The 144,179-nt window shown below is 37.2% G+C and overlaps 10 protein-coding genes and 2 pseudogenes across 13 annotated transcripts in view; 8 read left to right on the top strand and 4 right to left on the bottom strand.

Moving 5' to 3' along the window:
• LOC109096427 overlaps positions 1–1,360 on the top strand; it is a 6,810-nt gene extending 5,450 nt beyond the window's left edge. For all 3 annotated transcript variants that reach the window (XM_019110049.2, XM_042716624.1, XM_019110055.2), the window contains exons 4-5: positions 1–188; positions 1,222–1,360. The exon at positions 1–188 is cut by the window's left edge and continues 260 nt beyond it. In XM_019110049.2, the coding sequence (XP_018965594.2) occupies positions 1–188; positions 1,222–1,268 (235 nt within the window). In that variant the 3' untranslated portion in view covers positions 1,269–1,360. The remainder of the gene's footprint in view (positions 189–1,221) is intronic.
• On the top strand, positions 1,279–3,862 carry LOC109091383. The gene is made up of 2 exons (XM_019105144.2): positions 1,279–3,278; positions 3,371–3,862. Exons 1-2 carry the CDS (start codon positions 1,415–1,417, stop codon positions 3,667–3,669), a joined length of 2,163 nt encoding a protein of 720 aa, XP_018960689.2. The 5' UTR covers positions 1,279–1,414; the 3' UTR covers positions 3,670–3,862.
• Positions 3,863–4,436: 574 nt separating this feature from the next.
• timm10 (translocase of inner mitochondrial membrane 10 homolog (yeast)) lies at positions 4,437–6,393 on the top strand. Its single transcript, XM_019110033.2, has 2 exons — positions 4,437–4,671; positions 5,766–6,393. Exons 1-2 carry the CDS (start codon positions 4,601–4,603, stop codon positions 5,959–5,961), a joined length of 267 nt encoding a protein of 88 aa, XP_018965578.1. The 5' UTR covers positions 4,437–4,600; the 3' UTR covers positions 5,962–6,393.
• A 1,259-nt stretch (positions 6,394–7,652) lies between these two features.
• LOC109096393 (protein unc-93 homolog B1-like) lies at positions 7,653–18,523 on the top strand. Of its 2 annotated transcripts, none has more exons than XM_042716621.1 (13): positions 7,653–7,754; positions 8,395–8,565; positions 9,141–9,282; positions 9,695–9,848; positions 10,129–10,290; positions 11,538–11,667; positions 11,898–11,991; positions 13,862–13,986; positions 14,969–15,151; positions 15,345–15,618; positions 15,709–15,827; positions 17,085–17,207; positions 17,491–18,523. In XM_042716621.1, exons 2-13 carry the CDS (start codon positions 8,440–8,442, stop codon positions 17,752–17,754), a joined length of 1,896 nt encoding a protein of 631 aa, XP_042572555.1. In that variant the 5' UTR covers positions 7,653–7,754; positions 8,395–8,439; the 3' UTR covers positions 17,755–18,523. The 2 variants fall into 2 exon arrangements, with proteins under 2 accessions (XP_042572555.1, XP_042572553.1); XM_042716619.1 differs by lacking the exon at positions 7,653–7,754 and adding an exon at positions 7,776–8,074.
• A 673-nt stretch (positions 18,524–19,196) lies between these two features.
• LOC109096382 (beta-crystallin A1-like) lies at positions 19,197–25,124 on the bottom strand. Its single transcript, XM_042716623.1, has 6 exons — positions 24,960–25,124; positions 24,009–24,085; positions 22,603–22,721; positions 22,095–22,236; positions 21,401–21,543; positions 19,197–19,853 (listed from the first exon to the last, which is right to left on the bottom strand). The coding sequence occupies exons 2-6, from the start codon at positions 24,075–24,077 to the stop codon at positions 19,706–19,708; spliced, it is 621 nt and encodes a 206-aa protein (XP_042572557.1). The 5' UTR covers positions 24,078–24,085; positions 24,960–25,124; the 3' UTR covers positions 19,197–19,705.
• A 1,928-nt stretch (positions 25,125–27,052) lies between these two features.
• LOC109096365 (beta-crystallin B1-like) lies at positions 27,053–31,080 on the top strand. The gene is made up of 6 exons (XM_042716622.1): positions 27,053–27,157; positions 28,006–28,109; positions 28,352–28,470; positions 28,561–28,693; positions 29,129–29,271; positions 30,412–31,080. The coding sequence occupies exons 2-6, from the start codon at positions 28,011–28,013 to the stop codon at positions 30,581–30,583; spliced, it is 666 nt and encodes a 221-aa protein (XP_042572556.1). The 5' UTR covers positions 27,053–27,157; positions 28,006–28,010; the 3' UTR covers positions 30,584–31,080.
• Positions 31,081–45,140: 14,060 nt separating this feature from the next.
• On the top strand, positions 45,141–47,562 carry LOC122135867 (annotated as a pseudogene).
• A 20,434-nt stretch (positions 47,563–67,996) lies between these two features.
• On the top strand, positions 67,997–83,941 carry LOC122135866 (palmitoyltransferase ZDHHC5-A-like). Its single transcript, XM_042716618.1, has 11 exons — positions 67,997–69,095; positions 71,150–71,271; positions 72,220–72,383; positions 72,719–72,891; positions 73,041–73,143; positions 73,509–73,600; positions 73,687–73,813; positions 76,122–76,233; positions 77,538–77,650; positions 79,133–80,064; positions 83,655–83,941. Exons 1-11 carry the CDS (start codon positions 68,938–68,940, stop codon positions 83,869–83,871), a joined length of 2,313 nt encoding a protein of 770 aa, XP_042572552.1. The 5' UTR covers positions 67,997–68,937; the 3' UTR covers positions 83,872–83,941.
• Positions 83,942–86,854: 2,913 nt separating this feature from the next.
• LOC122135865 (thioredoxin-related transmembrane protein 2-B-like) lies at positions 86,855–90,856 on the bottom strand. Its single transcript, XM_042716617.1, has 8 exons — positions 90,528–90,856; positions 89,608–89,668; positions 89,125–89,238; positions 88,751–88,827; positions 88,238–88,344; positions 87,626–87,691; positions 87,415–87,544; positions 86,855–87,271 (listed from the first exon to the last, which is right to left on the bottom strand). Exons 1-8 carry the CDS (start codon positions 90,714–90,716, stop codon positions 87,089–87,091), a joined length of 927 nt encoding a protein of 308 aa, XP_042572551.1. The 5' UTR covers positions 90,717–90,856; the 3' UTR covers positions 86,855–87,088.
• Positions 90,857–91,184: 328 nt separating this feature from the next.
• Positions 91,185–94,386, top strand: LOC109050521 (mediator of RNA polymerase II transcription subunit 19-B-like). Its single transcript, XM_019068109.2, has 6 exons — positions 91,185–91,501; positions 92,445–92,567; positions 92,767–92,900; positions 93,114–93,210; positions 93,296–93,390; positions 94,030–94,386. The coding sequence occupies exons 1-6, from the start codon at positions 91,297–91,299 to the stop codon at positions 94,093–94,095; spliced, it is 720 nt and encodes a 239-aa protein (XP_018923654.2). The 5' UTR covers positions 91,185–91,296; the 3' UTR covers positions 94,096–94,386.
• LOC109052026 (large neutral amino acids transporter small subunit 3-like) lies at positions 94,372–110,456 on the bottom strand. The gene is made up of 15 exons (XM_042716616.1): positions 110,232–110,456; positions 102,885–103,042; positions 102,601–102,787; positions 102,344–102,399; positions 102,053–102,129; positions 99,127–99,219; positions 98,868–99,001; positions 98,581–98,732; positions 98,356–98,502; positions 98,057–98,092; positions 97,061–97,193; positions 96,840–96,969; positions 96,341–96,414; positions 95,853–95,976; positions 94,372–95,719 (listed from the first exon to the last, which is right to left on the bottom strand). The coding sequence occupies exons 2-15, from the start codon at positions 103,036–103,038 to the stop codon at positions 95,528–95,530; spliced, it is 1,689 nt and encodes a 562-aa protein (XP_042572550.1). The 5' UTR covers positions 103,039–103,042; positions 110,232–110,456; the 3' UTR covers positions 94,372–95,527.
• A 5,267-nt stretch (positions 110,457–115,723) lies between these two features.
• LOC109089000 lies at positions 115,724–143,433 on the bottom strand (annotated as a pseudogene).
• Between the last annotated feature and the right edge of the window lie 746 nt (positions 143,434–144,179).

Genomic DNA, 144,179 nt, shown 5'->3' with positions numbered 1-144,179 from the left:
AATAGACAGAAGTCTGGATGAGCAAGAGCAGCTTGGTCCTCTTCAGGATCCAAAAGGTCAGCAGAGGGCTGCTGCGGCCTCTGCTCAAGGTGCTTGTGTTTATATGCAAAGCTGTGAGCCAGAGATGAGGGGATCTGATGTTAGCAAGACAGCAGCACCAGTTGGGTCACCAGGACAAAGAGATGAAGGTAAAGCATCATCTTGAAATGGCTTAGGTTTGTGGTACTTTAGACCATGCATGTGTACATTCATTATGTTGTGGTGCTCCCAGCTTTCTTTCTCATGTTTTGAGTATAGCACTTACATTCATCAAACATCCAACATTCTCAGCTCAGTACTCTTCACATGCTTACTTAACCCAAACAGCATGTGATATGCTTGCCTTAGTCTTTGGGTCAATGAAAAATAAGAGTGTCCATGATAAAGAAAATAAATAAAAAAAATATAATCAGGCTTAAAACACAAGTGCCAAGATCTTAGAAATGTACTCTGATTTCATGTTGGTTTTCTATAGTTTCCAAAAAATAATAATAATAATTTTATTTAATGAAATGTCATGTCGTGGTGCAACCATCAAATATTAACACTTAATACTTTAAAAGGTAAAAAAAAAAATGTCATCATGGTTTATAATTCGTATTTATGATATTCTCCATGATATTATTTCCTGTTTTATGATTTTTTTTATGATTATTTTAATTGATTTGCATGTTTGAGTTGATTTTGTTGACAATGTGTTTTTCAAATATTACTACACAGTAAAGCAATTTTATTCAAATATTTTTTCTAAAACACAACATTATATCAGGACAGTGTATCACCTTGTCATTTTTGTCTCGAAAATATATTTTAAGTTATTTGAAATATGATACATTATATATATATATATTAATGTTTGTTGAAAAGAAGTCGAAAATATATTGCTCCAAAATAAAGTTATTTGAAATATGATAACATTATATATGTTTCATATACTTATATATATATATATATAGGATATATCACTATATATTATGATATACTAATTCTGCTGCTTATATGTGTGAGACTTTTTTCGGCTACTTATATATATATAAATATATATAATATATATATCGCCTGGATATATATATATATATTCTGATATATAATATATATATATATATGTATATGTATATGTTTATATGTGTCATTGAGCACTTTATTCCAAACTGACCTTACTCTTGTTTTTTATATCTATAGACCACTCAGGCTTTGTCAAAATCAGTCAAGATCCAATACATTCGTGACTCAGTCACCTGGACCGGACCACTTGAACAAAGAGAAGAATCTGGCAGCTGGGGCAAGAAACTCCACCCCCTCACTGGTAGAAGACTTGTTTTTAACCCCAAAAGCCACAGGTGTCCCAGCTAACCCTTCTCCAGCCGCAGGTGAAATGTCAAGCCTTGGTATGATCAGCATACTGGACGACAGGCCAGAATTCAAACTACTACGATGCCTTTCCCCCCTTGAATCAGATAAGGGAGACAGTGATGTTCCTACACAAGAAATATCACACAGACAGGACCTAGAAATGCAAAACCTTCCCTTGTGGCTTTCTGAGTCACCACTGAAATTGGACTTCCCTCTAAGCTCGATGATTGATTCCTCCTACCCACATCCACAGCCTGACCTCATCGCCTGCCAAAATCGATCATGCCCTGACCTTGCAGAAATGCAAGAATTGAAGTCTTCCTTTTTACAAGATGATTTAATGAGTGGGAGTAGTTCAAACACCATTCGGCGTGATGTGAAAGATGCTAGTGAGCACCCAAACCAGAGAAAGACGAGAAGGCGGAGGCTTGCAACTCAAAAGTCAGAAGTGAATGGGGATACAAAGTTTGAAAACCTAGAAAATCAGGATCAGGTTCAACCGAGGATATCAAAGTGTGATGATCCCCACTGTGAAGATGTTAAGACATCAACTTCTAACGCACGTAGAGTCAGTACCCGCATTACCAATGCGAACAGAAAAGCAGCCGCAGGTGTGAAGAGAAAAAAAGACATTTCTTCACCTATCAGTAAGAAAAGGCCTCTGTTGAACACTGACAGTGAACAACCAAAATACACTGGTATTGTAAAACGTGGTCGTGGTAGACCCCCTAGGTCTAAAAACGCCGCTGTAGCTCACTTGCGCAACAGTGCAGAGAAATTGCCCGCTTCAGCACAAGATGATTGTGAAGTGGAAAAAACTAAGAAAGACGGTGAGATGGAGCAGGGTAATAAGCAACAACCAAATACACAGCAGGAGAAAGACTCAACAGAAATGGAAGAAGCAGATGCTAACAGCAATTTTGCACAGACAACGCTGAATTCTCACTTTAAATATGCTAATCAGGCAAAAGGAACAAATATCATTGACCAAATTTTCCATCAGCCTCTTCCAAGTGTTGAAAGCCTCGCTTGTAGTTCTCTGAATACTGATCAGCCGCTAACATCAAGCCTGCGAGACACGTCTTTTAGCCTTCAAAAAATCCAAGGAGGGAAAAGTGAAGACGAGAGTAGTAAATTAATGATGAATAGCAGTGAAGTGCTCAATAAGGGCATCTGTGGTAAGAAAAAAGCAGAGACGTCTCTGCTGATAAACAAGAATAAAGACAGGGAGGTATCTGACAAGCAAGTAGGGTCACCGTTGTCATGTGGAGACATGCTAGATTACGTGAATTGTTCGGAGAACTCAAGTAGACAAGCCAGTGTGTTACAGAATAGTGATTCCCAAAACGAGATGGGAAGAGACATTCCAGACCAAATGACTGAGATTTCTGTGCCGTTAACAACTGAGGAGGACATAATGAAGGAAATTATGATCCCAGCTGTTGATATTGATATAGCTGATCATGCCAGATCGCCCACAGAGAAAGATTGTGATGTTTCTACCAATGAACTGACAGTGATGGAGAGAATAGAAGTGAATTTCAGTATGAATCCTGATAGTACACCAGCAGAACATCTCCGAGATGAACAGAACCTGGAAGATACGGCTTCTAATGAGTGTTCATTTGAGGCGACATCACACATGGACAAAGACGTTCAGGAAGCACATGAAGAAACTATGGAGGGAGAAGAAACTGAAGTTCTGGGGGCAAATGAGCTTCTGGAGGCTTCTTCAGATGATAGGTGTTGGGATGATGATGAAGTTAATGAGGAGGGGGACCAGTGCAGTGCTGGGAAGATTGATGAACAGACCCTACTGGAGGAAGATGAACTGAGTAAAGGACACATTGCAGGTGCTGGGATTGCAGATGATGCATCAAACAGAGGTAAAATGGCAAAACTTCGAATTCTAACTCAACATTTTTGTATACTCTGTTATGAATTATCCATATTCCTGATTTCTGTTTTGTCCTTATAGCTCTGACACTGAGAGAAACAGAAGAAATAATAAGCAGAGATGCTCCTTCTGTCCAGTCAAACTATCAAAGCCCCAGAGTGTGCAGTGAGAATATCTCAGCGCTGACGTCCAGTTCAGAATCCTCAGATGAAGAAGATATTGAAGTAGATGTTGTGGATGAGTCTGTAGATGATCCGTTAGGGCTTTTGGCGGCTAGACAGTTTGTCACGCTTGCTATTGAGTGTCTAATGGAGCAAGAGGATGAGCTGGATGTCACTGAAGAAGAGGAGGTAGATGTCACTGGAGGAGAGACGGAATGAATATTTATGTTCATGTTGAGAATACGTGTTTAGCATTTTGAAATCAATAGCAGATGTTTGAACCAAGTTCTTAACCCAATGTTTAATATTTCAAATGGTGAGAAGAATTCTCTCTCTCTTTTTTTTTTTTTGTCAATTTGACATTACTTATGTGAATTAGCCTATAAATTCATTGTTTATTTTGGATTGTCTCATGCATGTAAAAAGTTACATATTAAAATTATGTAAATTAAAATCAATTTATATAAGTTCACATTACATTTTTGTATGTGTGCTTTATTTAAAATATATCAGGATACCTGTTTGGTGTAATTATTTTAATCTGACTTTGTGTGTATCTTTATTATTAAACACAAAAATATAGCATAAAATGGCTTTCCCAATGTGAAAATATTAAATTCCCTCGAAATTTTAAAGAAATTGGTATTATTCTATTAGCATAGCTATAAAAGTTCCTATCAGTTAGAAATGTTGAGAACGTGGTTTCTATGAAATTTGAAAAAAAAAAATTTTTTTTTTAAATAAATAAAAAAAAAAACATAAAAAAAAAAAAAAAAAATCCAGTACCTGGAAGTCATAGGAATTTGTAAAAAGATGCGAGAATCATGATATTAGCGAGAAAAAACAATAGTTAAATTAAGAAAAAAATAATAATAAAGGGATATTGTCATTACACACAATACTTTAATCAAATCATAACCTCGTTTAGAAATGAAGACGCATCAAAGCAAACAGCAGCGGTTTTGAATAGAAAACTTTATTGTCAGCGGAAGTATCAATTTGCTGGATGCATAGGATCCACGTGGGTACGTCCTCCGGTCAAGTGCGCTCACTGAAGGTTAAGCAAACTGTCAGAGCTCTTTGTTGAAGGGGACTCACGCGTTGTCCGGTGGGTTTTTAGCGAGGGTACACCGAAAGGTCATTTGCAGAGATGGACCCCATGAAAGCGCAGCAGCTCGCCGCGGAGCTGGAGGTTGAAATGATGGCTGACATGTATAACCGGTATGAAGCCTACGGTGCTCTTTGTAAATGTGTAACAGCATGTTTCTGTCAGATTAACGTACTTACATCCTCGTCATCTGACATACGAGATCTATGGACGTGTGTAGTGGGTTTATAGTATATCGTAGATGCAGCGTAGTACTACAATCAGTGGCTATGCGTCTTACATTACTATTTTGCACTTCAAGCTGTTTCTGGCCTCCGTCAAAGCAAATAGATCAATATTTGGAGTAACGTTATAACGTTAAAAATCACTCAAACTGTTAGCCTGCGCTCACAGGCGTCTTAGGTTTGCATAGTGACTGTTTCTGCAATTAGCAGAAGCGCTTATAGCAGGTGACTTTATAAAAAAAAAATGTGTTAAATGGAAATTACTGTGTGCAGCTGTGAGTTTCCATACACTGCATTCATTCCTAGCCTGCTGCATTATTTATTTTGATAATGATTAATCTGTCGATTATTTCTCAGTTAATCAGATGAAAAACCCAATTTTATTTTGTGTATATATCACTTGGCTATTAAAACACATTGCAAATTAACATTTCAAGTTAAAATCACTCAGTTAAAAATAATGCAAAAAGAAAAACAAAAGCACAGGCTAAATGTTAAGAGGCTGAATCTGAACAGTAATTATATCTATGCCCCATTACAATATTCCCATTTATTAAAAATACAATTACTTGTGCTACATGTAGCAATTTATGTATACACTTAACATATCAAAATATATATTTTATTCAGAATTACTGCAGGCATATAGCAGCTCAAATTATATCCATTTCAGTTGGGTTTTAAATGCATTATTCATTACTGTAAAATGGCAAGACTGGCTGTTTTCTGGATGTTTCTGCAAATGCGATTAATCGATCAAATTTGTTTTCCTTTTTTTTTCTCAGCAATTTTTTTTTTTTTAGTAGTTGATTTAATTGTTGCAGACCTAGGATGTAGTCTTTACAAATAAATGGCATGAAACAATAAAGATTATAGTACTTGAATCATTCATGAAGATGAACATTTCTGTGTTTCAGTTAGATTATACATTACATAACCACCTGTGTATGATCTCATTTGTCCTGTGCCTCTTCCTCATGCAGAATGACCAATGCATGTCACAGGAAATGTGTTCCACCTCATTACAAGGAGGCAGAACTTTCAAAGGGGGAAGCTGTGTGTCTGGACCGCTGTGTCGCCAAATACTTGGACTTGCATGAGAGACTTGGTCGGAAACTCACTGAGCTCTCTGTTCAGGATGAGGAGGTGATGAGGAAGGCCGCTGCAGGCACTGGATAGACCTCCTGCAGACTCTAAGGCTGGGCCTGAAGGCCTGTGGATGGGGTTTATGGGAGGGATGGGCACTGTGGACATCTAAAGGGGAAATCGGGCAGCATGGCTACGGATATAAATAGTATAACATGAATATGAACAATATTGTGACAAATATTGATACATTATTAGACATGCCGCTAAAAGATCAACCCTTTTGAAAGGAGGTGGGTTATATTTTGCCCTACGAGTCTTTGATAGTTTGTTGGCATGAAGATTATTAACATCACAGCAATAAAGCGTTTGTCTGGGAAGGGAGATTTGTGAAGCATTGTGAAATCATGTCCTTGTGAACTTGTTTGAGACTTTTTTTATGTTGTCACTGATCACTGTAATTTCTGACAGTCATTTTACAAAGTGTACCTTTATTGCGCAATAGAATTAAAATGTTTACCATTCTGTTTCTCTTCTGACTCTTTCTTTAAAATGAGCAAAAATTAGCATGTGCTATTAAATACAGTTTTGTTATTTAATAAAATTGTGTTGGGATGGTTACCTGACAGTTGAGAATATATATTTTAATACATAAAGATTATTATGTCTAAACAGAAAAATTTATCTTTTTAAGCAACCACGAGACAATTTTAATGTGCTGACAGCATGTTAACAGCAACCAATGGACAGTCAGTATGCTAAAAAAAAAAAATATTTTCAGGGAGAAGAGTCACTAAATTTATCTTTTTAAGGAACCACTTATGTAACAAATTGTGTTTTCAATGAGACGTTTCCTGTTCGGTTTTGGTCACCATAGATCACCATAAACTGACATTTGTATGGAAAACAGCTGCTGGAAGATTCTTCATGGAAACAACAGCAAACAGTTTTGGAACAACATGAGGATAACAAAATGTACATTTTGGAGGTAAACCATTAATAATGGTAACTTTTCTATTTCCAAAGGCACCTTTATGTCAAGTTTTTTCATTTTGCAACTTTTCAAACACCACTAAAAACTTTCTCCCTAAAAAACCAACCAAAAAAAAAAGTATATATAAAAATTAATTTCCAAACAAATCAAAAAATAAAAAAAAACAAAACAACTACTGTCTAAATAACACAAGACAACCAAAGATGCCTAGTATTACACACACATCACGTGAATTAAGTTAGCTGCTATTTGCAATTGTTTAATTTAATAATAATAAATAATTTAGTAATTGAATAATTGTTCATTTATGATACATTTTGTTAGTAGCTTGTACTTGCAATTGTTGATTAGGTAGTAAGAAAAAATTCTAGAGAAATGGAAAAGGTACTAGTAATTTTCCAGGACATTATCCGTTGTAACCCTGTAACCCTGTAACCCGAAAACACCAAATACAATGTGTCATTAAACACGCAAGTAAAAAAAAAAAAAAAATAGTCGACTGTGTGTAGCATACTAAGTAACTACTAATACACTGCTTAAAAATATAATTGTTCAGAATGTGTAGTTTTACTAGTTTACTAGCTAACAAAAAAAAAAATCTTAAATTGTAATCTTCAAAAATGTGTATGATTTAAAAAAATTCAATATATTTAATACAAGTTATTTACATTTTAATAATATTTTATTTTACGAACAAATCTAAATGCATATATATATATATTCAATGCTGAGATTCAATGCAGTGACAATTTTGCTTCATGATTACGTAATGACGTCAGCACGCAATGAGGTCACAACGTCATTTAGCAACTTTTAGCAACTTCCCATGAAAATTAGTTGGCAACACTGCCATTGAGACTGCAATGAATCAAGACGGTGCCTAGTAACTCCGGTGTGTTGACAGCAATGTTGTTTTTCTTTCAAAAACATTGCGCAGGAGAAGGCAGACTGTCTTGAGTCGTGTGTGAATAGTCCAGATTTAGAGGCTCTATCCCTTTAAGAAAATGGGGAACTAGGGCAGCTGGATACATCTCAACTAGGGAGAAAACTTTCATTTCCTTCTCTGTTTTCTTAATAAATCCTACAGGCAACTTTTTATGAGGCGAAAATATCATAAGATGCTCCACATAAGTTCCTTAAACGTTAGGTTTTAATCTTTTAAACGAGTTTGCAGCCTTTGTCACTATAACGACGTTCATCGTTTCCACTTCGGTGAGTTATATTTGCTCTTAGTTAATGCTTCATGTTTACTTCGCCCTGCGTGGTCATCAAGCTTCATTACATGTACAACATTACCTATAAATGCGTTAAAAAGCCGCTGTGCTATCGTGTCGGTGTCGTTTTGTACACCTGTATTAGACCTTCCGCCCACAAACAAACCTTGTTTGGAACAAGTTTATGTAATATTTAATTCAACATTACAGGCTCACAATAGCCACAGTTTTCTATTTTTCTCCCTCTTCTTTGCTGTCACTCAAATTGTTTATTTTGTTTTGTTTTATGTTTGAAATCGTCGTTTTTACCTTTGGCAGTGATCTACCTGCATTACTGCGGTGAGAGACTAGCGCGGCCGGCAGATGGCAGCAGTGATCACCGAGGATAACGTGTACTGCGAGGCGGAGGCGGAGCTGGACGGAGCGCCCCCTGCTGATGGACAGGATCAAGTGCAGCTGCCCGCTCCCGAGGGAAACATACAGGGACAGGTAGCATCAGTAGTCTTAAAGCGTGTAGGCTAGGATTTTAAATTTTTTTATGTAAACTAGGATAAATCAGAAGTATTTCTTATACTTCAGCTGTATTGACGACAAAACGGCTTGAAACGTTTTCCAAACTGGAAAAAAAAATATTAAAAAACAGAAATAATTAACCACTGTTAATTTTGTGATTCCAAACCTTAGTTCTTAAATAAAAACTGTTGTTTAGGGGACATTAAATATTATATCATTTTTTCAAAATGTGATGTAATTTAGCATGTTTTACATTTTTTAATCAAATAAGTTAATAATATAAAAAAATAAATTATTTTAATTTTACGTTTTCTTGCAGCCTTCTTATGTTTTTTTCTTTAAATACTCAGAATTTATATTTGTGAATTTAATATACTGATCTCAAGTCTTTTTTAATATTTATTACATGTGTTTTTTTTTTATTACTATACTGTTCAAAAAGTCTTTTCATGTTCTCCAAGGCTGCATTTATTTGAAAAATACATTAAAACCGGTAAAATTTCAGATTTTTAATGTGGTCTCAGACTTTTGGACCTTTCTTCCGCTGACAGGTGGAGGAGTTTCTCGGCCCACATCCTGACTACGATGAGGAGGAGGAGGAGCGCAAGTACTACAGACGAAAGAGGCTGGGTGTAGTGAGGAACGTGGTGGGGGCCAGTTGCGGAGGAATGATCATCTACAGCGTTTACTTGGGTCAGCCATTGTGCATCACACACCACAGGCACAAAACATGAATCAGTCCAGTGATGACCTCATACTCCTCAAAGTCTGCACACTGCTTTATAAAAAGATCTTACTCTAAATACGACACTGAGTAGGACTCTACTTATGTCACACTGTTGTATCAGTGTGATTTCATTATGCAAATGAATATGACATGCTTTGTGGATGGCATACTTCACTGACTCTTCACTCTTCTGGCCATTCTTAGCAAGTTCATTGCCATGCACACACACACACACACACACACAAAGATGTCTCATTTGGACTGAGACTGTGAAATCGAGGAACAGCTGACAAATCTGGGATATCTTGTCACAAGCCAAAAACAAAAGAAGGTTTTTAGAGAGTTGTGCATGTTTCATCATGAGCTGTTTCTTTGTAGGTCTGTTACAGATGCAGTTAATTCTGCACTACGATGAGACGTATAGAGAGGTCAAGTATGGCACTTTAGGGCTGGAGGATATTGACAACAAAATGCTGATGGGCATCAACGTTACACCTATTGTCGGCCTGCTCTACACGCCGGTGCTCATTAGGTTAAGTTTTTGTCTTTCCTTGCATTTCTCTTTTGTTTTGTAATGCTCATGCAACCTATGTTTCTCCGTTTTGCTCATTTAGTTTGGTTCTTTGGATGTTTGTCACCCGCCGTCACAGTTATTAGCAGCGCTTCTACTGTTCATCTACTGTCCACTTAATGCTTGAGCAGTTTTGGCACAAAAGGTCTTCTCACAACCGTGGTGTAAGCTTAAAATGACTGGTGATAATTACAGTCCAGTAATCCCACACCCTTAATTGTGTTTCTCAATGTTTTCTCAGATTTCTGGGCACTAAGTGGATGATGTTCCTGGCATCAGGCATCTATGCTCTGTTTGTATCAACCAATTACTGGGAGCGATATTACACTCTTGTACCGTCAGCTGTGGCCATTGGCGTTGTCATTGTTCCTCTTTGGGCGTCACTGGGAAACTACATCACCAGGTGAGGGTGTTCAGAAGCTGAAGGTGCACGGATCAGGGACGTACAATATTGTTCAAAAGTCTGAGGAATGCATGCTTGTATTGAGCAAGTATGCTTTAAATTGATCAAAAGCAGCAGTAAAGACATTTATAATGTTATAAAGGATTTATATTTTAAATAAATACTATTAAAGAATCCTGAAAAAAATTGTCATTGTTAATAATAAGTAATGTTTCACCAAATCAGCATATTAGAATGATTTCTGAAGGATCATGTGACACTGAAGACTGGAGTAATGATGCTGAAAATTCAGTTTTACATCACAGGAAATAAACAGTGATTTTAAATAGTAATAATATTTCACAGTTTTGGTGTTTTTAAGAAGAGGGTTCTTTCAGGAACATTTAAATACACGTACAGAATTTTTGAGCGATGGCGTATGTGTCAGTCATTTTAAGCATATTGCTATTTATAGGAAGTTTACAGTATTTTATTCTACTTCTCAGTTTTTCACAAAGTTATTCAGCATAATATAGCAAAATAAAAGCAAAACTGAAGATGCAGCTGTGATGCACAACTTATCAGTACTATATTGATTATAGGCCGATTTCTGAATATATATTTTGCAGTTACTGGCCATAACATGAAAACGATCCTTTTGCTGTGTAATATTTTCAAAACAAAAAACTGACCTTCTAACACTAGCATTTGCTATTGTTTTTCTATTCTGTCTACTTGTTTTCTTTTTATTTATTATTATTAAAAAAGGCCCACTTACACTAGCATTTTTTATTCTTTTTCTATTCTGTCTACTTGTTTTTTTTTTTCTTCTTATTATTATTTAAAAAGCCCTTGCTAGGGGTGTTGGACTAACCTGGACTTGTCACAGTATTTACATATTATTTCCCGTTTGTTGGTTTAATTGCTTCTAATGTCCTCATTTGTAAGTAGCTTTGGATAAAAGCTTCTGCTAAGTGACTAAATGTAAAATGATCCCAGTTCTGTGGGAGAAACTATAGCTAAGCCTAAATGTAGGATGATTTCCAATATTACAACATCGACTCGACAAATCAGCACTGTGAGTCGGTAGACGGGGAAACCTGCTTGGTCAGTATTTTTCAGATTATGCATTTAGCAACTCTCAGTTATACAGCCTCACATCGTCTTCGCTAACTACTCAGTTATTGAGTCTTTCAGGATTGAAAAATACAATAACAGTTAACTAACTCCCCACCCACTCCCTCCTCTTTGTTTTGTGTGGTTATCAGAATGGCCCAGCAGTATTATGAGTATGTGAACTATAAGGACGAACATGTCCAGGAGCAGAAGAAGCCCCCCAAAGGAGCCTTCCATTCTTACATCATCATTTTCCAGTCCGTCTTCTACATCGTTTTCCATGTGAGTTAAGATGATCAGTTTCAGGCACTCAACACTAAAATGTATGAAATGCTGTAAGTTGCAGTAATTCAGTAATAGTTGACCTTTAATTAGTTGTGTTTTCCCCTGAAGTGTTTATATGTATTCACAGCTACGTGTGTGTATGTGTCAGATGCCGGCTGCATATGTGGGTTTGTGCATTAATATGCAGCTATTTATAGCGTTCACTCTGTCTCTGTTCTCTCCTGCAGCTGAGTTTCGTGTTTGCCGAGTTCCCCATGGTGCTGTTTCTCAATCACTATCTGAATGATTACAAACACACTCTCTACAAAGTCACACAGTGTGGTAAAATCCTCTCGCTTGATCTTGTACTCTTTTGAGCTTTACACACTTGGTGTCATTCACAGATCATACAGCTGCTTAGTATGATATTTCATTAGTTCTCGTATCGTTTTGTGAAGTTTTCAGATGCTTGATGCTTAATGTAGAACTAAGAATAGTCAAAAAAGACTTGAGTATGAAGTACTTAAGATTTTCAAAATTGAAGTGCTTGCTTGCTGTGCTCACTGGAGAGACTTTCAAAAAGGTATTCACTTTTTGCGGGTTATAACACCTATAAAAATAAAAATCACCACATTAAACATATACATAAATATACATATAAGGGAGCAACAGCATATAAAACAAAACTGACACTGGGCTGCATTTATTTGATCAAAATACAGTAAAACAGTACGTTTTTCTGTTTTAATATATTTTAAAATGTAGTTTATTCCTGTGACGGCAAAGCCGAATTTTCAGCTGTAATTACTCCAGTCTTCAGTGTCACATGACCCTTCAGAAATCATTATAACATGCTGATTTGATGCTGCTTACTATTTTTATGTAAACCATTTTTTTCCAGGATTGTTTAAAAGAACTGCATTTATTTGAATTAGTTAATTCATTTAATGCATCCTTGCTGAATAAATGTAAAAATTTCTTTGAAAAAATTTACTGACCTCAAACTTTTGTATGTTTGGCATTTGAAAACCTTTTTCTATTTTTTTGTTTCTTTTCTTTTTGGTTTTATAAAATAATATATGTACGGTTCATAACTAAGAGAAACATATTTGTTACCCTGGACAACAAAACCAGTCATAATGGTAAATTTTTTTTAAATTGAGATTTATACATAATAATTTATAATAAATAAGCTTTCCATTGATGTATGATTTGTTTGGATAGGACAATATTTGGCCGAGATGCAACAATATGAAAATCTGGAATCTGTGGGTGCAAGAAAAGTGCCTCTAAAGTCCTTAGCAATGCATATTACTAATCAAAAATTAAGTTTTGATATATTTACGGTAGGAAATTTACAAAATATCTTCATGCAACAGGATCTTAATATCCTAATGATTTTTGACATAAAATAAAAATGTATAATTTTGACCCACACAATGAATCGTTGGCCATTGCAGCAACTTAAGACTGGTTTTGTGCTCCAGGGTCACATTTGTGGTTGTCAAATGTCAGTGAATCATGTTCATAAGTAATGCAGTAACTTATAGCAAAATTAAGTAAAATTAGTTCATTCTCTAGAATGATATATTTCTAGATGCTACTTGTTTTATTTATTTTATTCTTTCTAATTCATTTAAATGAATATATTATGTATATGTTGTATGGCCTTAGTAGTGTCCAAATACTTAATTGAGTGAAATTACTTCTACTACATTTACTTAATTACACCGAAAAGAAATTTACCCTTAATCAACTCCATTTAACACTAAAGAAAATAGTTAAAAAATAGGATCAAAATCATCTTGAAGGCATGGTAGTTTCATGTGTTAATATTTACAGTTAAGAAAAAATCAGTTATTTGGCAATTAGAAACTTCACACTTCTGACTTCCTGCAAACCAGGGCGTCAGCACATCTGCTCTTCAGCGCTCTGCTGTGTCTGGCTCTTCCTAGCTCTCAGCAGAGATGACGATAAGAGGATTTTTTTTTTTTTAAACCAGTATTTAAAATCGCAAAACAGCCAAATTACCAGCAGCACTGCTTAACATAGAAAGTCTCCCACTTGCCATATTGTGTTGTAAAAAACACTGCAAGTCTTAAGTCTTTAAAAAATGTATGCATCCAGACGTAAAATGTAATATAAAACTGTCTTGCAGTCTTGTACAATGCATTATTTTCTCTTGTCTCACCTTATCTTCTCTCTTTCTCAGGAGCCTCCGGGAAAGGGGTGATAGAGAATTTAAATAAGACAGTTTTGCTCAGCTTGCCTCGCTCTCTGCTGCTTATCGAGGTGGAGAGTGTGCTCATGGGGGCAGCCTTCCTCGCCATGCTTATCGTAAGACTGTCATCATCATCATCATCACTGACGTCTCTATCCTCCACATCATCTTAAATAAAAAAATAGGATTATATCAATCTGTAGTCAACAGCAATTTGACCTTGATAGTCCTTTCACATAGATATTTCATACTGAACCAAAGTAGGATTGTTATTTTGTTTTTAGTAAATCAAGTGATAATTTAAAAAGGAACATTTTTACCCAGAAATGAAAATCGTTTATATAGCCTCATGCTATTCTGAATCATTAGACTTTCTCTTAGCACTTTTTTAATGTGTCATTGTTATACAATATACAAACAGTAAATTATGCATAATTAATTACAGACAATTAGTATAGTAAGTAGATGTTGTTAATTGATATTACACAGTACAGTGTCTCTTTCTTTTTGAAAATTAATTTCCATAGAAGTGAATGAATTAATGACTATCAAGCTTCAAAATGACAAGAAGTACCATAAAATTATCATAAAGAGGTCCATACAATGCATCTTCCATATATTTATGGGATAAACATATCGAAATTTGATCATCGTTCAACTGAATCACAGTTTGATGTCCGTTTTTTTTTTTAGTTTTCAAGTTGGCATTAACTTGGTATTATATGTACAATAACGTTTTAATATAAAAATCTAACATAAACCAAAAACAGAAAATTTGGTTCGGTGTTCAATAATTGCTGACTATTGAAATATTTAATAATCCCCATACTTCATAAAAAGACAATTGTGTTTTAAATTAATAATGTTGTACGTCATTAAAAAAAATTGATCTTGCGCTCTGGTTTGATACCAGCAACATAGCCTGTATTTTGGACTGTTTCTCACACAACGTTATGATGTTTTATCATGTAGTGCATGAGTGGTATGAACTGCTCGTAATTCATCAAACTTCACCTTTCATGTTGCACTTTAAACAAGAATTTCCATTTTGGAGTGAACTACCCTTTTTAACAGTGTGCTGCCTATGTTCCCTAACAGTTCCTGGTGTTGTGTGGAGCTGCATATCGGCCCACGGAGGAGATTGACCTCCGCAGCATCGGCTGGGGGAACATCTTCCAGCTGCCCTTCAAGCACTTACGAGACTACCGTCTCCGTCTGCTCTGTCCGTTCTTCATCTACTCTGGCTTTGAAGTGCTCTTTGCCGTCCAGGGAATCATACTGGTGAAAAAAAACACTTGAGTATTTTTTAGCTTAATAAGACAAGTTTTTGGTTGCTGTATTACAATATTAAACACCTACGAAGACACTGCAAGTAAACCAATTTGCCTGCTATTTAGGTTAATTAAGCTATTAAAGGAACTGCATGCAATCACTCATTACCTAAACAGATTTTCTCTGTTTTTATGTCTCTCAGTCATATGGAGTGTGTGCAGTAGGGATGGAGAAGCTGTGGTTGCTAGTTATGGTGTATGGTTTGTCATCCTCCATCTGTTCGGGCCTGGCCCTGATGCTGCTGCGCTTGCCCAGGCAGATTATTCTTCTGGTGGGCGCCTTCATGCACTTTGTGCTAATTATAGCCCTTATGTGCTGGTCGCCCCAACCACGAGAGCCTAGCTATCTTCCGTATCTGTTGGTGCTCATTGCCCTCTGGGGTCTGGGCACTGCGCTCAACAAGACTGGACTGAGCAGTGAGTACAAGTGCCATTTCCACGTTAAGCTTACACCCATTTCAAGATTGCACTAACATCAATGATATGACATAATGTTGTTGTGTGTAGCTCTGCTGGGGATGCTGTATGAAGACAAGGAGCGACTAGACTTTGTTTATACCATCTACCACTGGTGGCAGGCCATTGCAATCTTCATCGTCTATCTTTGGTCTGCATTGCCTATGCGGGTAAAGCCATTATTTTTTGTAGGTTTTGGCTGCATACTTTGCATTTACTGTAACAGGACACCAAGCAAAACATAATTTGCTTTATAAGTTACAAAATGTTCAGGTATGTCAATTATGGACCAATTATGATCAAATTAAAGTGCATAAATCCATCATAAAAAGTACTCCACATGGATAATAATAAATGCTTTCTGAAGTGAATCAATGCATTTGTGAAAAAAATAATATCCATATTTCATGAGAGAGTGGCGGCATTCCAGCTGATGATGTAGGCGTAGTGTAAGCTCCATTATAAAGCTTGGAAGAGCCAGGACATTTTTTAAAATATAAAAAGTAGGAAAAAGTCATAAACACTTAGGATGGCTTGAGAATGAATAAATCACGTTTTTTGGGTGAACTATCCCTTTAAATCTCAGAAACCATAAGCATTTATTCGTAATAACAAATTTCAATGTATTTTTTAGAGTCCTATTATAAATTGATCATATAGTCAAAACTGTGTTTTGAATATGAACCTTTAATTAGACATTCTCACACGAGAATGATTAAGTAAATACAGTAATGTAAGGGTCCTCAGTTAATTTCAGATAACGAGCGATTTTGAAGCTATTTAGGGTATCTTTTTGAATGATTTATTCCTGTTTAAAGCTTTAGTTATTTTAGCAGGAACCCACATGATCAGGGAATTTTGCAAGAGGATGAATGATTTCCCCCTGCAGATTTCACTTCGGGTTCAGTTGGTCATGCAAATTTGCGACATTAGCCAACAGACAGTTGTTTGGTTCAAAACTGACCTCTATGTGAGTTGTGTTTTTTATATATCACTACACTATAACTGACAATTGACAATGGACTATTTCTGTCCACAAAATTTCGCTAATGTGACCGCACTTTAACTTGTTAAAAAAAACTGATGAATATGGGTTTTTAGTTTGTGAATTGGACATCACATTGTTATAGAGTACAGAAAATGCTTCTAATCAGGCACATTAAACTGTTGTCAGATGTTTTTTGTCACGCTTTGGTGATAGTCTGAAGGAGTGGCCACATTAGCAGTATTTCAGCAAACTTTTGATGTATGAAGCACAGTTCACACAGAACTTACTTCAAACCAAGCAGCTTTCATGTGCGTGACTAACATGAACATTGCGAATTCTGCACTGGGAGCTTTTTCACACTCGCTCGAAACTCCCTGTTGAAGTGACTGGATTAATCTATGTTTAACATTGTTGAACATTGTCTCTGGTCTCTTTTTAAGCCAAGCTTGGACTCCTATTGTTGGCTCTCATAGTGGCGTGTTTCTGCTACGTGCAGATGGAGCGACGCCTGGCAAAGAAAATTCCATTCAGGTTGCCGCGGATACCCCGTCCACGACACAAGGTAAGCTATTAATGTGTCACTGCAGTGAGTCCCTGGAGGCTTTAAAGTGATTTTATAAAAGAAAACAGCCTCTCCAGTGCCTTCTGTTAGCTTAGAAGTAGAATTATATTCATTTATTCACTAAAAATAAAAAAATTAAGTTTCCAGGTTCAAAACAACTTTATTGTCATAATCTGTCGATTACCACAGACAGTAAAATTTTGACTCATCCTCAATTTGGATTATTGAACTTCCATATCACTCTCATTACTAATGTCTTACATTACTGTCCTGTTCCTCAAAGGTCAAAGGTTACCGATACCTTGAGGAAGAAAATTCTGATGAATCCGACACAGACTTGAGTGATGCTGAAGCTGATGCTGATGCTGATGAGAAAGATGAGGATGAGAGAAGGTTGGTTGAGGAGGACAGAAATACAGACGATGATTCCCAGGGTTCACCAGGACCGGAGAGGAGCGGGGTTAGGGACCGCAGGAAGAAACACGATGACAAAGCCAACGAACAGGCAGCAGAGAGGGAGGACTATGTCCAACATACGATGGACTAGAAAAGGAGAGGTGAAAAGGTACGATTGGGGATTGGAAAGAGACGAGGAAGTTGTAAAATACTGAATAGCCAGATTTCAAGAGAAGTGATGGTATGTGCAACGTTTACTCACTTTTATATTAAATAATGCTTTTTTTCTTTGGAAAGAAAAAGTGTAGGACACCGATGGAAAAAATGAAGGTCACAAAAAAGTTCACAGTTAAAAAAATAATAATAATAAATAATAAAAAAAAATTGTAGGTGAACCACACATTTCATTGAAATGGGAAGTGAAAAGAGGACTGCAGATTCCTTGTAAGGTTAGGTGGTTTGTTGCCATAGAAATGGATATACTCCATTTCGAACTTGGTCAAGGTGATGTACTGGAGTTGTGTATTTCATTTGAATTATTTTCTGTGCACTGTAATTCTTTATCCAATTCATATGTTTTCCTCATAGTAACTGAAGAACCAAAGTTCTCTCCATTAAAAAAAAAAAAAGTGTTACATTTCATTTTTTTTTTTTATAAAGCCCGTTTTAAATTTGTAACAAACAGAAAATAGAGGAGAAATATGACTTAAAATTGTGCCTTGCTTATTTTTGAATGTTTTAAACCAATGTATGATGTGCTTTAATATGAACACCATAATACTGCAAGATTTGGTTTTTTTTTATTTTATTCAGAGTTTGCAGTGTTTCTTTTTCATCTGCATTTGATAAGGTATTTTATGCAGTTATATTCTTCTGAGGGGCTGTTCACACCGAATAAATTTTTGGTATTTTGCCATTATTTTTTCCATTATTTTTTATTTAAACATGCGCTAGATCGACTTTAGTGCATGACACAGCATTCTAAAAATGCAGTACTCAACGCATTTTTGCATTTGAAAATGTGAGAGAGGGCAGTGGAATGGAAATATTTAACTTGAGATGTGTTTTATTTTAGTTTTTTAAGTTTATCACGGTTCAGGTGAATTTTCTCGCAGGTGAAATCAAGTTATTTCAATAGGAATCCATGCGATTGGACATTTCTTGCGAGGGTGAAAGATTTCCCTAAGCAGATTTTGAAACTGGTTTAAGTTGGTCACACTGACAAACAAAAAGTTGCTTGATGCTGTTGGGCAAGATGCTGCAAAAGATGCAAGACTCGAGTGCAATACCAACAGCCGAAAAATGAAGCACATCATGTTTACATAAACAGTGGGATGTAATAATGCATTCTCTGTGAACTGCCCTATTTGACCTCGGATTTAAGACAAAAATAAATAATTGAGCATGCATTGACGCTACAGTATGATTTGTTTTGAATGGTGGTCAATCAGGAAAGGTAGAGGGGGGGGTAAAAATAATATATTTTCCCAGCATTATGACCTTATTGTATATTGGTGCCTTACTGCTGTCATAAAACATTTACTAGGTATATTACAATCTTTTTGCGAACAGGCAAAAAGACAAAGATGCTAGTTTGAGGTGAGTATGTTTTTATTAGTCAACCGTTGTCCTCCTCTCCTCCGAATGGTCTAACACACACTCCCATCTGTCCCCATATGGCACTCAAACGTCATAGAGACGTGACATGGTTGCATATACAGATACACATCTTGCCTTGATTGACACTTTTTACTCTCCAGTGTCTCCCACTGTGCTTCTGTTGTACAGAATATAAGTTTCATAAGAATATTGTTTTATATGCTTCTACTTTATCTTGGATCAAATGTGGGGATGAATGTGAGCAGATGATTTGTTGAATGGGCATTGATGTGTATCTGTGTATGCTTGGATATTTTTTTTTTTTTTTTTTTTTTTTTGGTGTAGCACTAGAGCAGCGCAAGTGGAAACTACGTGCAGTCAGTGAAGGTCTTACAATTTGCCACCCGGCACCTCATAAAGTGACTGCTGCTAGAATGACTGGTGTGACTCCTCTGCTTCCAAACTCTGCACGTTTTCTGTTTCCTTCCCTGCGCCCTCAGGCATTACTGCTGGATTCTGCGGATGGACTGGATCTGAGGGGTCTGGCAGTGGGAGCCCCAGTCCCTCCAGTGCTGGTAGTCTCCGCTGTGCCTGTCACACACCATAACATATTGCTGTCCTCGATAGCCAGGGTACTCATAACACACAAAGCTGCAGGGAAACAGAAAATGACAGGAAATGAGGAGGAGACAAAGCGACTGAATACAATATGACAAGCTGTGTGGAAGGGAACGGGAAACATTTTTTAATAGAAAGTGAGAATCTTGAATTAACAAATTTGGCTGGATTCTAATGTACATTAAAAATGTAGGTAACACCTTAGTTTAGGGACCAATTCTCACTGTTAACTAGTTGCTTATTAGCATGCCTACTGACTGTTTATAAGTACTTATAAAGCACATGTTCTGCATGACCATATTCTACAACCCTTAAAGGGTTAGTTCACCCAAAAATGAAATTTAGCCCATAAATTACTTGTCCTCAAGTCATCCTAGGAGTATATAACTTTCTTCCTTCAGATGAATCCAGTCAGAGTTATATTAAACATTGTCTTTGATCATTCAAGCTGTTTAATGGCACTCAGTGGGTGTTGCATGCATCAGTCCAAAAAAGTTAAATAAAAATTGCCCATCCATTAAAATAAAAGTGTCTCACACAGCTCTGGAGGGTGAACAAAGGCCTCCTGTAGAGAATCGATGCGTTTTTGTAAGAAAAATATCCATATTCAAAACGTAATAATCACTTTAATGTAGCTTGTACTCACTGTTGTAGACGAAAGCTGTTCAGGGTGGATGACGTATGAGGTCAGCTTTGCGCACATTGATTCATTACAGGAGGCCTTTGTTCACCCCCCGGAACTGTATGAGACACTTTTTTTATGGATGGGCACTTTTTATTTCACTTGTTTTGGACTGATGCATGCAACACCCGCTGAGTGCAATTAAACAGCTTGAAATATCAAAGACAATTTTTAATATAACTCTGACTGGATTCGTCTGAAAGAAGAAAGTCATAAACACCTAGGATGACTTGAGTCTGAGTAATTTATGGGCTAATTTTCATTTTCTGGGTGAACCAACCCTTTAATCCTTCTCAATACCTAAACTTCACAACTACCTTAATAACTATTAATAAGAAGCAAATTAGGAGTTTATTGAGGGGAAAGTCTTAGTTAATAGTGTGAATTGGCCTTTAAAATGTGAGAATGGAATATTAAAATAATCATAAGAGTTTTGCTTGCCAATGCCCCATTGTACTATGGGATGTTTTTCTCCTGTTTTATCAGCTAACACATGAAAACTGCAAGTCTTCCTTCCATATGGTATGGTAAATAATCACGGTGTTAAATTTTTGCGATCACATGCATAAACATAAAGTTGATATAACATCATTACATAACAGATGTGGCAGTCACAGGTACAGTATTGATGTTATGTGAGTGTGTCTGATGCACCAAGTGAGGAATGTGCAGTCAAAGAAAGATGTTTCATCTGATGGTATGTTACACTTGACTGTATTGTGAAAGCAAAATCATTAACACTTAATAAATACAAGGACTGGATACTATGAGCCAATGACGCTGGTCTCATCTGTGTTGTGTGTAAGTATATTGTCAGCACAGCTGTTGTGCATGAGAAATGTGTAGTTCTGGAGAACAGTAGTTTGGCACTACTGGTGTTTTGTCAAGCGTTACTCACGCGCCACACTGCACATGCATGGAGCCCACTTGCTTGTCGCACCAGCCCATGGCCTGCAGAGACGGGTAATCATCACACAGCTCTACATTGCGGCCCAAGAAGTTCTCCTTCTCATAGATGACCATGCGACTGCTCTGGTGGTCCTACAGATTGAGAGAAAATTTGCAGAACGGGAGGAAGGAGATGGAGAAAAAAAGACCTTAAAAAACGAAACAAAATACTTGGTTTTAGAGACACTGTTTGCTTGAATTTGAGCGAAAAACCAAAAAAAAAATCACAATCTTGCCTGTTGCTACACTGAAAAATAAAGGTTTCAAAAGGGAGTTTTCACAAAGAACCATAGATTTTGGGTTCCCCAAAGAACGTTTCAGTGAACAGCTCTTAAAAGAAAATTTTTTTTTAGTTTGAAGAACATTTTAATAATCTGAAGAAACCTTTGTGCAGTGGAAAGTTTCCATGGATGTTAAAGGTTCTTCATGGAACCATTAATGCCAATAAAGCCTTTATTTTTAAGTGTAGTTGCTTAGCCAAAAGAGTCTATTATACTCTGGTCCATAGATATGGCTAAGCTCTATCCTTCATTGTAAATTATTTTCTCATCTTTTTTTTATTGTCAGGTAAAATCAGTCCAAATCCTTTTAAAAGTTTGAGAATTAAACCCTTCCAAAGCATCAGAATGTGCTCACACACTCACAGCGCTGCAGATGGGGCGCAGTGACATCATCCTCTCCACATGGTAGCCCAGACTGCCGCTGTAGGCATCCCAATGAGGATATTCTCCTTTTTCCAGGACGAACTGCTGTCCCTGGAAGTCGTGGTGCTCGTATCCCACCCATTCACACAGTTAAGAAAAATTAAACATTTATGTTGTACTTACAATAAGTTTGGAGGTATATATGATGATTTGTTTCCATTAAAAAATACATCAAAGGTATTATAATAAGCACTGTGCCCAAATTGTGGGATTTTTTGGCTTAGTTTTTCTTCCTTAGTTGCCTGCAGGAAGCAAGACAAAACCAATACTAAAGTAATCTTGAGGCATCTCAATCATATTCATAATTCATTAGAAAGCACAATTCCCAACACACATTTTAAATCATCTCAAGATGAAACACCTAAAAGCTTCCAAAAACATCTAAAACTCTAATTTCCTTACTAACTGGCAAGATTTTGCAATCATTAACACAGAGTGGGCGACTCACGCGCCGCTCTCCACACGGATAGAGCGGATGTTGTCAAACCCACGCTCCTGGATGTTGCGGCACTCTGAGGTGAGCTCCTGACATTTGCCTTGGAAATGCTCCTGCTCGAACACGGTCACCTGACAAACACACACATGCACATGCCACAGCTCCATTTTCTAATTTGGAGAAATGTCTCTCTCCTACACACACACACAACCACTGGCCTCCTGTCCTTTCATTATGTCCTCGATCTGTTACAGGGATAGTTCACCCAAAAATGAAAATTCTGTCATCATTTACTCACCCTTAAGTTGTTCCAACCTTGTATGAATGTCTTTTTTCTCTTGAACACAAAGGAAGATATTTTGAAGAATGTGCGTAAGCAAAGAGTTGCTGGTCCCCACTGACTTCCATAGAATGAAAAAAAAAAAAAAATAGCCTACAACGGAAGTCTATATTACCGCTTTTCTACCGGGGCTGGTGCTGGAGCCCAAATGGGAACCAGCTGCACTTTTCCAAATACTAGGCCGGTGCCCACATCTTGGTTCCAAACCAGCTCTTAATCCTTGCTGTTCTCGAGCAAGGGAACCCGTGACGTCAGTGGGTGGGGCTTCCACTTACAGACCGCAGTTTGAAAAGAGCCATTTTTTAAAAGTTATCGGAGATCAGGCAAGTAAACAATGAGTAAATGTCAGTTCAGTGGTTCGCAGAAGAGACCAATGCTCTCCTCGCTGTCTGGTCGATGAGGGAAATCCAAGACAAACTAGAAAGTAGCGTGAGAAAAAATTGTGTTTGTGAGGAGATAGCAGGGGAAATGACAACAGCGGCATTTAACCGAACCGCTGACCAAGTGGTCAGCAAGTTGAAAAAAAAACGTAAAAGACAAACAAAAACTTGTCTGTATGTGTGTCATGACAGTAGTTTACAGTATGGCGCCATGTCTGTTATGCTGCTTTGGCAAGAGAGAGCCAGCAATTCCGTTCACGTGTTGTTGACGTGGAGGGTTCTGCCTCCTGTCAGTGGAAACAGGCACCAACCCGCCACCAGCTCCAGTGGAAAAGCGGTAAATAGGGACCTGAAACTGTTTGGTTACCCAGATTCTTCAAAACATCGTCTTTTGTGTTCCTGAGAAGAAATAAATTCATATAGGTTTGGAACAACTTGATGATGTTCATTTCCGGTGAACTATCCCTTTAAATAATACAGAATTCTTCTCATACTTCTGCACATCTTGGACAAGAAGCTGCAACAGTACACAGAGCATTCATCTTTAAAGTCTCAAAATCAATACCTAAGCAGAGGAAGCCTTTGTTAAAATATTGATAGTTTGGCACCTTGTTTCTCACTCTCAGACAAAGAATCAGCGTGTTTCTCACTATTTCATTGTTCTTCTCACTAGAGAGAAAGAGTGGTGAGGTTTTTACCTTAAAGCAAAGAGCCATGTCTATCCCAGACGTTGATGGGTTTGTTTGGATCTTAGTAACTCTGTTCATCTTCTTTCCTGCACAAGAGCAAAGGCTGAAAACTTCTTCAAAAGTTTTTTTCAAACTTTGGGAGATGTACAGTTACGTTTTATACAAACATATTGTTTGACGTACATTTGGGCATTTTGGGAAAACCTAAGGAGTGCTAATGAAACTGCTGTCAAAAGGCTACTGGAACAAAATAAAAGTGTATATAAATACATATATTAAATAATATTTATTATAATACATGATCATGTTACATGAATAATTGCAGCTCTGCCGAATACTTGATTCTGATAACAAACCGGTGCTACATTCATGTCCCTTGTATCACTCCGCGAGCTGTCGTTTTCATACTAAAAAAGTTAGAATAGCTGATTGTCTGCATAATGCATCTCAAAACAACAGTGGTAAAAATGTTCTTTGTGGCCTTCAGTATCGCTTTTATGATGGTAACTTTTTAAAAACCACTTGAGAAACACTTTTGTACCACCTTTGCGGTATAAATTTGGCAATACATTGCTGGAGGCTCACTAGAATTAAAAAGATTTAGAAGAATTACCAGTAAGAGACACAAATTTGAGTTATATGAGAGAAATGATGTTACATGTAGCATTTTAGCTAAGTGGATTTGCAGATTAAAAGTACTTAACATATTGCATATAAAAATATGTAGAAATAAAATATTGTAATATTGTTTCAGCGTTCGTTGCTAGGCTGATTGTCAGCGGAAGCATACATGCAACACTGCAAATAAGTTTCTAGTGTTCCAGGCAATATCGCTAACACAGCTGTCAAGGTGACAAAGTGCAATTACTTTTAGCACCTAAAAGATAATAGAAATTAATTTTATTTTGTCTTTATGGCTACATTTCCATAAATCCATCTATTGCTCTAACTTTATCTTACCTGAATTTCCACCTGTCCTACTTTACAGTGATGCTCGTCAGTCCCGTTTGTTTGGAGAGGAGTTTTATGATTATTTGACGCTTCTATTTTATAGCAACCATCAAAGCTGGGTGCGCGTCGCGACGCTGAAATTAATGGAAGGATCTGTGAGGGAGTGTGTGTTTGGGTGTGTTTGTGAGATCATTCTCTTTATTGTGAGGCCAGAGGAGTGGGGTATTTTGCGCCGTCAGCGCATTGGTTTTGATGTATCCGCGAGAGAGCGCGCACGCCCGCGGTTCGTGTGAATGCAGACACATTGCTTCACACAATGGAGCTCAAGCGCCTGTATTCCTATCGGTCAGCACTGTGCGTCGTATGCTACACAATGAGCGGCCTATATGTGGAGAATACAGGGATTTGACCCACTGCATGCAGTGAACGTCCTCTCTTTCAAAGCTCAGAAACATGTTTGTAGTTTGTCTGCTGTCCTAAGGTTTGGAAGACAGCCACGGAAGTTTAGTCATTTTTTCGTAACCTCAAGATGAGTCTTGATTAAGATTTTATATTTTTCAATTTGAGGTTTAAAATAATTTGATGTAGGTCCTATAAGTTCAGTGACGTTTTCCCCTTTTCTTTTTTGTTTTACAAAAACATTGTAACAGAATTATATCTGTCCATGGTAATTTCACCTAGGAAACAGAACTTTTTTGAATCTAAAATGAAAATATGAGTATGTTTCTGTGATACAACCAGACCTTTTTCCTTTATAATCAAGTGTAGTATACTAAATTCATCATAAATCAATAATCCACACTTTAGAATATAGTGTTGCATTAGGAACATGTGCTACATACTGACTGCTCCTCATTGTCCTCACCTTGACCCATGGCCCATAACCCATGACCCTGGCCAGAAGTGTTAAAGTAATGGGAATGTTGTTTAGACTAGATTACTAGCTCACTGTTTACTGAATACTAATGCAATTTATAATGCATGAAATATGGTAGGCCTAAATGAAATAGCAGGAATGAAGGATCTTACCATCTTGAAAATGCTGGGTTTTTTTTTTAGCATTTCCCCCCCAGTTTTGCCTAAAAATATCTTACTGTGTCATCAGACTGACAAATTTTAAGGCAAGAGGTTTCAAACTATGGCTGTTATTACTTTCGGTTCATCCATCACAGTCAAACTCATTGCATTATGGGATTTATTGCTGTTCTGAACATAGCCATTGAAGTAACATCTTCAGCTTCTACATAAATAAGAGTGCCTTGTGGCTGGATGTAAAAGAACATATTCCACATAGGAGATATGTTCTTGTAACATGTTTTTTTTTTAGGCTAGAATTATTAGGCTAACAGTATCACTCAACCATGAATCTTGTGTTGTAATTGGTTCTGTTTTGTTGGCATATTATCCTAAAAAACTAACTTTCATAGTTGGCAGCATGGTTGCCAGAGTTTTAACACAACATATGGGCCGCTTACGCAGGTTAATGTACTTTGGAAATGAGACAAAAACTTTTTTGGCACCAAATTAGCATGCATTTTATGAAAAATATCATAAATTCAGTGTACATTTGGAATTTTGCCAAGTCTTCAATTTGGCGCCTGATGGTTTGGCTTTGGCCCGATGGTGTCCCATTACACTGATAAATGAAATTTTGTTTTGTCAATTTTAGTGTGCTGTTGAAGCAGGCTAATAATGTAGTTTTAAAACGATGAACTTCTACTACCACTAAATTAATAAGGCTTTTATGTAAAATATGTAAAATCCAATGTAAAAGTGGAAAATATTCCAATCTAAGCCTTCACTTTGGTATCTTTGTTGCTGGTATTTTTCCTTTGGTTTACTTTTATCAGGTTTCATGTACTTCATTTTACAGTGAAATAAGCTGGAAGTATTGCTGTAATGGCACTCAATAGATTGTATCTTTCTTCACCTTGTAAAGCTTCAGAACCAGACCCACACTGACAAAAGGTAAGCTTTTGAAAAAGACTTCTTGGGTTTGAGAAATAAGTATACTTCTCTCTTTCTCTTTTTCTCTCTCTCTCTGTTTGATGATGGGGTGATTTCTGTGTGTGGGTTGGTGAGCTCAGCGAGTTTGTTTCTGTGGGCCTAATCCCCCCATGCTGGGCGCCAGCCTATAAAAGGGACACATGTTTGCTTTCAATACACATGCTTTTTTAGGCAGAGAGCGGCTACTGAATAACACACAGGTAAGAGACTGGGCTCTGTGAGCAAAAACAAACTGGGAGAGAGTTGATCCCACGTTTAGTCTGGTTGCATAGTCTACAGCAAGGAAACCCCAGCATGGGCTTGTGTAAGAATATCTCGAACAGCTTTGACACATTAGTCACCGGTAGAAGGCAATTAAAATGTAATCCTTTTGTGAGCATAGCACTTTATTCATCATCAGGGTGAACTGTAACCTTTTTGTCATAACAGAGAAAAATTAATACAGAAAAGCTGTGGATATGAAGAGAGAGAGATGAATTATAGGTGGTGTGTTAAATAATATATAAAAATGCAGTACCAAGTGACGCAGGTTTTTATTTATTCATTAAACACAGTCTCCGATTTAAATTACTGCTAATTACTTGTTGGGGTGGGTGATATTTTAATTAAAAGAGGCCGCTTGAAGCCTTGTGAGAATCTGGGGCTAGGTTAATTTAATATCTTACGCAAATATTTTGAAGAAGTAGCAAGAATTGTATCAGCCAATATTTCCTCAGATTTCCATCAGGTATCTTAAGGGTCTCATTCCATGTTCCACTTTATATATTTAGCTATTATACCATTTTGTGATATATTTGTAAATTAGTCATCCCGGGCAAATTGTTACGTATGAGCATTGTACGTCTGTAACACTATTGTGTAAGTGTTTCAAAGTAAGTGGGTGAAGAATTCATTCAAGGGCTATAAATGTACTCGATGATTTGTTGGAATGGGATTCATTATTTGCTTTGAGCAATATTTAGCTCTTCACATCACTTCATGTCCAACAATAGATATTTCCAGCAAGAAGGCTGCTAATTATTCACGTTCCTCTGCTCTCTTGTGGTAGCCATCATGTCCACTGGTGGAGAGAAGTCCAAGCCTGCCTCCCAGCCTGATGGGAAGGCTGCTCAAACTCAGAAGAAAACCGAGATGGGTGTGGGAAACTACAGGGTATGTACCGGTACCATATTTACAGATGCATAAAAGTTGCACATGATGACTGTTGAAAGGTGCATGATAGCAAACAGCTGTGTGAAACTGAGCGTCAATTCAGTTTCCATAGAAATAGATGTGGGAGTTGTATGTATGCTTTATTTTTATGCCAAGCTAGACTAAAAACTGATAACTTTAACTGAGAGTTGCATTACAAGCAAAACTGATTTGATTTTCTTCTCATTTTCTCTCTCTCTCAGATGTATGTGTATGATCAGGAGAACTTTCAGGGCCGCATGATTGAGATCTCCAACGAGTGCATGAACGTGTGTGAAATGGGCATGGATAGAGTGCGTTCCCTCCGCGTGGAGTGCGGCCCGTGAGTGTTCCTGTGATCCATTTGAGTGACTTACCAGTTGTGCATTTCAACACTTCTTCCATTTTCTCTGTGCTTCTTTCTTTTATTTAGTTGGGTGGGTTGGGAGCAGATGAACTTCTGCGGAGAGATGTACATCCTGGAGAAGGGCGAGTACCCCCGCTGGGACTGTTGGAGCAACTGCCACAGGAACGACTACCTGCTGTCCTTCAGACCAATCAGAATGGTATCCATCCCTTTTATTCATTATACACATCTCTGGTTTTGTTTAGAATGTTTTCGTTCCATTTTTAGCAAAATCATTCCAACATTAAGTCCGATAATGGTTCACTAAGCCATGGTGTTCATTCAGAAAAGTGAGTTTGATTCCTGTTCCCAGCTACAGATAAACCGAAAAGGGAAAAAAAAGAAAAACATTTTTTTATTCATATTCATAGATATATTTCCTGACACAATGAGCCATGGTGTTTCTGAAGGGAATATAAGTTTGAATCAAGCTCCCAAAATTTCCTGATCTCTTCCCTCCCATCATTTCCTGTTCAATCTCACTCACTAATAAAAGTGGCTAAAAGGCCAAAGAAATTTTTTTTTTTTTTTTAAATCTTATGCATTTATTAATAAATATTATACCTTGATCTCCTCTTGTTTGTGCTCCTCACAGGACCCAGAAAAGCATAAGATCTGTCTGTATGAAGTTGGTGAATTCAAGGGCCGTAAGATGGAGATTATTGATGATGATGTTCCCAGTGTGTACACCTTCGGCTTTACTGACCGCGTCGGCAGCATCATGGTCAGCTGTGGCACGTAAGTGGTCTCAAAGAAATCTGAGTAGAGTTTCTGAGTATCTGAAGTGAGAGCTCAACATAAAATATAGATCTGATAGGAGAGAAATTTGAAGTCTGTGATCTATAAGTCATACCCTCACTTCCCAAATCCACTGAGTTTAAAACAGAAATGTGTAGTTTTTCATGTTAAAACAACTTCTTCTTGCTACCGAAAAGCGTATAAAATGTGGCACCATCAAGACATTGTTTTTTTTTGGGTGTTCTCTTGGGGGGTGTAACTGTTTTACCAGGTGCCAATTTAATATGAATTCATAACTCATACATGAATTCAAATAATACATACATTAAAAAAAGGTAAGGTCCAATCTTAAAACATAAACATTACTGAGGGAAAAACAAATTGTACGAAAGTGACAAAATGAGTTTAAATGAATTTGTTCATTAGTAATCTCCAAAACGTAAAATAGTTATGATTAACCATGAGATTGTTTGTCCGACTAAATGGCAGACTTGGAAACATTTCCTAAAACACCCAATAATTTACATATATTACTAAATATTTCTAAATTAAAATATAATATTTCCTAATATTCCTAATATAATAGCTCCTAATATTTCAATCAACAAAATATGAATAAATTATTTTCCAATGTGGTATAAAATCTGGCACTATCAAAACATTGTACTTTTTTGGCAAGACCAACCCAAAAACACAAAAACGTACTAACTATTCTAAGAGGTGGTGTCCCCTAAACATAACTGACATTGTTGCATAAATTTTCTGAAAAAAGCATGAAGGTCCCCTAAACATAAATTACATTCATGCATAAGAACATAAAAAAAATAAAATAATATAAAAAAATATAAATAAATAAATAATATAAATTAATTACCAACAACAGACTTTCTGGAAACCTGTTTGAAGCTACCATAATATTGTGCTCATCTGACTAACGGCAGACTTTCTGGAAACCTGTTTGAAAACAGTCACTTTTGTCTTGCATTACACACTTCTGTTTTAATTTCAGTTATAGTAACTCAACCCAGATAAACTAACAGTATTAATGCTATTAATATTTCAATAAAATAGTTTCCAGTGTGGTACTTTTGACAATACAGAATTGAAAAAGTTTGTCTTTTCTCTCATTTCTTGTCTTAGTTGGGTGGGCTACCAGTATCCTGGTTACCGTGGCAGCCAGTACCTGCTGGAGAAGGGAGACTACCGTCACTTTAATGAGTACGGCGCTCGTCATCCCCAGTTTCAGTCCGTCAGGCGCATCCGTGACATGCAGTGGCACCCAGACGGCTGCTACACTACGGCCACCAAGTGAGGGCTAGGGAGGACGAGAAAGAGAGGGAACAGGGGAGAGAGAAAGAGAGGAGGAGGAGATGATGAAGGAGGGGGAGGGGGGAGGGGCAAGAAGGAGAGGAGGAGCCTACCAACCGAATGAGTCATCCTGGGAAGGGAAAGAACGCCAGAGGGATGGAGGTCAGTCAGACAAAACGTCACAATAGAAAATGTGGCTGATGATAACAGATGAAAGAATGGCTTTTTCTTCCCCACCCCTCTCGCCCTCTTCTCCATCTTATTCTTTCTTCCCTCTTCCTCCCCTTCCTCATCCTCCATTTACTTTTCCCCTGAGGAACTCAGTCCATCAAAAAGAGCCTTAACTGATGCCTGACTCGTGGGGGTCAGGGATGATGATTGACAAGTGTGGGTTGGGGGGCGGGACAATGGGTGGCAGAGGGCAGGGTGTTTTGGCCTAAAGGCCGTGTAAAACCTCCACATCCTTTCGGAATGGTAATAAAAGCAACACCTGTGACCGTTGTTCCTTGTTATCACTGCTGATTATCTGTGTCAATGGCATTCTATTTTTACCATTAATGTGTCAGGCCTCTCATATCATCACATTCCCAAAAATTCACCTTCAAGAGAGAGATATGGACCAAATGCTAACATCTGTTAAGCATTAAAGCATCTTTAAAGGGGTAAAATAAAAAGTCCTTGATCTTTTGGAATGAAAACTTTCATACTACGAAATCTGAAACTTTATTGAAACTAAGCGGCAAAAGTTGGAACTGATAATAACAAGCTACAGGATAATTATAGTTAAAAATAAAACTTTAAAACTTTGATCATTTTAAGTACATTTCTCATTTTCATTTAGTACTTGATATACTAAAATAACTAAAAACCAAAACTGAAATAAAATAAATAAAAATATAGATGTATTTTTAAAATAATAATTAAAAAACACAATAGAATTAATGAAATTGAACTAAAATTTAAATGAAAACACTTAATAATACAAATTCCTACTCAAACCAACAAAAAATAAATAATTAAATAAATGAATTAACCCTTAGCCACACATTTTTGTACAAAAACAAAAAATAAATAATTAAATAAATGAATTAACCCTTAGCCACACATTTTTGTACAAATTTCATACAAATAAACAATACTAAACAAACAAAATGTGGTAACGTGTTTAAATCACTAATAATTAACAAAAAAGCGCACATAATGCACACTGTGTATCTTTAGCTACGTTGTCATGTGCAAGACAGAATCATACCCAATGATTTGAAAGGCACCTAAATAATTTAAAATTGAATAATTTATATTTTTAGGGAAATGTTGCATATACTGTAAGTATTAAAGGTATAGCCATCAAAGAAAAAATATATAATTCTAAAATATTTAATAAAAAATATGAAATAAAAATAAAATAGCCTTTTTATGTCAAAGAGTCAGAGAGAATATGGTCATAAAAAATAATTTTGCCTGTTTTGGTGAAGAAAGAAACAAATTACTAAAAGACTAAATCACAGCATACATTAGCATGAATGCACTAAAAAAAATATATATATATATATATATATGATATGACCCATTTAAACTGTTTAGTCTAGGATTACTCATTTAAAATGAAGATTACGAGTAAGCTGTCAAATATACTAAACTAAGATTGTATAATAATCACACAAGCTGTTAATTAACAGTTTTGGAGCATGTGCTTGCCTGTGCACTGAATATAAAGCAGGATTTGTTTTGTCTGTCAATTCTATTGTATTTCATTGCATTTAAAAAAAAATCCAAAATAACACAGATATAGGCTTCTATCATCATGAACAGAATGATTGTGGGTTCATATAACACCTGACCAATTTCTTCATACACATGCATGAATATATATTATCCTAACATGGCACATTTCTAAACCTTCCTAAATGAATACTTTATTTGAAATTGATGTCATGCTTCCCACATAAGGCCAAAACACATACACAGACACAATTAAGATTCATCCCAGCTCCAGCCTCTCCACTGACGTCAGTCGCCCCGAGGCCTCGCTCACGTAAACACACACACACACACACACACACACACACACACACACACACACACACACACACACACACACACACACACACGCACTCCAAGCACCTTGGGAAATCTAGTAACTCCACATCCTAAGTGTGTGATCATCCCGTCTCTCACACTTTTCTCATTCTCACACCCGGAGAGGTAATTAAGAGAAGACAGAGCATGATTCGGGACACAGGCTGGAATGATTTAGAGGGAAGACAGACTCAGTGGGATTCTGAGATAATTGAATCTCACTCTTGTAGTTCCACACAACAACCACAAGAAGGTACTAACAATTGTGTTTTGTCAGTCCACATAGTTTTCTTATCCTTTTGCTCCTTTCACACATTTTCTGCACTTTCAAATAATTGTAGTTGCTTCCCATTCACAACATTCGAGAAATACGTCATGATTACGTCAACAACAGCATGGCTTCACATCTACACACACACACAGTGCAAATGTGCAGTTGTCACCTTAAAGATCTATTCCTACCAAATCTGACTTTTAAAAATACTTAATTAAAGTAACCTAATATCGTTTAGTTATTTAGAATCATATTAGTGATCAGTTAAATTAGATAAGCACATTAGGTTGCCTTAGAAATCCCTTTAACAGTGCAATATCCTCTTTCACTAATGGATTTTCTGTACTCCATTTAAACACACACACACACACACACACACACACACACACACACACACAGAAATCTATAGAGGTGTCCTTTGCTGTTTCATCTCTCTGCTTCTGAAGCACAAGCACACACAGAGCTTGCAAGAGCTGTATGTGTGTGTGTGTGTGTGTGTGTGTGTGTGTGGCAGGTCTCTTTCTTGCGTCACTGCTGTGTTGTGAGTTAGCCGGGGGAGAAGCGCATCTTTTTCTGGAACTTCCTAAAAAGTCTTTCCGCCGAGAGTGATGTAAGCTATTTGTCTCAGTGTTTAACAAACGAGTGGGTGTGAACCTATCAGTAAGATAGAGAGAGTTAGAGAGAAAGTGACAGAGAAATAGTGGAGGATAGGCAAAGGGTGAAGACACCTACAAAGAAGCATATTTATTTTACACACTCTACACTGTACAAAAAAGGTGAAAGTGTACAGGTGTTACCTTGAGGAGCTGTTTCTACCTGATCTGACTCTTAACAGGGACTTTTTTGGTGGTTGATTCAGTGATACTAGATCATAATTAGAATAAAACCAATTAATTTAGATGTTACCTGACAAAATATTTTAACAATGCACTTGTCATTCAGTTGTAAATTTCAAGGATTTTCATCTTCGATTGTTATCTGGCTCTTTGTTCTCCCTCTGTCTCCTCTCTTTGCCACAGCTTGTCCCTGTTTTGCACAGCCTCCCTCTCTCTTTCTCTCATTCTGGCTGATGGTGTCAGTGCTGCATGTGGATCTGCGTCATCGGTGAGCGGTGTCTGATTGACTGGGTTAAAAATAAAGAGCAGAAAGGGGTGAGAGTGTGTGTGTGAGTGAGTGCATGAGGCTGAGAGGCCAGAAACTGCGTTGGGATGCTGGGGCAAGTCTGAGGAATCTGGGGGAAGAGCCATATGTGAAGACAGGGTATTTTTAGTGGGAGAATATGAGTTAGTGTTAGATAGGTGTAAAAGTGGAAAGAGGAATATATATAGTACTCATAACCTTTATTTGGAAAAAAAATTATATGAAGCTTTAATCTGTTGGAAATGAAAACATCAGAAAACGTGGCAAAAGGATAACTGGAAGATGTGAACGTGTAAACTTGCTGAATACGAGCAAGGTTGTCATTTTACTTAAGTGTTATTTTACTAATATTAACAAACTATTGTACTTTTTGTTTAGAATATATATATATATATATATATATTAAATCTTCTTGTTTTCACTTTGATTTTGGTTAAAATTTTAGTAATCTTGTTATTTTAATGTTTATTTTTTCTATATATGTTTTATATTTCAATATATTACTTTTATTTATTAGTTTTAGTTTATTTTAGTACTACAAGGGATACTCCACCCTAAAATGAAAATTTTGTCATTATTCACTTACCCCCGTGTCGTTCTAAACCCATAAAAGCTTAGTTCGTCTTCAAAACACAATTTAAGATATTTTGGATGAAAACCGGGAGGCTTGTGACTGTCCCATAGACTGTCAAGTAAATTACACTGTCAAGGTCCAGAAAAGTATGAAAGACATTGTCAGAATAGTCAGTCTGCCATCAGTGGTTCAATCTGAAATTTATGAAGTGACGAGAATACTTTTTGTACGCAAAGCAAACAAAAATAGCGATTTTATTCAACAATTTGTCTCTGTGTCGCTCCGCATCACCATAGCGCCATTTTGGAGAATATCCACTGAACAATTCGCCTTTACACATATCCATGAAAAAGGCCAAAAATGCTTTATTACGTATGCCAGGCAGGTGGTTGGTGCTGTACCTTGTTAGTAAACTGTACCTGTAGGGAAGTGACGATTATATGTTGTATATGATGCTTCTCCGCTGTTGGTTGTAATATTGGTGAAGTAAATACATACTTTGCTGAAGAAGCGTTAGTAAAGTCATGAGCAGCAACAACAGTACCATGTACTCCGCCATTGTTGTGTATGTTTGTTCTCGCTTGCCTTTAAAAACGACATTTGCTGCGCATTTCTATATAACAACCACGTACAACGTTCATGCATGACGTCACCGTTTTCATAGATTCCCATATTGGATGTTTACATGGAAACGACAACGTTGCTGTTTTCAAAAACTTGTTGTCGTGTTAACGAACAGGCAAAACGCATAAAAAGTTTCCTGTTTTTGGTTGAAAACGTTGTCGTGTAAACGGCCCCTGAAGCTTAGGCAGCTGACTTTTTGCATTGCTGCTGTGAAGACAATGACTAAAGACCATGACACACCAAAACAACATCAAAGGTTTCAATCATCAATCAACATCAAATGCTGCAAAGACTACAGGCAACAGACAAATAGCACGTCAGTTGTTTGTGTATGGTCTTGTTGGTCCTTGTTCATTCAAGGCAGGCATGTCATTATGAATATTGCATATTGCATATTGCATATTGAAAGGCTCAGGTAAGATGAAGATGTAAAATTAGAAGAACCATCTGTACTGTATATGCCCTCATGACTTTGTTGTTTGCTCACTTTTTTTTACTTTCGCTTTTCTTCTCATGCACTTATCTGCTAAGCTTAACAGTCAGTCAGAGTAATCTGTCTCACAAACTGCCCAAAACCAATTCACCACAAAAGCAGAGCCGACAGACACTCAACAACAGTCTGGCATTGGCTGACAGTCAAACAGCCTTTAGCCAGTGACTTCTCAGGCAGTGTTTGAACTTGAAAGTACCTCCTGAAATTGATTTCGGACAGGCTTCTGAGACACCACCACCGTATAATGATCTATAACTAAACAGAGAGAACTTTGGTCATCATCAAGCAAATACTGAAAAACCACTATACTAATTTCTCACAAGAAAATACGTTTAAACTAAAAAAAACTGGCAAAAACTAAAACACACAAACTGAATGGCAGCTGCAACTTTCAAATGCCATTGTTTTAGTTATGCTTAAGTGTCATTGAATTGCACAGGATAGTGGATATCATAGACAGCGAAGAATCCCATCTACGCTGCCTTCAAAAATGAATTAGAAGAAAGTAGGGCACAGGATGTGAAATGATCATTGGATTTGGATGTGCCTTGCTACCTTCCTACCTCTGTGTGCTGCCTCTGAACACAGCATTTTTCAACTTTCAGACACAGCCTTATACAACAGTCAAATAAACCGCAAGTTAATATCAAGTACCTATCATTTCAGATCAAATTTGGTGGAATAATTAGAAAAAAAATTCCCCCACCGATGTAAATAGTTCCAAAGTAAGCAAACGCATCAAGCTTGCATGTTGTTGCAAGGGTTTTCCGAGACCCACTGCGATCTTGAAACAAAAAAATAAAAAACACAGAAATTCTGGCTTTTAAAAAACCTCCTCCTCATTATAGGTCTCTGATTTGACTCTTAGAAAATGGGTTGGCCAAACAAATCAGAGCACTGGAACAAACTGTTGTATAAAAACCAGGAAATGACACTTCTATTTGACAGTGCTATGATCACATTGTCACATTCACAGAGAGACACATGAGTATGGTTCAAGCTGAGTATCACACTAGCACATTTCCACAATGCACATGCAGGGTCAGTTATACTGTGGCTGTCTCTGTACACAAACACACAAACATTACACATTTTGCCCTCAGAACACTTGCCCACACTCCGATCACACACACAGAAGGCAGTGAGCAAACTAACACTTGCATCCCTCTCTTTGAGTCTGACAAAGAGTCAGCACAGAAAAGAAGGTGAGGAAAAAAAGGAGTGAGAGAGAGGAAAACAGCACGGTAGAGGAGGAAAGTGGGGATGTCACCAAAAGACAAAAAAACAAAAAACATAAGTAAAAAAAACACAGAATAAGAGAAAAGGAACGAGGCAGGAAGAGTTAGGAAGAAATGTAATCTCAAAAGGCACAAGTGAGAGAGAGCCAGAGACAAGGGATGTGCCTGAGAGAAAAAAAGAAAGAGGGAATCGCAGAGAGCAAGACTGTGCTTTGAGGGATTTATTAAGACAGAAATGAAGGCCGACACTCAGATGCAACTGTGTATCATTAATGACAGAGGAAACAGACGAGCGAGAAAATAACAGAGAAATGGACTGAAAGATGTGGGTCACGGTTATGCAACAACTGCAAAGAGAACTCAAGAAGTGAAGAGTTTGCTATGCATGGATGTAGGTGTAGATACAGATGTAGATACAGATGTAGACATAGATATATATGGGTGCCTATGGATATACATAGTGAGATATACAGTAGATGTGTAGATGTAGATATAGATAGTTGTCTATAGATAGGGATGTAGACAAGTACACTTTTGGTGACTATAGATAAATAAATATATAGATAGATGCTGATAGATGTAAATATATTGTTCACCTAAAAATGAAAATTACCCCATAATTTAGACACCCTCAAGCCATCCTAGGTGTATATGACTTTCTTCTTTCAGACAAATCCAATCGGGGTTACATTTAAAAACTTTTTGGCTTTTCCAAGCTTTATAATGGCAGTGAATGGGTCCATCCATCCATAATAAAAAGTGCCTCACACGGCTCCAGGGGATGATTAAAGGCCCCCTGTTGCGAACTGATGCATTTTTGTTACAAAAATATCCATATTTAAAACTTTATAAACACTAATTTCTAACTTCCAATAACTGTCGTACGCGTATTCATGAGAAAGTGCCTTTACGGCGGATGACGTAGGATGTCATTGGGTAATTCTCATTTTTGGATGTACTATCACTTTAAGTAGACAAAGACAAACATCCTCTAAATAGAGACAGGAACTAACAACTGGAATTTACATTGATCAAGTCCAAGACATGGAGAGTTGACCCCTTTTGGGGATAGATGGTAATTTGCAAGAAAGACACTGGGAAATGACACACCCTCTACAGTTAGCAACATAATTCTAAACTCTTAGGATCTAGTTTACTTCTTGTAAGATTGAGACACTGAACCAGTCACAGGGAAACATTTCAAATGATGGCAAATATGACTGTGAATTTCACTTGATTTATGTAGAACATCATGTTATGCTATTGGCCATTAGGAGTAAGCTGACTGAAGGAAAGGATGGGTGAGGGGAAGGAAGGGGATGTAATGGATAAGTGAGAAAAGAGTTTACCTGCATCTTCTCTCAGTGAGATATTGTCAGAGATACTCTGTTTGTGAGTGTCTGAGGTTCTTCAAATCTTACAAATATACTGTAGATAACATAGGTAAAATTTGAGTATATCATTAAATTGTAGTAAAACACAAAGACAACCCATATGCAGTTTTGCATTTCAGATAGAACAGCTTGAGTATATAAATAATTCTGCTATATTATGACAAAATTCTAAGGATGAGAACCACAGCACAGTGACGCAGGCTTTACAAGAAATGCTTTACAAAAACATCAGTGACGTTCAGCTTCTTAGTGTACCAGAGACACACTTTGCACTTCGCGATGCATAATTAATAATCCGTCTCGCCCTGTACAAAGATCTGAGAGAGTCAGATGAACACTTTCTAGCCTCCTTTATTCACACTGAATCACATGGATGTCTTTTCGTGATTGTATTATTCTCAGCGTGGCGTACAATAGTGACACAATCCACAGTACGCTATGTGGGGGAAAAAAAAGCTTTTCAAATGAAATCAAAGTCACATCAGGCATTTGAATACAAAGCATCTGAACGCGCCACTAGGCTGATTTTTTTTTTTTTTTTTGCCTGGTTGATCTCATCACACACTTAAAGAAACCTGTGTGTATTTTTGTATTGTGACACATTCAGTTATTATGTTTACAGTCTACTTACTGTATACTTAATTCTGTACCTTTACAGGTTGATGTGGCCTCAGAAACTACTTGGAAACCTACAAATACTTTGAAAACGTATGCTATTCAATATCAAAATAAGTGGCATCCACAATGGTAACGCTTTGTTTTGATAGTCCAGTTTAGACATTCTAACTATAAGTAACATTGGAACATCAAGTCAATGTAACATGGCTTTTGGGGTTTTGTTCCTTGTTCATTGTTTTCTTGTCTTTTTACTTTGATATTTTTGTGGTTCCTGTCTAGTCATCTGATTCCTTTACCCTCATGTTATCCTTCTATTGGTTCTTTGGTTCATAGGTCATGTTGTCATTGGTTGTAATAGTCATGTGTCCTGTCTCTCATTGGTTGGTTCTTGTCATGTGACCTGTATTGTTTGATATAAATAGCCCTCATGTTGCCATTGTCTCCTGTCAAGTATTGATGTTTTAACCTGCTGTTGGTGAGTCAAGTCTGTTCAAGTCAAGTTTTCTTCGTTTGTCAGGATTACTTTGAATAAAAGCTGCACTTGGGTTCATCATAACTTGTCTTCAGTGGGCTATTTGATACAGTCAACTACCAGTTATTAAAGTATTAGTATGACTGTCTGCTTAATAATTATTTTTCGTGGATGTATGAAATCAGTTCTGCTTAGATTCATGTAAATGTCCTAATAGAATAAGTGTAGTTTATCACAGTTACAATGGACATGTTCCACTAAGTGTGGAGGGATCTTACCCCAACAAACTTCTTTTTGTGAAACATTTTGTTGGAAAAGTGTGCTTAAGCTATCTTTTCTTAAAATAAACGAAATATGATTTGATATTTATGCAGTAAGGTGACAGTCGATTTCAAGTGCCAAAACACTTTTCAGTAGATTCAGTTTGTGGATTGTTACAGAAATAGATCAAATCAATAAATAGTGGCCGGTGCAGAGTGCATGACTGCTGTATGAGAAACACAGAGTGGAAGTGGGTCTGTAAGTAGGCAGAGGAGAAAGAAAGACAATGATTAACCAAACACAATGCTTCTGTCAAGACGGACAGGAAACGTATGACAGCTTGTCGTTGTCTTTTTGTCTGAAGTGTGACTGGAAGTCTCTCCCTAATTATAATCTTGTGTTGTCACAGCAGGCAGTGATGTATTAAACTGAAGAACTTTCCAGATGCAAATGGGTGTTTCTATAACTAAAGGCACTTTTACGTCCTATGCAGGGGTTGAATTTATTAAAACAAACAAATTTTAACTTTTTGATTTTTCATCACATTAAAAAAAATCTTGTTTCAGTATGATCTTAAAAAAATATAATTATTGCATGTAAAATCATTATAATATAAACTCATAGCATTTATAGTGTGAAAATGTCTTCTTTTTTTTTTTACACAAATTATGACTGTCCCTCAGTTCTGGTCTGATATGACCTCGATTTTTGCTACTAATAAAGGTTGTATTTACACTTGTTTTCCAAGGACCCTCCAGTACTCGTGAAGAGCAAGAATATGATGAAATGTGAGACTTGAAGAAAATATTGTATGAGAAATATGAAATGTGTGAGCAAAGGAAAATCAAGGGAAATATCACTTGTGAACAGAATATTTTCATTTTGAGTCTATCTATCTATCTATCTATCTATCTATCTATCTATCTATCTATCTATCTATCTATCTATGGCTAAGCTTTCTTAGGCCAACATTAACATTTGTAAACAAACTTTACACAACCAGTTGTGCATTTGAGGTCTAAAACACTAGTTACAAAATTTTGACCATAGCCTGAACATTTAATATTTGATGATGGAAATTTAATTTGTTCAAAACAAATTGGGAGGTAAAGAATGATTTAAAGAATATTTATTGGAGGACATTTAATTTTGACTGAGCCAAAAGTGTCCATAATTAAAGGAACACTCGAATATATGATTTGGGTCTTTCTGTGACTTTACTGAACCAGTATCTCACAATATTTAAGTCCTGTGGTCCAACTGGGATTTTTCTTTCTTACGCAGTCGAGGCAACATGATAATTATATTTTCCAGTCTTCAAGATGAGCCACTTGAGCCAACATGAATGCTTCTAGTCAACTGCAACATCAATTTTCTGCCAAATCTCTAGTGGACACTTGGCTTCGAGAAGCCCAGTGAATGGATTTCATCTAATGAGAGAAATCAAAGCACACTTTCAGAGGGGCTATTGGAGCAGATGCTCCATAAAAGAGACATATAATAGAGACAGTTACAGAAGAGTCATATAAGACATATCTAATAGAAACATAATATGTTATACTTGCTGCTGTAGACATTCTCAAATGGATAGCATTTTTAGAAGTTATTTACACCAATAGACTATAAATATTCATAAATAATTATGGAATTCATTGACAGGTGTAGGTGTAATGACAGTTTACATTAACATGAAAGGATCCTGACACTACCACCTCAGAATTTTACACAAATTCAAATATGTGAATATATACATGCAGGTCCTAATTAACTCAAAACATTGATAATAAACATATAAACTGTGCACAAGGGAGTATGAAAAGGCCCTGGTGACAGAAGCAGCAAGACATAAAGAGCTTAAGAAGGGAGAAATAATGAGCAAGCAGGGGAAACGGAGACAAAGAGAAAGAGAGACAGAGAGTAAAGGTGGGCTGTGAAGGTACCACACATTTGATTGTGGTTCTGCATCATTAGATTCTCCTGAAACCTGATTACAGCGCTCTGGGCTTTGTTGTACAGCAACTATTCTTGTATCCAGACAAGCAGAGCTAAGGGAATTACAGCACACAGGAAGAGAACAGTGACAGCCTCAGTATGTGTGATGTAGCACTGTACGTATATACAACATCCCTCACGGCAGCTTCACTTACATGATATAAACAACAAAGATAGCTAGACTCAATATTACATTAAACTAAAACCGTAAAAATGCACGTCCTGAAAAAAAAAAAAAAACGTATTTCGGTTAAATGCCAAGGCAACATTTCTCATTTTTGTTTAGTTTAACTTAGAGTGCTAAAATAACAAACTAAATAAACTAAAAGCAATAAATGAATAAAAAAATTATATGAACTATATAGAGATATTACTTTTTTTATATAAAAAATACTAAAAATGACAAAAATGTGCAACAAAATTACTAAAACGTTGATTCAAATTAAAGTAAAAAAATAATTTATTTAAAATGATAGGTAAAAATTGATAACTTGAATGCACTGTAAGTCACTTTGGATAAAAGCGTCTGCTAAATGCATAAATTTAATTTAATTTAAATTTAAAATATTAACAAAAAACTAATACTATATCAATGATACTAAAATAATGCTGATTCCTAAGTGAAATATATATTTCCATTTCAAGTGTATGAAAAATGACCCTAAAAAAAACATTTTTTTATAGACCATTTCAGGGCATGATCCGTTTATGTTAGTCTCTCACATCCAAATTGTATTTTGGCAGCTCACTGTGTCTAGAGAAATATGAGCTGCCAAAATACAATTTGGGTGTAAGAGATAACCTGAATGGATAGTCGGTGTTTGGAAGGGAATAAAACTGTTCCCCAATTATGTTTTATTCCTGAATGTGTCTTTTTTTTGTTTGTTTCATTAACACAGAAATTAATTTAATACTGAGGTGCTGGTAAATTAAAGCTGTGATGAAACAGAAATAGTGACAGATATTTTCTTTCATATTGTGACGTACATCTGGGTGAAACAGATTATTATAAAAAGAAAAGAAGGATCGGGGCTTGCTTTTATCCATCAGTTGTTCAATGGAGGAAAGCAGAATGCAAGTTTGCAGCTGATAGTTAGAAAGTGGAGGAGTTTAAGCAAACTGACTGGAGATGTCACCAGGGAGAAGCATGTAAAATATATATATATATGACATTTAAAAAAAATAATTAGGTGTTCCTATTTCATGTCAGTGCAACTTTTTATTTTATACTTTGTTTTATTTTCAGTTTATAAATGTTGTTCAGTATATGTACTTTTCCAAAACCTTTTTATTTGATTCCTTTAAAGTAGTTGTATTTGACTTCTTTAAACCCTTTAAAGTAAATTACAAATTACAAGAATATGTGAACAAATGAAATTCCAGTCATCATTTACTAATTTTTCAAATATCTTCTTTTGTGTTTCACAGTCATGCAGCTTTAAAACAACATCAGAGTGAGTAATGATGTCATAATTTTCACTTTTGGGTGAAGTTTCCCATAAATTTGGGGGTCAGACTCCTCAAAACCTCCCCTCCGCCCTCTATTATTTCTCCGACGCACAGCAAACTAATGAGGTTCATGACGCAGGACTCTGGAGTTATCAGAGCTGATTTTATTCTGCTATCTCTATGCAACAGGGCAAAGCAAATCTGTCATTATATGTGGGCTGCCACTGTAGAGCACTCCCTTAGGGCACTACAAAGCCACTCTTGGAACACTACAGGGATACAGCTTTAATGCATTAGGCTGCTGGCCCGCACACTAATCAAGCCTTATACGCAACATCCCTCTAAGTGCTGTCCCATATCCCTCTCGTTCCACTATCTATGAGTCATGTGTCGCTTCTTTGCCTTGTTTTTAATTCCATAAACCCCTCCTTTCCAACCACACTTTGTACTTCCTCTTCCCCCGTCATAGTCTTTTTGTTGTTGCTCGGTAATTCGTTTTAATACATAACTGTACCACGACCCAGAAGCTGTCAGTCATGGCATTCACTCGGCTGACTGTTGGTGATAGGGTAATACTGTATACATGAGACATGAAAACCCTCACCCACACACTCACACGTCCAGCTGGTAGGTGTAGGTGGAGCGGGGAAAAAGCCAGTTCGTCCAGTCATCTTGTGTTTTTGTGGAGGTGGAGAGGGAGGGAAGAAAGAGGTGTCCAGAACATGAGCGAAGCGAATGGAGGAGGTGCTAAATATCAACATGGACAATCCTCGGGTCTCTACTGTTGTCTTTTCGGTTTGTCTGTCTGTTTATTACGAGGATCTCTGGAATGCAAGTTTTCTGATTGGTCAGTGGTGCCACTGACCAGGGCAGCGCTGTGTAACTGACCACTCGCACTGAAATCCTATGTTTCCTTCATAGCTGTGCTTCTGTTTGGTCTCTTCGTAGTCTCTACAAGAAAACTAATAAGACAAAGATCAATGACTGAATGAGCTCTGTTTTCCTGGACGCACTTTTTTCACATACATCATAAAATCATTTCAAGTCAAATCAATATTTCAAGTCCATTTATTTGTTTATTTTTGTGCCAGAGTCCTGATCTACCTGCCCGGCTTTATTTTGCATTAATAAATGGCTGACTTTACATTATCCCTTACAGAAATGGTGCTGTATGACCATAACTTTTCACATACAGTTTTAAAGTAATCAATATAATTGTCACAAAATATATTACTATTGGTTTTAATGATTCTATGTACAGTATGAACTAGGGTTGTGAATGCAGCATATACCTATAATGCAAAAAGCTTTGGAGTACCTAAATGAGATACTCAAAGGAAAGTGGCTTATAGTTATCGGATTCCAGGAAGCTGCCCAATTAAGTGATGCTGAGACCAAATTTGGTATTGGTTTGACTTTCCTTCCAGCAGTAAGTGACAGTAATTGCATTCTTTAGTCACCCATTATCAAATCCCTTAACGATTATTTCAGTGTTATAGCTTTATATTTCTATATTTGAAGTCATGACTTGTGTCTCCAGAGCATAGTCTCTCCTGCAAACAATGCGTTTGTTTCATTCAGGCGTCTCATTGATAATGCGGAGGACAAGATAATCCGAAGAGACGCATAAGCAAAGCCAAGAAACGAGCTGTGTGCCTCTTTCATGTGCCTCGTGCGATCCTCCTCGCATGCTCTCAGCTCAGTCATTACCGGGCGCCGTGCCTGCGCTCCCCCGCCCTTTCCAACTACGTCTCCACAATCGTAACTCTGAGCTAAGACGTCCGACTTCCCTCTGTCCAAACTGGTGCGCTAGAGCCCTCCCCTCCTCTCTCCGCACCGCCTTTTCCGTTTGCCACCCTCGCTTGGGCTTGACCCGACTGGTGACGTAGGAGATTCCGTGATGCCCACAGCCGTAGGCGCGCGCTGCGCTCGGGTATAAATTGGGCCCGGGACCCATCATTCGGCACTCTCTCAGTCGCTCCGACTCGGGAACCAGAGCATCAGCGGAGATAGCAGGGAATCAGTCGCTAAACTCCTTAGGCTAACTCGCTCTCGACTTTGGTTCGGAATGGAAACATCAACTTTTACGCGGAGCCAACGCAGCTCCATTGCGCACAACTTTAAGAGTGAGTTTCTGCTTCTTCTCTGTTCATCTTTATTGTGAATATGCTTTTGAAATGCTGAATTTCTTAAGTATTTTATTTCTAAGTAATGGAAATGAATGCATTTATTATTAATAAATATGAAAAGATAAATTATTTAAGGATTTAGAATATGACCAAACTGGCTTTCCGAAAAATGCTTGGTTTTACGCAGCATGGTTACAATATATATTTTGTGCTTGATGCGTAAAATGTTTTGCATGAATGCTTTAGTTCTTTGAATTTATGACTTTATTCAAACAAGTCTTAGCAAATGTACGCATATATTTAAAAGTTTAAAGTTACATTTAGAATTACATTTATATTCAAAGAGATCAAGAGAATAATATTCGGAGTGGTAGGCTGTAAAAATTGTGCTTATAATCTGTCAGTAAAATTAAAGATACAACAATACAATTAATACAAAATTAAATCGCACCTTTTCGACCACTTTAAAATGATTTACTTGATTAACTTGAAATTCCGAAAAGGTCTCAATGAGAGACATTATTGCCACAACGTAAATGGATGGAAACCAATATGTTGTCATAATGAGTAAAACATATTATTGCATTTGTAGTAATTCGTTCGGAGATTCGTGAATTTTTCAAAATCAGATCCTTTTATTATCATGAATTAATGCAAAGGATAAGACGAGGCTTACAGATAATTTTGGAGAGCTCTCCAAAATGGAAAAGACTTTGTGATGTGACGCGCTCTTCTCTTTCCATCAGGCGCGCTCTCGCTCTGGCTGGTTGTCTGGCTGGTCGTGGTAAAACCCGTTCCTGCGCAGAACTGCCCACACCGGTGCGTGTGTTACCCGACCCCCATGACAGTGAGCTGCCAGGCGCAGAACTTCACTATTGTGCCCCACGGTATGCCCTACGAATCCCAGCGCGTTTTTCTCAGAACAACCGCATCACTGAACTGAGAGTGGGGTCTTTTGCTTTTGGCACACAGGTAAGGAAATGTACATAGGCTCTATTTGTGCGACAGAATAGAACATTTTATATTTACATTTGCGAATATACATTTGAGAGTACATTTGAGATATTTACTAATTTTGTATTCCTTCTCAATATCTTCACCTCATTACCTCTCCCTCCCTCTACCTTTTCCTTTCCTTTCTGTCCATCAATTCATCACATACCAGGTCTTGTGGCTCTTCTCCAACAACATCACCTGGATTGAGGCCGGTGCATTCAGCGAGCTGCGGGATCTGGAGGAGCTCGATCTGGGCGACAACCCTCACCTGCACCGCCTTGAGGGTGGAGCTTTCCGCGGCCTGGAGAAACTCCAGAGCCTCCACATGCACCGCTGCCGGCTGGCCGCCCTTCCCCATGACATCTTCCACAAGCTCTACAGCCTGCAGTTCCTCTACCTGCAGGAGAACCAGCTCCACTTCATCCAGGACGATCTCTTCGCTGACCTGATCAACCTCAGCCAGCTCTTCCTGCACGGCAACCGCATCCGCACTCTGTCCGAGAACGTGTTCCGTGGCCTTGTCAACCTCGACCGTCTGCTGCTGCACGACAACAGGGTCAGTCAGGTCAATCGCCGTGCTTTCCGTGATCTGGGCCGGCTGACCATGCTCTTCCTCTTCAACAACTCCCTAGCAGAGCTGCCCGGTCAGGCCATGCGTGACATCTCCTCCATTGAGTTCCTGCGGCTGAACAACAACCCCTGGGCCTGTGGCTGTGAGGCTCGTCCCCTGTGGGAGTTCTTCAGAGGCATCCGTGTGTCCAGCTCCGATGTTCTGTGCGCCTCCCCAGCTTCTCGTCGTGGACAGGACCTGCGCTTCCTGAGGGAGATGGACTTCGCCCTGTGCCCTCTTCCCGACCCCAGCTCCCTTTCTGGTACCACCACCACCACCTTCAGCACCAAGACCCGCTGGTGGTTCTCCAAGCACAAGCCTGTCAGCACTTCAAAGGGCATCTTTGAGAAGACCTCCGAGACCAAGGCGTACCCCTTCAAGTCCCAGTATCCCTCAATTACATCTACATCCACAAAATATGAGCTGGGGAGGAAGAGGCTCTTCTTCCCAAGCTTGACCCAGAAGAGTTATTGGGCCAACTATGGCAATGAAGATGCAGGCATCACCTCCCTGCGCTGCTTTGAGCCTTGAGTGCCCTCCCGAATTCGACTCTCTGCCACCATCTTCTTCTACTTTCTCGCTCCTCATCTTCTGTTCTCTTTGCTACTCTCCATGTCTGTTTTGACTGTCTGCATCCATCTTCTTTTTGGCCTGAATCTGTTTATCTCAAGAAGAACCCTCTTCCCCCTCATTTTTCTCCTCTCCTTGAGGAGGGAAAACCCTGTTTGCTCAATTTAACTCTTCAATGCCTTGATTCCTGTTACTATCAGCCTCACCTGTATCTCTGTTCTGTTCAGTTCGAGCCTCTAGTTCCTGGTATCTAGAGGGCACTAGACTGATTTAGGATACAGTGGGTAAGCAGGGAACGTTGGGCAGTACAGGCCCCTTGATGGAAAGTAATGAAAGCTGTTCAGAGGGCTTGGTTAAGTTAAGCAGATACTCGGTCCTTCTTTTTTTGAGGACAAGTGTATTCTAAGCCATCTCTGTCACAGTCAGTGCAGACAGAGGATAGAAATTTCCATCTTATGTTTACGTACAATATTTGTATACTTTTAGACTTTTCAGCAACTCTAAGTGCTTCTATGATAGTTGTAATTACAGCTTGTGATGTCACTACGACATTCCCTCTTTCCAACAACGCCACAGCTCCATTATTTCAGTAGTTAGTTGGTAACAATAGCATAATGAGCAAATCTTTTGATTCCCTTTGGAAGCAGCGATTGAATGTTATACTTCGTCTATTATAACAGAAGGGTCTCAAAATCATTCAGGGCTTGAAAAGCACAAAAGGAACGGCGTGCAGTAGCGAAGCAAGAAAAGCACAATGGAGTGATGAATTTGAAAGTGTTGCAATACACCTCTAATTTAAGATGTACGGAGAGAGCGAAAGCACACGCAGGAGAGACAGAGAGCACGCACAAGAAAAGGCGAAAAAATTCATTACATCACCCATCAGCTATGACAGCAATTATCACTTGTGTAAATATGACATCTTGGCAGAGGGAGCTGTAAATAACGCTATGAAAGGACTTATGCTTGTCACTGTTCTGAATGGCCAAGAATGTCACTGTGAGTAACGTCTGTGATATATTTGGTCAGTGCATGGAAAGATCAATCAAAGTGTGAATGTCCTTTTTTACTGTATGTCTTTCAAAATACTGTTAATATGTTGAATTATTACTGTAAAATACACTACCTACATTGTTCCAAGACTTCCCTTTGTTTATTCTTCCTTTCAAATTCAAATGTAACTGATTGTATCTGAATATTCCAGCAAATTACATCCTTTCTCATTTAAAGTATCGATTTTAAATCCAACCAGTCAACAGCTTGCCGCTATAGTCCAAAAAAGAATTGGCAAAATGCTAAAAACTAGGACTGAATCCAAGACAAGGCAATATATGAAGGACACTGTGAAAAGCCTGTTTCTTGAAATTAATTGGATACTGTAGAAAAATGTGCTTACTGACAGATTGGTTGACATTCAGAATAATGTCTAACATTGGACATGAATTTTGTGAGGAGGGAAGGTGCAAATACTGACTGTCTGGGCTGCTCTTGGTGGGCTTGCTGAAGGCAATGGCTTATTTGGTGGTCTTTGCCTATTCCCTTTTCCTCCTCTTTCAAACTGCAATAAATAATCAAAATGCTTTAGGGAAAACAAACAGAGAGGGCAAAGACAAGAGGAAAGAGAAAATGGAAAGAGAGAAAGAGAAAAAGAAATGCACGGAAAACAGAGGTGGATGTGGGCGGTAGAGGCAAAGAGATAGATGATAAAGGATGGACATGCTGATAAAGAGAAATGCAATCTAAAGTTCCTTAATACGTAAAGATCTACTGTTAATTCCGGCAATATCTTGTTTTGTGTTAACCCTGAGACAGTACTAAAACAAATAATGCTGGTCCTTTTTGTCCCTCGGATGTTACCATGACACATTTATGTCTTACAATGTTGGTATGACGTGTGAATGTATATCAGCTGAACGGGTAAGGTCAAACTGCCTTAAGGTGCTCTCGAGTGACCATTTTTGTGAAGTTGCTCATAGATGACCAAAGCATTAGTTATACCTTTTTACCCAGAATGTATGCATCATGTGCAATTAAATGTAAGAATGTGAAAGAATGAGCTGTTCAATATTTTCACTACAACACAAAGTGATGGACAGAAAGCAAAGAATAAATGCTTATCTGTGAATACGAAACATCTCTGGTGTGGGTGTACTTTCTTTATATCTTCATCCAACGGCCATGACTCTACAGCAGAATCTCGCATGTGCCTTCTCTCCCTCGCATCTCTCAGTCTGACCTCCCTTGACACATACAGACAGACAGACAAACAGACAGACACACACACACACACACACACACACACACACACACACACACACACACACACACACACACACACTCTACTCCTCACCGCTTGCAAAGTTCTTTGAAGGCAACATCATTCACTATAACATGCAGTTACCATGCAACGCTCTGGCCGCCATTCAGACCTTCAATTCAGAGTTGCAGAGTATGCAAGACGTGTGTGTGAGTAAACGCACCCCAGAGGCTGACAAAAAGATGATGTTATTGGATAAGGTATTCACAAAGCACTCCTGCTGTGGTATTGAATGGTTATTGTTCATTCAGATTCAGAAAGACTCTTTTTCTTTCTGTCTTTCTGTCTTTAGCAGATGGCTCTCACTGAAAGAGCAGCAAGATGCAAAGAGTTAGCTTTAGTCTCCCACCATGTGCAAAGGCAGGCTGTGCTTAACACAAACGTGTACGCATACATACACACACACACACACACATACGTGTGAGTCCTGGTGAGAGGCTCAAGTGCCTTTTCTCTCAATTCTACAGTAAATCTACCATGAAAACTACTGCCAACAGGCTGTTTCATCTTCCATCCAATGCTCAATCTTCAGCCTGTTTGCGTTTCAACTTGCACTGATTGCGGATTAAAGATATCAGTGATGTGAATCACGTTCGTGTCAAAATTGTGTAGACTACAATTACTCTATTACTCAACTAATCAACCAACTGAGTAAACTGTGTATGGCCGATTAGGAATCATGAGGCTATTTTCTCAATCAGGCCTTTGAATGGAAGACATCTGCATCGCGATGCCCCCATTGGATGGAGTACAGTTGCACAAATAGTCCCTTCATCATCCCACCCACCATCTGCGTGCCCATTGGCTGTCAGCCACGCTATTCAACAGTGAGACACAATGAGTTGGCTAGCAATCAAGGGGTGGTGAACACGTCAATATCGCTGAATATTAGATGAAGAATGAGTCACTGAATCACATGAATGGGGGATATGTGTGAGAAAGAAAGAAATGGGAGGCAGGCAACGACTTGCTTTCTTGTTTTTTTATTTGTGTGTGCATGTGTGCAAGTGAGTTTACCGGAAGTTGCTCATCACAGCAAGAGTTTGGAAGTGTTGGTAATCGCCCCCATGAAAAGAAATGTCAAATAAATACAGTTACTGGTACATATCGACACATACACATGGACACCCCATTGGTGTGTTGTTCAGTTCATTTAACATGCAAACTTTTGTGTTCTGAAATTGCATTTTCTCTCTATGAAACGTTATTCCAAAACTTGTAAGCACAAATTTTCTCATTTCTAGCTGCTGCTGGGGTTTCATTCAGTATAAATTAGCAATGATTTTAAATAATATTCCCACATCTCTGTCTAGCGTGCAGTTCAGCACAGCTCAAAGCTCTCGTTCTTTGTTACATGATATGTTTTTTTTTTGTTTTTTTACACTCTCTTCTTTCGGTCTTTCCGCTCGGTTTGTCGTCATCAGCTCCTCTCTCACCTCACCTTTCTCTCTCTCTCTCGTTTTCCAATTCACTCCCTTGGTTTCCTCACTTTCTCCAGCTCTTCTTGACATGAGCATGTCGCCTTTTTCTTCCTATCACTTATCTTTCTTGACTATCCCCTCTTTTCTCTCTTTTGATTATTGGTGTTCTGAGCCCAGTGCTGTTGAGTAATGAACCCAAGGATCGATTTGTGTTGAAGGCCCAGAATTTAATGATGTCCTCCTTAATGATTACCAGCATGACTAGCTATTGCAGGAGGAAAATAAAAAAGTGGAGGGGGTGCTTAATTTGATGCATTAACTCCCATTCTTCCCGTAAACACACTGACAGTTTTTTTTATCTCATATGTTTTGATGTGTTTTCAGAGTGTAATGAGAGAGCTGTAAAACCTACTGCTCTGCGTAAATGGAGGATAGAGACAGTGGCTGACGTTAAAACTTGAAAGGGAACCAAAAGGGAGATGGAGAGAGAGAAAGACAGACTGCAAGAGACATCAGCAGGGCTGAAATAGTGTGTGAAACGGTGAATAAAATGCAGAGAGGAGTGAGAGGAGATGTGAGATATTTGAGTCACATTCTTGGCAGATTCCGGCGCCACAGACATTTGGAGAGTTTATGAATTGCGTATGCAAAGTCGCACACTTGCGCGGGTGCACACATACACACTCATTTAGCCCTAATCACACATTCACAGAGCGCTGCACTCTTCCCGCAGTGAGGCAGACGGTTTTCAAATGGAGTGCGTCATCGCTCTCATCAGTGGACCGTGGAGGGTTAACGTGCCTCCACTGCCTGTGTTGCAATCTTATACACATACCTGTAACTTAACTGTCTGATGATACATGTCAACTCAAAGCAAAGATCTTAATCCTAAACAACCCTATTCACTGCACTCATACAAGACTAATTAAAGCTGTCAGTTAGGGGGATATAGTTCACCCAAAATAAAAATTCTGTCATTATTTACTCAATCTAACTCCAAAACCTCTATGTGTTTCTTTTTTCTGTTGAGTATAAAACAAGATGTTATGAAAAATGTTGGTTACTAAACAGTTGCTGGTAGCCATTGACTTCCATAGTAATTTTTTCCATACTGTGGTTACCAACAGTCTTCAAAATAGCTTTTTATATGTTCAGCACCTAACTGGTTGTGAAAAAGCAAGCCAATCAGCAGCAGTATGGTTAAGCTAAACAAGTGTAAGAGTGGGCTTTAGGGATTAAAACCAAGAAATGTGTTCTTTTCAGAAAATTGTTTCCCATTCTACACCTGATATTTTGACACTGTTTTCTCACCTTCAACATGAAAATAATGGCAAAAATACATTCCACTGAAACAAGTACAATTCTGTTGCAAGGAATGTCTTTCTTACAGTTTCTCACACTAGTTTCTTACTTGTCTAATTAGCAATATCCAGTAGCAAAATGAATGCAATTGAAGGAGAATTCTGTCATGATTTCAGTTGTCAAAATGATGGAGGAAATTACATTGTGTACATTTTTGGAAGAAAATGACCGACTCCTTTGTTTTGACATGCTAGCATTTCATAGCTAGCATTTTATGTATTTTAAACACAATTAATCAAATAATAGGTTTTGCACTTCTTGCATAATTTAACACAAATACAGGTTGATTAGAAAATGACCTAAATATATAATATATACCTTGATATTTAAGGGGTTTTTTTTATTATCCAAGCATGCTCTGATACTTTTTCTGGTGTGGTCTGTGTGTTTTTTTTTTTTTTTTTTTTTTTGCAAGCATGCTCTGACACACACACACACACACACACACACACACACACACACACACACACACACACACACAAAACCCTTTCAGCAGCAAAAACTGCCATAAAAGTGACCAAAGTTGAGGAAACTCTCTCTTAGAATTTACAGTTGTTTGTCATATTTTATTTTTTTCCACACTTCCAGTCTGACCTCCCCATATAATGCATACTTCTTTTTGCATATTATCTATTAGAGTGTCTATTAGAGTGTCTATTAGAGTGGATCTTTTAGAGATACATCTTTCAGAGTGGATGTCTTTTTTGTGAATGCACTGAAGACAGTCTGAGAATGACCAAAACATAGTTGCAACTTCGTCATCTGTCATTTTTAAATACATTTTATTTTATGCATGTGAAATTTTTGGGAAGCTGACATGACATGTCAAGCAGCAGCAGCTTATCATGTGTGATTTATTATGTGAAATGCAGGCTACAAAGGACACGCCAAGGTGATGCACCAAGACAGCTGCCACAAAAGGTGAATACACAGGAGTGTCACTGACTAGGCTTTTGAAAACCACCAGTACCATCTGCTTGCACTTATATCTGCAAAGCTAGATCACACATTTGCTTGCATGAAGACCAAATCAGTATCCAAATTGGATCTAACAGCAGAGATGAGATGCACACTTTCATCTCTAAGGGGCCGTTCATGCAGGAGGTTTTCTTGCATTGCATTCAAAACAGCTAGACAGAGCAGAACACAGAGGAGACAGTCAAATTTTTTTTTTTTTTGCAAAGCTTAACTATTTTTAACTAGACGTGACATCTTATAAACACATCACTTATGGCAGATGACGTAAAAAAAAAAAAAAAAAAAAAAAAATCAATATCCTGAGATCCTGACTAGTCCCAGAACCTAAAATATATACAGTTGCAGACAGAAGCTAGACGTCTGTCTGCTGTACTTAACTAATAAATATATCACTGTCCTCCTCTTTAGCTGAATTTTAGCCTGTAATACTGTTAGCATCTTTATAATTATTAGAATATTGATTAAGGTATTACAATAAAAGTGCTTTGTATTGTTTCAAATGATTTTTATGTTCTACATCATGGACCAATAGATTTGCAAAAATAAATTAGTTGTTACAAATGGGCAAAATCTAGCAGTATCGTTAACTTACAAAATCTACTATATCATATTTCATACACAAATTTCTAAGGCCTCTAAATTATTAATATGTTTTACATTTTACATCTACATTTTTTTCTCTTGTTTTATTGATAGTTTACACTGTTTTAATCAAATAAAAGGCCTTTTAGTATAAAAATGTCCATCTTCAGGTTGTGGTTCACGTCTTTTTGAAAGTATATTCTTAGCAATAATAAGTCAAAATAAGCACTCACTGGACTGAAGTAACTTGGGTTTACATGATTATCCACGCATAATCTGTTAGAACAATCATGTTAAAATGCAAGTATCAAATATAATATTAGACTTTTAAGAAATGTTTACTTATACATTTCTCAATCATCACTGTATTACATAGTATTATATGATTTAACCCACAATAAAAACTACAGAGGTTTGATCACAACACTATATAAGCATTTAAATATCTTACTAAGATGTAAGATTATTATTTAAGTAGTCTGCTTATAAACATCACGTTACAAGCTATCAGAATTTCATCTTATCTTTTGGTCATATAAATATCAGAAGATTGCTCAGTTGCTCATTTTACTCTGAATTATTTGGACCTCCGAATAAAACCAGGGTGTTTATTTCCCTCCTCGTTTATTAGTTCCATATTGTCCAATATCATACTATTTGAGCCATAAAAGCCTGTCATATCAAATATGATTACCCAACAAAGATTTTATCTAGATGTTCAATGAACTTTCAAAAAATAGATTCAGAATGCTTTTATATGTCAGGTTTTATTACTGTTTTAAAAGCTTTGATTAAAGCTTAAATATATTTAATCAATCAATCATAAGTCTATGACCATATTTATGCTTCCTTCCTACGTTCCCTTTCAAGTCTTTTTAATTTTCAATCTTCCACTTCAAGCACACTGTCTATCTCTGCATCATCCCTGCTGCTGTTATCGTCATCCTATTCTCTTTTGTTTAAACTCCTGCCTCTTCTCCTTCTCCACCCATCTCTCCTCTTCAAACTCTTTGGCTCTTTGTTCTGCTTCCCGCTTCAGCCTATTTTTGCTCGTGCTTGTCTAGGCAGTGCGTAGAAGGATCTCAGTGAGTCAAAAATAACCCAGGACAGATGCAGAGTTGTGCCCTGGGACACTCACGGATCCCCTATCATCCCTCTCAAGATGGCCGACAATAATGAGTCATCCGCTGCCTCTCTCCATTCATCTGCCAAGCAGCCTGTGCACTATTAAAAAATCAACTCTCTTCTTCCTACACAGACACAGACAGACTGACAGACAGACTGACAGACAGACTGACAGACAGACAGACAGACCAACAAACAGACAGACAGACAGACAGACAGACATAACTGTGGTTTGTTTTTTGTTGAGAATTGTTTGAGGCAGGAGATTAGGGCATCTGGAATTCATCATGTTTTACTTTAAAGACTTTTGCTTCAACGTCTGATCCTGAGAAACATTTCTAGTTTTTCATGGGCTTCCGATGCCCTCAAGAGGTGAAAGTTTGCAACAGACTTGTCCAATGACCCAGATTTCCCTCTGCTGCACAGTGTGGTTTTTAGTAATATTGGAAATGTCTTGATTAGGCCAATGGGGATGCATTGTCTGTTCCGTCTTTTCATTTCATAACCTAGAATGCGTAGCATATTCACTAAAAAGATTTCAAACAACAAAGACTACAAATAAAGACAGTGAAAGTCTGAAGGCATAAAAGTGTTGTTTGACGTGTAAACGCTCCAGTATATTTATACAAATCAACAATTTCAGTGAATGTTATATTAATAAAAGCATTTTTTAAATGAATAGCATAGTTATTTACTTACTTTTTTTTAATAGATACTTCAAATATTGGGCCTTCTTCTTCTGCCCACAAGTCTATGATACACTTTGCCACACAATAATAATAATGATAATAGGCTAATACGCATTCTGGCCACAAGGAGGCAGCATTGTACAAATATCATCAAAGTATTCCTAAAGCGTTATAAGAAATATTTAACCGATCAAAGCATAAGAAAGATATGTTCATATCTAATCTTGTAGTGTAAATTCAAGGAACAGAAGTGAAAACACTAGTTTCAGCTTTATGTTTATAGCAAATACACCGAATTTGGAAATTATTAAAGCTTTTGTAGGATACAAACCATCAGTGAACACTGCGTGACATGGCTTGTTATGCAAGAAGCAAACAATGAACACAATCATGAAAATAAAAAGTATTATTCAGATGTAATCACTTAAATTTTAGAATATTCTGCTGTTTAGGTGTGACTATGTGAATATTTAATGAATATATAAATACATTACAAACATTACCCTATACCTTCAGGCTTTGGATAAATACACATATAAATGTAAAGGATAAAGAAATACTTAAATAAAAATAATTTTATAACAATGCTATTTAGCATTATATTTTGGTATAGCATAATGCAGTGGTTCTCAATTCCAGTCCTCAACGTCTTCACACGTGGACAAGTGTGACATCATATAGGCCTACCTCTGTAAATACTTACAATTTAAATTCACGTCTCGCACACTTCAATGTACTTTGAATGGAACATATAGGTTCGCTTCGGACTGGAATCATGGCGGAATATCCTGTGATGTCCACTTCGCCGGGCACTTACGTTCAAATAGAACAAACGTCTGAAGCGATAAGAGAAACATACAAATTGTGCAGAGCAGGGGGTGAGGACTGGAATTGAGAACCGCTGGCATAATGCCTGTGTAGGACCCCAAGCCTACTAACAACATAATGTAAAAGGCACAGTGAAGGCTCATGGCACAATACAATGAGTAACATTCACTGTTAGAATCACAAAAGTAGACAAACAATCAAAATCTGGTCAATTAAGGTCTATAATGCAACCTATAGCCTAATGACATGGTGAGATGCACAACCACTTTTTCTTATATTTTCTTTTAAATCCAGTTCATGGCACAAACCTGGCATGCATTGACTGGAAGCAAGCACTGTATTTTAATCATGATCCAAACAAAGATGCTGTACATATTTAAATTAATTAAAATTCATTTGGAGCAAAGACAGAATGGTCTGACCTTAGTTTTTTTTTTTTTTAAACTACGCTACATAAAACGTACCTGAACGAAACAAAAATATCTGACGGGCTGAAAGAGAACACAAATTCACTCTCTGCCAGCAGGTGGCGCTTATGAACAGCAGCAATACAGCCTTTCCTGGGTTAAACAAGGCAGCGCTACTACTTTAATATGAAGGAATTTTGTTTTAATTATTCACCAGCATTTTACCTGTATTTTAAATTACACATTGCATTTTGATAGATAGATAGATAGATAGATAGATAGATAGATAGATAGATAGATAGATAGATAGATAGATAGATAGATAGATAGATAGATAGATAGATAGATAGATAGATAGATTGTTAAGTTAGCAACACTGTCTTCTTCGACTCGTATTTCCAGCAACAGGAAATACACCTAATATTTATACCGCATAATTTTTTCTCTGGTGCTGCTGGAATGTCTTACGGTGTTGTTAAATTCTGTTAAAAAGTTGTTGTAACATGCGTTACTGCTATTGTAGCAGTATAATGCTACACTTAGATTATTTGTCATAGTGCCACAGTCTACTACAAAAAACCTACAAATAAAACAGACTTTATTTTTTTATTTATTTATTTATTTATTTTGTATGATAGTACCAGAATGTTATTAGTAATGCGTTATTACTGCGTTACAGCAAAAAAGTAATACATAACTGTAATGGCGTTACTTTTGTAATGTGTTCCTCCCAACACAACACAATGAACATGAAACTTCAGAAGACTTGCAGTATGGGTGCACAGTAGGCCATGGACCCACAAGTGATATGACTTTTATGATTCTGTGGTTTTTTGGAGTTTTGTTTTTCAAATATCAAACATTCTTCAAAAACTTAAGCCTTCATTTGACAATTATATTGTATAGAGACAGAAAAAATGCACAAACACATCATAGCATAGAAGCGAATAAGGAAACTCATTTTATATAACCTAAAACTTAAACAATATGGGATCTTTTGTTAAAATTGTGTTAAAACTTTTAAACATATTGGGCCTAAATGTAATTTTTAGACATATTTTAAGCATGAGAGACATAAAAGAGCACTACACTGTAAAAAAAAAAAAAAAAAAAAAAATATTGACATTACTGGGGTATGTTTTACAAGAAAATACTATTTTAGTTTTTCTACCTAAAAAAAATTCACATTTATTTTAATGTGATACTTGCACTTTCTTTATAATTGTTTGTGAAATTAATCAGCAATTAAGTGAAAATTGTTTCTACAACCATTTGTGTGTGTGTGTGTGTGTGTGTGTGTGTGTGTGTGTGTGTGTGTGTGTGTGTGTGTGTGTGTGTGTATCTAATGTGTGTGGTGTATGAACATATCTAATTGGTAAACTATATAAAAATGATTGGTCAAAAATATAAAATACATAAAAATATAGCGTTCTAGTGACCTGAATTTCTGTTGTGTTGTTAGAATTATTTTCAATAATTAACCATTATTAACCTGTTTTAACTTTATTTGCAACTACTGAAATCTCACTTAGATTCATCTCTAGTTCATTGTGCTCATCACAATAGCTCATACAAATAATAGCTCATCAATAGCTCATCGTAAGGGTTACTATATGCAAATATCTTTTCATATGTCAACAGACTACAGTTCCCTTGTTGGTTTTTAAAGTAATAATGAGTAAGCCTTTCTTTGTAGCTGAACATCCAGAGTGTGTCAACGTTACTGATTCTGAGAGGTTCCCTATTGTTCCAGCTCAAGGACCACATAAAATTGAGTTATCCCCAAATTCAGGGTCTGTTTGAGCATCTACTGATCTTGGATTAACAGTCTGTTATGATAAACATGTTTGGAAAAAGGTCACACATCATGTAGGATTATGATACGCCACTGTCTAACACAGCTGCTGTATTCTAGTTGCCTGCTCTAGTTTTACACTCTCTGTCATTTGGACCATATCTAGGCATTTCAGAGTACTGATGTTTTCCTGTATATTTCACAGGAAATTACAGTCTGGTTTAGCCCTGGCATCTGTCAGGGTGCTTGTATTTTACGTGTGTGGTACACACAGAGCAGTAGATTTGTGTTATTTGGTCTAAAAGAGCTGGTGTGACAGATGTTGGTCAGATTTGTGTGGATATTAGGGTGGGTGGGGGGTTAGACGCTTATCTGTAAAACTCCTGCTGTCCGTTTAATCCTCAGGGCAACACAAGCGTCTCGTCTGTCTGCCTCCCGCTCAGACACACGTATTTAATGTCACTGTGTCACTTTTTATCCTCAATTAAGCTGTTTATGTCTGTCAGTTCATTACAGGCTAAAAAAAAGTAGCTTTAAACATATGAACAATTTGTTAGTCATAACACCGTTCGTTCTCACAGTTCCTGTACACGTTGCGTTCAGGTGTCCGTTCTTTACGCTCTTTCATCAACACCTGAGAATGGAATGAATTTGACAAGTCCCTCCCGTCGAACGCTCTCTTGCGTCTTTTCATTGGCTGCTCGGGATGGATTGACAGCCGCTCTCAGCCAATGAGCTCACAGGAGGGCGGAGACGTCAGACTGTTCTGGGAGGCTCGTGGATCTGGACCGGAGCTCGTGCCGCTGCGCTGAGCTGCGTGAAAATACGGTAAACCTGTCGCCAGCTTCAAGCTACGCGAGCTTTAGCAGGATATAGATTTAAACGAGTATCGAGAGGACCCAAAACTTGAATGACATTGTGTAAGCTCGCGTGTGTGCACAAATAAGGCGAAAGATTCACAGTTTGGACGCAGGCTAACTGGCTAAGTGAGCCGTCGGCAAGACCCCACCACCCAAAGATTGAAACGGAGATTAAAGCCAACATCTAATCTATTAAAGAGGATAACCAATGTCACACATACCAATCCTCTAAAGCAGCGACGCCAATGAACTGACAGGTAGGTCGCCAGTGCTGTTATTTTATATCAACGTAAACACTGTTTTGAAAAGGGGGCGATATAATGCTAGCTGTCATGCTAATAGTCCTGCCCAGCTGTGCTGCTACTACTCCTTATGATTATATGTCAGTCCAGCGCATCAATATCTAATAACGTATTGATTTCTTTTATAATGTGAGTCATTTATTCTGGGCCTGTCTTTACTGCAATTCCTCGTGTAGCAGAATAACTTAAGTGTTGTAAGGGGGTGACCACAGATAGACTTTAAATTAACTTTACATTACTCGTTGCATTTTCAGGCAAAACCTAAAATATGCGGATTAAATACCGTTTTTTTTGTAATCGATCGAGTCCTCGTTATGCTTCGCGCGACGCCACCGCCTTCACCGCGCGTTCAGTATCGGCGTCGCGCAAATTCATGTCAGGGCCTAAAACCGATGACAACAGTGCAGCTGCAGCGAAACACACCCAAAAGATACACACCGCCTCAAAGTAAGACAACGCCGCACTGCTTTCTGATTCCTTTTAGCCATTTAATCATCTCCCCTGATCATAAGGAGATGATCATATTTATATATTTATGAGTTATGCACGTTTTGTGTTTTAATCATGTGTGAGTCATTCATTTTCATCAGATCACCTGCTAATTAATGCCCTATTATTACTTCAGTTAACAATGAGTGGAAATAGCAGTCATTGTTTTCAAATGAAATCATAGCAGGGCACTAACTACGTTACTTACAATCAGTGACTCAGGTATGAATGAAAACGCGCTGAACTTGAGAATATGTGCTGCTGGTAGAAATCAAACGGTTTCTGGCTGTGGTCCATTGTATTTTTTTAGTGTATGTAAGTGTAAGTCGCACAACTAGCTGTACCAGGTTAGATCTGGTGTTTTTTTTTTTTTTTAAAGGGGCGTGTCTGGAAAATTAAAAAGTTCAAAGGAGTATGTGACAGATCTCTCTCTCCTCATAGAATCAAAGAGATGCTTTGCTGTCACCGTGTAAAATTGGCAGGCATTTAGTGGATTGTGTGAAATGCAGGTTGCCTCAGTTGGCAGAGAGTGTAATGCCACATGGCTTTAGGTTTCAGTCATTCTGTTGTGAGAGGACAGTGAGGAGAAATAGAGAAATAGAAAAAAAACAATAAAAAAATAAAATGAAGAATAATAACAATTACACACTCTGTGTGTGTGACCTGAAACAAAATACAAGATTGCATAGGCCAACAGCAACATAAGCATGATTTTGTGTTGAGCTTTAAAATGTGTCAGACAACAATTCCTAATGCAACCTGATTTTTAGGGCATGTTCACACTTGGCAAGTTTGGTTTGATTAAATAAACTCTGGTTTAATTGCTCTGTTAGTGCGGTTCATTTGAGTAAGTGTGAACGCTGCCATCTCACCCTTGGTGTGCACCCAACAAGCGGACAGAGATCCACCTATTGGTCTGCTCCCAAACAAACTCTAGTGCAGTTCAGCTGATATATGTATGCAACACAGACTGAAGACATCTAAAGGAAACTAAAACAGTACGTGATGTCACAATACTTGACCCTAAAAGGACAGGATTCTCAAGCAGACCTGATTCTTCTTTTCATAAGAACTATGTTGCCTATTACAGTTTGGTACAGGTTAGGCTTGCCGTGATAGACGGTGCTGATGGTGATACCGTTGTAAAGTCGCAATACCGGTTACGTCACTTGCCCACCGTGGCACCGACCCCCACTGTTGTTTTATTATTTTATTAGAATAAAAATCATTTAGTTCAGTAAAAGAACACACACTACAATTAAAAACTGAACGTGGCTGCTCAATGCAGCATGCTGAACGACAGTCGCATCACAGATCAGATTTCATTTATCCAGTGAGGAGAGTGATTGGAGCTGACTGACAAGAAGAGTGAGGTGAGACAGACAAGACAATCGCAGATGATTTAGTTTGAAACAAAATGCAAAAGTGTCTGTTTGACAGTATTTTAGATTATTTTAGTTGACACTTGTGTTTATTTATTTTATTTATTTTTTTAAAAACATTTGTTTCTTATTTAATTGGATACACAGTGTTTGCTGATTTTTTACTTTATTTCAACTTTGTGTAATTTATTTTATGACATCAAGGTGTATGCCGTGCCTCCAAGCTTTCTTATTCGTTTTGCTAATAAAAACGTTCTACGTTTCTTATTTATTTGGTATATATTTTACAGTGGTTACCTATTTCCAGTTTTGTATACCTATTTAAACTTTATATAAGTTATTTGTTATTTTATATTAGGCACAGCCTGCCATATAGCATGGTGTATTTGTATTCGTTTTGTTAATAAAAGTTCTATGTTTTATATATAGGCTAAAGTGAGTTTGACTTGTTGTTGCATTCAAGCAATTGCCGCTAATTAAAAAGTAAAATGCACACGGTGCTTTTAAGCTATTTAAAAGCGAAGGAAAAGAGGGAAAATTCAAACGAACTTAAAATGGAATTCATGCCACTGTTTTGACTCCGTTACACTTTTTAAAATGTTTTTTTTTTTTTTATAAGAGTTTTGTGAACTGGTAAAATACCACCATCCCTACACACAAGCACATTTAGCCCAACACAGCATTGTTTTGGTTGTTAAAATATTTTAGAAAAGCTGTCCGATCAGGTTGTGATTGTATATTTATGCCTTTTGTTTTGTATCGTTAGGTTTGATGTTAAAAATGACAGTGTGATGTGAACCAGGACTAACTGTACCTTTTTCTTTTTTGGTCCAGACCAAAGAACTGACCTACAAGTGTAAACACGGTGTCAGGAGACTGATTTCTGAGCATGTTTTCTCATTCTTTAATTCATACTAAAATCAGCACATTCTTAAAAAAAAAAAAGACAGTGCAGAAAAAACTGTTTTTATATTATATTGAATAAGCAACCAGAAATGCCTGTAACAGTGTGTCCTACCCAAACGTGGCACGCAATAAAAGGTATATTTCCTAGGGGTGTAACAATCCTTGGAAATGAATCAATGCATCAGTCAAATTACTAATGAAGAGATGTATTGATTGATGCAACCTGTAAAAAATCATTATATGGTTTTATATATTTAGAATTAGTGTTGTCAAAAGTATGACCATGATACCATTCGGTACTGAAATTTTAGAAACGTCCATTTCCCACTAACATTTGAGTGGTGTTGAGCAGATTCTTAAACAGCTCTGATTGGTCAAATGTTAGCAGGAAATGGACGTTTTTAAAATTTTAATAATAGCATCGCGGCCTGTACTTTTGACAACATTATCTAGAAGATATAATGCTTCTTTTACTGTTGTAAAATGTCATATTGCCACTGACCATTCCTCAAATATTTGATGAGTTTACCAACTTTATTTTCAAAATTTGTTTTTTTATGATATTTTATAGAGCACAGAAGTCTGATGGACTTTTTTTGACTGTTTTCTTTACTCAAAGGGTTAGTTCACCCAAAAATTCTGTCATCATTTACTCACCCTCCACTTGATCTAAACCTGTAAGAGTTTCTTCCTTCTGTTGAACAGAAAGCAGTTATTCTGAGGAATGCTGGTAACCAAATAGTTTTGACTTCCATAGTATGGAAAACAAGTCAATGGCTACTGTCAATTGTTTGGTTACCCACATTCTTGACAATACCTTCTTTTGTACTCAACAGAAGAAAGAAACTCATAAAAGATTGAATCAGTTGGAGGGTGCCAAATTATTCATTTTTAGGATGAACTATCCCTTTAACTTTTTGCAAAAGCCAATGATGAACTGTAATCAGACGATTAATGGTCTCATACGTTATTTATCTCATTATTTATTTATTTTTATATCATTTTAAAAAGTAAGATGTATTTGTTGTGGATGTCCCAGGATTTACAATTTTCAGAGCATTCAATTAAATGACCATATTACATTTTGATTAATTTGTCATTTAATAAAAATGTAACTTGTTGTATAGATATGGGCCCCTGAATCTAAGTAGGCCTATATCTAATTATATAGTGTATTTCATGACTAAGATTGTATCAGTCATGTGTTTAATTTTTAATTATTATATTTTGAATGCATCTGTTTTGAGACAGCAGTGCACTTGCAGAGAGAAAGCCTGCCCTTCTGATTACAACTATCTACATTGCGAGTAAATCACTCGCATATGTGACTAAATGATGTCTAATATTAGCCACTGACTAATAAACTATCAGATTTTACTCGCCAGTGTGTGAGTTGGAGGATAAGTATAAGTTAAACACAGATATATTTTATTTTCACTCAAAGAACACTCTGACTGAGCACTTCAGAGTTCTCTCTCCATCAAATGATCTGTGCTATTTTTCAGTTCATCTCAATGGATGTGCAGCGCACCTGTGTATGCGTACCTTAAACTCTAGTGTGAAGGCACACAACTCGCTGTCATTTTGCTTTTTCCTTACACGCAAAGAGAGAGACCGAGCGAGAGAGTCTTACATACCATGCAGAATTGACGCGCTATATGTAAATGATATTCTTTGTTGTATTTTCCTGTCATAAATAATAATGCTTGTTTAATTTTTTTTAAATATCTATTATGTTGATAACTTTATTCATTTTAATCGGCTCACGTTGTTATGAAAATATGGAATGCTTGGGAAAGATCACGTAACATTAGAACACCCTTCTGTCTGTGCAGCCTTCGTTTACTTATTAGTTTTCATCACATTGGCTTTAATTCTCGGGCACTGACTCGTTCACTAGATTGAACATCCAATCAGAGTTCTCACTCTCGCCGACATCCCGGACGGTCCCTACTGCCAACGTGAGCCTGATGAGAGGCAACATGTGGAACACACCAAACTAAACTAGCCCGACAGACGCTCACCGACGACCTGATGTTGGCTTGGTCTGTCTCAGGCTTTACTAGTGGACAATTATGGATGTCAGCTGACTAGTTGGTAATGATACGTATCATTTAAACATTCTTAATAGTCAAGTAGTTTATATATATACATTTATTTTTTTATTTATTTTAATTATTCTAATTATTCTAATTTCCATATAGACCAGTGTAGGCAATGCGGCTTTGCAAGTATTTTTCTGGTTATGGAAATGTAACTACAGTTTATAAGCCACACTTATGATTATAACACAGTGACCATAATGAAAGTAAAAGCAAGAGAATGGAGAAAGACGGACCTCTTTTGATGATTCATCTCTGGCATTCTGTTCTCTTGTAGACTCTTTCTCTTTCGCTTAACATACCCACTGAACCCATACCAGCCTTTCCTAAAATACTGGTCAAAATGTCAACCAGACTATTTCCTGTCTGTTGCTGACTCAACCACATTGACTGGACCCTGATCCAGTGGTTGATACAGCCTTTAACAAAGTTTCTCGCTGTAGCATGCACTGCACCAGTGGATGCTGATCTAGGATCAGAGTTTCCAAAGGTTATGATCTTATGTAGTGTCTACAAGCTGTTCATTGATTTGCAGCTCCACCCTGAAATGCATTGCAGTGTTGTCCCTTGGACCTTATTCGGGTTTACGCAGCTATGGTGTTTTTAGACCAAACCCTGAGTCAGATTACCAAATGTCAGGCATAGCTTAACTAATAACAAGGCTGTCTGAAATTAGTTTGAACTTCTCGGCAGAGCAGGCTTAATTCAACAAACCGAAAAGAAACATTGTCCCAAAACTGACCACAGACCACACTGGGCCGGTGAATAATAGTGTTAAATGAGGTGAATGTGCATTTCAGCATAATAGCATTGGAATAACATTGGAACTGAATGGTTTATGCCTCGACACAACTGTAATATATTTATTTATTTATTAATTTTGTTTTGGGAGAACAAATAATAGCACAGGTCTGTGTTGAACGTTGAGTTGGTCATAAAGGATGGACTCAATTAAAATGAGTCATAAAACCTACAAAATTTAGGTTTGTGCATAATACCAGTACAGTAATCACACTGAAAGATCAAGTATTGTTATTTAGTTGTTTTCCAGAATGCTTTAGCATTTCAAGGTTATGGTGGTTAGTCTGTCTGCTTTCACGTATAGTCATGGCATTTTAAAAGAGTGGTTTACCCTAAAAATAAAAATTACTTGCATGATATTTAATGAGTATTGATGACAGATATATATTTTTATATTTTTTAGATTAGATAGTAATGGTAGACTCTTCCTGGAGGAGTTAGTTACTGTATTGAATTGCTATTTTGAATTGCACCTTCACCCCTTTATTCATTAATTAATGAGGACATCTGTCAGCTGTCACCTAACGGCTGTTACTTTAACATCCTTCTCCTTTATTTTCAGCCGTCTCCTTTTGCAGTATCACCTCTCTGTTGTGATTGTGTATTTTCTAATACACAGTGTAGATCGGTTAAATTCAGTTTAACAGATAAATTTAAAAAGGCTTTTGTGTTTGTGGGGCATCTATATGTCGAAAGTTGGCAGAATTAACTTTTAGCAGATTAAAATGTGTCCAGGTTCACAATTCATCTGTGATAGTATCACTGTGCAAGTGCTTGTTTCGTAATATGTGTGTGTGGTTTCATGTTGTAGTTAGCAATACCCAGCCCTAATGTGTGCGCGCAATGGCAGAAAGCCTTGACGCTTTGCAAACATTCAGACATCCCCTTGTTTTTGAAGGTTTTCTCTTGATAGGGAAAGCTTATGTGATGTCATTTCAGTGTGTGTTTTGTGAAGAGAAGAAACTAAGAGAAACTGGTTAGGGATTGCCCTACAGATGTCTCTGGGATTAAGGTCAGGGGTTTTCTCCCCTTAGTGTCAATGAAAGAGTTATTCCCCAGGCTGGACAGTGATGTCAGGTTTTCACTAATATTTTTATGGGAACAGTTTTACAATACATTAATTAAAAGTGACGGTAAAGAAATGTAGAATGTTACAAAAGTTTAGTATTTTAAATAAATGCTGTTTTATTTGAACATTATATTAATTAAAGAATGCTGGAAAATGGATTGTGGTTTCTACAAAAATATTAAGCCTCAAAAGCTGTTCCAGCGTTTTTCCAGCTTTGAAAAGAGAATCATTATTTACAATTGAGCACCAGAATAAGCACCAAAATAGCATAAAAGAATGATTATTTGTACTGTACATTTTCACACAACTCACAGAATACTTTATAGAAACAAATGCTCACATAGTTTAAATGAATCATAGACACTTTATTTACCATATTTGTTGTTTGTGTCAGCCCTACCATTTAGAAGTTGCTGCTCAAGCCTTTTTTTTTTTTTTTTTTTTTTTTTTTTGGCTCAGAATTAATTTTTTTTTCTCTTTTGTTCTTTTCAGGTGGAGTTTATTTCCATTCTCTCCAGCACACCCCCTGGAAGGCCCCAACATTGGCTGACTGCGTGTTTGAGTGTGCGTATGGTCAGCTGAAAGGCGAGAGAACTTCACAGAGTCAGAGAAGAAAGCGCAGGCATGGCTCAAGGCACTCCCTTGAGGCCGCATCCCCCTGAGCTCCTTATATAATGCCTTCTCATCTGCTAATAGACGGCAGCTGGGCCTGATAGACTCACACGTACACATTCAAGGAAGTCTCTGAAGTGTCCCAAGGGAGAACTTGAACTCTTGTCCATTGTTTTCTGTTTGATCACATACTCACCTGTAAATCCTAGGATTCCTCTGAGCTCTGAAGTCTTCTTTTCAGAATCGCTCCACTGACCTGGATCGGTTCCCAGGAGTTTTGAGGTGTGTGCAAGCTTAGCGCTGCTCTTTCACCTGTTTTTTGTCTCTGTGCAAGCTCCATCAAGAGAGGTGTTTTAGCTGGAGCATTCCTCTCATTATATGCACCTTGTTTCAAAAAGTGAAAATTTGATCTAATCACCAGGCCATGCAGGTTTAAGCCTGTTTTTATTTGGGAAGATACTGGCCTGTCCGTTCGAAACTAAACTGTGGATTAGCAATGCTTCGACTCAGGAGAGAGACACTTGCGGTTCCATTTTTTAAGGTGCAGTGTAGCACACTTGTTGGTTGAAATGAAGGAAAGACATTTTTATATTTTCTGAGTGTGGATGGTCGGGGGAAATTCTTAACGGTTGATTCCTTCGTTGTCATTGCTCCCTTTAAAACTGAACTACACCAAAACTGCTGAATCCTCCTGTCCCTCTTTTTGTCTTTTGCGGTTTCATTTTTTTTTTTTATATCTGTTTTGGTCTCTATTTTTTTTAACCCCCAGTTCACAGCAGAAAAAAACTCCACAGAACATTTATTGAATACACTGCTGCTTATCAAAACATCAAAATCAAATATATTTTTAAAATATTTATCATACAAAAAAAGAAAGAAAAAAAGCAAATTCATACCCATTGCTCTCCACTACCTCTTATTTTATACTGTATACAGTAACACCAAACATTTAAAATATTTTTTTTTTTCAAAGCAATTCCTATATTCAAGTACCTTTTTGTTGCACTTTTTAAACTTAATCCTAAGCCTTTTGAAATCAAATTTTTTTTGTTTTGTTTTTTAATAATTGTTTTAAATGACCCAAAAATACTTGGACTTTAAAGATTTTGAGCAATTTTTGTTAGATTTTTTTTAAATGCTTTAATAATTTGTAAGCCAGAGTGAAATATCAGAAACTTTAAACTCAATTTGTTAAAATTCCAAATTTCTCCAGCTTGCTGCTTTTAAAAAATTATTTCGTAATCATTTTCAACTTTGAGAATTAGTTTTTGCAACAATGCTCATCTTGTGGCCTTTTTGTATAATGCTGAAAGGACGACGACTTCTCCGCTAGTCTTCCTTTGCATTTGTGCTGTCTTGACAACACACTCACAAACGGATCATTTTCCGGGACACGCTGCCTTCCTGCCCCCTGGGTGATGCCGAGCGGCAGCATGAGTGGGGGCGTGTCTGGACCCACTTCTCCACCCCACCCCACTGTTCACTCCAGACCTCTCCGGCCTAGTCGCTACGTGCCAGTCTCTGCGGCAACAGCCTTCTTGGTCGGAGCAACCACCCTCGTTCTTCTGCTTTACACGTGAGTACACAAACACGTTTACTAACACTGATTGCTGCAATCATTTATGATGGATGAGTCAACAAGTTCTGGTAAATAACAGTGATCAAAAATGTATTGCTGCACTGTGGAGTGAGTAATGGCATGCTTTTGCCTAGAACTCATTCAGAAGCACCAAATTATTCTACCTGGAACTGATTTTTGCTGGCACGGTTCATTAAGGTTAAGTCTTCTCTACAACACAGCAGTGTGTGTTCACTTGCTCACAGTATATAACGGTGCACACAAGCTAGGTGAAAACTATTTTGGATAAAATGGGTGTAACATTTAAATGCTATCTTTATTGCATATGAGTGTAAACATCTGGCTGACCCTGTAGATTATACTGTTTATGTGCAAGCATTAAACTATTGACAGAATTTTATAAAAGCTTTGCATTGTGAGTTTGCATATTGTTACTGTTCAAGTATATCTGTAACTTGAATTAATACTTAATGAAGTAACAATTAGTTTGAACAAAAGATGTTCTTACTGATGTTAAGCATATTCATAGCATACACTTCTCGTTCTCATTTTAAACATTTAAAAAAAATGTCCTTTTTAATGTCCCTTTGCTACGTTATCATTTATCACCGCTATACCAGATTAATTTCTATAAAATCCTGTATAAAAGGATTCAAGTGCACAGGATTCCATTATTTTACTTTACAAAATAGCTTGTCTGGTGATGATCATGTGGAAGCAGTTTCAAGGTAGGACAGTATGTTAACGTCATTCCAGTGCTGTCATTTTTCATCCTTTTTATCATTAAACGAGCCACATCTGAGATTGTTATAGTCTCTTTGTTAAAATAACTAGAATAGTCTTTTTTTGTAAAAATGTTTTATTTTTTTTGACGGCATGCATCTAAGCAGTATGCTTCTAATAATATCCTCAGTTCATAAGTTAATGTTCAATACAGCAGGCTGTATCTTAAATATCAGAAAGACACCTTGCCTGTATTGTATTAAAATACTTATTTGCTTATTAATATTCTATATTAAATGTTTTAAATAATGACAAGATCAATCTTCTATAAATTTTGCTTGATTTTCAATAGACACAACTTTCAATAGTAATCTGATCTAATGTAAATTAGTCTGTGTGTCCTACTGTACTTCATTTCTTACATGAACTTATATAAAAGATTTTTCCACTGAGGATTTATGTATTTTGATACAGTTAGTAACACTGATGTAAATCCAGAAAGGATTTCTGGTCTTGGAGTCACCTTCCTGCCAATGTTACTTACAGTTGTGTGTACACCAGACTTTGTTTTTACAGTACCCTTACCAAAGTCCCCTGCGAAGTTAATAGATTGACGTATTGACACTGAAATGGACATGATGTTTATGTTAATGCATGTTTACATAAACAAAAGGTCTTAATGATAAGTTCCTTAATGATATATGAGGTTGGTTTGTTTATGCAATATCAGCATTTAAAGTGCAGTCAGTTTACTTTTTAATGAAGTTGAGAAATCACATCAGCTTCCTGTTGACTTCTTGTGCCCTGTATTCTGCAACTTGTGACCTGTAAATATAACAGGAACATGAAATAGTCATCATGCCAAAAAAACCCCGGCCCTTCCAGTTGGCACATGAGGAAATCTGGGGGGGCTTATGTCAGATGCTGTGTCACGTCTGTTCTTTCTTGTCATTTGCCCCCTCTGATCCCTCTCTTCTCACCAACCCCTCAGATTAAACACTGAAAGGCAATGAAAATAGGACAGCATCTGTCATAAAGTGCCACTTCCCTCTCTATTTTCTTTTTTAATTTCTCCCTTCTGCTTGTTTTTGTGTTCTCACACATCGTATGTTTTGTGGTTCCCTCTCTTTCCCAGGAAAAATTGTATGGTTATCTGTGCATCTATATGCTTATAGTAAGAATGTGGCTAAAACATTATCAGTCAGTGTGTTCCCTTGGCAACCAGCTCTTTTCCTAAATTAGGACGGTTAAGCAGACTTGACAAAGATATATGAAAGCATACATGAAGTGTATGATTTCAGTCTCATTCATGCCTCTTTTTCTCACAGGTGCCCTTGGCTTTCAGAGGAGTTTTCCGTTGCTGTGCCAATATACAATGGCATTATGTTTATGTTTGTTCTGGCCAACTTCTGTATGGCCACCTTTATGGATCCTGGCATCTTCCCTAGAGGTAATGAAACAATATGCAATATGATGTGTCCGTGTGTGTTTGAGTATACAGCTGCAGTAGAATGTGTGGCTGTCTTACTGGAAAAACAAACCACTTTATATACATTTTTTTTCACCTCTTCTTCATTTGTGTGTACATATATGTATGTGTATATGTGTGTATATATATATATATATATATATATATATATATATATATAATAGTATATATATATATATATATATAGATATATAATATATATATATATATATATATATATATATATACACACACACACACGTGTGTGTGTATATAATATATATATATATATAATATATATATATATTACACACACACACTAATGTGTGTGTGTGTGTGTGTATGTAGGTGTGTGTATGTAGTATATATATATAAAATATAAAATATATATATATATATATATATAATATTATATATATATATCGTATATATATATATATTATATATATAATATATTACTATATAAAAAATAATATAGGATATACTATAGTATATATCAATATATATATAGTAATTGTATGTATGTATGTATGTATATGTAAGTATGGCCTAACGACTACAACACTGTCTTAAAGTCAACATGAAAATTTCATTCCCAGTCCATTTCACTTTCCTAATATTTCTGAGTGAAATGTAATTCAACAAACTGCTGTATATTAATTGACTATTAGTTATTTTCTTTTGTGTGGCCTAGGTGACGTCACTCGAAAAAGTGGTTTATTTTTATTGCATTTTAATGAAATATTATAAAAAAATATATTAATCATTAGTAACAACATCAAATAAATAATTCACAACAAGATTGTTAAAGAGCACAATGGTCATAAAGTAAACAGGGTTTGTTGACTTTTAAGCAGCAGTTTAATAAAAACTGTAATTTGATCCACTGAGGAAGGCTTGTTAAACTGTGTGTGTGTGTGTGTGTTGTAGCTGAGGAAGATGAGGATAAAGAGGATGATTTCCGAGCTCCTCTTTACAAGCTATGGACTGTGGAGATTCGAGGTATTCAAGTGCGGATGAAGTGGTGCTCCACCTGCCGTTTCTACAGACCCCCGCGTTGCTCACACTGCTCCGTGTGCGACAACTGTGTGGAGGTAAGCACACACACACACACACACACACACACCTTATTCCAGTGATTGTGTCCAGATATGACTTCAGTATGTGCATTGACAAAACAAATAACATTACAAAACATAGCAATGCCATAACATTTGCAGTTCTTGTTTCTTTTTTCTAAGGGTAAGTCTTTGTCATTAATCAGTCTGTCCACTCTTGCTCTGACTAATGTTTTGCAGACTAGACTGATCAATTTGTGTTAATTAAGTAGAGAAGTGTGCTTGCTTAGGACAGCCTTAAGCTTTTCTCTCTTTCTTTCACCATTATGACTCACTCACACGTATGCAACTTGCCTCTTTTCTCCTTGCAGGATTTTGATCATCACTGTCCATGGGTCAACAACTGTATCGGCCGGAGGAATTACCGTTACTTCTTCCTGTTCTTGCTCTCTTTGACGGCTCACATAATGGGCGTGTTTGGCTTCGGCCTGCTTTTCATTCTCTACCACACCCAGCAGCTGGACAGAGTGCATTCAGCTGTCACGTATCCTCAAACAATTGTTTCATTTTATGTGCTCATACCAAAACTTTTGGCCAAAAATTCAGATTGTGCAACAGTTTCTTTGAGTGAGAGCTGAACTTGAGAGCTGATTTGTATGATAGTTTACTGTTTCCTCCTTGACCGTTTATCAGTATGGCTGTCATGTGTGTCGCTGGGCTTTTCTTCATCCCAGTGGCAGGTCTCACTGGTTTCCATGTTGTTCTGGTGGCAAGAGGCAGGACCACCAATGAGCAGGTTGTGACATGCGCAATCATAATCTTCTGTTGTCGTGTTTGTTTTCCTGTCAGTAACCATGTTGTTGGTGGTGGTGAACTGGGATAAATTAAATCCCTATTAAGCAGTTTTATAATCCTACAAAATATGACCCTTCTTCTTTAGATTGTAATCTCATCTTAATCCTCTCCCGAAACCAGTTTCTGCCAATCTCTCCTCCTCTTTGTGTTGACCACATGTGCTCACTTTTGTATCTTATTGTCTTTCACTATTCTTTCTTACTGCCTCATTCCATTTCTTTTGTATTGTTTTTAAATGTTTTATGACACATCACTAATAAAGTAACTACTAAGGTAATTGTTTTATGGTCAACTCTGTGTTTGTAGGTAACAGGGAAGTTCAGGGGAGGTGTGAACCCCTTCACTAACGGCTGCTTGAGGAACGTCTCACACGTTCTGTGCAGCTCACAGGCACCCAGGTACATTTTCCCCTGCATTCATAACTTTGACCTTTATGTTGTATTTTCTTATTGAGGTTTTAACACAGTGTTGTACTGTAACTCAGGTATCTGGGTAGAAAGAGAAAGGCTCAGACAGTGTCTGTTCAGCCTCCTTTCCTCCGACCGCAGCTTACTGAGGCTCAGCTGGCAGCCAAGGTGCTCGACAACGGAATCCAAGGAGACCTTCACCGGGTAAGGAAATAAAAAGTCTTTTTACTTATTTTCTTCAGTGCTCTTAAGGCTTCTCTCCATCCTTCTCCTTTTGGAAGAACAGTCTCTCAACTGGTATGAAACATCAGGGATTTTTGAATTTGTATTTTCCAGGCCAGAGAAAGCCAAGGACATTAAAGAAATTGTAGATATTACTCTTGTGTTTTTGTGTGCAAGTTATTCCTTAGAGTCTGTTCTTTCTGATAAATTGTTCAGTGATTCACAAATCACAAATTATTCTTAATGAGTCATTATGAAGTCAGTCTGAATTTGAATAATTTATAAAAACCCTTATCTGGTAACTAGAAATTCATAACTTAAAATGTTTAAATGAAGGCCGTGAGCGTTACCTCTGCCACTGAGGTGCAGACGTTCCTGTTGGAGCCAAAATCCCTAGGTCAGAAAGTGACCCCTTTCCCCTTTCTGGCAGACGAAGCTCAAAAAATATCTGTTTGTGCCATTTACCATCTGATTGAGGACAGCTGACACCGACAGCCTTGCATTAATATGGCTGAAACGTAGCGTAGCTTTTAAACGGTCAAAAATTACTTCCTTATTCCATAATGAAAGGTTCTGCTCTGAAATGATTTATGTTCTTTACGAATACATGAACTTTCTGTCAGTTTGGAGCACTTCATTACATGCTTTTGACATTTTTCAACATTGCAACCCGGAGTTATGAGAAAGGTAGCCATGCTTTTTTGGCAATACATGGATTTCTGCATTAATGGTTTCTAGGGTGACCAAACGTGCCCTTTTCCCAGGACACGTCCTGGCCAGGATTTCTATATTGCCTTAAATATCCAGGTTTTGGCTTTGGTTTCCTGTTTTCATACTTAATGAAGGTAATGATCGTTTGACCAGTAACATGCAGACATTGTATGTTATCGACCAATCGTGGTGTGTGAGAAGGTGGCATCTACAGAGAACGGTCAAAGCAATGCAAATAAGTGGACATATTAGTGCTGGACTTGAAGCAGCACTGAACATACCGATCGGTGTATGACATTAAAGTACCATGAGAGCGATTCAAAAGCACAAGAAGCCGTCTGCTCTCTAGAGCAGTGGTTCTTAAACCATGTCTCCCTAATCAGACACACCCTAATGGTTTCTAAAGTGAAAGGCTCAGCTTGTAGCTTGCTGAGTTATAAGCACTGATAGTGAGAGGGAGAAAGGAGGTACAGTGTGGCAGAGAAAGCTGGTTGATAAATGTGCACCACTGTGCAGAAATGGAAGGAAGGGAACTGATTATTGGAAATGTTCATTCACTTTTCCTCTATTATCTTCAGAAGTCCTGGTCTTATCCCTCTGATAAGGTTGCTGAATCTTTTGCCATCCTCTGCCGTGATACTATTGCCCTAGTTCACATTATAACAGAGGTGTGTCTGCTGTAATCAGTTACTCATGGAAAGTTGGCACGCCAAATGGTCCAAAGCCTGAGAAAGAGCCTAAAGTGTGTTCATGTCGCCACACCCAGCAACCTGTTGGTCTGTGCCAAATAGGGTTGCATGGTATAGGTCAGGGGTGGCGAACGTCGGTCCTGGAGAGCCACAGCCCTTCAGAGTTTTGCTTCAGCCCTAATCAAACACACCTGGACAAATCAAGGTCTAAAATGTTATTAGAAAGCTACAGGCAGGTGAGTTTTAATTAGGGTGCTGAATTAGGTGGAGCTGAACTCTGCAGGGCTGCGGCTCTCCAGGACCGGAGATCGCCACCCCTTGTATAGGGCTTCCATGATAAAGGTTCATCTGATAATCACAATTACTTTTCTCAAATCATAGTCATGATTAGTTAATTAAGGCTAATAAAGAATTCATCACAAATCACCAATCAAGAGGATGTCAACTCGCATGGTTTATTTGATCTCAGATAGTTTGCTGATGTATTATCATATAAAGAAAAACACTCTTTACATGAAAACTGGTACAAGAAGCTTCTCTCAAAAGCTAAATCCGGAATCCTGATTAAAATTATTTATCGCTCAACCCCTAGCATGGTAAACCAAAGCTAAACAAGTACTAAAAATGTAGAACAAAAATCTATAATTCAGCACATTTCAGTACCTGACCAGGATAACAATGTGTAGCTCCTAAGCACAGTTTGCCAGTTCAGGCAATGTAACGTCAACAATGTAACTTTTTTATTCTGTGACTTTGGCATTGAGGAGGAAGGAGTGTTTTTTCTATCGGACATTGTATATGAGTCAGAAAATACCTTTAGTCAGCTGTTTTGTCTATTTCTTTATTTAGTTAACCACTTGTGTTTCATCCTCTCTTTTGCAATCTTTCAGTCTAAGAGCAGTTTGATGGAGAGTCAGTCTGCTGACGCCGAGCCTCCACCTCCACCTAAACCAGAGCTCAGATATCCTGGGCTGTCACGAGGACCTGCCGGACACTCTGAGGGTTAGAGCAAACTACAGTAGCATTCTCATTCTCTCAAACATACATAGCTCCTTTTTGCCTTATTTGAGCTTTTTTTTTTGTTACTGATTACATATCAGATTTGACTTCAATTGAATAGTGTTTATTCAAGCTTTCAAATATAACAGCAGTGATGTCATAATAATACTTACATGCTTTTGTGATTGGTCTTGTCTTCCTTGCATATATTTCCTTGCAAATGCCATTCATGAATCTAATATGAATATTTTGAATGAGGTCTAAAGGCCTGATCATACTAAGAATGATAACTGTAAATTTAACTATAATGATAAGCAAGCACTGCAGTTATCTTGTGTGCCATCTAGTGCATTAAAATCTAGTGAATTTTAATTGACTGTCATTTTTTTGTTTTAAAGGGATACTCCACCCCAAAATGAAAGTTTTGTCATTAATCACTTACCCCCATGTTGTTTCAAACCCGTAAAAGCTTTGTTCGTCTTGGGAACACAATTTAAGATATTTTGGATGAAAACCGGGAGGCTTGTGACTGTCCCATTGACTGCCAAGTAAATAACAGTGTCAAAGTAAGAGAATATGAGCTAAACGCAGGCAGCGTTCGCTCTTCTGTGTCAGCCGCAACACAAGGATACGTTTTCTATGTGTATTTATGCTATGATTTGAAAGAAAACAATGCATCTGGCACGGCTGACACAGAAGAGCGTATGCTGCCTGCGTTCAGCTTATATTCTCCAAAATAGTGCTACGGTGATGCCGAGAGACACAGAGGAGGCAAATTGTTGGATAAAGTTATTTTTGTTTTCTTCACGTACAAAAAGTATTCTCGTCACTTCATAACGTTATGGTTGAACCACTGATGGCAGATGGAGTATTCTGACGATGTCTTTCATACTTTCCTGGACCTTGACAGTGTAATTTACTTGGCAGTCTATGGGACAGTCACAAGCCTCCCGGTTTTCATCCCAAATATCTTAAATTGTGTTCTGAAGACGAACAAAGCTTTTACGGGTTTGGAACGGCATGGGGGTGAGGGATTAATGACCAAATTTTCATTTTAGGGGTGGAGTCTCCCTTTAAATGATATCGTACCTTTGTGTCATTATCGTTATAGTTGTGGTCTGAACTTTTGTTTTCATAGATTTAGAACGATTATTAAAACTTTATAGTTGTAGTTTTCATCTTTGGTGTGAACAAGCCATAAGATTGCAATTACCTGTTGCAGTGCTGTTGTGTCACCTTAATTCTCCTTTACATTCCTCAAATGTGTTTGCAACTCTAAATCTGATCTTTCTGTTCTTTGTTTGCAGAGAGTAGTCTGTTGAATAAAGCCCCGCCCACCCCCACCATGTTCAAGTACAGGCCCACATACAGCAGCCCGGGCAAGAACCACACTGCCCTCACACATGCCTATGCCAACCAGGTAATTTTTCTCTGTTGATATACGTGTTGTTTATCCAAAGTAAAGAGGTCTGTGTGTTCATTCACAATCTATGGTGGTGATTCACAACATTTAATTTAACATCATTTACATTCTTTTGCATGACTGTAATTATTATTTCCTTTATACCACATACTTAAGTCTTTTTTTCTCTAACGTTTTGTTCAATCCATTAAATTGTTTTCCCCCCTCCAATTTGGTTGATTCAGTGGCTTTCAGTTGAACAGTATCAGTAAGTTTACACTGTATTACTTTTTCTGTGTGTCTGTGTGTTATTGTTTTATTATGTGCCAATAATCATCTCCTTTCTCTAGTATCTGTCTTTTTCAGTGTCCATATGCATACATTTTTAAATGCAGCTTATTGCAGCTGAGTTTCTATTTAATTGTCATTGTTTTATGAATCTCACACTATTTAGTTTATCACCATAGTGGTTACTTCATTTCTAAAACTTGAAAAATTAAGAGTTATATTATATATAGATTATTGCTTATAAGGCCATAGCTTATAAGAAAGAAAAACAAAAGAATAAATACAATCTGTTCCATTTAATTATACTCTAGTAGTGCTAATAAAGCCTATAGTGCGTCAACACAAACAACCAATCTCTCCTTACAGAGTGGCTGTGCAAGAAAATTTCGGTTCGGTTTTGGCTCTATGATGCTGGATTAGGATATATTAGATGAGAAATACACCATGTCATGTGATTTTGATTGATTCTGAAATACCTAAGGCCTCATGTATAAAAGTTTACAGAGTTTCCATTATGGAAGTGTGTACACAAGGTTTTAATAGCAATACACCAGTAACTGATATGTAAAAAATGAAAAATTTTATCAGTCTGGTAGGACGTTAAATCACATATACAATGTTAAGTTTTGGTTAAATCCATTTAGTAGCAAAACAAACTAGGTATTCATGAGGAGGGCTATATTTTGTTTGTGAACTAAAAATGTACCTGCAAGTTAAATGGATGAATTATGCACAGTCACTCAGTTGGCTACAATCAAATCTACAATTTTAGGCTAAGAAGCCAAACATGGTAAATGTCATGCTTGCTTGTAGCTTACTTTTTGTACATGAGGCCCCAAGGCTTTTTATCCCCTGCCAAAAAAGACCACAAGGCAAGAAAAGCTAGATGTTGTGGTCTTTTGATTTTTAACGTTGCTCATGTGGCTGTGGTGTGCTATACTGAAACAAAAGCAAACATGACACTCTGCCTTTAGTGCGTCTAAGTTTGTTCCCCTGCCTTTTCCAAGCTTAGCCTCTCTGTCCGTCTCAACGCTGGCTCTTTATTATAGCTATAGAAAGCGCTTTCCTAAATCATCTGTCCCCAGTGACCCACAAGATCCTTACCCCAAGGGTTTTGTCCTTGACATCATCCCTTTGAATTTAGCTTTTCAGATTTCCTTTGAAACTTAATAAACTCTTCTGCCTGCTGTCTCTCTCTCGCTCTCTCTGTAGATGAGTCGCGGGGACAGTCTTAAAGAGTCTTCTTCCTCTCTCCTCCAGTCCAGTCAGCAGCCAGGCTATCGCTCTGAGCCCAGTCTGGATGGGCGTGAAGGGGGTGGAGGAGCGGAGCGAAGCGGGCCAGAGCGAACAGCTGGGGGTCCTGGAGGACCTCCAGGCTCAGGGATCACCGGATACTCCCTAGGAGGGCGTTCGTATCCCTCCTTCTCTGATCCCACAGTTCTTGCCGGAGGGGCCTCGCGGTCCTCACGGTCCTCCAGTGTTCGCTCTTCCCACAATGCCCCGCCATCTGAAGCCACAACCTCCACCAGCTACAAGAGCTTAGCCAATCAGACGCCACCACCGGCTCCTCGGAACGGCAGTCTGTCATACGATAGTCTGCTCACGCCGTCTGAAATCCCAGATTTTGAATCGGCAGCACCTGAGATGTCACCAGGCCGACCGCACATGCCTGTAGTGGGATACAGTTCGCCTTTCCTGTCGGCACAGATCGCCCAGCAGCGGGAGACGGAGCTCCACCAGCCATCTGCCTCCAGTGCCGCCCTCCTTGCCTCCCCGCTACACACCGGCTATCTACGTGGCTCCCCCTCCTCTCCGCCGGTTCCACCTGAACGCGAGCGGGAACGCCTGCTGCACGACTCTCAGCATCACCACCACCACCACCATCATCACCATCACCATCGGCCGCCCCGCTTCTCTCGACCCCCCCTGCTCTCTGACTCGGGCCCACCTCAGCCCTCATATCCATACCGCACGCGCTCCACTGACACACCCCTGCCGCCCACCACTCACCCTCCACATTCGCCACACCCCCCACCGCTGGGGAAGTCTCTGTCTTACTCTAGCGCTGCCGCTGCAGAGATGCAGTACCGCCTGGTCCGCAAAGCCTCAGCCTCGGTCGGGGGAGGGGGCATACAGGCGCCAAAGTGAGTACTTCCCCCTCAACCTTACGACGCTCTGCGCAGCCTGCTGCCTCCTTCCTCCTACTCTTCCTCCTCCTCCCAGACTCCTGTGAGTGTATCTCTTTCACTTCTTTCTTCCTTCTGCTTTTTCCCATGTCTAAACTCATTCTGTTAAGGCGACTTGCCAGTAATTTTATGCTTTCATCTGTGATCTGTTGCTTTCTGCTGATTGATGTCATTGTGTTGGATGTTTGTGAATCATAATTGTCAAAGTATTAAAACAGCATAAAAATCAATTATCTTAAAAAAAAAAATTAAGTTAAGGGACATTAAAGGGACATTAAGGGAAAAAAAAAAAAAAAAAAATATATATATAATATATATATATATATATATATATATATATATATATATATAATATATATATATATATATATATATATATATATATATATATATATATATATAATATATACGACAGGACAGATCAGAACTGACAGGAAGTGATGTGGGAGAGAAATAGGGGGCAGGATCGGGAAAGGTCCTCGAGTTGGGATTCGAACTTGGGACGCCTGTTAAATTAAATTTAAATTCATTATTTATTTTATGTAAATAATATTACTAATTAAATTTAATTGAACACATCCACAACCATTTAATTTAAATTGTCCAGTCTTTATTTAGATTTTAAATTTCATTATTAATATTGTTATAATAATTATTATCTTATCTATTTAAAAAATTGACAACATTGGCAAAACATTAAAAAACAACAACATAAAAATCAAAATGAAAAGTAAATAAAATATATTATTAAAGTATTACTGATTTAATTTAAAAATCCTCTAACCATTTCATTTTAAATGTCCAGTCAACCATTACAGAATTCAAAGGCTTTGTCCATACAAGCATATATATATAATAAGAAATACAATAAATTATATTTTTATACATTAATGAATCTGAATAATCAGGTCATATTTCAGCTAGTTTTTCTCGTAATTTGCATAAATTTTAGTAATGCCCCTGTTGTTGCAAATTTATTAGTGTTCACTAGTTGAGTCAGTTCCATATCATGATGTCACAGTAAACATGAACAGAATCATAAAGCACTTGTCTGTGGAGAGACAGGATGGAAAACTATATTTTTTAAAGTCTCCTGACATCATGCTGCTGATTAAGTTGTTACCATGGCGACCAAGGTAGATAAGCTGAACACTGTTTACTTTAGAATAGACAAGACAGATCCATTTTAACCACTGGCAAATGTCTAAATGGACAGATCTGAGACAGAGAAGCTTCATCACTGTGCTCATTTAGGGGTCTGGAAAGCCTGCTTTGCTTCGAGTTATTAGTCAGCTTTTTAAAAGCAACAAAATCAACCTGACCTACACTAAGCCGCAAAGAAAAAATCTTCTATACAGGAAACATTGTTGCTTAGAATGAGGGAGAGAACAAAATGAAATACATTCTGTCATAAGTAGGGTTGGAAATGGTTAGAAAACAGTTTCCGGTTCCATTAAAATAATTTAACAACTATTAAAAAAATAGTGGTAAGGAAAAATGCACAATACTCAACTACTCCATGCTCAATACTGTTTATTACTTACTGTCAACTTAATTTAAGGGTTGACAATGTCAAAATTCAACATATATATTACAGTATACAAATTTTTCGGTTCCGATTCCATTTAAATGAACTATTATGTTTTTTTACTTTTTTACCTTCACTGAATGTATTGTTGCTGGAAGGTAGTAAGTAATGTTGAGTAATGCAAGTCCATCAATCAGCATGTGCTTCAAAGTTGATGTTTTTTAAACTATCAATAACATTTTGCTTTTCAAGCTGGAATAAGGTTGGCCAAATAGTCACTTGAGGGCTAAGACACTTGTTCATTTCCCTAATTTAATGAAATATAAACTGTTATACTTATAACCATGTATACACACACTCCATAAAGCCCCTATATTTTATAAATAATAATGCAGTCAGGAGATGGTGTGATGCAATGAGTGGTTTCCACATTTTTAAAAATTTAAAATGCATGAAAATAAATATTTTCTATCACTTTGTTGATCACTCTTGAAATGACCTGTACACTAAATAATCTAACCCGCATACTTACATAACAATAGCAATCTACTTATTTAATGGTCCAAGTTGAAGTCTGTATGTACATTAATGACAACATGGGACAAATATAATGTAATTTAGTGGCGGGAGGTGCTGCGTGCTGCCGGTACATGTACAGTCAGACAAAACAACGTGCACAGTTATCAAAGGTGCGAGTGCGCGTACAGTCGTGAGAAACATGTGTTCGGCAGTTAAAGACACGACGTGGCGTGCGAGTCTGTGGAATGCGCGTTATTAGAAACAATGTGCTCAGTAATTAAAGAGGCAGAGAAGCATTTCTGTTATTTGGTTTGTGACATCCTTTACGGGAAATGCTGAATCGTCAGAACACAGGGGCAAGGCTGCTCACAGTCGCACTAGAACCGTTTTTTGGAACCGAAACTTAGAAATGACTCACGGTTCCGGTTCTTTTCAAAAAAACAGAACTGGTTCTGAATAAGAACCGGTTCTCGGTTCCCAACCCTAGTCATAAGAGCTTTATATTTTAAGTTGACATGTATGCATTGTTATTTGGAAACGAACCAAGGGCCAAGCAATGATCCCTCATCATTAACTGTCGTCTCAGTGACATGCTGACAGCATAGCTGATGGTTAGAATAAACCTGCAATGCTTCAGTGCAAGAGAATGTTTCATTTCCAAATAGTGTGGCTGAGAAATTGAAATTTACTGGCAGGCAAGGCTGAATTTGCCTTTCTGGCTAAACTTCCTTCACTGCCTTTTTGCACTTTGCTTTCTGAACTGTCGTCTGCTCTGGGAGGCTTTGTAACTGACATCTGTATCATATCACAGGAAGTGACTTTGACATAATAAGCATCTTGTGATTTATATATTATCATCAGTTATCATATTGCAATTCTTTCGTGTGTGTTGTGACTTATTTTTGGTTACATTATGATGCTTTATTTATTTATTTATTTATTTAACTGTGGGAGTGAAACAATCATGACTACACAAAATTGCACACTTTACATCACTCTAATATTGACCCTATTAATTTTTCATAATACAGGCTTGTGTTTGGTTTGAATGCATGCTACAGAATCATCATACTTTTACTCTAAAAATACATCTCAAATGTTTTTTTTTTAAATGTCTCATGCTTAACAAGTTTATTTACTTACACAAAAAATGCAGTAATATTATGAAATAGTATTAGTACTGTTTTCTGTTTTAATGTTCTAAATTGTAATTTATTCTTGTGATCAGTGCCAGTGCTCAAGAAACATTTCTTATTATCAATGTTGGGAACAGTTGTGCTGCTTAATATTTTTGTGGAAACCATGATATGTGTATATATATGTTTTCAGAGCTTTTATTTAAAATATAAATCATTATAACTTAAAATATAAACATTATGAATGTATTTATTTGCCACTTCCATCAGTTTAATGGCAAAACAAACTTTTGAACAGTAGTGCAAGTTCTAAAAAACTGCACTCTAATCTGTCTTTCTCTAACATCTTTGTTTCTTTGCTTTAGGGACGAGATTCAGATGAAGTCATATAGTCGGACAAACGGGCAACCGAAACCTTCTTCCACCCCTTCATCCCCCTCTCATCCTGTCAGCGTGTCCACTCGCCCAGGTCAGGCATATTCCAGTGCTGGCTCTTCTCAGAGCCCCGCCCACCACAAGCCTGGAGGTGGGGTGAAGAAGGTGACGGGCGTCGGAGGGACCACTTACGAGATATCAGTGTGAGAGACACCCTGGTTTGACCCATGTATTCAAGAATGGAGCCATGGACTCATGTTCCTCACCGACACAGAAGAGAAAAAATCCTGTTTGGTGGACATTTATTAGTGCCTCCTGGAAAGATCTGAAAACTTCTGACCTCTGTTTTATTTTTTTACCAGCACACACACAATAGATATGACATAGAGGACGAGGAGGAGGAGGAGGAGGAGCAGGGGGTCATTCAAGCCGTGACATAGTGGGACTTCAGGACTCCTCACCAGTAAGGAGCTGGAGCGAATAATTAGTGTGACAGCAAAGGACCGAATTGCCTTGAAAACATTTCAGTACATAAACAACAAAAAAAAGATTTTTATCCAACATAAATGTGTAAATTGTTCTGTATAGAGAAAAAATGATCAGTTTGTTAGTTTTTTTTTTTTTTTTTTAATCACTGAGTGGAATTGCATTTTTACAAAAGGGGACCTGTGGCATTCAGTAGACATTTCAGACCACTGTGTTTGGCTTGCGACAATGTTGCGTCTGTATCCAATCAACACAAGGGAAGCAAAACCGTAGAAAAGATAAGGAAACGGACTAATGCATTATTTAAATGACAGCAGCCTTTTCAAGTGCAAGTAGTGTTTTCTGAGCAATGGCTTTGGAAATTCAAGGAAGTTTTTATTTAATTTATAAAGTGTTATTTTATATGACTTTATATAAATGGCTATTGATAAGATCAAAATGTTTGTTTTTTTTTTCTACAAAGGCTGATATTGTTCTCTATGGACTTTTATCTAATCAAATAGAGGGATAAAGAGCTGATGGCCACTCTAGCTGGAAATATATCAGCCTGTAATCAGAGGGTTAATCGTAGCATAAAAAATGCATTTGATACGGTGGGAGCCCAGTCTGTGGGGCATATTTCACATTTTATCCTGGAAACATTGATTGGTGGCTTCTTAGATCTGATTTATTTTTTTCATGTTGTTTTATGTTAATATGTGAAAGCCAAATCTTATCTGTGGCCTTGACTAGCCAGCCATGTAGGATTTAAAGCTTCCTGCTCATGATGCCACAGAACGGTGGGGAACCATATCAGTGCCCTCTGATTGGACAGCAGTTGAACCAATCAGTGGAAGTTAGCTGTCATTATGAATCAGTGAAATCCTTTTTAATTATTTAATTCTTACCTATTGCATTTGAGAAGATTGTGCAGGACTCATTTCAATCATCGTCTGTCTTGTCGGGAATGTTGATCAACATTTAAATCAGAGCTGGCCAATCAGAGGACAGAATGTATTTGCTGACTTGTACAAAGCCAATGAATACACTTATAGGAATATTTTGGATCAAAAGATGGAATGAGGAGAGGGAGGGAAAGAAAAAAAGAATGTGTTCTGTATAGTTCAGTGTGAGTGAACATGGTTGTGAATATGTGTATGCGTGTGTGTGTGTGTGTGTGTTTGAGCATTGGTAATAAACACTTTATAAATCAGTTTTGACTTTAATTTTTCCTATATGCATTGCTTCTGTTTTAATAGATAAAAATCTTTAGAAAACTATACACAAAAACTTTTTTTTTTCTGTCCACAAATATGTGAAAGCCTGTTTGTGAATGTAGACATCAGAAAAATAGTCTAAACATATTTAGGACCTCATTACCTTGTTGTTGCATTGGAAATAACTGGGTGTTCCTAAAAATACTGAAAATGTTAGTAGATGTGCTCCTCCAGATATACAACCTTATGTTGATTTGATTTGATCTTTAATGTTTGAGTGATTTTGTTTTTGTCATCTTTTTAGTTTTTTTTTTTTGCATGTCTAATTTTAGTTTTCAGTAAATTAACAGGTTTTTAGTTAATATAAAAACAAGTTTTTTTATATATATGTTTTATTTATATATTATATTGAATTAATAAATTTGGTATTTAGTTATGGTTTTGAAACAACCTGTTGTGATGAACCTGTGGAGTAAGTTCTGAAAGATCTATGAGGAACTGTTTAATGTAACTTTTATGTATATTTTTGGTACCCACTACACATGCTTTGTGTCATCGTTGAGAATGCTTTGACTTGTTTGAACGCAAATCTCAAATGCTAATTGAACACTGAGTCATTTAGATGTGCACGTTTCAGCTTCTGACCAGTTTGTCAAACATCTGCTTGGTTATTCTGTTAAGTCTAAATTTGGAGCAATTTTTAAAAATGCACAAGCTGAACAAAACAGGATGTGAAGAACAAAGTGTTTTATTGGAATGAAAAAACTTCCGTTTACAACCACTTAGTCATCTCTCAGTCATCAATTCATTAAAAATTAGTGAAAAATCAAGACTGGTTTACTCAATAGGGAACTAAAACAATATTGCTTTTTTTATATTATTTATTTGGGAAATTGATGACAAGATTCCACAAAACCAAACTGACAATAAAAACTTCCAACAGTGAAAGTAATGACTGAAAAGGGTCAAAACGTGAAGACTGCCTGCAGCTTTCTTCTGTGCCTGTCAGTTTAAAATAAAAAAGTTAAACACTAATCATTCAGCACAAAGGAAATTAAAATAAGCTCAATATACAAAACATTTAAGACTTTTACAACAATATACACACTCAAAAAAAAAATGTAAAACTGGGTAAAAACAAAATTACACAAAATATCTCGCTCACACATATATAAAAAATCCAAAAAATAAAAACTTTTCACAAAAAACACCCTCTCTTTTTACCACCAAAGAATGCAGTCTAGTAGTCAGTACCATCACACAACCAAGCTCCATCTCAGAAAAGCAGTTAAAAAAACCTCTAGAAAACAAAATACTAGGAGTGACAATGGAAAGGGAGGATTAACAATACATTAGAAAAACAACTGATATAAACTTTGCTCCCCAGTGTGATGCATATGCAACAAAATAACCCCTTACTGATGATCACTTCACAATTATCAACCATATTAGAGGTAGATGTCCAATGTTTAACTGAATTAAATTAAATTGAATATCAATGTCCCAAATAACAGCTGTTTGGACGTCTATGTCCAGTATATCAATGATTATGACATTTAAATACATATTAATATAAGGATTTACTATATTATTGGACTGATTTTGCACTTAATACGTTATACAAAAAAGAAACGATAACACAATCATTCCGTCCATAATTTCAGACAAACTCTTTCTCTCTGCATACTGAACATTAGCACATTCTGCTCCAGTCCATAGTGATTCCCAGGTCTCCTCAGTTTCTATTTGTCCTTCTTGCTCTCTGTGTCCATCGCAGTGATGGTCTCAGCCTCCGGTTCTTCCTCTTCAGGCACAGGGGCAAACACAGATTCGCTGGGCCTCTCGAACTTCTCTCCTTTGGCCTTACCAAGCTTCTTTGACTTCTGATACAACTCGTTGAGGTTAAACTCTCGGATGATGTTTTCCTGGAAACAAAGGAAAAACACATTGATCTGTATAGTACAGAAACATAGACAGAGAATAAAAGAGAGTGTTTGAAGGATGTTTCAGGCAAAGTTTTTCCACTCCTGAAGGTCGTTTTTTTTTTTTTTTGAAGATTAAGCCTCACCTCTGTGAAGGTCCAAGATACTGCCCGTCCCTTTTTGTCCACCTGAGGGCGCCTCATAATTTCCTTTCCTCCCTGGAAGAGCACTAGAGAGGGCAGCTGCTTTGAGAGAGGAGAGGTGCTGACCCTGTATCTGAGGGGGGAAAAAAAAGCAAACATTGCACATTGTCAAAGTCTGTTACAATTAGCTCAGAGACACAGCAGAGCTACTTACTTTTTGGCTACTTCACTGTAACGACCAATGTCCACTTTGCCAAATTTCAGCCCTGCACAGTTGTACCTGAGTAAGAGAGAAGTTCATTGTTTCTATTCAGAATACTTAAATTCACAGACACTGAGTCAAAAGATTGAGGTCGGTAAGATTAAGATAAAGTAATATTATGAAATATTAATAACTTAAAAGAACTGTTTCCTATTTAAATCCAATTTAAAATGTTATTTAATTTCAGTGAAGGCAAAGCTGAATTCTCAGCAGCCTTTAGTCTAATTTTAGATTTTGGTAAAAAAAAAAATTCTTATAATAGGATTTATTTCATATCAGTTATTTTCGTGACATTCCATCTGCCATCACATTAATACAAAAATTTTGTATTAATATTAATTTTGAAAACAGTTGTGCTGCTTAATGATTTCTTTATTAATAGTTGAAAAATATTACATTAAACTGTTTTAAATGTTTATTTGTTTTAGGATACTTTAGAAATAAATATCCTGTCAAATTATCAATGTTTTACTGTCGCTTCTGATCAGTTGAATGTCTTTTCTGCATAAAAGTTTTTTTTTTTATAACAAACATTTAAACCATTATGAAGAACAACGTTCTTACTTCAAGGACAGATCAGCATAGACAGAGGCGAAAGACTGACACTCTGGTGCCCAGTTAGCAAAAAACTCCACGATCCAGGTCACTCTGTTATCCTTCTCCAACTCATCCTGAAAACAAAAGCAAAGTGAGCATCTATACTCACTAGTATATATTTGAACTCAACATTCCCTCAGGCTGCTGGAGTTAAAGTTCAACTATGTGGCTGAAATTTGAAAATGGCTTATTTGCAAAGAACACTGGGCTGTAATGGTAATAAGCATTTATCCTGTTACTAATAAACCAAGCACACTCAAGCTAGTTCCCTTTGATGTTTTAAGTCAGTGATCGGTATGCAATGAGATGCCCCAGAATAAAGTGTGCCCAGCACTGACGCTCTTCTAGTATACATCATTCTCATTCATATTGTTCAGATCTTTTCCTTCTTTTTCCATTCTGTGCAAATGTGTTTTGTAAACCAGCAGCTCATTAGCCATGACTAAAGTACTTTACTGGCTAATATGAACACATACTCACATCAATGGTTTTATCACTGAAGTACTTGATGTATTCAGGGCCCATGTAGATCGGAGGTTTGCAGATCATCAGGAAAACTGCATCAATAATTAGAGAATATTAACAGCCATCATAATACATCAGTGTATTTTAGTATCAGTACTTGCTGCTTATACTTATTGTATACTGCTTATACTTAATATGATACTTTATTGTATTATAGTCATCAGTTTTTGTTGATATTTAATTAGATTTTACTTATATATTTTAGATTTAGTCAACAATAATAAACCTGTATTACATTTGCCTAGTATTTGTTTTTAGTCTACAGTTCTCTCCAATTGAGTGACTGTTTGCAATCTTGTGAAAGATTAAAAAAAAAAAAAAACACTGACCAATACACAATGTCAAGTAGAGAAGCCCCAAACGTATGTCCAGTCTGAAGAACAGAATCACATTGGCCACTTTACTAAAGAGGATGATGTTGCCCACGTGCTGCTCGATGGTAACTGGGGAGCAAAGATATAAAAAAACAACAATATATTTTCATAGTGAACTGCTTTGTGATATGAAAATGCACACTCAAAGGGGTCGAGTTGAACAGCAGAGCTGGAGGAGGGGGAAAGAGTGTAACGGAAACACTGAATGACAAAGAAAACTGATTTAACAACAAACACAAGACAACCGTCACTGAGAGCACAAAGACTCACAGGTGCCCAAATGTTTAGTGTATAAACAAAACCTTCACATTCAACCTCTAATTATGATGATGATGATGATGGTTAAGAGATTATTTGCTGACATCTGAATGTCAATAAAGAATGCTATTTAATTACACAAAGATGGAAAAGTGTGTTTTAAGAAGGAGAAACTCTTACTTGCTCGTCTGTTCTTCATCATGACTATAGCACTTAAAAACATCAGTATCTCCACCTCTCTCTGAAAGAAAATGAATAAACAAAGGCTGACATTAATTTAAATGTTACAATGTAAAGACACTTAATAATATATAAAATAGTATGTGTGTGTGTGTGTGTATATATATATAAATATATATATATATATATATATATATATATATGTTCACATGCATTCTCAAAGCATTTCCTTCCATAATAATGGTAAATGAATATTCTGATAAATATTGATATGATATGGAAAAAAAAAATATTGTCACAATTATTTCTGGACATATCATTTTTATTATGGAAAAGAGCTGAAAATTAAAATGAAAAAAGGGGTAAAAGAAAAAAATACAGATTAAATAATTTCATATGCGCATACTACATATAAACAAGTCTTGCTAATATTCAAAGCACAGAATAACTAAAATCTAAATGTTTATTTTAAAGGGCATTAATGACATAAAGCTGCTGTCAGCTATGATTGGAAAGGGCAAAAATTGGGCTAGTTTTCATTCCTTTTGGGCGGGTTTTGAGTAAGCTTTGGGCTGGAAATTTTTCTGGGACCTGGCAACCCTGGTGCCCATATTTACCCATTTTTGCTTGACTGTTCAGGGTTTTGGAACCCACTGTGTTATATTTTTATTAAATATAAATAAATATTAAGACACAACAGTGAATGATACAGATGCACCACGCGTGGGACACGTTGCCAGGTTTCTTATTTCCACATGCATTATTTTTATGCATGGTATTCCAAACTCTTTTACCATGATTTGGGCTTGTCTTCTTGCCAGCTAAATAGCGACCCCCAAATTCTGCTGGCCACTGCCCAGTCCCCTTGCTACAAAGCAGGTTAGCTGTATCCGTTATCATTAATCATGTGTTATACATACCCAGTCAAAATCGCATGAATTTCCATCCTCGCGCTGCGTCGAAAGATGTTCGCAGATCCCAGGCGTTTTGCGGACAAGCAGGAACGCGACAGACATAAATAACGAGGAGATGTAGTATGGCTTTAGTAGCCATTTGTAAACCTGCGGCAAATGATACAGAAACGCGAAGAGAGGCGTCAATAAAGCCATTTTTCTTTTTAATTTCTAGAAAACGAGTGCTGCTGTGATCCGAAACAGCAGAGTCCGCATCAACGCCGCTATCAATGCGAGACAATATTCGTCGGCAAATGAATTAAAATATTTAAAGGGACAGAGGTCACTGCGGACGAAGAAAAAATCCGCCCCGCCTCTTTAAAGCACGCCCACTGATTGGTCACTTTCCCGAAAAGACGTCGCTTATTAGTCGTGATGTCACATAAAGGGAAGGACAAGAGGAAGTATGTCGCTTTTTCATTTACCGTAATAAATAAACTCCCAGCGACGATTTTGACATGCGTCACTTACACAAATGTTAATTAATTGTTTCATCTTATATAAGTATTTATGCAGATAAACTACAGAATTATGCAATTTAATGCATTTTCAGGGCGCATTATATGAGTGTATTTGGTGCAGTTTAGGAACTGGGTGCAATAAGAGCACGTACTTGATAAATTACGGTAAATTTCCCCAAACAACCGGAAGCAATTGTCAACAGATCGTCGTTCGCAGTAGCGAAGCCAAGACAAACGTCCACACAGTAATAACGTTGTAGTGTAGTTTTGCCATCATGACCGAAATCTTCTCTCTGTATGGTCAGCCTGATTCACAGGGTCCAGCAGGGCCCTCTGCGCTGGGCTTTGGATCAGGGAAACCTCAGGCCCCCCAAAACATGGGCCCGATGTGTTTCCAGCATCAGATGGTGGATGAAGGGGGTCCGATCAGAAAACCCGCCGCGATGAACGAGCCCTTCTACCTGCTGCGAGAACTGCCCAGTGAGCGCCTCTCTGTGATTTTAATACTGGGGATATTATTGATTTCGTCGTAGTAATATATAATAAAGTACCGTGTCAGTGTCAGTGTAATTTTAGCGTGATTGTATAGCATGTACCCAGGTATTTACATGGTAATTCAAAGAATACCACGGTACCATGTCCATATAACCATGGTACTTTTCCATGGTAACCATAGTACCAAACCATGCAATATATGTCATGCCATTACCCTAACAATAGTTAACAGCATCCCTGTTACTCAAAAATATAATCAAATTAAAAGCAAATCACTTAGGCCTATTCAGTGGTTCTGGTTTTGTTTTTATTAAAAATAAGCGTTGTATTTTGTTCTATAGTTTTTAGCAACGGAGCCGGGGCCACTGGAGGGCCTCAGAAAACTTCCAAAAGGGCCTCTGAGACAAAACATGCTTTAAAATAAGATAAACAAAAAATAAATAAATAAATGTGTGATTTCTCGGGAAAATGAGTGGAAAGGTCATGTAACTTAATAAATATTAATAAAAAAATCTTACAATTAATTGGCAATTTTTATCATGAATATACATTACATAGTGTTCTGCTAGCTATATATTGGTTAAAAATAGTGAAAAACATAATAAAATTAAACATTTAAAAATTCATAAATTATAAAAAAAAATTTAAAAACTGAAAGCACTAAAACACTCTAAGTATAAATCGACAAATAAACTCATAAATTTAAAAAAAATAAATAAAAATGTAAAAATAATTAATTTATTATAAACATTTTTAAATACATGATGTAACAAAACATTCAACAAAACAGACATAACAAAAGAAACAAAAAAGCAAACCAATCAAAAATATATTACAAAAGAATATACCATAATGGTATATGTAATGGTATATAGTGGGTGATTTTAGAGTTTATGTCACCTTATTAACACTCATGTCTTCTTCACAGTGGAGAATGAGCTGACAGGACACACTAATCTCATCACACACTACAATCTGGAGCACGCTTATAACAAGTTCTGCGGAAAGAAGGTGAAGGAGAAACTCAGCAACTTCCTTCCAGAGCTTCCTGGTGTGTATGCATACTTTTACCTTTTTTTTTACGGCCGATTTTACAGTAGTACTAGAACCTTAAAGGGATAGTTCACCTAATTATGAAAATTCTGTCATCATTTACTCACCCTCCATTTGTTTTATTTTTATTGTTTTGGAGTGAACTATCCCTTTAACTATCCGCCACTGCCTAGTTTTTTGATCCTTCTGTATTCCAGGTATGATCGACAGCCCAGGCATTCAGGACAACAGCTCTCTGCGATCTCTCATTGAGAAGCCGCCAGTGTGCAACAACTCGTTCAGTCCTCTCACTGGGGCTATGCTCACCGGCTTCAGGCTACACACAGGCCCTGTAAGTGAGGCTAAAGAAGGATCCCCTTTTGTGTGAGAGGCTGTGAGAGAGAGGATCCCCCTTTGCATTTAGGGAGGCAAGTGTAACTGATGCTGCCTCTGAGGTTTGTCCATGTCTTTCTTAGACAGCGTTGGTAGCGAATGGTTATGTGGGTCAGACCTTTATTGTTGTTTTGCAAGCAAGGTTTATATGACTCTCTCTGTCCTCACAAAGTTGCCAGAGCAGTACAGACTGATGCACATTCAACCACCGAAGAAGAAGAACAAACACAAGCATAAACATCATCGGCCTCAGGATCCCTTACCGCCAGGTGACGGTCAAACACAAAAAACACACAAAGAAACAAATGTTTGCTTTCTTAAATCTTGACTGTCAAACTCACATCTTTACCACAGAAACGCCATCAGATTCAGACCATAAGAAGAAGAAGAAAAAGAAGGACGATGACCCGGACAGAAAGAAAAAGAAGAAAGATAAGAAGAAGAAAAAGGTTAACTGGCGTTATTATGGTGTTCATATGACAGTACAGATTACAATTGGCCTTGTACACTACTGTTCAAAAACTGGGCTCAGTAAGATTTATTAAAATGTTTTAAAGTCTCTTATGCTCACAAAGGCAGCATTTATTTGATCAAAAATACAGTAAAACGGTAATGTTGTGAAATATTTGGCATATATGTACATATTTGAATATATTTAAAATGGAATATATTCCTGTGATGGCAAAGATTAATTTTCAGCATCACTATTTCAGTGTCACATCATCCTTTCTGAAATCATTCTAATGTACTGATTTGCTGCTCAAGAAACATTTCTTAATATTGTCAATGTTGAAAACAGCGGTGCTGCTTAATATTTTTATGCAAACCATTATTCTCTGATTAATAGAAAGTTCAAAAGAACTGCATTTATCAGAAATTCAAATATCTTGTAAAATTCTAAATGCCTTTACTGTGACTTTTGATACATTTAATGCATCCTTGGTACAAGAAAGTATTCATTTCATACCGTAAAGCTTCTAACAGTAGAGTATGTTTTTGATTTGTTCATACATTATTCATTAAATTGTGATAAGTAGTGCACCCGATATCGCTGATAAAATACAATATTGTTATTTCTCCATGTTCAGAATCGCCATAGCCCTGATCACCCGGGCATGACTGGAGCTCAGCCCAGCAGCAGCAGTCTGAGATAAAAACAAGAGGAGCGAGATGAAGAGAAGCACAAGCTGGACAATTGGGCCTTTTCTGGGACGTCACAGATTTAATGTTACAGTGACTCAGATGTGTGTGTATATATGTGTGAGAGTATATCATTATATAATGTACCAGAACACCTGGTAAACATCGCATCTGTTATATTTGTAAGTGTCTTAGTGCCTCTGTGTCTATTTATGAGTATGATGAATAATTTTTCATTCAACTTTTTTAAAACCTTTTTTACAAATAAAACAATCAGCTGAGACGTAGGCTGATTTGTGAGAAAACATTTGATTTTTTCTTTCTTTCAGGCATATTTACAGTCGTGAGCACAGTACAAGCACCATTACACTGAACAATCAATAGAATCGTTGAAACCGATAACATGATTACAGTTCTGTAACATACAGAACAGCACTTTTGAAAAAAAGAATATAGTGCAAAACTGGCCTCTGCAATAAAACAAATCATCTGTATTTACCATTTGTCATATAAAGCTGCATTTCCATCAAGTTTAGTGAGAGAGGGATGGCAAAAGAAAAGGTTTAATATTAAAATGATCCATGTCAAGGTAAAGTGAGCATTACATGAAGCCCTGCCTTATTTACCTGAGTCTTGAAGGAGGATGAGGTTTACCTGTTAGAAAAACATTACATTCTCTACATTCCATAAACGGCGAGCATTATTTAACATTTTTTTTTATTACGAATACTAGTGAATTTGAATATGTCTGTGTCCTGCACATACATAATAAAGATCATTACATGATAGAATACAAGTTCACAGTCATTTGTGAGCTCTCTCCTGAAAACTCCGGCACAGACTTTCAAGGAGGCTTTTTGATCGAGACATGACTGAAGGTCAAGTTCCCCTTTTATACCATCTCAGCAAGTTAGATCAAGTTTTGATTAAAGATTATGAACACAAATTGATTGTCTTTGGAATAAAATGCACTGATTGTGCACAATAACACTGTGATTTTCTTAAAGTAAACAGAGCAAATTTTGATTCATACTGACTAACAAAAGTGACGAGGCAGGAGGTGCTTCAAGGAAAGAAGAGTCAATGTTTTTGATCATATTTAACACCTACTGGTTCTGCTACCATTTTAATGGAGATCTCAAAGTGTCGATGCAATAATAATAATTGGAGAAAACTGCAAACTATATATTGTAGGTCATGGCATAATGTTTTTCTGATTGATAAGAAAAGCCTTGAAAATACATCCTGCCCAGTAAGACAGTCAAAGCCTTGACTGATGCTTTAAATTGAACATTTGCTTGTTTTTTAACACTGGTTTATATTTGTCAAGACTTAACAGTGACTGAACATGAAGTCCAATAATTCAGTTTCTGAAGTGCCATGATATCATATCTCATAAATCAGGTGTATAATTCACAAACACCTCAACCCTGAATGTTTTCCACCTCAGACGTTCCCGTTTGTTTGATATTTTGCTGAATCGTTTGTTTGGTTGAGACTGTTGCTCTCCTGCGCCGACTGGCTCATTGACAGACTATCAAAGGCTGCCTTCTCCTTAATAATTTGTCTCCGGAGGTAGAAGAGGTATCCCGGCAGCAGGAACCCAACCAATGAGAACACAAGCAGGCCCAAGTTGATCTGTTGATTAAAAAAAGTGTTCGGTACTTTTTGTCCAAAATCTTGATTCTGTTGACCTGCACTACTTAAATACAAATACAAATTTGCTTTGCACACGACTGGTGTATTACACTAAACAATTTGTTTGTCTCACCCAATAAGGATCACCCTTCAATGGTCCCACCATCCACATGAAGAGTGGTTGTTGTAGGAGGGCAAACACAGCACTGATCATGGACTGCAAGCCCGTCAGAGTGCCAAAGTGACTGGTTGGGTAGCTAAATATACACATAAACACTTTGAGGACAACATAAACAGCAAATGTTACACATATGCAATTTACGGAGCTCTTTTTAACAGTTATTTGGGATTCAGATCAGAGTATTATCATTAACTAAAACTGAAACCCATAAAAAAAAAACATTCTCATAAGATAAACATTAACTGAAAACTAAAATATAAAAAAACTTAAAATTATTTTAATTCACTTAGATGCCAAGGCAACGTTTATCAGTTTTGTTTAAAGTACTAGAATAACAGAAACTAAATGAACTAAAACTAAAATGTAATAAAAACTATGAAGACAAAAAAGTAATAAAAATGGCAAACACACAACAACATTTCAAAAACTTGAAAACTCACACAGCAGCGTAGAGCCCACTACAGCAGGAGTGAATAAAACCTCGAACAGCAGTGTGAAGAACAAATGACACCACCTGATCAGAAAGGAGAAAAAGAAAAAGAAATACAATAATTAATGGCCATTGACATTTTCATGTTTTGCAGCATAAACAGATCATGTTCAAAAGTTATATATAAAAAGTTAAATATATTTTTTAATTAATTTAATTTAATTTGTATGAATATATACTAATATTATGGATAAGTGCAAAATCATATATATAAAATAAATTATTAAATTAAATTAAATTAAAATTATATATGGTGCAAAGTCATATATGGTAAATTAAATTAAATTAAATTAAATTAGTATGAGTGCAAAGTTATATATGAATATAAAAATGCTAATTTATATATGAAAAATTAACTAATAAAATTGTAATTACATATCATTAAATAACCAAATAACATTCTGCAGTATTTCTGAACAAATAAGTGAATTTGTGACATTGTGTCTAACCTGTACGGGCAGATTGTCTATGAGAGAGATGATGCCGAAGATGACTAGCAAAGTGTTTGTAAGGATGAAAGCTCTGATGGCGTTGATGAGTTTCTGGATCTTTCTGTCCCTTTTTGGAGGTCCCGAGGGACTGAAGAAAACAATGAAAGGAAACAGTTAACAATGTAACTGACATATCAAAGTAATTGAACACTTCTCTCCTTCTCTTTCACCACCTTCACCTTTTTTCTACCTCTGCTGAATTCACCATGTCCTCACACTCCTTCATCTTCCAGTCCATGATGTAGCCAATCAGAGGACAGGAGACCAGGCAGAGCAGCTGTAGAGTGCCAAAGATGGACGAGTAGAGATTCACTATAACACATAGACACACACACTTGTGGTTTACGGGGACTCTCTATAGGCATAAAGAGGAAGTGTCCTTATAAACCATGTTTACGTTGTAGTACCCATGTCATTATACACATTTGTGTCCTCATATAAATATATACCAGTACACACACACACACACACACACACACACACACACACCCACCCACCCACACACACACACACACACACACACACACACACACACACACACACACACACACTTTATATTCCATTCACTATACAAGCACTTCCCTGAATAATGTTGCCATATAAAGCTGATATTGCACTGCCTGATACTTATACTGATACATTACATATTAAACACATTAAACCAAATGAAACTAGACTTTTTATCAGAAGTAATTTAACTTTAGCGAGACATTTTGAAAGTTTTACCAACTGGTGTGAAGGTCAAGGTCGCTTGATTGAGCCATCTTCCTTCAAATTTCTCCCTGGTTTGATATTTAGTTTTCTAATGTAATATCATTGTTACATTAAAGGGCCAGTTCACCCAAAAATGAATATTCTGTCATCATTTACTCACCATCCACTTGTTCCAAACCTGTATGAGTTTCTTTCTTCAGTTTAACACAAAATAAGCAACCAGACAATTGATGGTAGCCAAGCCAATGATTTCCACTCCCTAAGAAAGTCACTGTTTGTTTACAGACGTTCTTCAAAACATCTCATTTTGTGTTCAACAGTAGAAAGAAATTCATACAGGGTTGGAACAAGTGGATGGTGAGTAAATGAAGAATTTTCATATGTGAGTGAACTGTCCCTTTAAGTGTGCCAAATATCTGTTTGTGACAAAACCAAAATAAAAATAATATGACTTTTCTCACCTTTCTCCTCTGCCTCCTTCACCAAATCCTCTGAGGCTAAACAGATATAAACAGGAAGTGAAAATATTGCAATATAAAGCCAATTTAAACTACTAACTTTACTACCCACTTACAAACACCCACCGCTAACACATGCTTCTGCAAAACTATAGCAAACGCCTGTAGGCTTGTGTGATTACATTTACCCATCTGTCCATAAGAAAAGTTATGAAAACACATTTCAAAGACAAAAATAATTTTCTTTCATATTTTTTAATTTCATTAAAAACAAATGATTGAAATGTTTAGCTGATGCTCACGATTAGGGTCACCGTGGGTAACAAGGAACTCCAACATCTTATTCATGGCACCCATGAAAAAAATGACACGGAGCTGGGTCATCGCCATTGTGATGATGCTCCACAGGAATATAGGTGAGCACACAGAACGATAAAAGGGAGGAGATCCTGCTGTCCGAACATTGACAACATAAAGATTATTTTATTATCATATTCACAATCCTTTGGTGTGTTTGTGAGACTTGCCCTGGCTCTGAGCAGCTGTTCCATCGCTGGGAGCTTCATCAGTGGAAGGTTGTTGTTTGGTCAGCTCTTGCTCTTTAGGAGTCTCCTGAGTGAAAGAACCTTCTTCAGTCATCTTATGGTCCACTACTTCACTTCTCAACTTCACCATTGTACTGTGAAATCAAGAGTAACAGAAATTCATGCACAGTTTTACAATAATAGACAAATCTTTTGTAATTGTATGTATGTGATGTTTAGGTCTTGTCGTTATTTTAGGCATACAGTGTATGTATTTGGCATGTACTGACGTGTATCTGATGTCCTCAGGGCCAGGAAAAGATTCTCCCGGCCAGTTAATAAAGCAGTTGAGGAAGACGAGGCAGGCAAACCCTGCCCAAACCCAGAATATAACAGAAAATGAGACGCCCACATCATAGATCAGCTAGAGGACAAGACAGAAAGAGTCATGTTCATATGCTGCACTGCAAGACAGACGTGTTTGTGCATAATGTCCGAATACAAATAAGTTGTTTGATCTTGTTATTAGCCTTATTAAACAATCTCTACCTTAACTCCTGGAAAGGTGACAGCAGAGGAGGCGTACGAGCCAATCATGAGCGAAAGAATCGTAGACCGCACATTTCCAAACATATTTGGCAACTGAGAAAATCAAACATGAAGAAAAGAATCATAAATAAATATATTAATGTGTGTAGTCAAACTGTAACGTTTGTCTATTGCCACTAGAGAGCATTATGAGCTCAAAGTTAGAAATAGCCTTCAGCCACACAAGTGAAGACACAACTCCTCATTCAGCTATGTTATAACCTGTAGAATTTCGCCATACATGTAGGTGTTTGCTACAGCTTATACTTAAAAAGTTTGATGATGATATGTATATATATATATATATATATATATATATATATATATATATATATTATTGTTTTTGCATATCATTTAAACACATACATAACATACATACATAAATATTTTATATTATCTATTATTTAGTCATTTTCAATACATAAAATATAGTTGTTCAATATGTAATTATATTCATTATATAACATATAACTATATTTCAATACATACATTCATACATACACAGGCTGCGATACATTATTAAAAATCAGGCTTATGTTCCTGCATGTGTTGCACTCATTTGTTATTTATCAACCATTCTGCCCATCTTTCTTTCTCTCTTACTTTTTAAACCAAATGTTCCATGCACTCTTTAGAAAAAGCTGTCACTGGGTCATTACTCTTAGGTACCAAAGATAAAAGGTATATCTTTGTACCTTATTTAACCATCAGTTGTAAATATTAGTACCTTAAACGTACATATTAGTACTTTAAAAGTACATACCTTTTGAAAGATTACTGCCCCAGTGATAGTTTTGTACCTTTTTTTCTGAGTGTATAATTACCTTTGATTTATCTCAATCATTCAACATAGCATAATATATGTGTGGGTATGATAAAATGCTGAGCTAAGCATACTCCTGTGCTGATGTGCCAACAATGCTCTACCACTCCAAGCAGATAAACACACACACACACACACACACAAACAAACACACACACACACACACACACACACACACACACACATTGCACACATAAAACTCTAATATTTTACCTATTCAGACTGATGCAAACACAAACAGTTCATTGCCAGCTCTTAAATATAACTCTAATATTTTAGCATATAAATAGGTTGCTAAAAAGAAATACTTTCAGGACATGTCCTTCACCTTCACATTCAAAACCCAAACTAAAACTAAAAAAACATAAACAGTAGTTTGTTTATATTATACATGCAGTTCATATACAGTACATGCGGAGCTCATATAAAAAATGATTGAGGTTTTTATCTAAGTTCAACTCAGGACGTGTGTGTGTGTGTGTGTGTGTGTGTGTGTGTGTGTGTGTGTGTGTGTGTTTGTGTGTCAGTATGCAACTATGAAATTTGACAGTCCGGACAGTAAACACACAAAGATCACAGACACAAGAGGACAGAAAGAGGAGGGTGGAAGAGTTCAGTGTGGTTGATAACCTAAAAAGGGGACATTGTGGCAATGTTTGCATGTCTTTAAGACAAAATGATCTAACTGGCAAATAATGTATCATATCTACAAGTAAAGTACAAAACGACCAAGATACAAACAGTTTCTGCTTTAATGTCCTCTTTTTATCATCCAGTCAAATCCAGATTAATAAAATCTATACTCATTTTCCTTGTTATATATATAATATGTTCAGATCTATGTTGGATTATGGTAAAATGGTCATTTTAATAGTAAACTTGTAAATTTAAAATGGGTTGTGAACTTTGGGATGACATAAATACGTACATAAATGAAGGGAATTACAAAATATACTCTAATTGTGAATTCATTAATACATTTCTGGTACATTTCAGGTAGTGTAAAAATAAGGGGGACACGTGAGGGAAAGCAAGGACAGTGCATGTTGTGTAGGGAGACGGTGGGCTTGGTGGAGTAGAGGGCGTAAAGACAGGTCTGTGCTGTGATTGGCTGAGATCGGCATGCCAGACTGTAGAGGGAGGGGATGGAAAAAATGTGCAACACTGAAGTGATCAGCAACAGGCAAGAGCAGAAACTCATGAAAGTGCAGAAAATGGGATCTTATATGCCCAACAAGAAAGGGGCGAATCACGTATTTTGATATGATGTAATGAGGAGCAGTATTCAAAGGTTTGGCCAAAAGGCATCATACTTACATTTCACCTTACACATGTCCACAGACACGCATACAGAAATTATTCCAACCATTTTCAGATGAACACACAGCATGCACACTGACTTTTTAAAGTCACTTAAAAATGGTCACTAAGGCTGCATTTATTTGATCAAACATAATATTATAATTTATAATATAAAATAAAATCACTGTTTTCTATTTTAAAATATATTTTATAATGTAACTTCTTCCTGTCATGGCAAAAGCTTTCAGACGCTGAATTTTCAGTGTTCAGTGTTGAACAGTTTATGCAGCTTAATATTTTATGACAACATTATTTCAACATTCATAAAAGTAAGAAATGTTTCTTGAGCAGCAAATAAGCATATTGGAATGATTTCTGATTGATCATGTGACACTGAAGACTGAAGTAATGATGCTGAAAATTCAGCTTTGCCATTGCAGGAATAAAATGTATTTTAATATATTCAAGTGAAAATTTTAAATTGTAGTATATAATTAATTAAAAAACAACATATTTTGAATGGAAGTGTGTTATAGACACACACACGCACACACACACACACACACACACACACACACACACACACACACACACACACACACACACACACACACATACATTTTAACACCAATAGAGACTTAAATGTCAACATGACCACCACCCACTGACACAATAATTAAACTGAACCCAAATATATTAAAACTTCAATAGGACCTCATAATATAGAACAGGTCAAATGGCAACTTTGCAGCTGTGTCTTACTGTTAGTGAAGTGAAGGTTAGACAGATCCCTCCGAACCCATTCATGGACACAGCAATAAATATGATAGCTGATAACACTGTGAACGAAAAGAGGAAACAATGCCTTCATTGCTTATAAAACATTAAATATACAGATTAACTAAATACTGGCATGTGGAATTATTTAGTTATGGGTTTGTGTGTATATGTGTATATATAATTTCATTTATACTTCTACAGTACATGCTGTATATAGTATTTTGGTTCTGGTTGTGGAACACCTGAAACTATTAAAATTGGCTTAATACTGACCTTTTGGATCATAAGATGCTACTGCAATCAAAACCATGGATAATGCAAAACACGAACTACAAGAGTCATAAAAACAGAGAGTTGGTGGAAGTGACAAAGATGTGGGTTGCAGGGCATGAGTAGCATTGAAAGTAGGCTTTAATGCTGACCATCTAAAGTTGAAGTCTTTACTGAAAACTTTGTCAAGCTGACATTCAACATTAGTTTTGAGGTACTTTGCTTTTCTGGCTTAATACTAATAGCTGTATGTCTCTCACCTGCCAAACAATCTGATTGGACGTGGTCCAAACTTGTCCATTAGGACACCCAGCGGCAGAGTGGCTGCGCTGATGATGAACGAGCCAATCGTAAAGCCCAGATTCAGGATCTCCTCCTGCTCAACACAGCTCAGCCAAACCGTCCGTTCCATCAAACTCACATTAGTGTGAGTCTCTGTGACGTTCTCTAATAGTATCACAGGAAGAATTAGATATTTTAAACCTCTGCATGTTGCTCTGAATAAGACTTTGTCTGTCAGTGTGGATATCTTCTAATCATGTACCTGTACACAGGTGCGAGTAGAAGCCTTCATTCTTCAGCATGATAAGAAGGGAGCCCCAACCCAACAATACAGCAGAGAAGAGCAGGTTTTCTATGATTGATGTGACAGCCATCCACCAGCGCCTCCTGTAGGCCTGCGAGAGCGACGGAGCCATTGCACTGGAGAATGAAAGAACCACAAGAACTGATAAATTCTACATGATGTTAATACAACAATTCAGGCTTGTACAATCAGAATGGGGCTTCTTAATTCAGAAAAACAAAATGATATCAGAAAAGGCTTTCTTTCGTCTTTCTTTCAGAAATCAGAATCAGACATAGCCTACTTTATTAATCCCTGGAGGGAAATTAGGTGATTTGGTAAAATTACTTTGTTTGATTTTTCGAAGTTAACGCAACACAAAACATTTGAACACTTAATTCCATTTAAATGCAAACATAAAATATAAAACTGGAAGTGTCGCTTGCCCAAATTTATACACAACACATTCATTAAAAAATCTGCCTGCATCTGAGACTTATTCATGCTAGAATGTGTACTGAAGACCACAAAAGTTAATTTAAGAATTTATGAACAGACACCTTTTCACACCATGAACTTGCACTCATTCAGGACACCAAGGTTTATTAATCTATTGCTTGAGTGTGAACAGCCGAAATGAGAAGAATTCAGGGGAGGAAAGAGGGGGAAAGGACTGTTACAAATTTATGTCAAGACTTGTCCTCTTTGTTCAGTACATTCTTGAACAGCATGTCTACAGTATGTTGCAAAATGAGATGGGAGACCATGAATTAGGACAGAATGCAAATGATTGCTCAAGTATCTTGTTTGTAAAAAAATCTGTGAATTTACACATGATTTATTTCTGTTTATGTTTTGAATGCAGCTTTTTCTACTTGTGCTCATCACATGGATAAAGAAGTATTTTTATTATGCATAGAGCAAGTCCACATAGCCCCTGTCCTGCCACCAGTGTGACTGATTTCACCAACACATAGAATAAACATTGCTGTGATATGGAGTTGGGTCCTGCTGTAAAGTGTATCCATTCCATGGATGTATGTAATAACTTCCCAATCTAACTACAAACTCCTAACTGAATATTATCGACATTCAAAGCAGAGAGGCAGTCAATTTATTAACTGTCTCTGCACAAACATTTATTCTGCATTTATTCAAACACATAGAAAAACACAGATCCATTCAAACAGTTCCCTGTTAAGCAAGAGTGCACTTTTTACTGATATATAGCACATCTGCAATAATTAGCAATTTCAAGAAGCATATTAAGTTCATTAGTGACGTAACTTATATTTCCTACATATTTCTGACGTGCAACACCACAAATATGTTGCAGATCCAGGCAGTGATTCTCACCGCTCTATACAGTGTGACCAGCAAACAATTATTAAGAGTCTGTAGTTGTAATGAATTGCACAAAAAGACTCACATATTTAGGAGTTAACGATCTGGATCAGTCTGATGAATCTTTCATTGAAAGAACTCACTGAATCTAACTTTTGTTACACGATGACTACCCATCACTTACTGAACAGCAACCATCAAGCTCATGACACATATGATAGCTACTTAAAAGCTGTTATTTTTTTATTATTCTTAACTTACACACATAGGCTAAGTGTTGATGAGAAGCACAACTTCTGTATTTTTTTGCTGTTATTTGGGTCTCCACATTGAATACATTTTATTTCCCTGGTGCAGCTTAACGCCAAGACTTAATTTCACAAAACAATAATAATTTATCAGAAAATAAAAAAACACCACCACCACCAAACAAAAAAAAAAAAAAAAAAATAAAAATCATTCCCCTCCAAATTCTGACTTACTTTCCTCCTCACAATTCTGACTTTTCTCTCAATTGCATGATACAAACTCGCAATTCTGACTTTTATTCTGAGAATTCTGATAGGCTATATAAACTCGCAATTTTTTTTTTCTCAGAATTGCATGTTTATATCTTGCAATTCTGACTTTATAAGATGCAACTGCAAATCAGAATTGTAAGATATAAACTCGCAATTCTGAGAACATATCAGTCTTTTCCCCCTCAAAATTGGACTCTATGGCTACGTTTACATGACAACGATGTAGTCAAAAATGGAAAAGTTTTTCCCTTGCATTTTTAAAGTTTCATATACACGACAACATTTTCAAAATGATTCGCGTTTACACATATCCACGAAAGCGGCCAAAAATGCCGTTTTACGTATGCCAGGCCAGTAATTGGTGCTGTCACCTTGTTAGTACCTGTAGGGAAGTGACGATTATATGTTGTATATGATGTGTCTCCACTGTTGGTTGTAATATTGGTGAAGTAAATACACATTTTGCTAAAAGAAGCATTAGCAAACTCTTGAGCAGCAACAATAGTATGTACTCCGGCATTGTTGTGTATGTTTGTTCGCGCTTGCCTTTAAAATAAACATATACCACTAAATACACAAAACCAACAACACACAATCATCAAATAACCCCGTATTGGGTGTTTAAATGGAAATGACAATGGTGGCATTTAAAACTTGCACTTTGAAACCTGTTTTCAAAAATATGCATTTTATATCTCACAATACTGTAAAAAGAAGTCAAAAAAATTCCCATTTTTGGCTGAAAACGTTGTCGTGTAAATGGCCCCTATGTCTCTCAATTGCGAGTTTATATCTCACAATACTGTAAAAAGAAGGTCAGAATTGAGAAGTCAGAAAAAAGTAAGAATTGTGAGATGTAAGTCAGAATTGTGAGATAAAAAGTTGCTATTTCCTTTTTTATATTTTATTCAGTGGCAGAAACAAGCTTTCTGGGATTTCTAAAATTACGAATTTTATTTTGAGATGAATTGAGAGCTTTTAATTTGAAAAGCTTTTAATTTGTGGTACCGTCTAATGCTGTGTTCCAGGCAGGTTTTTGAGCCCGTAAGTCATGACTTCAAACCACAACTCACTACTTTGTAGCATTCCAGGCAAGTCACGCCAAACTTCCTGAACGCAAGGAATTGTAGCTAGATTATTTATTTTATTGCAACATTATATTGTCCTAAAATCTATTTTTCATTGTGTACCACTTGCATAAACACCACATCCGTAGGCAATATCATCCGTAGGGGCTGCCATTGTTGTTTCGTGGGCTATGTGACGTCAGAGCTTGGAACTAGGAGTACATTGATCTAGTACGAGTTCACGGGTGGGAAGTCACAGGTCTGACTGTCGTTCCAGTGCACTTTCACGGGTATAAGGTTGGAAAAACATGGGTTACAGGTTGCCTGGAATGCGGCATAATGCTGCGTTCAAGTCCTGCTGTGAAGTTCGAACGTACGAGTTGACAAGTCGTAATTACGGGTGCGTTCAAGTCAGTTTAGTCGGCACAAGATGGCGGTGTACCTTCTTTTAATAAATTACAAGAAAATACAACAGGGTTTGTTAACTCTGCTTATAGAAAACGAAGAGCAAAGAATTAACATTAGGTGTGTTTTGCGTTTTTATTTTATTTTTTAATAATTTATGAAGCCACTTTAATCTGTATCGCATAAAAACGTATTAATTGTTATACTGCAATCCTGTCTATCAATTTCAACTAAAAAATTACCGCCAACAACAGATGTTGCATCCATCGATCCATCGATTCTGTCATGTTTCTCATTGATATGCCCCCAACTCCGAAACTCAGAGCTTAAACAAAATTCTAAGTTTCCCACTCGTAATTATGACTTTGTGGTGGTGTTCATGTGCGTTTAACTCTTAAATACGATGTATCCAACATGACTTGAATGCACCATAATGTTATATTCTTTGCAAACAGAGACAACTTCGCTGCAGATAAGACACACCGGCTTTGCATTCACAAAACTAGGTAGGATGAACGCGTAGTTGTCTTTCTATTCTTCTTTGTATGCCCTATTTTCCCTGTCAGCTTTCCTCTTTAGACTCTTTGATAGTGCCATTTTCTCTCACCAGCTAGCTTAAATGTGAACATCACTCTGCAAACGACATAATAGCGTACCTCCAGCATGCAAAAAAAAAACGAAAAAACAAATGCAATTTAGCACATGAGGTTGCAAAGAAATAATTCTGAGTGTAAATGTAGGCTACGTCAAATAATTATTACTATAAGTTAGGCTCCAGTGTGTAACAAGCAAATTAAAATGATACACATTTGAAATAGAGGAAATAAAACATAGTTCATAAAGAGAATGACTCAAACATGCCATTAATGGGCTTATTCAAGTCCTCTTTTATTTTTTTTTAGTTATTTTTATCCATTCCGCATCTCCCACATATGAGTGTCCCACAAATGTGGCTTTTTGTTAATGAATGTCCTACTACAGGATTTAACACAGAGTAACAGCTCATTACCAGTTACAAAAGACACTGTAACAGTCTGTCACAGGCAATTCTAGTTGAATTTTTCATCAATTAATTTCTTAAACTATCCTTTGACTATGTTCTGGCCCGCCATCTAGTGTCAAAATTTTTTTTTTGGCCCAATGCCAAACTTACTTGCCCACCCCTGCCATATACCATCCTGCCAATTCATTGACCAATAGTGCTTAGCACCACCCTGAACATATCAAGTATGCGTGCTGCATGCTATTTCATCAGATTTCCACATGACGAAGGAAGCGCTATCGAATGTATGGAATGGCCAGCATTACAGCATCTCGTTCCCTATTCAGGGAACCAAGGTTACATACGTAACCAAGATGTTCCCTTTCATAGTTTCACTTAAATGCTGCGATGGTATCATCGCTATGGGAATGCTATACCATCATGCCTGACGTACCTAAGATAGCTGGAAGACTGAGGAAAGAGTCTGCTCAAGTGGAAGAGACCGCAAAAAGCTTCCACTTAAGGGCATACAGCATCTTATGAAGGGAGCCCTAGAATTAAGAAGTGTCGTAATCTCTGCCGAGAGACTGGAACACATTACAATTCCGCTCAGGGGCCACACGCATTACTTCCATAAATCCGGATGGGGATGTCCAAATCATGCCCCAACCTGAGTCAGCAGGTCGTGTCTGAGGGGAACCTCCCAAAGGGACTGACTAACAGACTCACCAATTCCGAGAACCACATTTGAGTGGGCCAGAACCACCACGGCGACGTTCCACTTTGACCATATGTACTCAGAACAGAACCATTTGGGAGCAAACATGTCGGCGGGAAGGCATAAATGACCATTGGGCCATTCTTGGACTAGAGCGTCCACACCCAGAGGCAAGGGAGGAGACAAGGAAACCAGAGTGGGCAATGCGTATGCTGTAAGCAAACAAATCCACTTCCGGTCAGCCGAACAACTGCCATATGAGACTCTCCACCCGAGGGTGCAATCTCCATCCTCTGGCCTCCAAACTCTGTCTCAAGAGTAAGTTAGCTCCTGAATTCAGGTGACCCAGGACATGAACCACTCTGATCAACAGGAGCTTGGTCTACGTCCAAAGAAGAACATGTCTCACCAACCTGCTCAGGGGGCGAGAGCACAATCCTTTCTGACAATCTAGGTATGAGACCACAGCCGTGTTTTCTGTCCTTGATCTAAATGTGACAACCATTCAATTGGGGTAAGAACCAATTGAGTGCCAGAAACGCTGCTCCAAACAATTTGTGTGATTGAACTAATATCAGCCAATCATCAGGGTAACACAAACTCAGACACCCTGGATCCACAACAGGGCCAAAGACGCATCCATTCACCTTGCGTTCGAGGAGCTAGTTCAAATGGAACAATAAAGTATTGGCAAGCTTTATTCCAAAAGCAAGCCTGAATCTGGATGCAGAGTACGCATCTTATCGTTACTTATATCGATGGTCCAAATAGGTGGTCGCCATAGTAGCACAAGATACCAACCACAAAAGTGGCGCAAAAAACCCATGATCATTCCTCATGAGACCCCAAGACACCTGAGTTGCGGAAAAAACCTCTGAAACAAGAAATGGATACTAAAATCAGGCAACCAGCACCAACCACAAAAGTGGGGCTTGGATGTCACCATAGACCCTGCACCAACAGCATTATGGCTATCTTCTCGATCTCTGAAAGCTAAGGCGCGGAGAATGGACAAAATCAGTCCGAGCACAACAAGCGGCAGAACACCTGACAGAGAGGCAAACTCTCTTATAGGCTGCCCACATTTATGCAAAAGTTCCAGCTCAATGCGACAGCGGAGCTGAAAAGAACAGCGTAATTAGTCATTGTGTCCGCCTCAAAGGAGTAAACTGCTCAATAAAACAGTCAGCTTAGAACACAAGAATCTCTTTCCAAAGGGCAACAGAAGATTCGCTTCCTGAGGAATTGAAATCTGATGAAATAGCGTACAGCACACATGTATGAGTATACGTGACGTATGCTCGGGGCAGTGCTAAACGCTATTGGTCAATGAATTGGTGTGATGGTATAAGGGCTTCAGACATTCGTCACACCAGATGTGTTCCCATAGCGATGACACCTTCACACCATTGAAGTGAACCTATGAAAGGGAACGGTTTTTTAACAACGTTTTACAGGACAGCAAGAAACTTAGCGAAACTTGGTGCAAAAAAAAAAAAATTGAGAGGGAAGCTTTTCGATCGCAAGCAAAACGTTTTTTGAGGGAAATCGATGGAAGAAAATGCAAAAGGTTGAGGTATATATTTTCCTCCATCACCAGGCCCTTTATGGCCTCTGTATTAAGAATTTTAAAAAAGTTTATTAACTGTGCAACGACTTAGGTTACCAAGTAAATGGTGCTTCCACTCAAGGCAGATTAACTGTTTCAAAAGGTCAAACACCTCCACACACACACCCACCCACCCACACACACACAGCTGTTTCCTTCACACTGACTGCAGCTGCTACCGCGTGCTCAGCAGCTCACTCTAAGTGCCGCGTGCGCACTTCAGTTTCCTAAAGGAAAAAACACATCGCCCGCACATGAGACCATTAATAATTGCCTATCAGTTGTAAGGTAATTTAATGAATACTACAGACAGTAATTTTCATTATTGCATTGGACTGTGTAATCTTACATGTGTTTATAAATGAATGTCATCATGCTCTAAAACGCACGCCCCAAACACAGTCTGATTATAAAAATATAATTTCAAATACACAATTCAAGAATACAAAAGCTAACGCAGTCACAGCTTTTACTTCATCATTTACAAAATAATCTTCTTTACGCCACAAAAGAGAGAGAAAAAACTGTTGTCAGGTATGCATTTACAAATCATTATAAATTGATTTTTTTTTAAAAAAACAAACAAACAAACAAACAAACAAAAACATAACATTAATTTATCAACTTGGCCTTTGAAATAAGTTTCCAAAATCTTGGAAACAAGGAGAGAGTAAACTTACCACTGTCTTATGTACTGTTTTTTATAGCAATGGCATATGTCTGGTTTTCCTCAGTATTACTTATCCTTTCCTGCGCGTATGTGCTGCTATAATTGAGCGTTTTTCTGCTCGTGCACTCCAGGTTGTACTTGCACGTTTGTAGAAACTAAAACGGATATGTCAAGTTTTGTATGCTCTTTCTCTCTCCCTGCTCGTTTTGTCTATAAATAGCTCTCGGCATTGACCCTCCTCCCCACCTTTCCAAACTAAACTCAATTTATGGATGTTTCCCAAAGAGCACACGCGACTGGATTGTTAGTGCAGAAGCCTGTAAGATCATTCACAGTGTCAGCGGCGCCCTCGTGTGGTCATAATCGCAGAAAATGTTGTCTGCCGTTACACTACAAAAACTTCTACAGCAATAACTGCGCTTCACCACTCAAGTAGCTAGTTGTACTGGAAAATCTAAAAAAAAAAAATAAAAAACAAATATTCAAAATGAGGGGGTTGGCAAAAACAAAATTTCACCAGAGCAATTTTTGAAGGGGACACAAATAATACAGCTAAAATTGTACTTGTAAGGACAAGTATACACCACTACTAGTGCAGCAGGGAGACAACCAAATTAGACAACTTCAATACGTCGATTACATTTAGCTGTATCATTTTATAAAAATACACTAGCATCATCGAGAAATTAATCACTTCATCCGATGTTTTTACAAATTATGCATTGATTATTAGCCTACGTCGATGACATTTAGCTGTATCATTTTATTCTGGAGAGTGATGCGAGGCAACATTAATATGGTTTTCTTAACCCTCGGGTATTGCTTACTTATAATGTGACCATTCAGCTTAACTAAATCTTATTTAAGATTTTGAGGAGATCTTTTGGTACTAAATACAATTTGTGCAATAATTATGGACCATTAATGACTTAAAATATTTGTTTCTAATATGTTTATTACTTATTATTACCTATTTAAGGTTAAAAAGGAGAAAAGGGTTTTAAATTGCAATGCAAAGAGGAAAAATAGAGTCATTTTGTGGTCAGAAAAAAATCATTTTTATTTGTAATGTGTACTGCGTTAAGCTAACTGAGACTTGTTATAGCACTTGTATATCATTGCTCTTTGTTGATTTTGATTGCTTCCATTGTCCTCATTTGTAAGTCGCTTTGGATAAAAGCGTCTGCTAAATGACTAAATGTAAATGTAAGGCCATGGTTTTACACACAATAATTACACACAATGAATGCAAGCAAATACTGAATTTAAACCAAGTTTAAAATGGTGCAAAAAAAAAATTGTATTCAACAAAAGATTTTTATCCCCTTTATTTTTACAGAACGTATACACATGAACTGATATAAGTTAGACTCCCCCCCCCCACTTCTAATAATAATAAACCATAATAATAATAATAATAATAATACACTGAAAAAAAAATTTCATTCATCCAATTAAAAAAAAATAGGGTAATGATACACTTCTACATTTTTTACTCATTACCCTGTGTTTTAATTGGATGAATGAAACATTTTTTTCAGTGTACCTTTAATTTTTTAGTTAAAAAATATAGAAGTGAATCATTACCCTATGTTTTAATTGGATGAATGAAACATTTTTTTCAGTGTACCTTTAATTTTTTAGGCGCTCAAGCACACGTATAAAAGAAAAACAATAAAATATAAAACAATCCAAAATATACAGAACACACAAGCATACAAATCATACAATCAAATCACTAGAAGCTATTCTAAACAGATGAGTTCGAATCCAAAACAGATGAGGGAAATAGAATCCAGCTGACGAATATGCAGTGGCAAAGAATTCCATAGGGCTAAAAGCTCGATACCAACCTAAGGAACACAACTTAAAATTTGTAACTCTCAATAAGTCTGCAGAAGATATGATATCAAAGAACTCGAAGGAATGTACAACTGAAAAAGATCTGAAAGATATACAGGAGCCGAATTATGGAGTGCTTTATAGGTAAGCAACAAGATTTTATATTGAATGCGTTTGCGAACAGTGTAGTTATGTGATCAGTTACGTGAGTGGGTAGGAATTTAGCGGCATTCTGAATTAACTGTAATTTATTAAGCTGTTTTTCAGGCAGACCAAATAAAAGAGAATCACAAAATCAACCCGTGACATAGCCTAAGGCATGAATAAGAACTTCAGTGCTAAAGAGTTACGTAAATGAAATAAATAAATAAATAAAAAGATAATTATAATATTACAAAGCACATCACAAATGAGTAACACTAGTAGAAGTTACTACTATAATTACATTGCAAATATACAAAATGCATAATTTAGAAATTAACCTTAGGGTTTAGGCTTATAAATATAATTTCTTTGCAAGCATGTAACCTTATATTTAGGAGTTGGGGAAACAAATATGGTGTTCAGATACAAGTGCATTATACAAATGTACAATAAAAATATGCAGTGTATTGCATACCACACAGTGATGTCAAAAGTGAGGACAGTTTGTGTTATGCTATGGCAGAAATTTATTGGGCTTCTTCAAGGACAAGAGAAAGATCTGAAAGAACCTTACCTAAAATTTCTTTACCAACCAAAATTACCAAACAAAACTAGTAAATAAGAAAAACATCTTAAAAAAACATGGGAAGAATTAGTAACAAGAATCTTAACAAAGCTGATTAACCATCCAAATGCTCTACCACAATATGCAGTGCCAGAGATGTGCTGTCATCGACTAACCTGTTCGAGCAGTTGCATCATGTCAAACTGTAGTGGGGTAAAGATTCTTGGAACATTATCTCACAATTACAACATTACTAAAGGCTTTCCTGGAGGAAGTGACAAGCATTGATCATAACAGGAGGGAGAAATTCTGACGAAAACAATAGCATTGAAACATGTCCAATCAATCCTCACACACCCACAAAAAAATTCTTGATTTCTATGAAAACAGAAAGTTTATGCTAAAAGGGGAAAGGACCTCTTGATATATAAGATGGAGATTTGGGAACATTTGCACAGAGGACGACCCAGCGTACCCAACTCTAAAACCCCACCAGACAAACCAACAAAGAAGATACAAGTAAGTCTTTATAAGATTAAGTACATGACTGAATTAGTTTGTTTTCTACTTTCTGTTAATGAGCAAGCATGGTATGTTTTGTTTTACAGTGCGTTTTATCATTTTCACCCTTCTACTGCTGCTGTGTGTGAAATCTGGTAGATTTGCACCATATGGGAACCACACTTTGGATAAAAGGAGTCTAGAAACCTGCGAAAATATAAGGCTGCAGGCTGAAAGGATAATAGAAATGTTACTCAGTGAAAATGTAAGTGCGTTTGTGTCATAAATATTAATCTGTTTCTGGATGGTTTATAATCCAATGCTAATTCCATATGTATATTTAGTTCACACTTACTCCAAGCAGTACTATCTCTTCAGAAAATGACTGTGGTGTGGTAAGTTACTGGTTGAAATTTTACTTTGGACAGTTCCTTTTAGCCATATATTGGAAATGCTCAGCCACTGTACTGTATCTGATATGATATGTACGTGTTCTTTTCTCAGGCAAAGTGTGTAGTTTTACAGAAACTTTGTGATTATAATAACTGCGAGGTGACGTTCCAGAATGATAGCAATAAAATCAAGATCGAAATTCAAGGCCTAATTGACAACTTACAGGTAATGAAGTGTTTTAGATGGATGCAGTTCATATGTATATGTAACACAAGATGGGTTACAATGTTTCTTTGTATTTGCAGATGCTCAAATGCTCAGATGAAGAAAAAAAGGGCAATTTATCAAATTCCTCGTGTCCCTCGGAAATTCAACAACTCTCTATATGGGACAAAACTAAAGCGTTTGTGGATCAGGTCATTGGGGCGTGTTTACATACAATGCAACATGTGTGTCCTAAATTGTCTTAAAAAACTAAAAGTACTGAGAATATCCTGACATTTTTATATTTATTTATTTATCATTTAATGTGTGTTTTATATATATATGATATGTTAGACCTTGTTTGTGCATCTGACGTTTCTTCGGATATATATTGGAAATAAGCTTTTTTTATTGTGATATATTTATTTCAATAAAGATTTTTTGAAAAAAATAAATTTACTTTTTCATATTTACAGTAGTATTTTTGTAGTATGTTTTAAAATGCTAAAAAAAATACACAGCAAGTGAATTTCAAATCAAGAGTTTATTTTCCATTTCATGAAGCAGTTTCCATTTCCCTGTTAATGAAACAGTGATGAAATGACAGTTATGGTATCAACTGTTTGAATAACAAAATACTACAAAATTCAAAATGAATTGTTTTTCAAGAAATAGGAAATAAATAGAACCTTAATGACAGTAAAAGAAAGACAGGGTTTTTACTCTTTTATAAAGCTCCTTTTTTGTGGAATGGTTTTCAAAGAAAAAAAAAACATTAAGAGATGGATTAGGGAAACAATAACATGAAATAACAATAACATCCCCCTGGAACTCGACACCTTATTACGGAATTCAACTTAATCGCTATATTTAATCATCAACCAATTCTGGAACTCTAGAAAACATTGTTTTTTAGGCTCTGATCAAGTACAGATGCTATTGCCAAAAGTTTTCAGCATCCGCCTGATGACCAGAATATAATGATCGGACACCTGATAATGATGTTTGGTCTTAATAAAAATTAATTGAACCCTGGTCAGACGAGGGTCCTTTTAAAGGAGAAAAGGCAGGCAAAACAACTTTTCCCCATCATACAAGCACAGCAATAACTTAAGCAGTCACACAGAAAATATTTCAGAAAATCCCCTCTTAATTTTGAAAGTATGATTCAATATGAGCATGAGAGTTTAAAAAACCAAAGCCCCAATAAAAGGGAATGAGAGATGTGACCGCAAGCCGTGTGACTTGTTTAGAGTTTTAATGAAGCACAGTTTAGCTGGCATACCCGAATAAGAGATCATAAGCCACATGGTTTAAATAATTTAAATAGTATTCCATAATTTAAAATTTGATGAAAAAAAAACAAAACCCCCACAATGGTTTGGGTGCCAAACAAATAATAAAAAAAAAAAATGCCAGAAAACATAAGAGTATTGTAACATCAAACAGATAACTAATGGAACTTGGTATTATTCCCCCCAGAGGTTAAAAAACATTTTTTACACTCTACTTGGTGAATTTACTTTTTGAACTTGCTTTGACTTAAAAAGTCATTACAAATAAGACATATACATAGGCCCAACAAAATTAGCCTTCATTACAAATAAGACATATACATGAAAAAAAAAAAAAAAAAAAAAAAATTAAATCAGGGATATGTGACAGTCTGGGGTAAAATGAGTCTTTGACAGATAATTGCTGTGCTTTTGGGGTGTTACAGCTACATTTCTTAAAAGGGAAGTGTGTCATTTCTGTGCCAATAGCAGAACCAAACGTATCCACTATCTTTCATAGATTAGTTAAAATGATATTACACACGTAAAAAGCAACTCATTTTATAAAACTAACCTGGTCAGGCTCCTTAAACAAATATAAGACATTTGGTGTCGCTAGTAATACAGAAATTACACACGTAAAAAGCAACTCATTTTATAAAACTAAAAACAAATTTTATTAAAATGTCAGGCTAAAACGAATACAGATGTATGTGTATTAAAAAATAAATAATAATAATAATAATAATAATAATAATAATAATAATAATAATAATAATAATAAAAACTGCAGAACAATGCAAAACCAGTGACACATAGATAAGCTGAACAAGGCGGTCATGAGCACAAAACTTGCCATTTTATAAGACTGAATTCAATTTCCCATCCTCTATCTGTCCCTAGCATTTCCCGGCATTCCTTCATCTGTGATTGTCCTGGTCTTGCTCTAGATTTCATTCATACTTCTCTGTTTTTCACACTGAGCACCAAATTCTTTCTGCATTTTTCTCTGCTTCTGTTCATCAGCCACTTTTCTGTCTGCCTCTCTCTCTGACTCAGACATACTCACACACACACTCAGACACATCTTCCTCCTTTCTAATCCCAGAAGATGTTGGTAATGTCTGAGTCCAGGCTGTAGATCCAGACCAGCAATGGGCCAGAGATAAGCACAAATGACCAGGACACACCCCTAAATGCCCGTTGCAGCTTGCCAATCACTCCACTGGCTGCAATTCCATCCTCCTCCAGCTGCAGATCGCTGCCAGGCTCAATGTAGTTTCTGGCCAAGAACTTCAGGGCTTCATCCATTAAAATAACAGGCAGGGACATCTTGAGAACAGTCACCCACTGGGGCCAAGACAATGGCCGGATCTGAAATATGACCTACAGAGACAAACAGTAACAGACATATCTACTGCTTACTGGAATAATTAATTTAAAAAGGAAAGTTTTGTCATCATTTACTCACCCTAAGATTATTCCAAGCCCTCTGACTGACCTTCTTCCACAGAACACCATGCAGTCAAAAGTGCCAGTAAGTTTTTCTTTGCTATTTGAAGCCAGTGGCGGCTCATCGGGGGAGGCAGGGGAGGCACAGTCTCCCCAAAATTTTGAGGTGAAAATGGGAGGAGGACTATTTAATGTTAATAAAATTCACAATTAATTTCTGTTCATATCTCAGAATGTGTAGTTTTTGTTTGTAATTTCACAGTTGTAATACCATGAAATGTATAGGGGGGTGGGGGGGAGGGGGAGGCCGGGGGAGAGATGAGCTCTCATGCCTCCGTTGGTAAAAAAAAATTAGCCAATCAGCATCGAATGTTCACTTTCAGCGCTGATGAGTGTTGAGAAAAGAAACCTCGTAGAGGAGGCTAGCCTCCCTTCTGATATAAACCAATCATCATAGAGACATAAATTACGTGCTATTAGTTTGAACGACTAGCGCTGCGCTGATAATAGGCAAAGTACTTATGATGAGTAGCGATATTGAATATTTGATTGCCAACAGATTTACCAAGCTGTCATTCAAACAGTATATATACTGTTTAAATAAAAAAAGGGAAACACGTCTAAGCTGGATACAGTATACAGCAGTCGGCTTAATTAAACGGCACAACAGGCAGCTCTCTTTTAACACAGACTTTTAAGAAGGAATGGATGTTTGCTTCAGGTGATAGAACAGTTAAGTGAAATTATATTATCTTGTTGTATGTGTGTCGTTTTCTTTACGTTTTCTGACTAAAAGCAACCAAAAAGCCATTTTAAAGCGGTTAAGTAAATAATAATAATAATAATAGGCAGGGATCCCAGACCAATACAATTAGTGTGCCTCCTCTATTTTAAAACCCATGATACGCCACTGTTTGAAGCTACTAAATCAAAATAATAGCTTTGTGTAAGTCACAAATACCTGATTTTCTCTGTTCCTCACATTAAGTTACCACATGGTTTCTGAGGATGAAGGTTTTTGGAATGACCCACTATAGTTCAAAAGTTCAAAAGGGGTTAGCAAGAGTTCATTTAAAAAAAAATAAAAGAATACTTTTTTTCAGCAAGGATGTGTCATGGAATTACTCATGGAAAACACTGCAGATCCAAGTGTAGTTTTAATAATCCAAAAACAAAGATCCAAAACAGGGCAACAGGCAGAAAACAAAGGCAAAAATGTATCCACAACACAGGAGGCAGAAAACAATACTCATGCAAACAGAACATGGTATATATAGGGGAACTAATAAAACGAATGACACACATCTGAAAATAATGAGAACTAATAGACAGAGCAAAGGGTGTTGGGAAATGAAGTCTAGAACAGACAAATCCAGAAGGTATGCCCTCTGGTGGCTGTTATGGGCACTCGAGCAGATGACTGTGACATGACCACCGCTTTAAAGAGTGTATTCCAGATGCTCCACCATGCATCAAAGAAGTCCAGGAGGGTCAGGGATTGTGGACTAGGCCCGTGTGGTGGAAAAGGGCATGGGTCCAGAGGTAGCTCATGGAACCAAGGATCATGGGGCCGGCAGGGCAGGAGGCCAAGGTGGGGCCTGAGTCCAGGCTGAAGATCCAGACCTGCTATGGGCCAGAGATGAGCATAAATGACCAGGACACAACCCTAAAAGCCCGTTATAGCTTGCCAATCACTCCACTGCCTGCGTTTCCATCCTCCTCCAGCTGCAGATTGCTGCCAGACTCAATGTAATTTCTGGCCAAGAACTTCAGGGCTTCATCCATTAAAATAACAGACAGGGACATCTTGTGAATAGTCACCCACTGAGGCCAAGACAACTGGCCTGTTAAGCCAAGGAGGCCAAGGCATGGCCAGCAGAGCGGGAGCCCTGACAGGGCGGAGAATGGAGCTGATGACCACTTCAGCAGAGCTGAAGATGCAGGAGACCACCAAGGCAGATCAGACAGAACTAAGAGCACAGTACTTATTCCCCACTTATGCAATAAAAAATGTGCAATTTCCTTATATTTATTTGTTACCACCTCCATCCTAGTACATCCCTTTATCTCACTCTGTTCTATTCCATTTTATCATCTATAGCACAACTGTTCATACAATTTATTATTTTTTTCGATTTGCAATATTTGTCTATTTATATTTTCTTTTCTTTTTTTTGCCTGTGTGTTGTTGTTGTCTCTGTGTTCTGGAAGCTTATGTCACTAAAACAAATTCCTTGTATGCATAAGCATACTTGGCAATAAAGCTCTTACTGATTCTGATTCTGAGAGGTTAGTAGCATCCTTTATGGCTGTAACAGGACAGGCAGACAGTTCAGCAATGGTCTCCTTGACCGTAAAAGGACAGACTGAGAGTTCAGGTGTGGGCACCACCACCCAGTGAGGAGCTGAAGCGGACGCCGCCACCTCAGGAGGAACTGGAGTAGGCTCAGGAATGGATTCCTGGACTTGAATGAGCTCAGGCGTGAACTCATAAACTTGAGTGGGCTCTGAGGGGGTGAATAGACTTGAGTGGGCTCTGGAATGAACTTATAGACTTGAGTGGGCTCTGGGGCGGACTTATAGATGGGAGTGAACTCTGGAATGAACTCGTAGGCTTGAGTGGGCTCTGGAGCAGATTCATGGGTTGGAGTGGGTTCTGGAGTGTCCTCTGAGGACTCCTGGACCGGAGCAGGCTCTGGAGTGGACTCCAAGGGCTCCCGGACTGGAGCGGGCTCTGGAGTGGACTCTGTAAGCTCCCAGAGTTGAACGGGCTCTGGAGAGGACTCTGAAGTGGCCCATGCATGCAGAACAGCCATGAAGTGAAAGGCAAAGACGGACTTCTTGATTATGGCAGCAGTAGTGAAATCGGGTGGCTCTGTAGTAACCACTGAGAACCACCAGAGTCGGCTCCCCCAGGACCACCAGACTTGGGACTACTGGAGTCAGGTTCTCCAGGACCAATGGACTTGGGACCACCGGAGTCGACTTTGCTGCTCTTCTCCTTCTCGACCTTCGTTTCTGAGACAGAGACAACGAAACCCCACTGTCCTCCAGAGATGCAGTGGCAGACTCGGCCTTCACCGGGGGGTCTGCCATGGGCACTGACTGACCTAATGGTACTATTAGGAAGCAGTAACTGAGATAGTCAATGAAACCCCAATAATCAGGAGTCTTAAGTCCTTCCATCTCCCACAGAGGGAAGAGGTTAATAAGGCATTCAGTGAAGATGTTATTAAGCTCAGTATCGCAAAGCTCCAGCCTCACCGCCATGGTCCAAAACATCTGAGCTAGGCACCCTACTCCTAGCCCCTGTTAACGTAATGTTGCCAACAGCTGAAGACGTGCCCTTTGCTACCTTTTTAGAAGCTGGAGGAAGAATCTGAATGTCCATGGTCCATAAAGAAAACAGAGAAACACTGCCCAACTGCTGGATCTGACTTAGGCGTCAGTATTCTGTCATGGAATTACTTGTGGAAAACATTGAAGATCCAAGTGCAGTTTTAATTTGTGATGGGACATTTGACACTGAGGCTACAAAGCCTGTTTTACTCTATTGAAGCACACTGGTTTGAAAGACTGTGTCGAGACTTGTATTAAATCTGTGTGATCACATGACGGATGACGTTTGAGGCTTCATACGTCACAATGAAACACCTGAAGCGAGATGACTGATTCAAATCTTTGGCTCGGCTTCATTAATTATAAGAAGATGTGAAACGTTTGGTGTTCCCTCCCTGCCTTCATGTGTGGATAATGATTCTCAGAATGAAGACACAGCTGCTATTGCGGAGTTCTGCTTTTGTGTTGAAACTGGAATCAACAAGTTGTGTGATTCATTTGAAAGTGGCTACTATAATTGCAGCTGACAACTAGATGTCTCTTGGTAGGGTCTGTCTTTGAAGGTTTTTTTTGGTAAAATCAGGAAAAAGCCCCAAAAGCTTCATCTGCCCATCTCTAGTTTTAATAATCCAAAAACAAAGATCCAAAACAGGGCAATAGGCAGAAAGTAAAGGCAAAAAATAATCCACAACACAGGAGGCAGAAAACAATACTCACACAAACAGAACATGGTATATATAGGGGAACTAATAACACTAATGACACACAGCTGAAAATACTGAGAACTCATAGACATAGCAAAGGGTGATGGGAAATTAAGTCCAGAACAGACAAACTATAATGCAGAAGGGAGTGCCCTCTGGTGGCTATTATGGGCACTTCAGCAGATGGCTGTGACAGGATGCATTAAATTAATTTAAAATAACAGTAAAGGCTTTTATATTGTTACCAAAGCCTATTTCAAATAAATGCTGTTCTTTGTATTCGTTAAATAATCCTGAACACCAAATCAGCATATTAAAATGATTAAAGTGAAGGATCATGTGATGCTGAAGACTGGAGTAATGATGTTGAAAATAGAAATAAATTACATTTTAAAATGTATTTAAAAAAAGAAAACAGTTATTTTAAATGTAAATGGTATTTCACAATATTAATGTTTTTACTGCAATTTGGTAAAATAATTGGTGAGTACAAAACTTTTGACCGGTACTATAATTAATGACAAATATTTCTTAAAGCTATGAGGATGTTATGATTTACTATATTACCCTCAGTCATTTCCTTCGTCTTTTGGGAAGCCTTTCATCATCAGTGAAATTCATACGAAATCCATCATTTCCTGATTGATTAGGCAACTACTTTTATTGTGGTTTATGACAGACAGGCATGCACAAGCCTAAACTATTAAACACTCACATTTCTCAAATTCCTCATTATGCCCAAGCATAATTTTTCTTAGATTGTACTGCATCAACTTTCCAAATTCTCAAGCACACAGATGCATACTTACAGGAAGAGGGTCCACATATAAGATGAGGAAGTGTAGGGCCATGGAGAGACAGATGGCTCCCACCAGCCAGGGGTTTGACCACGGAGGCATTTTGAGTAGAGATTGATTTTCTGACAAACTGAAACATACACACACAAAGACAACAAGAGCAGTCAGTGCTTCCCTGCTGTCTTAAAGTCAAACAGGTAGAAAGTTCTGCTGTTTCCAGTATGATCACTGTTCAAACAAACATATTGTTTCAAAATCTAAATTACATTTATGACATTTACTTAAATGTATTTACACTACCGTTTAAAGATTTGGGGCCAATAACTTTTTTTGGAAAGAAATTAAAACCTTTCAGTTTCCAGTAAATGATTTTCTATTAATTCAATAATCCTAAAAAATGTATCATGGTTTCCACAAAAATAATAAGTAGCACTGCATTCAACATTGCTAATAATAAGAAATGTTTCTTGAGCAGTTGAATCAGCATATTCAAATGATTTCTTAAGGATCATGTGACACTGAAGACTGGAGTAATGATGCTGAAAATTCAGCTTTGCCATCACAAGAATAAATTACAGTTTAAAATATATTCAAATAGACAATATCTATTTTAAGCTGTAAAATAATATTACAGTTACAAATAATAAAAACACTATAGTGCAAGTTTTATTTTAAACAGGAAAATACCAAGTCAAAACTGTATATATGTGCCATGTGTGCTATACTCCACATTCAGCAATGATTTTCTGTCATTACAGGTTTTTTTTCAATCACATACCTGTTGAGGGCATTGCACATCTCTATAGTGACCAGCACAGACAGCGCCATAGTCATGGGGTATGGAGACTCGAACACTGAGCACTGCACTCCTGCAAACTCAACAGGACCTTCACTGCACTGCAGATAGTGAGACTATAGAAGAAACAACAGAGAAAAATTACTATAATACAGCATCAACAAATATTAAACCTTCAAAAAATATTTTTTTATTACCAGCTGGTAGAAAGTGAGCTTTGGTCCATCATGAGCTGCCATGAACCACCAGGCAGCAGCTCCAACTGTTGCTGCCCCTACATAACCTACAAAACAGAGAGAGAAAGAGATGGCAATGCAACTTAACAAATCAACATATTCAGAGTGAGTTCATTGGTTCTTTAAATTTAATTCATGGTCTGAAAGAGAGTGTAAGAAAGTTCAGCCTGTTGACTGTTCTCTTGCGTTTACTTCGGCTGGGATTACAATACTGGTTTTTAATGAACCAATTAACGTGAACATTTTAATGAACCAATATTGATTCTGAAATTCCAACATCAGTCTTTTAGTTTATGCTGTTTTCTGTTGACGCATGAACAACAATTTCACTTTTACTTGTAGACCGCATCTCCCATATTGATACTCTTTAATGCGGTGTGACAGATACTATATTACATTAGACTATATTACATATCCATTATATTCTTACTTAAAGGGTGAGTTCACCCAAAATTTTTAATTCGGTAATCAATTACCCACCCTCATTTCATTCCTAAATTTAAGATATTTTTGAAGAAATTTGAGAGCTTTCTGACCCTCCATAGACAGCAACGCAACTACTGCGTTCAAGGACCAGAAAGGTAGTAAGGACATCGTTAAAATAGTCCATGTGACATCAGTGGTTCGCATGGGTGTTGTGCTGCTGACGCAGGAGCCGGCATTCTGATGTAGAACCCAGATCTGCTGTGCCTTGTTTACAAGCAGAGTCTTCATGTCTGCAAATTTCGACCTACAGAATGACTTTAAATTTTTTGCACAACCTTACTTATTTGAACCAGTATATACAGACTATTAACAAAGAGAGATGGACGTCCTATGTCAGAATGCCTGCTGCTATGTCAGCAGCATCACATGCATGCATCGTGGTGCTCTCGTGAACACGCATCGAAGACTGACATGAAGAGAAGAAATTGTTGAATAAAGTCGTTATTTTCGTTTTCTTTGCACACAAAAAGTATTCTTGTAGCTTCATAAAATTATTGTTGAACCACTGATGTCAAATGGACCATTGATGTTCTTACTACCTTTCTAGGCCCTGAATGTGTCAGTTACATTGCTGTCTATGAAGGGTGAGAAAGTTCTCTGATTTCATCAAAAATATCTTAATTTGTCTTCTGAAGATGAACAAAGGTCTTATGGGTTTGGAACAACATGAGGGTGAGTAAATACATTTACATTTAATCATTTAGCAGACGCATTTATCCAAAGTGTCTTAGAAATGAGGAGAACAATAAAAGCATTCAGACGAATGAGAGAGCAACAGTATACAAGTGCTAGGTTTTTTTTTTTAATAGAATGGAATAGAATAGAGCAGAATAGAATAGAATAGGTAAGTGCTAGTATTAGATAGTCAGGTGCTGGCGAAAAAGATGTATCTTTAGAAGTTTAAAAAAAAAATGAGAACAGGCTCTCATACTAGGTTGTTCGAAAAACATATATTTTTCACGTATTTTACATTATTACAACACCTCTCTCCCTAGTCTGGCATGAACGGCTGGAATAGTTCCTGCATCAAATGAAGGCCCGCCTTCTGAAATACAAAATACGCTGTGATTGGTTAGCTGTGCCAGTCTGTGTTGTGATTGGTTAGCTGGGCCGGTGTGTGTTGTGATAGACAGCACTCGGCGCCTGGTCGGGAAATGTCATGCTTCTTAAGATAGCTGCCTGCTGTGAGCTTCAGTGTAAATATTGCGTCAAAATCAAACCAATTTGAGCGTGATTTAAACCCAGATGATTATAACCACTCTAAGCTTGTCTGTCTTGGGAAAGCTAGCGTGTCTCCGACATAGTGATAACACTCGTTGTCTACTCTAGTGCAGCTCAACCAGGTCTCGTCCCATTCGTCGATTTTTTTGATATCACAAATCCCGGAAAATATGCGTTGTAGTCCAAACAAGTCGTTCGTTGTAGTTTTTGAAAAGTGATTTCTGTTAAATAAAATATCTCCTTTTGAATTGGACTTTGAGCTTTGTAAATTTGCAGCTCTTTTTTTATGCTCAAACAGCAACATTACAGACTAACTAAAGTTGAAAAAGTGAAAAAGCATAATAGCACCCCTTTAAGACAGCAGGGAAGCATGAACTGCTCTTATTGTCTTTGTGTGTGTATTTTTCAGTTTGTCAGAAAATCAATCTCTACTTCATATAATTTTAATAATAGCAAAATACTCATGACCACCTTTACTAGAATTTATCACATTTTATTGTAGGCTTAATTATTGGTTAAAATTGAGTATAACTTCTTGTAGAATTTATATTAGATAATGTGTTACCAGAATAGATTTTTCCCTATAGATTTATATTACAACTGTGGCATGTTGTAGCTATTGGTTCTAAATGTGCAGGTGGTTGCTTCTTCATAACAAATGCTATATTGATTAATAATAATAATAATAATAAAGTCATTATTGGCCTGGTAATGATTAATAGAACAATCATACAACAACAAAAGATACACCAAAAAACTATGGCACACAGACATCACAAAATACAAAAGATGGCATGGATTAAATCATTAAGAGCCTGATGAACTGTTAATAGATTTAATAGATTTAATATAAGAAATTAACAATATCAATATAAAAAAATGTTAAGTTAGATTAACTTCCCATGGCATGTTGAATTAGAACAATTCTGTCAAATTATAGCCTATAAGTGACTAAATAATATAAAACTACTGTACATTATATATCCTGCCATCTATATGTCAATTACTCACCGTTAAGGGATAAAAAATGAAAATTCTGTCATTAATTACTCACCCTCAAGTTGTTCCAAACCCATGAGACCTTTGTTCATCTTCTGAACATGAATTAAGATATTTTTGATGCATTCTGAGAGCTCTTTTACCCTCCCATAGACAGCAAGGGTACTACCATGATCAAGGTTCAGAAATGTAGTCAGGACGTCAGTAAAATAGTCCATGTGACATCAGTAGTTCAACCGAACAAGAATAATTTTTGTGCACAGAGAAAATAAAAATAACAACTTTGTTGAACAATTCTTCTCCTCCTCATCCAGTCTGCTGTGGCTTGCCCCAATTTTGGGGAGTATCATGACGCATGCGCTCCGCTTTGTGTAAACAATGCATGCGTATGCTGACACATGTCCGTGTTGATGTAAGCAGCAGTGCAATGCGCTTGCATTGTTTACATGAAGCGTAAGTTCATGCATCGTGATACTACCCAAAAAAGAGGTCTTAAAGGTTTGGAATGACTTGGGGGTGGGTAATTATTGACAGAATTTTCATTTTTGGGTGAACTATCCCTTTAAATATGATGTTACTTTATTGCAACAACTTTGCATAAATGGTAGCACAAAACACCACTTTCAAAAATAAATATATAAACAAACAAACAAATAAATAAGGGTTATGAGTGAGCTTGACCCGGGACTCAACTAACCCTGTTCAAACTTTAACCAGCCCCCCCCAACAATAATGACTACACTTGTGTATTATAGAAGCTGATCTAACCTGATAAATAACATTATCCTATATACAATAATGAAAGGTTTTAATCTTAATAACAAGGAGTGATGTGTGTAAATGACTCACAGCCGATGATAAGGTATCTGCAGAAGAGCCAACCCGAAATAAGTGGTTCTGTAGGTGAGCGTGGGGGTCTGGACATGATGTCCAGGTCAGGGGGGTTGAAGCCGAGAGCAGTAGCTGGGAAACCATCCGTCACCAGATTGACCCACAGCAACTGGACTGGGATCAGAGCCTCAGGCATTCCCAAAGCAGCGGTGAGGAAAATACTAAGAGACAGAGAGAAAAAATACAGTGCTTAAAATGTTAATTTTGCAGATAAAATCCAGCCAGTTTTTGTAATTGGGAATCTGCTCTAAGCGTACATGGTGATGGAAAAAAATATGAGATGGGAGGAAAAATGTTTTTGTGTTCTTTGTAACTGAAAACTTTATGTTCTTTCGCAAATGTAATTTAATGTGAGGGTGAAAGATTTCCTCGGCACATATTTTGGAGGTGTTTCACAGCCTTCTAGACAGGTTTTTTTGAAAAGACGCCACAGAGAGTGACGTCTTATTACAACTGTTGCAGTGTCCACAGAAATTTTGCTTGCTCAAAGTATAGTGTGACCATGGCTTTCCAGTGATTTTTGTCTGTACATACCAGACTACCTCTCCAATGTTAGAAGAAATGAGGTAACGGATGAACTGTTTCATGTTGTTGTAAATGGCTCGGCCCTCCTCCACTGCAGCTACGATGGTTGAAAAATTATCGTCTGCCAAGATCATCTCTGAAGCAGATTTAGCCACAGCTGTACCTGAACCCATAGCAATGCCAATCTCAGCCTTCTTCAAAGCTGGGGCATCATTCACACCATCACCCGTCTGGACAGAAAACACAAGCCTTCATTAATTTAAGTTTTTTTGCACTTTTGCACTCTCATATGTCTTGTAACACTTACCATCGCTGTGATATCATTGAGGCTTTGCAAATACTCTACAATGCGGCACTTGTGTGTTGGCTCCACGCGGGCGAAACAGCGGGTGGTGCGGCAGGCCTGTCGCTGCAGGTGGGGAGGCAGCTCATCAAACTCCCGTCCTGTGAGGCCGCTGCCATACGGCCCACCTTCAGCCTCCTCTTCCTCCTGTTCAGTAATGATGCCCACTCGACGACAGATAGACAGGGCAGTGCCCTTATTGTCACCTAGACAAATTAATACAGGAAGAAGACCTTAGATTGACATTCACATGCAAATTTTTGTGTATAGCCTGCCCATGCACAATTAGATAATAGACTGTCTTGTATTTGGAATTATATAAAAAACTCATAATTAGATTCACCCTCATGCAGGGTTGGGGAAAGTTACTTTTAAAAGTAATCCATTACAATATTGGCAGGGCATTGTTCCAACCCATAAGACTTTGGTTAATCTTCAAAACAAGAGATATTTTTAATGAAAACTTTTTACTGAAAGGTAATGCTATCCACTCCTTTGAAAGGCCTTTTTTGGTCACCTTGGGCTCAGAAGTTTTATTTTTATCAAAAAACAACAATTTTTTGCCTATTTTTTAATAGGACAGTTAGTTGACAGGAAGCAAAGTAGGAGAGCGAGGGGGAGCCTGATTGGGAAAAAGGTGTCAGTGACGGGACGAGGCTATGGGTAATGCCGACTCAAAGTCAAAATTAATTATATTATGAGAAACACAATTTTTTTAATTTATTTTAATAGGACATTCTGTCTATACCATAACTGTGATTAAAATGACTGTGATAAAAACAATCCCTTTACAGTCACTTCTATGTGTGTGTTTAACCCACCTGTGATCATAATGACCCGTATACCAGCCTGTCTGCACATACGCACTGCATTCAGCACTTCCTTCCTGGGTGGATCTAACATTCCCACACAGCCTACGAATGTCAAGTCCGACTGTGAGAGACACAAAAAGAGTTCAAGTTATAGCATTCAAATATACATTTTTAAATATTTTTTTTACTTCATGTACAATTAATTTCATATTAATTTGTCCTAAACTTATTCTCATGATTTCAGATTATTTATCACACAAACTTGCTCACCTCATATTCTGTGAAGGCTGCAGAGTTCTCTAAGTTAAGGGTTCGAGGGTCAGGGGGTGAATCTCTAGTTGCCATGGCAAGGCAGCGAAGTGTATCACGTCCCGAGCCCCACTCTCTTACTGTGCTTAAGAGGTGCTCCCTTAGGTCAGAGGTCAGCGGTACCCGTGTACCACCTCCTACCCGTATCCAGCGGCAACGCTCCAGCACACTCTCTGGCGCCCCCTATGAAGTCAGGATTAAGAGATAAAATGCATGCGGAATTGTGAGGAAGGTGAGAATAAAGTTCAAGAATCGAAAATCAATTAATAGTTGTAACAGGAATTAAAATTCATAAATAACATCAAAAGATAAAATGCATGTAGAATTGTAGATGGATGGCCAATGATACAAAAAACACATCAAGAAAAGACAAAAAAAACAAAAAAGTCACAATAAATGTTACAAAAATTATGATTATAAATGCTGTTTTTTTTTTCAACTATTCATCAAATAATCCAGAAAAAATGCATCACTATTTCCATAATTCAAATTCCACATTAAATGATCAGATATGTGGACACTGAAAAAAAAAAATTTAAATAAATAACATTGATATATATCAGATCAATATATCAGCATATTAGAAAAGATCAGGGTTGGCTGCTGAATGTCCACTTGTTATATAATCTTTTTTAAACATTTGTTTCCTCCTAAAATAGGTTAAAAGTAAAACTCACAATTATATTCAAAAATACAGCAAAATAGGTTATTTTTGTATTAGTCTATTTTGTTTAAAGATACAGTTACAGTTATATACAGTAATCCTCCAACAAAAATTCAAATGAAAGGAATGGAAAAAGAGAAAGTTTTAAAGAAATATGAAAACCAGACCTTGACAAACATCTTGGCACCTGAAGCAGAGCGAGTGAGTTTGTTTGGAGAGCAGAAAACAGACATGGACTTCCTGTCTCGAGAAAACTCCAGAGTCAGCTCTTTCCTCATTAACTGCTTTATGACCTGAGAGAAGACGCATGTGTGTGAAAGAGAAGTGGTGGAGAGAATGCATTCTAGATGGTTTCTTTAACTCACTCATCGTTAGTGACTGTAATTTCACAAGCAGCATTAAAAAAAAAAAAAAAAGCCACCAAATAAACCATTTATTAGATCCACACAGAATCTGCACTTTTTTCCAATTTTCTTTGCTGATGATGAAAAAAAAAAAAAAACGGTAAAGTTTTACAAACATTAAAAAAGCAACTTTTCTCTCTCTGTAAAAAATGTATCATGCATTCATCTACTCTTGACAAATAAACTATATAGAATAAAGATAATATTTTAAAGTACATTTGAAATGTGTTGAAATCTGTTGTGCCAGAGTAGCTGACAAACAGCATATAATGAAATAATTCATAAATAAAAATACTAATAATATAGCTAAAAGGTTATAGTTTTATATTTATTCATTATACATCATACATATATTTAATATTTTTATATTTATGTGTGTAAATAAATTCAAAATAATATAATAATACATTAATAAAATACATTTATAATCATCATATAAAATAATATAAATAATACAGTTAGAAAAATTATGTTAAAATAGTTCTACATGTAATATACCATATCATACTGCTGTCACTGAGTGGAGATTCTGTGTGGGCCAACATATTACTTTATGAACACTTACTGAACAGCAGGCAGTGGCTCTTTCAGCAGGTGAGAGACCTCTCAGGTCTGTGTCAAACACATTCATCTTCTCCACCAGACAACAGAGAGCCGTTTCAGTCGCTTCCCCCACTTTCTCATACACACCTTTACTCTGAGAAGAAATACAGAGATGATGAGGTCTCTACAGCTTCATCATGACAGAGAGAGTATGTAGATGTGCACACACACCTCGTTGTAATCCAGCGAAGAGTCGTTACACAGGGCACAGATAGAGGCCATTTCCACCAGCCCTTCATACTGACTGCAGCGTACCATTACACCATCCTTATACCTGAAACAGAGACAAAAAGAGGATCGGAGGCATTGGAGGAGGACTGCAAACAGAGAATTCAGGACTGAAGATAGAAAAAATAATGGGTAAAGTGAGAAAAAGGGATTGGTTAGGAAAAGAGAACAAAACTGAAATAAAGACATCACATAAATGTTTAGGCAAACCACAGGTTAGTTCAGAAGAAATTCCTGTGAGTGTGTGTGTATGTGAGTGTAGTTAGATGTGAAATAAACTCACACTTCTCCTTCAGGGGCGTAAGTAGATCCAGTTACTGTAAATTCGTTCAGTAAACACCTCTCACCTCCCACGATGTCCACAATAAACATCTGCACCCAGACAAACACACATGCACAGCCATGCATGCACAAACACACATACACACACATGATTAGTACGTTTGATCCGTGGTTTTCAAGCATCATTCCATGTTATTAATCTTCTAGCTATCATAGAATAATAAAATCCCACAATGCATCTGTTAGAATTATTATACACTATTAGAAATTATTATTTTAAGTACATCATTTAGAATAACTTAAGTATTAGAGTACAACTGTGGCTCTGGACACAATTCTCTCTCACCCTGCAGACAGACATCTGGTTGGTGGTAAGAGTGCCTGTTTTGTCAGAGCAGATAACGGAGGTACAGCCAAGTGTCTCTACAGATGGGAGGGAACGGACTATAGCATTTTTGCGGGCCATGCGACGTGTGCCAAGTGCCAGGCATGTGGTAATAACAGCAGGAAGACCTGTGAGAAAGAACAAAGACATCAGTGAGTAAGTTATGGGAAAAGATAGAGGAGTGTAGCACAGTAAAATGTACTATTTAACAATGAGATATTAAATAACAGTTCTCTAAATCTTTTTATTTTTTAAGAAAATCAAGCTTTGGCAAACAACCACATGTAGATTTAAATGCTGTATTTTTATGTATATGAAATTACATTTTCAGGAAGCTTTATAACACAATGGGTTTTCTGCACTTTTTTCTAATTTACTATGAAATATTTCAGTATAAGTTATTTTAACAGCAAATAAAAAAATAAATGAAATCATGTTTTTTAAACATTTGCTATATTTAAAATCTTTTGCTTTGATAAAAGCAGCACACAAGCTGAAAGTAAAACCTGATGTTCATGGTTACAAGAATTATCCAAAATGCATCTCATCTTTTGTACAAAAGAGTTCACATAATCATGTCACAAATTTGATTAATGGATCCTTTTCACAGATATGACGTGTTTCCAGTTATTCCACTGAATACTAGTTAATGCTAATGTTGTGTCAGGGTTAATACAGTTAAATAAAACTAAAACCACAAAACATATTTTTGTTACTTGAAATAAAAATAAGCACTAACTGAAATCAAAGAAAAATCTTAACAAAAACTTAACAAAACTTAACTTAACAAAATAACTTATTTTATTTCAGCTTGTTGCCAATGCAACATTTCTCATTCATTCATTTTCATTTAGTTAAACTTGATGTACTGAAATAACTAATAAAATCTAAGTAAAAAACAAATCTGCTACAGAAACGTCAATTGCAAATAAAACAGAAAACCTTGCCCTTAGAGAGGAAGAATCTTCTTCACAAAGACGTATGAGGCTGTGTGGTAAAAGCCGAAAGGAAGCCACAAAGCCAACTACCCTTCTCTCCTTCAGGAGAACAAACATTGGCACATGGAATGTCAGGACCATGTACGAGTCAGGAAAGATGGCGCAGGTAGCAGCCGAGATGAGGAATAACAACCTGACCTTGTTATGCATCAGCAAAGCATGGTGGACCTAAGCTGGACAGAATCGACTGATGACAGGAGAGCTGTTGCTGTACTCAGGGCATGAAGACAGTGATACACCCCACACACAAGGAGTAGGCTTCATGTTGTCCAAACAGGCACAGAGGGCTCTGATTGGATGGGAGGTGCATGGCCCCAGGGTTATCACAGCATCTTTCCGTGCGAACGACAGTGAAGTGAAGGATAAAGATCAGTTCTACAGCAGACTGCAGAAGATCATCAAGACCTATATAGAGAAGGATGTTACCATCCTTATCGGAGATGTCAATGCCAAGACTGGGTCAGACAACACTGGATACGAACAAGTCATGGGCACCCATGCCTTGGGAGTGATGAACGAGAATGGAGAGAGATTTGTGGACCTGTGTGCACTCAACAACCTGGTCATTGGAGGCAGCATCTTCCCACACAAGCGGATCCACAAGAAAAAATACATATAAACAAACAGACAGAGACACAGATATATAACAACAACCTCTGCATTAACAAGAAATCAATAAAAATAAATTCAAAAGAACAATGAATAGAGTGAGAAGAGGAGCAGATGTGGCGTCTGACCATAACTTGATGGTGGCTTAAGACTGAAACTGAAGCTGAAGAGAAACCAGACTGACACATCAGACAGAAGAATGAAGTACAATGTCAGTTCTTCTGAAAGGCCCCAACGATACGAGAGAACAGTTTGGTCCTGGCACTGGAAAATAAGTTAGAAGTGCTTCAAGACCAATATAAAGAGCAAGATAATGTGCTCAACAGGTGGCAGAAGTGAAAGAGACACAAAGATCAACATGTCAAGAAGTAGTGGGGGTAAAGAAACACCACCAGAAGGAGTGGATCACAGCACAGTCCTTGACCAAGATAGAAGACAGGAAGAGAAAGAAGGACACAGTCAACAACAGCAGGACTAGGGTAGCAAAGGCCAAAGCTCAAGAAGAATATCCAGAAGCTCACAGAGTAGTGAAGAGGAGTAGTAGGAAGGACAACAAAGAATACATAGACAGACAAGCGGCTGAAGTGGAGCAGGCAGCGGCAAAATGAAACAGCTGTGTGATACCACCAAGCGACTCTCCAGGAAGTTCAGCAAGCCAGAAAGACCTGTTAGAAACAAGCAGGGCAACACCATCAATAGCTTAGACCAGCAGATGAAAGGATGGACTGAACATTTTGAGAAACTCCTGAACAGGCCAGTACCTCCGAAACCCCAGACATCGAACCAGCAAATGTGGATCTCCTGATCAACTGCGAGATGCTGACTAGGGACGAGATCAGGAAGGCCATCACCCTGAAGAAGAGCGGGAAGGCAGCTGGACCAGACGACATCCCAGCAGGTGCTAAAATCAAATCTGGATGTGTCAGTGGAGATGCTATACCCACTCTTTGAAAGGATCTGGGAGGAAAAAGATATACCAGCAGAATGGAAGAAAGGTTACATAATTAAGCTTCCCAAGAAAGTTGACCTCAGTAACTGTGACAACTACAGGGGCATCATACTACTATCTGTGCCAGGAAAGGTTTTCAACTGGGTCCTTCTAGAGAGGATGAAGAACATCATCGAACCACAGCTGCGAGATGAACAGGCAGGCTTCTGGTAAAACAGATCCTGCACTGACCAGACTGCAATGCTCCACATAATAGTTGAGCAGTCACTGGAATGGAACTTTCCGTTGTACATCACCTTCATCAACTACGAGAAAGCATTAGACAGCATGGATCGAGAGACCCTCTGGAAGCTCCTTAGGTTCTAACGGCATCCCAACAAAAATGGTCAACCTAATCAGGAACTCCTACGATGCCATGTCCTGCAGGGTGATCCATGAGCAGAGCACTTACCAACAGCTCCCAGGTGTGAACTGGCGTCGGACAAGGATGCTTATTCTCGCCATTCCTGTTCCTAATTGCCATTGAATGGATAAGGAAGTCCTCCACCAGTGGGTGCAGGAACGGAGTCCAGTGGACTTTGTGGAAACAGCTAGATGACTTGGAATTTGCTGGACGATCTTGCCCTCTTTTCACACAGCCAGCAACAGATGTAAGAGAAGATAAACATTGTGGAATTCATGTCATCACAAGTTGGCCTTGACATCCACAAAGACAAGACCAAGATTCTGAAGGTCAACACCATCAGTACAGAGCCAATCACTCTGAACAGAATTCCCCTGAATGAAGTGCAGTCCTTCACCTACCTGTGTAGCTTTATAGACCAACAGGGCGGCACAGATTATGTAGATGTCAAGGCAAGGATTGGCAAAGCAAGAGCGGCCTTCATACAACTCAAAAACATTTGGGTCCCTAGGGAGCTGTCCATGACTACCAAGATCCGACTGTTCAACTCCAATGTGAAGACAGTCTTACTGTATGGAGCAGAGACCTGGAGGATGACCAAGACCACCCTCAGGAACGTCCCCTTCACCAACAGCTGCCTCAGAAGGATCCTTCATGTCCGCTGGCCTGACCACCATCAGTAACACCAAACTTTGGGAAAGAACCTGCCAACTTCCTGCTGAGACGGAAATCAGGAAGAGCTTCATTAACATTTACATTTAATCATTTAGCAGACACTTTTATTATTTCATGTTGTAGACCATGAAATAGCAATTGATCAACCTCACACAATTGAACCTTTTTTTCAAGAAAGGGATCAGAAGTATAAATTAATATATTATTTAAAATGGATTTATGTGGGTGAATTTTGCATTGGTCTGAACAAAAACTGCAGACTGGATTATTGAAAATGCACATTCATTCTCTACCAGTAGGAGGTGCTTTTGGAGCGTAAAATATAGTGGTTTCCCGATAACGGCTGTAAACAAAGCAGTGCTCAGCTCATAAATTATCCTTTATCAGGTAAAATGAAAATGCGATCTAAACTTTTCTGAAGACTAAAGGTTTCTGAGGTTCATTCTGAATTAGTGAGAATGAGAAGAGTATGAAAAAGAGTATACCCTATATTGATGAGTAAAGTCCACTGATGAGTTACCAGCGTAAGCCTACATTTAATTTTAGTCATTTTAACTTAGGGCTGTCAATCAATTAAAACATTTAATCATGATTAATCGCATGATTGTCATGAGTTAACTCTGTGAATAATGCAACTTAATTGCACATTTTTATCTGTTCTAAATGTACCTTAAATTAATACTTTTCCCTCGGTTTTCACAGACAAGGCTTAAGATAGTCTCAGACTAAAATGCATGTTTGAGCTGTTTCAACTGATAATATCCCTTTAGTTTTAATACTCTAATCAACATGGGCATGGACAAATACTGATGCTTTATGCAATATATGTTTATAGAGTGAAACCATAGTTAACAGAGCATGAAGTTCTGTTGTCAGACAACCGGGATGAATATGAAATAGTGACTGAAAGCAGCTGACCCATTAAGACTACATAAACAGCTCTCCCTTCCAAGATGTTAATCTGCACAAAAATCCCGGATTTATAGTCTAATCGTGCCGTTTTCTGATAAAATCAAATAGGCTACACATAAGATAAAGACACTAGCTGTGCTATGATTTTACTTACTTGCATGTAAAATTAGAAGCAACATATATCTGTGTTTTAACTGAAAGCGCCAGCTCCCTTTCAGCCGCTTCGCTGAACAGAAGCGGGGCGCTTAGAAGAGAGAAGTGTGTGTCTTGTGGCGCTGGGAAAGAAAAGAAAGACCTGGCCTTCGTGCAGCAGTCAGCTTCAGATGCATGATTTTCATTTGCTACAAGCAGGATACACAAAAGCACGTTCGCTTCGGAAACGCAGACCGTTGTCGTGGTAACAAACAAAGCAGCAACCGTTCGCGTGTCCGCTGCCAGCTATTGCGCATCTCCCTATATGAAAAGCATTTTAGGGGGCCCCTGGCTTTTGGGGGCCCAAGGCAGTCACCTACCTTTGCCTAATGGGTAAGTCCGCCCCTGAGTGTGACCTTGAAGTTGACACCACAAAGATGGGTTATAACTTTTGACATCTGGAGAGAATGGCCCAGGACAGAGGACTATGGAGATCTGTTGTTGACGGGCAGTAAATAAGTAAGTAACTGAAATAACTAAAACTAAAACTGCATAAAAAATTATTTAAAACATAAATTTTTTTTTTTTGCTATTGGAGTAAATGGGAAGACAGAAATTATATTTTTGGCAGTATATTTATAAAATTGTATTTGTTGCTCTGTTTACCATTATAGAAGTTTACCCAACTAAGTTTACCCAAACGACTTAAACTTCCGAGAACCAGAGAATGTGTAAAGGGGTCCATAAAAACCAAAAAAAGTTTAATCTTTTCTTCATTTTGTTGCTAACTTTTACATTTTTCCTTTGTTTTTATGTTTTAACATTTTGCAAAAACCTAAAATAATTCTGTGCTGTCGGTACATTTTTTAATTTAGATTGTCAAAAAGTTTGTCAACCATCTGGATCCAAAAATTATAGTCTTCTTGAGAAAAGGAGATTTAAATTTATTGGCCTAGGGCCAAAGACTAAAAAATAAGGTTAACGATTTTGCGCACCCCTCAGGGAATGTCGGCTACAGCCAAAGCCACTGCGTCTTAAAGTTAGTACAGCAGCTCCCCTCAGCCCAACGCGCCTCCTTTTGCAATGGGTCACTGAAGTGACCGAGGTTTCAATACCCAAACACGGCCACACCACGATCACTGTGATCGACCTTCAGCACAAAAGAGACAGAGAAATAATGAGTCCTCACATTTCAAAAGGTTTACTGCTGACACCAACCTCTGGAGCTCGAAAACATTCTGACACAAATGCCTGCAGACAGAGGGAATGCTTAATGTAACCGTTATGTAGCAAAAGATCGCGTAGGAGCTGTCAATAGGAACTACTGTAAATGTAAATTTTTTCATTTGTCTTTTATTTTTTTTTTTGGTTCTTTTAACTCTGTTTTTTGGGAGTTGAATACATAGCATTAGGATAGACTATATTAAGTTAGAATACATTCACTTTAATTGTTATTGGGCAAAAAAGGTTACACAAAACAACACGCCAATAAAATGAAGTTAGATTATTGTATGAGGCATAGTGGCAAGAGATAAGTTAAATGCAAATGACAAAGACAAAATATAGAAGAGGGTGCAGTACCAGGGATTAATGATGTCTAAATGCCCCAGATGACAATTATTAGTGCAAAATGGCAATGTGGATAAATATAAAAGGGCAGTGAGTTCTATGAATAGACAAAAATGTGCAAAAAGGGACTAAAAAAGTAAATAATAATGACACCCGGTTACACAATAATGAGGTACAAAAAATGGCAAAATTAACACAACAAATGCAAATAATATGCTAAAAAAAAAAAAAAGCTCAAAGTGCAATGAGGTCAACGTATTAGCGTAGGAACATAGCATAAAATTATGCCAACGGCCAGAAATATGGAATATGATACAGATTTAGTGGTGTGTTATTGTTTAACCGTTTGTGGGGTAATATATACTGCAAACAGTATATATTTAAAGAGCAGACTAGTTTGTATTAAAAGTCAATATGCACATGCAAGATTAAAATAAATGATAAAATCAAGAATATTTCAGAAATAAATAAGATTTACTTTGTCATTTGAATTCACATTTTGTTTTAAACATGGAATTTGGAAGTTCAATCCGCTAATAAAATCAAGAAAAAAAAAAAAAATCAACCCTTCCAGTTCATTCATCAAACCTGAAATGGAGAATCACATTGAGCACAGTGCTCTGATTTATACTGCACCATTGTATCCATACAGAACTTTTTAAAATGTACACAGAAATCATATACAAGGAGCCATAGTTACTCGACAAACAATAGAGTGAATAGTTAAAAAATAAAAAAGAGAGAGCATAGATAATTGAGTTTCCTACCTTTGAGAGTTGCTCTCCAAACTGGTTCTAGTTTCTGCTGCAGAGGGGTTCTCTCTGGATCCGTGGCTGCCATCTCATCTCTGATCTTCCCGATCTCTGTATCAGCACACCTGTGGCCACTACAACACCTATCGCTCGCCCTGCTGCAATGTTCGTCCCCTACACAAAGCACACATTTACATGTGGATCAGATGAACTGTCATATAGAGTAATTACTATGAACGTAAATTGAATTTCCAGAATGGATTAACATCACCTACAGTACTTACAACAAGCTTAGGAATTAAGAAATTGAATAAAATGAACAAATGAAGAAAATGTTATGGGTCAGTTTGGACAGGAATTGTGACAAATACATTATTTAAAATGCTATTTATAAATGACAAATAATTTAAAATCAAATCTAATCAGTGCAAATGATCTACCAAAACAGAATGTATCTTTTTACCTCACCTTTTACTTCAGTTGAAAATGTACCAACTTTAGAAATCTATATTCTATTAATCTATTAATCTATATATTCCTGACTTTAAGCTATCAAAATGAAATAATAAAGACAAAGAACATCATATAACTTCATATATGCTTGATATAGCTGTATATAGCACTTAGTAGGTACTTTTTTTAACACCTACCATTGTCCGCTGAGACAAAAAAGTTAATTTTGGAGCCAGTTTACTAAAAAACAGTGTACTTAACCAAGAAAAGTACTGTAATATAATATAAGGTAACTTCATGGGTTAGGTTAGATTTAGGGGTAGGTTCAGGGTTAGTACCTAGTTATTACCCAGTTATTATAATTGTTATAATAATACATACATAAGTATGTACAAGCAGAAAAGGAACTGTAAAATAAAGTGCTACCCATTCTCATTCATTGTTTCTGTTTTTTCATTTTTGGATGGGTCCTCCAAGTCACTGTTTATGTTCCTGTCCTTAAATGCCAGACATCTATTAGATTTCTCAGCGGGACAGAAGTAGTGGAGGCTTTAGCGGTGTGTGGGGGTGGGGGGGGAGTCTTGAGGCTGGTACTCTCTGGTCATTATCCGTCTGAGAGCTTCAAAGCCTGTGTGATGTGATGACTCAGTCTATAGAGCCATGTGGGAGCAAACAATTAGGAGTGATGTTTTATTCAACACACAGACTCGACTGCCGGACATAATCCACTACAGTACAACAACCATCATACACATCCACATCTGGCCAAGTTTTATCCAGTGCCTAATCGCCACAGGTAACAAAAAACAAAGCCTGAAAATTCATAAAGAATCTCGCTGAAGAGAAACAGATAACTAACATAATCACTCCAGATAATCTTACAGAAAAGAGCATGTTTTTCTTATCCTGGTTAACGGCACGGGGGTCAGGCACTGGGTCTGTGTGTTTCAGGACGGATACAGACTCCCCCGTCAGGATGGACTGGTCCACTCTCAGAGTAGTAGAGCGTATGGAGGTCAGTCGGATGTCTGGCTGGGACTTTATCACCAACTGGAGAAAAGCAGATGCAAAAAAGATAAGACTAGTGTCATTTTTTTTATCAGGCATGTTATGCGATAAGAAACAGTAAAGGCATCAAAGATATCCATTTTCTCCCACTTCGCTTCCTGTCACTACACTGGCCTATCTAAATATTATTGACTGACACAAATCTTTAAGAAAATTAAAATCTTAAATATATTTAATATTTATATATATTATTGACTGTGCTCTGATGTGTTAATTACTTACAAAAGAACCCCTGTAGCATTTCTGCAACACAAAAAAATTCTATACTGGGATGTTTTTCTATCACTTAATGTTGGGAATTGAGAAAAAAAAAGGTATTTAATTGCTTTAAATAACTACTGTCATTTTGCTACAGTGGGACTCTGAGGTTTAGACTACAAATACTGCTGATTAGCACCCCATACTTTACAGTCTATATTTAGAAACCAATGTCAGTCAGATACAGATCGAGGCAAAAAGACGTCAACCTTATTTTTATGCATTAGCTTTGGGATTCTTAGAATAGAGCTTTGATTGGAGGGCCAAGAAAATTCTGAGACTGGGTCTTAACCGTTTCTGTCAAATCTGATACTAAAGACCACAAAAAACACTTCAAAAATAGGTTCAAATAAAAATACATCATGTATTATCAGCATAATAATTTGAGTGAATGACTAAAGACGGTTTACATTGCCATTGTCACAAATTTACTTTATTTGATTAGTGGCATCATTTAATTTATTTTTAAACTATTTAAAATCCTCCCTGTGACCCTACTTGGGAGGGGAATGGATAGATGGATGGATGAGTGATTCAAATTTTAAAACAATCTTTTTTTTCAGGTTTACATTAGGTTTTGAATACTCAGATTTTCACAGTATATGTACATGTATTTAAATGAATAAGAGATTTACTTTGAAGAGACCAAATAATTGCAAATGCACCTACAAAGGAGAGTCAAATTAGGTTGATTGCCAATTAGCAGCAAGCATCAGCTATAAATGGGTTCAGACGATTAAGACTTTGATGTGAGTTTTCAAAGCAACAGGAGGCAACTAACAGAGTTCCAAAGATGCCAAGCGCTACACTTGCAGGTGCAGAATGCATCCAGGGAAACAGCTTATAAAAATAACATGCGCAAATAAATCTGGAAAAACTTCAGTGACGCAAAAGGAACTCTGGCTGCAAGTCACAACTCACCAACAATAATGGTAGGACAGTTCAATGCATAACTGGCCTAAAGCCCGAGCATAATTAAAAAAATGTAAATAGTATTTAAAACTAACATCATAAACCTGGAATTTCCGGCAATGACATTTTATGGTGGGGACCTGTGATGTTTTCCTGTTCAATAAAAAAAGTTAAATGATGAGAATGATGAATTTTTCATTAAGTCTGTAGAAACCCACATAGTCTTGCAAAATTTTAAATATGGTGGGGACCTGTGATGTTTTGGCAGCAGTCTCACAGGATCATTACTTCAGAAAATCAATGTGCGTGGTTTTTGGAAAGAATCAAACTACGCCAAACATTATTTAACAATACTTTGCCTAACTGTGGGAACAGCTGGCTATTTTCTTGAGAAACATCCTTAATGCATTTGAGACAGACTGTGCTAGGCAGTTTTGACTGGCTTTTACAAACAATCATAACACAGGCCATCTCTATTCAGCAATGTCCTAAAATTATCTCCAGACATATCCTTTGAGAGTGGGCCTCTCTTTTTTTTCTTTACGGACAAACTACAACAACTATAATAATCTCCAACTCTTACTCCAGCCTCTAAGAAACAAATTACATGAAAAGGCAAACTGGGACATAAATGAAACACATCAGCGTACAGATGTACAAACTACAAAGAAAATCTTTAAATAAATTTTGGCAAATAAAAAAAAAGTGATGTAAAAATCTAGTTCTCATTCTTACCAGCCACCTCCACAATGTCTCCAGGCACAATGTCCCTGGCTCTGACCCTCTGAACACTCTTCCTGTCCTGTCTGTACACCCTTCCCCATTTCAGGCTCATATTGTTTTAGGGCTTCAATGGCATTTTCTGCATTACGCTCCTACAGAATCATAAACACAGTGAGTTGTAATTTCTAGCATAACATCCTGCATTATCGTCTCACCCACAGGCTTCATATATTTTATATTAACATATTTAAGAAGTATTTAACAATTTACACAGGCTGTACCTGCCACACTCCTACAATGGCATTGGCAATAAGAATGAGGAGGATGACAAATGGCTCTACGAAGGCTGTGATTGTTCCTTCACCTTCCTCAAACCAGGCCAGAGTCTAAAAGACAGAGAGAGAATATGTAATGCAAAACATGGGCAGTGCGGATTTTTTTCTCAAAGCTTTGGTAACAATAGAATGTAAACCATGTTACCATGCAAAAGTTACACCAGATTCACAAAAACTGCATAGACACATACATTTCCATTTAAAATCTAAATTAATCTAAATAAGACTTTCAGTTGGTTCTAAATTTTATCTTAAATTTAGTGCAAACATAATTTTTGTGAGAACATTTGTATATGCAAAGCTTGTGACTGCAAACCAGGCTTTTATTTGTAACTCCATGCATGAATTAAACTAATGATTATATTGAACTTAAGCATTATTTTAGTTAGTATGTATTCTTAAAACAAGGATAATAAAAAAATTAATTTATATGCATTTAAAATATATTTGAAAAAAATTGGGGGAAGAAGATAATTGGGCAAAATTAGCAATTAGAACTGCATAAATAATGCAATTAATGGGTTTAAATGGGCATTAATGTTTTTTTAATTAAATACTGATATATATAATTTTTTAAAATAAAATGATAGTCTAAATATGAAACTAAAGCCGCCAACAGGTGGCGGCAAGTCAGGTCAAGTGAGTCATCTCAATTATCCATTCAACCAATTCACTCAAACAACTGATTCATTCAAGAACAAAGCAAGTACATCTTCTTTATGAACGGCTCACTGAATCATCAGCTCACTCAATTTGTTAAAACTATGGATTCGTTCATTAATGAAACATCTGTGTTGCTCTGAGGCATTGTCTTGTGGTGTGTTTTCTAACTATTTTTGTTGGCGAAGTTGAGCAAAAAACAGACAACTACTGACAATATTGTGTCAGTAAACACAGTATTAACTTATTATTAATTGAACTGTTCCCTAAAATCAATTTGCAATCATACAGATATTTGAGAAAAATCATTCTTGCTTGTGTGATATGCTTAACGATAATTATGTCATCATATCTTGAATTTTAGGGGCATGTAACACTGCATTCTAACAGACTACATCACGCAGTCAGTCGTCGTCCTGCATCTATTTATCAAACAACTGATGCATGCAATGTAAGATCACATACAGCTCTGGGCTGGGCAAAGGTGCGTTAAATACGTTAATAATTTTAACACAATACTTTTTCCATAAATAATTGGACCAAATAGATAGTATTTGTGGATGAATGAAGATTGCTAGAGTTATGTAGATTTAATGCATCTGTGTCTGGTATCTATAAATGTGAAAAGCTTGGGCTATTGTTCTGTGCCACACTACTCTCATGTGAGAGTAAACACAGTCTTTGATTTATACTTACAAAGGAAATACAGGCGGCAAGGAGGAGAATCCGAACTAGCAGATCCTCAAACTGCTCCAGAAACAAGTTCCCATAGTGACTTACCTGTAAACACAACAAAAATTGATAAAAGACCTACGGTGGTCACAAAGTTTCAACATCACTTTCCATTAAGTGAAAAAAGAACTCTCAGAAAAACTAAAACTGGAACACTTAAACCTTGTAACCATGTAAATCAAGGTTACAAATACATCTTTAATATGTATACATATTTAACATTCAATCAAGATCTATCTCAGCTACAAACAGAGTGCAAACCTCATCCAACCTCCTCAAGGGAATCTAATAATAACCAATTATATAGACAACCAGCATCTCCCATGCAACAAAGGTAAGCTCAGAGAGACTTTTAACTTAGAGAATATGATGAAAGATCTGCTAATAATTACACAAACCCAAGGGAGCAGCTCACCTTCTTCTGCAGGTAACTCTGTGGCACAGGTTATAGCAAAGTAAAAGAAAAAGGGGCAGAAGATAAAATATAAAGGTTAAATTGAAATCTCATCATGACATTTTCTATTTTTTTCATAATGCACAAAACAGTTGTTATATCTATGCAAGAGATGTAGTAACGTTACCATTGGGGCCCCAACTTTCTCTGCTCTTCCTTAATTGCTCAGAGCTCAGTCCGGTTGTCTCGTTGACACTGAAATATCCCAGCACCTCCTCAACCGTCTTTGTATGGGCATTGTCCCTCCCCTGCAAGAAAATAATTTATCTCAAAATCTAATTCCGTCATCATTTCCTCAACCTTATCTGTTTCCATACAAAAATGACAACCACAGCCACTGTCCACTTTGACTGCATGCACAAAAAGAAACAATTTCTGTCTGACATCTTCAGGTTTGGACCAACCTGAGGGATTAAAAATGTCATATTTTCATGTTTATCTGAATTATACCTTTCATTTTCAAACGAGGCTAGAGGGAACTCTCGATATTAAGAAAAAGCACAGTATCCTAACGTAACGTAAAGTAACACAACCTGTGTGCACCTGTGTGTGTTGTCTGTGATTAACGGTCACCTGCCTGAATAAAAGATAAAAGGATATTATATTTTCATGAAACTATGTAAAGGCTCGAAACGACTGCGCACCTGTTACTGTGCGCAACCTGCAGGTTTAGTTATGATGACCTTCTCAATAGAACCATTCAAGATAATATTTAACTTGATAGGTCTCACACATAAATATCCGAGGCTAAATGTTCAGGTTCAGCTTATGCCAATGACGATGCAAATGTAAGTAATAGCGAGTGATTACAAGCTGAGTATCGTCCTGTCAAGCTTGGCTTACAGCTGACTGAGCGAAATACACGCACACACCGCTGATCAGATTCCCTCGAAATGACTGATCCTGCAGGCACTGTGATCGATAACTTCCCAATCTACTGTCTTATCAGACACAGCATGATGCCG

The sequence above is a fragment of the Cyprinus carpio genome, chromosome B1 (assembly GCF_018340385.1).
Source record: "Cyprinus carpio isolate SPL01 chromosome B1, ASM1834038v1, whole genome shotgun sequence".
In the NCBI taxonomy this organism is placed as follows: domain Eukaryota; kingdom Metazoa; phylum Chordata; class Actinopteri; order Cypriniformes; family Cyprinidae; genus Cyprinus; species Cyprinus carpio.
Note: the sequence above shows the minus strand (reverse complement) of the source record. Positions and strands in the feature narration are given on the sequence as shown.

Bases quoted from the DNA above. Each gene is read 5' to 3' on its own strand.
- LOC109091383 (XM_019105144.2), top strand. From the start codon at position 1,415: ATGTCAAGCCTTGGTATGATCAGCATACTGGACGACAGGCCAGAATTC. The intron at 3,279-3,370 runs GTAAAATGGCAA...TTGTCCTTATAG, and splicing joins AGATGATGCATCAAACAGAG to CTCTGACACTGAGAGAAACA.
- timm10 (XM_019110033.2), top strand. From the start codon at position 4,601: ATGGACCCCATGAAAGCGCAGCAGCTCGCCGCGGAGCTGGAGGTTGAA. The intron at 4,672-5,765 runs GTATGAAGCCTA...TTCCTCATGCAG, and splicing joins ATGGCTGACATGTATAACCG to AATGACCAATGCATGTCACA.
- LOC109096393 (XM_042716621.1), top strand. From the start codon at position 8,440: ATGGCAGCAGTGATCACCGAGGATAACGTGTACTGCGAGGCGGAGGCG. The intron at 15,619-15,708 runs GTGAGTACAAGT...TGTTGTGTGTAG, and splicing joins CAACAAGACTGGACTGAGCA to CTCTGCTGGGGATGCTGTAT. The intron at 17,208-17,490 runs GTAAGCTATTAA...TGTTCCTCAAAG, and splicing joins TACCCCGTCCACGACACAAG to GTCAAAGGTTACCGATACCT.
- LOC109096382 (XM_042716623.1), bottom strand. From the start codon at position 24,077: ATGAACAGAGTTACTAAGATCCAAACAAACCCATCAACGTCTGGGATA. The intron at 22,722-24,008 runs GTAAAAACCTCA...TGTGTTTGTCAG, and splicing joins ACATGGCTCTTTGCTTTAAG to GTGACCGTGTTCGAGCAGGA. The intron at 19,854-21,400 runs GTGAGTAACGCT...GTTTCCCTGCAG, and splicing joins ATGCATGTGCAGTGTGGCGC to CTTTGTGTGTTATGAGTACC.
- LOC109096365 (XM_042716622.1), top strand. From the start codon at position 28,011: ATGTCCACTGGTGGAGAGAAGTCCAAGCCTGCCTCCCAGCCTGATGGG. The intron at 28,110-28,351 runs GTATGTACCGGT...TCTCTCTCTCAG, and splicing joins TGGGTGTGGGAAACTACAGG to ATGTATGTGTATGATCAGGA. The intron at 28,471-28,560 runs GTGAGTGTTCCT...TCTTTTATTTAG, and splicing joins CTCCGCGTGGAGTGCGGCCC to TTGGGTGGGTTGGGAGCAGA.
- LOC122135866 (XM_042716618.1), top strand. From the start codon at position 68,938: ATGCCGAGCGGCAGCATGAGTGGGGGCGTGTCTGGACCCACTTCTCCA. The intron at 73,601-73,686 runs GTACATTTTCCC...ACTGTAACTCAG, and splicing joins TGCAGCTCACAGGCACCCAG to GTATCTGGGTAGAAAGAGAA. The intron at 77,651-79,132 runs GTAATTTTTCTC...CTCTCTCTGTAG, and splicing joins CACATGCCTATGCCAACCAG to ATGAGTCGCGGGGACAGTCT.
- LOC122135865 (XM_042716617.1), bottom strand. From the start codon at position 90,716: ATGGCTTTATTGACGCCTCTCTTCGCGTTTCTGTATCATTTGCCGCAG. The intron at 87,545-87,625 runs GTAAGTAGCTCT...TTCCCCCCTCAG, and splicing joins TACAGTGAAGTAGCCAAAAA to ATACAGGGTCAGCACCTCTC. The intron at 87,272-87,414 runs GTGAGGCTTAAT...CTTTGTTTCCAG, and splicing joins TATCTTGGACCTTCACAGAG to GAAAACATCATCCGAGAGTT.
- LOC109050521 (XM_019068109.2), top strand. From the start codon at position 91,297: ATGACCGAAATCTTCTCTCTGTATGGTCAGCCTGATTCACAGGGTCCA. The intron at 92,901-93,113 runs GTAAGTGAGGCT...GTCCTCACAAAG, and splicing joins TCAGGCTACACACAGGCCCT to TTGCCAGAGCAGTACAGACT. The intron at 93,391-94,029 runs GTTAACTGGCGT...CTCCATGTTCAG, and splicing joins AAGATAAGAAGAAGAAAAAG to AATCGCCATAGCCCTGATCA.
- LOC109052026 (XM_042716616.1), bottom strand. From the start codon at position 103,038: ATGGCTCCGTCGCTCTCGCAGGCCTACAGGAGGCGCTGGTGGATGGCT. The intron at 96,970-97,060 runs GTGAAGGTGGTG...TGTTTTCTTCAG, and splicing joins TCAGCAGAGGTAGAAAAAAG to TCCCTCGGGACCTCCAAAAA. The intron at 95,720-95,852 runs GTGAGACAAACA...TTTAATCAACAG, and splicing joins TGAAGGGTGATCCTTATTGG to ATCAACTTGGGCCTGCTTGT.